The sequence below is a fragment of the Halichoerus grypus genome, chromosome 10 (genome assembly GCF_964656455.1).
Source record: "Halichoerus grypus chromosome 10, mHalGry1.hap1.1, whole genome shotgun sequence".
Taxonomy (NCBI): domain Eukaryota; kingdom Metazoa; phylum Chordata; class Mammalia; order Carnivora; family Phocidae; genus Halichoerus; species Halichoerus grypus.
Genome location: NC_135721.1, coordinates 111,097,985 through 111,227,237, shown reverse-complemented (window position 1 = coordinate 111,227,237; position 129,253 = coordinate 111,097,985). Strand labels below are relative to the sequence as shown.

The 129,253-nt window shown below is 45.7% G+C and overlaps 3 protein-coding genes and 1 long non-coding RNA gene across 21 annotated transcripts; all 4 read right to left on the bottom strand.

The window, feature by feature from the left end:
- Nucleotides 1-15,352: 15,352 nt before the first annotated feature.
- Nucleotides 15,353-17,755, bottom strand: SIRPD (signal regulatory protein delta). Its single transcript, XM_036093198.2, has 2 exons — nucleotides 17,713-17,755; nucleotides 15,353-15,798 (listed from the first exon to the last, which is right to left on the bottom strand). Exons 1-2 carry the CDS (start codon nucleotides 17,753-17,755, stop codon nucleotides 15,353-15,355), a joined length of 489 nt encoding a protein of 162 aa, XP_035949091.2.
- A 13,870-nt stretch (nucleotides 17,756-31,625) lies between these two features.
- LOC118536474 (signal-regulatory protein beta-1-like) lies at nucleotides 31,626-48,065 on the bottom strand. Of its 9 annotated transcripts, none has more exons than XM_036093293.2 (6): nucleotides 47,923-48,064; nucleotides 45,495-45,848; nucleotides 42,715-43,032; nucleotides 41,807-42,136; nucleotides 38,969-39,076; nucleotides 31,626-33,843 (listed from the first exon to the last, which is right to left on the bottom strand). In XM_036093293.2, the coding sequence occupies exons 1-6, from the start codon at nucleotides 47,990-47,992 to the stop codon at nucleotides 33,782-33,784; spliced, it is 1,242 nt and encodes a 413-aa protein (XP_035949186.2). In that variant the 5' UTR covers nucleotides 47,993-48,064; the 3' UTR covers nucleotides 31,626-33,781. The 9 variants fall into 9 exon arrangements, with proteins under 9 accessions (XP_035949186.2, XP_077913170.1, XP_077913169.1 ...); XM_078057043.1 differs by lacking the exon at nucleotides 31,626-33,843 and adding an exon at nucleotides 35,352-37,625; XM_036093292.2 differs by lacking the exon at nucleotides 31,626-33,843 and adding an exon at nucleotides 35,778-38,335.
- An 11,718-nt stretch (nucleotides 48,066-59,783) lies between these two features.
- On the bottom strand, nucleotides 59,784-78,774 carry LOC118536475 (signal-regulatory protein beta-1-like). 10 transcript variants are annotated; one of them, XR_013441983.1, is made up of 7 exons: nucleotides 78,035-78,341; nucleotides 74,998-75,351; nucleotides 70,468-70,785; nucleotides 69,559-69,888; nucleotides 64,415-64,522; nucleotides 62,959-63,782; nucleotides 59,784-62,830 (listed from the first exon to the last, which is right to left on the bottom strand). XR_013441983.1 is itself a non-coding variant. In XM_078057038.1 (7 exons), exons 1-7 carry the CDS (start codon nucleotides 78,363-78,365, stop codon nucleotides 63,721-63,723), a joined length of 1,416 nt encoding a protein of 471 aa, XP_077913164.1. In that variant the 5' UTR covers nucleotides 78,366-78,774; the 3' UTR covers nucleotides 59,784-63,720. The 10 variants fall into 10 exon arrangements, 6 of the variants coding, with proteins under 6 accessions (XP_077913164.1, XP_077913165.1, XP_077913167.1 ...); XR_013441982.1 differs by having other exon boundaries at nucleotides 59,784-63,146; nucleotides 63,494-63,782; XM_078057038.1 differs by adding an exon at nucleotides 78,357-78,774 and having other exon boundaries at nucleotides 59,784-63,782; nucleotides 78,035-78,269.
- A 3,773-nt stretch (nucleotides 78,775-82,547) lies between these two features.
- Nucleotides 82,548-87,022, bottom strand: LOC144379382 (uncharacterized). The gene is made up of 3 exons (XR_013442214.1): nucleotides 86,309-87,022; nucleotides 86,084-86,193; nucleotides 82,548-82,984 (listed from the first exon to the last, which is right to left on the bottom strand). It is a non-coding gene; the product is annotated as an uncharacterized LOC144379382 (long non-coding RNA).
- Nucleotides 87,023-129,253: the final 42,231 nt, after the last annotated feature.

Genomic DNA, 129,253 nt, shown 5'->3' with positions numbered 1-129,253 from the left:
GGTCCAGACTCAAAAGCAACAAGTTCAGAGTCATCAGGCTTCACACTGCCATGAGGACAAGGGGCTCCTCTCCTTTCTCAGCTTCCAGCCGCCCTCTCCCCATCCCCACCTCCTCTGTGTTCACAACATGACTTGCCCAGGTCCAGAAGGGTGGATAGGTGTATCCCAGGTTCCAGGGGAGAGGTGAAAGGGACAAAAAAAATACCCTTCTGTCCCATCTTTCTGAGAGCACATGTTCATCGAGGACTTTCTACCTGCTGAGCCCTGCGCTCAGGCTTTGTGACTTGATCTCATTTAACCTCATGAGAGCACCATAAGGTAGGTGCCAGGTTGGTCCCTATTTTGCAGACAGGGAAACCGAGACACGGAGAAATGCAGGGACTTGCCCAAGGCCACACAGCTGCAAAGTGGCAGAGCTGGGCTTGGAACTTGATGATTTAGCTCCAGAGCCCATGCCTTAACCACCCACCACACTGCCTCTGCTCATACATTGCAAGGACAAGCCCCAGGCTGAATTTGGCCCCAAAGCTGTGCAGTCCTCAGCAGAAAGAAAGCAGAGAGAGTCACACACCAGCACCACTTCAATGCATCTACTAGGAAGAGAGGCACATCACTTCAGCTTGTGTTTCAATAGCCACAGCAGGTCACATGACCCTGCCTGACCTCCAGGGGTAAGGAAATGTGATCCTTTCCTATGGCGAGGAAGGGGAAGAAAACCAGATGTATCGGTGAACACGAGTAATGTCTTCCACACTCTCCTGCGTCCTCCTGGGGAGAGGAGGCTGGAGACTAGCTGGGGCGGAGGGATAGTGAAACTCCTGTTGCATCGAGATTCTACAGAATATCAAGGCCTCGTGCCTTCAGGTCCAAACTGGGGAGGCAGAGACGCAGCAGCCGCCCAGAAAATGAGCAAGATGCCTCACAAACTGGATCTTTGCAAGCATGCCCTTGGTTTCCAGAAATAAAGCCCAATGACTACAGGTTCAGGGAAACCTAGACCCTGCCCCTGTATTGTCCTCTCAGAGCACCTGTTCCCCTCACCCCCACCCAAAGGTTCCTGGAAAACCTGTCTGCCAGACAGTGAGGGGAAGAGCCAGTGGCTTCAGATTAAAAACAATCAAAATGCATTCTCCAGAGAGCTTCCCCTGCCAACGGGACAGCCCTGAGCATCACTAACCTCAACTCTGGCATAGGAGGTCATTAAAGAATAAGAATCTTGGAGTCAGGAGGATGGGGCCCAACTTCCATCTCTGTCACTTGGTTGACTTGGTGAGGCCTTCAGCCTTCTGAGCTTCAGTTCTCCCATCTGGAAAATGGACACTAATAATTATTATTACACTCTAAGTGTGAAGCTCTTTAGATGAGATTTTTTTCCTGAGGCGCTTGGCCCTGAGGGTGGCACCCGGTAAGAGCTCAGTCTGTGCTTGCTGTGGTTAGTGCTAGTTTCTAAAGTGGGGGTCCCGGGGACCCCTTGCCTCTGGTCAGAGCTCAGTTGAGGACAAAGAAGGGCACTTGACATGCTGGCAAGAGAGTGTCCACGGAACCCCTCCCAGAGCAAGGCAGACGCTGCTCCCTCAAACAGCTCCGCCTATGTTTACAGCCATAGGGCACATTTAGAGAAGTTTCAGCTTCTAGCCCTAAGAGGGCACAGAAATACTGAAGTCCCTTTACATAATTAAGATAGCTTTTCCTCCCAGTGATTTTTTTAAAGGTTTTATTTATTTATCTGTGTGTGAGAGAGGGAGCATGAGCGGGGGGGGGGGGGGGGGGGGGGGGAGGGGGGGAAGGGCAGAGGGAGAAGGACAAGCAGAATCTCCCGCTGAGCAGGAAGCCCGATGCGGGGCTCAATCCCAGGACCCTGAGATCATGACCTGAGCTGAAGGCAGTCACTTAACCGACTGAGCCACTCAGGCGCCCCCCAGTGATTTTTTTAAAAAGACTTTTTTTCTCACTGGATTTATTCCTAATAGTTTATTGTAACTCAGTAGTATATTGGGTTTATTCCTGGCTGCATCACTCATTCATTCATTTGCTCCTTCTCTGAGTGCCCACCCAGTCTGCCCTCCTGAAGCTTAGATTCTAGTCCACAAGACAGGCCATAAATGATAAGGCCTAAGAAAACAATAATATGTAAATAAGTAAACAAAAAAGTTATTTTGAGATTGTCTTGAGGGCCATAAAGGGAGGGAATCAACAGGGACGCATATCAGGGAGGGAAAGGGAGAAAGAGGCACCATTGGGTGGTCAAGGAAGGTCCACCTCTCTGAGCAGGAAACACATCATCATCAGACTCCTCTGGGGGCCTTCAAAGTCTTCCCCTCCCCCAACAGGGATCCAGCATCTCTCTCTCTCTCTCTCTCTCTCTCTCTCTCTCTCCTGGTCTCCTTGGTAACGCCCAAATCCTAGCTCCTGAAATGGAGGGGAGGAGACTCAGAGAGGAGTGGGACGGGACTTCCTGTCCAGGCTGCTCTGGGAGAGGCTGAAGGGGAGGAAGTCCCGCCTTAGAGGGAGGTGCCTGGAGAGAGAATCCGGAACTTGATTCCCAGGCCGGTGGGTCATGGCTTTGCTGGCCTTATTACCACTATGTTAGAACCACCTCCTATAAATCCTCATGAATTCATCCATTTGTTTCTATTTCTACCTCCACCTTGGTTCCTCCCATCATCTCTCCTCTGAACCACTGCTCTAGCTTCCTCACTGGTCTCCCCTCTGGCACCTACTATCCGTTTTCCACTCAGCAGCCAGAGGGTTTTTTAAATTGCACACATGCAATCACTGCCCGTCCCCGCTTCAAGCCTTTCCATGGGCTTTTCATGGCACCCAGAGCAAAATCCAGATCCCCCATCACTGCCCACAAGGCCCTGCCGGGTCTGCCTACACCACCTTCTCCAGGGCTTTCTACCCCTTGGTCCTCCGCTGGAGGAGGGGCAGTGAAGCCTTCCGTAGGTCCCTCACACTCTTTCCTCAGACAGTAAAACACATCCACGTGCTCCAACAAGTTTAATTTCTTCTGTTATTTCATTTTCTAGGGGACTTTTAAAACTTTTCAGGGAAACTTTTGGATTATAAAGAACTCATTTCATTTTCTGTTGCCTATAGTTTCTCAACATTCAAAGGACATGCTCAGGCATTCTTTAAAGTAGGAAAATGGAAATATTTGGAAGAATAGAGAAAGAGGAAGAGACAAGGTTGGATCATATTAGAATTTGAGCAGAGTAGCATGGGCTTGAGAGTCCAAATGGTAACGTATGATCCAGAATGCTTTGGACTTCTGGGGCAGTGACAGGTACTAAGGGAGGAGTGAGGCATGCTGGGTTAGTGCAGCTGACACAAGAGATCTTCAACACCTGGCCTGATTGTTCAGGCCTCGACCACTTTGCCCCCTCCTCCTTCAGCTCACGATGACATTGATCAAATCACCACTGCATCCTGAGTTGACCATGACAAAACCAAATGAACCACTGTTTTATTTTTTTTAAAAAGATTTTATTTTTAAGAAATCTCTATATCCAACGTAAGGCTCAAACTCACAACCCCAAGATCCAAGGTCACATGCCCCACTGACTCAGCCAGCCAGGCACCTCTATACTGTTGTTTTCAATTTAAAAGTGAGAAGAGCCTCTACTAAGCATCTCCACAAGCTTTGGATGACACTGAGGTTTCACTGGTAAACCAAGGATGCCCCTCAAAATAGCAGGGATTCCAGCTCTGTGCATGTGGTGGGGGGGAGGGGACTCCCTGAACAGATTCATGGCAGGACATGCGATGAGCCTTCTCATGTGACTTCACTGATGTTCTCCTTCAGCTGTAGTTGACAAATAGCAAACTCCGGAAGCCCCCCCACAAAGAGCTCCTTTAGTAGTTTTTGCTACTACTCCCAAGTAACAAGCCATCTCAAAACTTGGTGGCATAAAACACGATTTTCTTTTCCTCACAGATTCTGTGGCTCACGACAGCTTATCTCTGCTCCAAGCTGTCTGGGACCTCAAGCTGGGAAGAAGAGCTGGGGGTGACTTGAGGGCTGGGGGCTAGAATCATTTGGAGGCTCCTTCACTCACCTGTCTGGTGGCTGATGGTGGCTGTCAGCCAGAGCACCTACACCTGCGCTGTCCATGTGCTTGCGGGGTTCAAAGAGTGAGCATCCCAAGGGCACAAAACGGAAGCTGCATGGCATTTTATGATCTCGTTCTGGAAGTCACGTAGTGTCACCTCTGTGATACTCATTTAGTCAAAACAGTCAAAAGGCCCTTCCAGGTTCATCAAAATGGCTATTTTGTCACAATGTCACGGAAGCCTGTGACGGACTGTACTGCCTCTGAAGTTCACTCCATTCCCTCCCACCTTCACCACCCTGACCTTTGATCCCACATGCACAGTTTCAGTTGTAGGGGCTCTACTAGAAAAAGTACTGTTCTAGTCCAGTCCTCCCACTTTTCAGTTGAGTCAAGTGAGGCTCAGAAAGGGGAGGACATCCCCCAGACTGAAGTAGTAGGCACAGCCCAGGATGCCAGTGTATATATATATCTATATATATATAGATCGTTACATTGTACACCTTAAATGAAAGCAATGTTATATGTCAATTATATTTCAGTAAAACTGGGCAAAAAAACTCTAAACCCTATTTCACTTTAAGGGTCGTTCTTTTTTTTTAAAAAGATTTTATTTATTTATCTATTTGACAGAGAGAGTTGAACCTCTCTGTCCTTCTCCACTGTGTGTTTTTAAAATCATCTTAACCATCTTTAAGTGTACAGTTTGGTACAGTCTGTTATATTCACATTATTGTAAGTAAATTGCTAGAACTTTTTTATTTTACAAAACTGAAACTCTATAGCCATTGAAAACTCCCAGGGAACTACCATATGGTTTTCCATAGAACCTGCACCATTATGCAATCCTCTGTGCACAAGGGTTTCAATTTTTCCACATCCTCATCAACACTTACTATTTCCTGTTTTTTAAAATAGTAGCAAATCTTAATGGATGTGAAGTGATACCTCATTGTGGTTTTGACTTGCATTTCTCTAATCATTAGGGAAGTTGGGCAACTTTTTCATACGGTAAATGGTCAGTCATAATATCATCTTTGGAGAAAAATGTGTTCAATTCATTTGACCACTTTTTAATTAGGTTCTTTAATTTTTTGTGGTTGGTTTGTAGGAATTCTTTATGTTTTCTAGATATTAACCCCTTATCAGATATATGATTTGCAAATATTTTCTTCCATTCCATAGGTGACCTTTTTACTCTGTTGATTGTGTCCTCAGATGCATAGAAGCTTTAAAGTTTGATGTAGTTCCGTTTCTCTATTTTTGCTTTTATTATGTGTGCTTTTGGTGTCATATCCAAGAAATTATTGCCACAGTCAACATCATGAAGATTTTCCCTCATGTTTTCTTGTAGGAGTCTTATAGATTTGGGTCTTACATTTAGCCTAGTTAATCCATTTTCGTTAAATTTTATATATGGTTGGTGTAAGATAAAGGTTCAATATTATTCTTTTGCAGGTAGATATCCAGTTTACCCAGCCCTATTTTCTGAAGAAACTGCCCTTTCCCAACTGAGTGCTTTTGGCATCCTTGTTGAAGATCATTTGACTGATACATGAGGATTTATTTCTGGCTGTTCTATTTTATTGGTCTATACATCTGTCTTTGTGCTGGTATCACACTGTGTTTTGATTACTATTTCTTTGTAGTAAGTTTTGAAATCAGGAAATGTAAGACGTTCAACTTTGTTGTTCTTTTTCAAGATTGTTTGACTATTTGGGGTTCCTTTAGATTTGCTATGAATATTAGGATAGACTTTTCTATTTCTGAAAAAATTGTCATTGGGATTTTGATAGAGATTTCATTGTATCTGTAGATTGCTTTGGGTAGTATTGACATATTCACAATATTGAGTATTACAACCCATGATCATAGGATGCCATTCTATTTATTTATGTCTTCTTTAATTACTTTTAGTACTGTTTTGTAGTTTTCAGCATACAAATCTTTCACCATCTTGTTTAAATTTATTCCTAAGTATTTTATTCTTTTTGATGTTATTGTAAATGGAATTGTTTTTTAAAATTTCCTTTTAGTATTATTCATTGAATAGAAACAAACTGATTTTTATTTGTTGATTTTGTATCCTTCAAATTTGCTGAATTACAGTGTGCGTGTGTATGTAATCTTTAGTGTTTTCTACATAAAATCACATCAACTGTAATAGAAATGCTTTTACTTCTTCCTTTCCAATTTGAATGTCTTTTATTTCTTTTTCTTGCCTGATGGCTCTAGGACTTTTAATACTATGTTGAATAGAGTGGTGTCTGCTTCTAATCTTAGAGGAAAAGCTTTTAGTCTTTCACCACTAAGTATGATGTTAGCTGTGAGCTTTCCATATATGGCATTTATTATGTTGAGGTAGTTCCTTTCTAGTCCTGTTTTTTTGTTTTTTGTTTTTTTTAATGATGAAAAGATACTGAATTTTGTCAAATGCTTTTTCTGTCTCAATTGAGATGATTGTGTTTTTTGGCCTTCATTCAGTTAATGTGGTGTATTACATTGATTGATTTTCATATGTTAAACCATCCTTGCATTCTGGGAATAAATCCTAGTAGGTCATGGGGTATAATACTTTTAATATGTGGTTGAATTTGGTTTGCTGGTATTTTTTTTTTTTTTTTTTAGTAGGCTCCATGCCCAGCATGAAGCCCAATGTGGGGCTTGAATTCACGACCCTGAGATCAAGACCTGAGCCAAAATCAAGAGTCAGACATTTAACCAACTGAGCCACCCAGGAGCCCCTGGTTTGCTGGTATTTTACTGAAGATCTTTTGCATCAATATTTATCAGAAATATGGTCTGGTCTGTGGTTTTCTCTTCTTGTAGTGTCTTTGGCTTTGGTATCAGAGTAATGCTGGCTTCATAAAACAAGTTTGGAAGTTTTTCCTCTTCTTTAATTCTTTGGAAAGGGTGTTTGAGGAGGTGGATTGATGTTAAATCTTCTTTAAATATTTGGTAGAATTTTTAGTGATCTAGTTCTGGGCTATTCTTTGTTGGGTGGTTTATGATAACTGATTCAATCTCCTTACTAGTTATTGGTCTATTCAGATTTTCTATTTCTTCATGATTCAATATTGGTAAGTTGTGTATTTCTAGTAATTTATTCTTTTTAAAAAATTTTTATTTTTTATTTAAATTCAATTAGCCAAGGTATTGTGGTTTTTATTTATTCTAGGTTATCCAATTTATTGATGTATCATTGTTTATAGCATTCTCTTATAATCTTTTTTATTTCTGTGGAATCAGTTGCAATGTCCCCTGTTACAGTTCTAATGTTAGTTGAGTCTTTTTTTTTTTAATCTAGCAAAATGTTTGTCAGTTTTGTTGGTCTTTAAAAAGAAACCAACTCTTAGTTTCATTGAATTTTTTAAATTTTCTATTTTGTTTACCTCTGCTCTAATCTTTGAATTTTCTTCCTCCTGCTCACTTTGTGTTTAGTTCATTTTTGTTTTTCTAATTCTTTGAGGTGAAAAGTTAGACTTTTGATTTGAGATCTTTCTTCTTTTTTGATGTACGCATTTACCACCATAAACTTCCTTCTTAGCACTGCTTTCACTGGATCCCCTAAGTTTTGGTATGTTGTGTTTTTGTTTTTATTTGTTTTATTTATTTATTTACGAGAGAGTAGCATGAGTGGAGGGAGGCAAAGAGGGAGAGGGAGAGAGAATCCTCAAGCAAACTCCCTGCTGAGCCTGGAGCCTGACTCAGGGCTCAATCCCAGGACCCTGAGATCATGACCTGAGCCAAAGTCAGTTGCACAACCAATTCAGTTGATGGCTCAACCAACTAAGCCACCCAGGTGACCCTGTTTTTATTTGTCTTAAGGCATTTTCTAATTTACCTTGTGATTTCTTCTATGACCCTTGGTTGTTTAAGATCGTGTTGTTTGATTTCTACATATTTTTGATTTTCCTGTTTTTCTTCTGCTATTGATTTCTAATTACATTCCACTGTAATCAGAAAAAATACTTTTCTATAATTTCCATCTTTTAAAGTTTGTTAAGACTTAACCTGTGGCCCAAGATATGGTCTGTCTTGGAAATGTTCCACGTGCACTTAAGAAGAATGTGTATTCTGCTGTTGTTGGGTGAATGTTCTGTATATGTCTGTTAAGTTCAGTTGGTCTATAGTGTTATTCAATTCCTCTATTTCCTCATTAATTTTCTGATTGTCCATCCATTATTGAAAGTGAGGTATTGAAATCTTTCTATTATTGTGTTTCTGTCTATTTCTCCCTTCAATTCTGTCAATATTTGCTTCAAAAATTTAAAGATCTGATGTGTGATGCATAAATATTTTTATATACTTTCGGTTGAATCTACCTTTTTATTATTATGTAATGTTCTTTTTGTCAATTGTATCAGGTTTTTATCTAAAGTCCATTTTATCTGATGTTAGATAGCCACATCTGCTCTCTTTTGGTCACCATTTACATGGAACATCTTTTTCCTTTCTTTCACTTTCAGCCTTTGGATGTTCTTAGATGGAAAGCAAGTCTCTTATAAATGGCATATAGCTGGATCCTCTTTTTTTTTTTTTAAGTAGGCTCTCCAAGGCAGGGCTTGAACACACAATCCTGAGATCAAGACCTGAGCTGAGATCAAGAGTCAGACACTCAACTCAGTCAGGCAACTGAGCCACCCAGACACGCTCCTTTTTAAATCAGTTTAGCCATTCTATATCTTTTTATTGGGGAGTTTAATCCATTTACATTCAAAGTAATTACTAATGGGGAAGGACTTACTATAGATATCTTGTTAATTGTTTCCTATATGTCTTGTACCTTTTTTTTTTTTAAAGATTTTATTTATTTGACAGAAAGAGAGACAGCGAGAGCAGGAACACAAGCAGGGGGAGTGGGAGAGGGAGAAGCAGGCTTCCCACTGAGCAGGGAGCCCAATGAATGCTCGATCCCAGGACCCTGGGATCATGACCTAAGCTGAAGGCAGATGCTTAACCACTGAGCCACCCAGACGCCCTGTCTTGTACCTTTTTAACTCTTTCTTTCCTCTCTTACTGCCTTCTTTTGCTTTTGATTCATTTTTTTTTTTTTTTTTTGTAGTGGCATGCTATAATTCTTTTCTCATGTTGCTTTGATTTATATCATAGATTTTTTCTTTGTGGTTACCATTGTAAAAATACCTTAAAGTTATAACAGTCCATTAAAACTGATAACAACTTAATTTCAGTTGCATACAGAAATGCCACTACTTACATCTCCACCACCCCAACTTTGTTATTGATGTCATAAATTACATGTTTATATATTGTATACTCATCAACATAGATTTATATCATTTTATGTTTTTCTCATTTAAATCCTATCCAAGAATTAAAAGTGAACTTATGTACCAAAATTACAATAATACAGGTTACTATATTTGTGCATGTATTTTCCTTTACTGGAGAATTTTATATTTTTGTACAGTTTCATTTTGCTGTCCAGTATCCTTTCATTTAAACTTGAAAGATTCCCTTTAGTATTCGTATAGGGCAGCTATAGTGGTAATGAACTCTTTCTACTTTGGTTTAACTGGGGAAGTCTTAATTTCTCTTTCACTTTTGAGGGACAGTTTTGTCAGATATACTATTCTTGGTTGACAGTTTTTCTTTTGCCAATTTGACTATATCATCTCAGTGCCTTCTGGGCTGCATGGATTTGGCCAAGAAATTCACTAATAATCTTATAGAAGCTTCCTTGTATGTAATGAGTTGTTTTTCCTCTTGATGCATTCCAGTTCCTCTGTCTTTGACTTTCAGTTGTTTGATTATAATGTGTCTCCGTGTGGGTATTTGTGAATTTATCCTGGTTGAAGTTATTTGAATTTGTATATCCATTTCTTTCCTCAGATTTGGAAACAAATTTTTTTTCCCAAATAAGTTCTCTGCTCCTTTTCTCTCTCTCTCTCTCTCTCTCTTCTGGGATTCCCATAATATGTATATTGGTCTGTTTGATGGTGCCTTATAAGTCCCTTAGGTTGTCTTCACTTTATTCTTTTTTCTTTTTGCTCCTCTGACTCAGTTATTTCAAATGAATTGTGTTCAAGCTCTCTGATTTTTTCTCCTACCTGATCAAGTCTGCTGTTTAGCCCCTCTGGTAAATATTCAATCCACTATTGTATTTTTCAGCTCCAGAATTTCTGTTAGGTTCTTTCTTACAGTTTCTTTTTGTTGATATTCTCATTTTGCTCATGTGTTGTTTTTCTGATTTCATTTTGTTGGCTATCTGTGTTCTCTTTTAGTACTTTGAGTAGCTTTAACATAGTTCTTTTGAATTATTTGGCAGGAAGTAGGGTGATCTGAGTTTCTTTAGTGTTGACTTCTGGACTTTTATAATTTTTATTTCATTGAGCCATGTTTTCTTTGTTCTTTTTTTTTTTTTTTTTTTTTTTTTAGATTTGGGACTTTGAAAAAACCATGTTTGCATCCTACCCCAGATTCATTTGTTGAACTCCCCAGAGGTGATGGTGTTAGTAGGTGGAGACTTTAGGAGGTGCTTAGGTCATGAGAATGGATACCTTATGAATGAGATTAATGTCTTATAAAAGAGACCCCAGAGAACTCTGCAGACCCTTTTGCCATGTGAAGATAAAATAAAAAATTTGTGATCCAGAAGAGAGCCTTCACCTGATCATGCTGGTGCCATGATATTGAACTTCCAGATTTCAAAACTATGAGAAATAAATTTCTATTATTTATAAGCTACTCAGTTTGTGGTATTTTATTATAGCAGCTTTAATGGACTAAGATAACCACCTTTTAATGAACTGGCTTAGTGCAGGGGAATACCTTCCTCAATCAGCCTGGCTAGAAGTTCTGGGACCTTTCAAGCCTTTTCTGGGGATGTGACTTCTCTGGGCTTGTGTGTGTGTGTGTGTGTGTGTGTGTGTGTATGTGTGTATTTTACAGAATTTTTTTTAAGTATAATGTAACTATCCACAAAGATGTATGGAGTAGGAACTTATGCATTAAAAATGTCTTTTATCCTAATGATATAATCTGCCAAAAATAAATTTTTTAAAATTTATTTTAGTAAGTTCAATTAGCCAACATATAGTACATCATTAGTTTTTTGATGTAGTGTTCAGCGATTCATTAGTTGCATGTAACACCCAGTGCTCATCACATCGCATGTCCTCCCTAATACCCATCACCCGGTTATGACATCTTCCCACTCCCCTCCCTTCTGCAAACCTCAGTTTTTTCCTGGAGTCAAGAGTCTCTCATGGTTTGTCTCCCTCTCTGATTTCTTCCCATTCAGTTTTCCCTCTCTTCCCCTTTGGTCCTCTGCGCTATTCCTTATATTCCACCTATGAGTGAAACCATATGATTATTGTCTTTCTCTGCTTGACTTATTTCACTTAGCTTAATCCCCTCCAGTTCCATCCATGTTGATGCAAATGGTAGGTATTCATCCTTTCTGATAGCTGAGTAATATTCCATCGTATATATGAACCACATCTTTATCCATTCATCTGTTGAAGGACATCTTGGCTCCTTCCACAGTTTGGCTATTGTAAACATTGCTGCTATGAACATTAGGGTGCATGTGCCCCTTCTTTTCACTACATCTGTATCTTTGGGGTAACTACTTAGTAGTGCAATTGCTGGGTCATTGGGTAGCTCTATTTTTAACATTTTGAGGACCCTCCATACTGTTTTCCAGAGTGGCTGTACTGGCTTGCATTCCCACCAACAGTGTAAGAGGTTCCCCTTTCTCCACATCATTGCCAACATTCGTTGTTCCCTGTCTTGTTAATTTTAGCCATTCTGACTGGTGTAATGTGGTATCTCATTGTGGTTTTGATTTGTATTTCCCTGATGGCTAGTGATGTTGAACACTTTTTCGTGTGTCTGTTAACCATTTGTATGTCTTCTTTGGAGAAGTGTCTGTTCATGTCTTCTGCCCATTTCTTGACTGGATTATTTGTTTTTTGGGTGTTGAGTTTGAGAAGTTCTTTATAGATCTTGGACACCAGCCCTTCATCCGTTACGTCATTTGCAAATATCTTCTCTTGTTCCATGAGTTGCCTTTTAGTTTTGTTGACTGTTTCCTAAAATTCAAGTTAGTTAACATATAGTCTAGTATTGGTTTTAGGAGTAGAACTTAGTGATTCATCACTTATATATAACACCCACTGCTCAACCGAACAAGTGCCCTCCTTAATGCCCATCATCCATTTAGCCCATCCTCCCATCCACCTCCCCTCCAGCAACCCTCAGTTTGTGCTCTATAGTTAAGAGTCTCTTATGGTTTGCCTCCTTCTCTGTTTTTATCTTATTTTATTTTCCCTTCCCTTCCCCTGTGTTCATCTGTTTTGTTTCTTAAATTCCACATATGAGTGAAATCATATGATATTTGTCTTTCTCTGACTGACTTATTTTGCTTAGTATAATACCCTCTAGGTATTATCTCTCCCATTTTATTCGTTGCTTTTTAGTTTTGTTGGTTGTTTCCTTCACTGTGCAGAAGATTTTTATCTTAATAAGGTCCCAATAGTTCATTTTTGCTCTTGTTTTCCTTGCCTCCAGAGACATGTCTAGTAAGAATTTGCTGCAGCTGAGGTCAAAGAGGCTGCTGCCTGTTTTCTCCTCTAGGATTTTGATGGTTTCCTGGCTTACATTTAGGTCTTTCATCCATTTTGAATTTATTTTTGTGTATAGTGTAAGAAAGTGGTCCAGTTTCATTCTTCTGCATGTCACTGTCCAGTTTTCCCAACACCATTTGTTGAATATACTGTCTTTGTGTGTGTGTTTTAATTTTTTTATTTAAATTCAATTAGCCAAGGTATAGTACATCATTAGTTTTTGATATAATGTTCAATGTGTGTGTTTTTTTAGCTGTCTCAAATTCCCTAAACAGCTTGTTTTTTCTTCTCAGGAGATCACAATCTCTTATTCCTCCTGGTGTCATCTTGTGGAACTGCATAATGTCTGTAGCTCTGAGCCACTTTGATGGTCTCTGTTTTCAGCACTTCTTTTTCTTTTTTTTTAATTTTTTTTTATTATTATGTTATGTTAGTCACCATACAGTACATCATTAGTTTTTGATGTAGTGTTTCATGATTCATTATTTGCGCTTCTAAACTGCTCTGCTGTTCCTACTATGCTCTGAATCAGATGACACAGAAACCATCCCCTCAGGCAGCCCCCAGACAATCCAGATTGTTTGATGCATGGTCTGTTCTGTTTCCATCTTGAGGGTGGAGCAGGTATGGGAGGTTTCCTCCTAATTGTGTCGCTACACCGTGTTGGGGGTGGCATATGAGTGTACAAAACTTTGCAAACTTTCCTACAGCTTTCATTGGAATCCCTTCTTGGTTTTCCATTGGCCTGGGTGCTGCTGCTTCTCAGTTGGTTTCTAGCATTCTTACAAAGGTATTTTGGTCCATAGAGTGTGGTTATTTGGATGTCTCCATGGGAGAAGGGTTGGGGACTTCTTAGTCTGTCATTTTACTGATGTCACTACCTTAAATGATTTAAAAACAATAATTTTCACCAGTAGCTGGGAGTAGATGCATGGAGCTTCTCACACTGTCATACCAACTGCATAAGACTATTCCTGTTTTAAACCCCGAAGTTTGTGATGATTAGTTACAGCAACCATAGCAAACATACTTAGCTCAGTATTTAAAACTATATGTATATATACCTTTTACTTATTATGTAGAAATGGTATAAATTTAATATATTTATTACTCTTTGGCTCTTAACATGGAGATTGAACTCATTCAGAATATTTTTCCTCTAAATCATCTTCATGTACATCCACACTTCCAACTCTAACTAGAATCTTCTTATTAGGAAGAAGACAAAGCCATACACCCAAGGATTATGGGAGTAAGAGATCTGAGTTCTATTATCCATTCCCTGTGTAACTTTAGGTAAGCCCAATCTCTGGGTCTCAACTTCCTCTATGTTACATTGAGGGGTTGGACCTTGGGGTGGACATAAATGTTGTTTTTAGTCTGTTGAACATTTATATCATTGGGTTGGTGGATTCCCTACCTAGCACTTCCTCTCCCTTATAATAATGAGTAAGTGAAAGGCATAGGAAAGGCGATTTCAAATGACTCCTTGGGATTCATTTTGGAGGCTGGGAATAAGAAGCTCTCTTTCCATCTTGGCTGCTAAGATGAGGTAATGAATGTCAACATTTTCTATACTTAATCTCTTCCATTATATGGATAAGGTCTATGTGTAGCAAAAGCCAGGCAGAGATGAATAGAGATGAAAGAATTTCAAAGAATAAGAGTCTTGGTGGCACTGAGTCCTTAGTCCTAAAGCTCTGCATTGGATGCTGTGAGGAACCTAGAATCCTCCTCAGCTACAAGATCACATTAAACTAATATTTTTCGTTTTTATCCCTTGTAAGGAAAGGTTCTTCACTAATATGTAGAGCATGCTGGAGAGAGCCCAGACCAACTTTATCTTTTTCTCCTACTCTCTGTACCCCTGAATTCCCTTGAGCCTCAGTTTCTTCATTCACACAATAAGGATAATCATTCTTATACTCAAGTTGCTATGCAGGTAAATACAATAATATGGGAAAAGTAGATGCTTGGTGTGCAGTAGATCCCCAACAAATAGTAGTATTGTAGTATCACCAATTTAATCATTTCTCAAGTTGGATGTTGCTCAGAGTTCAGAGGTTATAACAAAATAGAAAAATTAAATAAGTAAGCCTTTAGGAACAGAAAAAAATGGTTTGAAATTGTACTTCAGTGCTCTGTGGATGTGGGAACTTTATCACCTGGCATCCCTTAGGACAGAGCTGACTTTAAGCAAACTGGCTTAACAAGGAGATGTTTTCTCTCCCATTATCGGGAGGTCCAGAAGTGGGGTTGGAACCAGGATCAATATAGCTGTGCAATGTTGTCAACCCACATTCTTTACATCTTTGCACTTCTCTAGAGCAGATTTTTCCTTATCTTGGTTCCCCTCATGGTCATAAGATGTCTCTCTGGAGCACCTGGGGCAAACTGATCGCTTGTTCCTAGCCAACAGGAGAGAGAATTGTATTAGCTTCCCAGATTTCTCTGCAAGTCTGTCCTTTTCACTTATGGACACAAATTGGCTTAAGCCAGTCTCATATTTGAGTTAACCACTAGTAGGGAGTCATGAAATTACCTTAAATGGTTTAAATCTAGCTATTGGGTGTGGGTTATTCAATACTGGGATGTCAACCAAAATATCCCTCACCATTCAATTGACCTTTCTGAGTCTGTTTCTCCTCCTGTAAAACACTTAACTCACAGGTTGCTGAGAGAATGACAGATCAAATGTATAATGCACCTTCAATAATATTTAGCATAATCTAGTAATTCAATGAATAGAGGATTGGTTAACTGAGATGATAGCCCATAATAGGGGGTGGAGGAGACAAACTCACTAGTCACAAACACCTTGGTGCCCGGACCTGACTGGAACTCTGTGTCAGGTTTCCCTTCCTTGAACTTCACACAGTAGTAGATGCCGGCGTCTGCAAGAGAGATTTCACTGATGCGGATGGAAAAGTCTGTGTTGCCAGGTTTGGTGGGGTGTCCAATTTCTTTTACTCTGGGAAAGAAACCTTCTTTGAAGTTGTAGATTAATTCCCGGTTTCGCCCATGTCCCTTGAACCATAAGACGGGTCCTTTTGGAAGTGAATCTGGCACACTGCAACTCAAGGTGATTGTCTCTCCAGTTGATACAGTCTGCGTCATCTCAGCTTGTTGCACCTGGAATATCTCATGTGTGGTTCCTGCAAAGAAATGCAAAATCACTTCCCATTTCTCATGCTCTGGCCCAGGCAGGACTGAAGAACTAGGATCCAGATCATGGGTGGGCCTCATTCATGACTTCTGTTAAGGACGTGTGTGCACACACACACTGAGTTTAGAGAGGCCTCTGCAAGTGGTGGAAGCTCCTGACCTGGGAGGGGAGTCAGTGCAGAGGATCAGATGTATCACCTCCCCAGTTCCACGTCCCAGCCCCTAACCAAGGAAAGAGGAGGATGGGAGGGAGAGGACTGGGATGATGTATTGATAGTGTTTATAGAGAGAGACGAGTCCCTCTCCCACCTAAATGCCAAAAATCACTCAATACATTTGGAGATGGGTCCAAGCGTCCTCTGTCGACCTCATACCTATAGGGAGTTTGGGATTGACCCTCATCTCTTTTCTGAAGGGTGAGCAGCCACTGAATTTGTGGAGATATTAGTGCTGAGAGGTGTGGAGAAAGGGTAAGTCAAGAGATAACAAACCTAGAGAATCAGGAGCCATTTAGGACTACTAAATGGAGGCATGCAGGCAGAGTATGGTTCCTCTGCTTATCTGGCAAGGGGGAAGAGAGAGACAGTTTCCTCTTCTCAACAAAAAAGAGTAGAACCTCAAGGGACCTTATCAATTTTGGAGGGCCCACAACTGACCCCCAACACCCACTACCACCACCATCACTACTCCATATTAGTCAGGTCCTGGTAATCTCTCTCCTTTCGGGTTGGCAAACCATCAAAAGCACAGATGGGCTAAGGTGTGGGTTAGAGAGACAAGGGAACTCTTGTCTGGTGAGGCTGGGAGAGAATGTGGGGAAGCTGCCTACACTCATACTTTTTGGCTTGAGGGACATATGTAAATTTTCCATGGCCAGTTGGATATCATGGAATGTGACTGGACTTGAAGAGAACATCACTGAGGAAGACTAGTTCTCCCAGAAGAACAGATAGACACACTAATCTCACTGCATTTAACATAATTAATCCAGAGAGTGGCAAGAAGTAGCAAACACTGGTTGTCCTCAGAGAAGAGAATAGCAGAGCTGGGGGTAGACTAGGGCAGAGCAGGGAAAGATCAAATGCCAGGAGAGTGACTCAACCCCTCTAGGACAGCTTTTCCAAACAAGATGTGGGGGTGGGTGATACTCAAGCCCCATCCTTCTGGTCTCCTGGCTCTCCGGAAGCTGTAGTAGGAGACCACACCCACTCATTGACTTCCTGTGTGGGGAACCGGGTCCCGACTGCATTGTGGTGGCCCCTCAGAGACCTGCCACCAGGCTTCAGTCACATTCCAGTTAGAAATGGGTAAGTGGATTTGTGCAGGCTTGTAGAGATTCTGCCTGCCTGTGGATCCCTTTGCTTTGGCTCAGGAGGTATTGGGCTTAGGGGGCAAACTCTACCCTGTGTTAAGATTTCATCCTGAATCTGGAAGATAAGATATGGCACAAGGGTCAGTGAATGGAAAATGGGTCTCAGAGCATAGGTTAGAAGATACTCAGTGGATAGCTCTCATCCCAGGATTGTCCCCCAGACCTTAGAAAAGCCAGCTGGCCATCTAGGTCTGTTTTTCTCACTTTTTGGATCATAAAGTGCACACCTGTAGTTGTATTGTGCCTACCTGGTGTCTTTTTATGTGAGAGTTTCCCTTGCCATGTGTCACTGGTTTGGTGGAGTTGGCCATCAGGGCAGGGCATGGCCTGTCAACATGGCTTGATTCAATATTAGGCACAGGACCACAGAATGGTTAATTAATAGGGCCATCTGCAGAATCTAACTTATAGGGTGGTTTGTGATTGAAGGGGCACAGAATCTAGTGTGTAGTGATGATTTGGTACATGTTTCAGATTTTAAAAAGTTTATTTTTATAAACCAAGGGGATGGAGTTTGTCAGAGTGTACTCACCATTCACAGACACAAAGGTGCCTGAACCAGATACATACGCCATGTCAGGGTACGCTATTGTTAGCTTCACACAGTAATAGGTGCCCACATCTTTGGGCGACACATCACTGATGCGGATGGAATAGTCTGTTTGGTTGAACTCTGTGTTTTCCACTTGGGTTACTCGGGGGAATTGGCTTCCATTGAAATTGTAGATTAATTGTCGTTCTTGCCCATTCTCCCTGAACCACAAGACAGGCCCTGCTGGGGCTCGAGCAGACACGTTGCAGCCCAGTGTTAAGATCTCTCCAGCTCTGACTGAAACTGAACTCTCAGGCTGGGTCACCTGGAAGTCTTCATCCGAAGTTCCTGGAAAGAAATTTTGCATCCATTCTCATGTTCTTTGTCTTGGCCGAAGATGTTCTGAGGGTCTGGTTTTAGATCAAGGTGGGGCCTCATTACACACTCTTAGCAATATGTACTGGCGCCAAAGTATGAAAATTACAAACTGCGTTGCCATATGGGATGAGGGGAAGGGGACCAATGTACAGAAAGGTGGAGGGTACCTTTGTTCTGCATCAGGATTAGAGAATGGCCTGGAGCATAGTAGATGCTATATAAACAGGGGAACTTGCTGAATAACAAATTACCACAAGCTTAGTTTAAGGAAACACATATTATTTCATAGTTCCTGTGGACCAGGAATTCAGGCACAGCTTAGCTTAGCTGTCATACACAGAAGGAAGATGATGTGAAGACACAGTGGGAATGCCAAGGACAATCAGAGGATGGTCTGAGGCTACCAGAAGCTAGAAAAGAGGCCTGGAACAGATTCCTCCTCACAGTTCATAGCAGCTTTAGTTATAATTGCCAAGCTTGAAAGCAACCAAGATGACCTTCAGTAGGTGAATGGATAAAGAAATCGTGGTACACCCAGACAGCAGAATATTATCCAGTGCTAACAACAAATGAGCTATCAAGCCCTGAAAAGATATGGAAGAAGCTTAATCAAAAGGAGAAGCCTGCATACTGCATGATTCCAAGTACATGATATTCTGGAAAAGGCAAAACTATGGGGGAAGGGAATATATCAGTGATTGCCAGGGTTAGGGTGGAAAGAGATAAATAAGCAGAGCACAGAGCATTTTTAGGGCAGTAAGCTACTCTGTATAATACTATAAAAGTGGATATCACTATACATTTGTCCAAACCCATAGACTATACAATACTAAGGGTGAAACATAATGTGAATTATGGACTTTGGGTGTTAATGACATGCTAGTGTAGGTTCATCATTTGTAATAAATGTACCACTCTGGTGGAGGATATTGGTAATTGGAGAGAGTGATATGTGGGGACAGGGAGTGGTATGGGAAATCTCTGCACTTTCTGTTCCATTCTGGTGTGAAACTAAAACTGCTTTAAAATACAAAGTCTATTTATAAAAAAGTCATTTCCATATCAAAGGTCATTTAGATTTTCTTCTATGATATCTTGTAGGAATTTTATAGTTTTGTGTTTTACATTTGAGTTATTTTTATGAAGGTTGTTAGGTCTGTGTCTAGAATCAATTTTTTTCTTTTTGCACATGGATGTCCAGATGTCCAATTGCTCCAGCAACATTTGTTGAAAAGACTATTTTGCTCCTTTCCCAAAGATCAGTTGGCTGTATTTATATGGGTCTATTTCTGGACTTTCTATTCTGTTGCATTGATATGTGTGTCTATTCTTTCACCAATGCCACTGTTTCAATTACTGTAGCTTTCTAGTAAGTCTTGTATTGAATGGTGTCAGTCCTCTGACTTTGTTCTTCTCCAACATTGAGTTGGCTATTCTGGATTTTTAACTTCTCCGTATGAACTTTAGAATCAGTTTGTCAATATCCATCAAATAGTTTGCTCTTATATTGATTGGGAATGCATTTAATTCTTAGATCAAGTTGGGAAGAATGAATATTCTGACAATATTGAGTCTTCCTATCCATGCACATGGGATGTATCTCTATTTGTTTAGTTCTTCTTTGATTTAAAACTGATTGCTTTAATTGGTTTTCTAGCTTTCCTTATATACATCTTGTACATATAATATGAGATTTATAACTATTTCTCTTTTTTAGAGAGTGATAATGTAAATGGTCACATGTATTTTTAGTATATAGAAACATAATTGATTTTTTAAACTTACATTTTTACCTTAAAATGTACAGTAAATATCTTTTTTAAATTAACATATAATGTATTATTTGTTTCGGGGTACAGGTCTGTGATTCATCAGTCTTACACAATTCACAGCGCTCACCATAGCACATACCTTCCCCAATGTCCATCACCCAGCCACCCCATCCCTCCCACCCCCCTCCACTCCAGCAACCCTCAGTTTGTTTCCTGAGATTAAGAGTCTCTTATGGTTTGTCTCCCTCTCTGGTTTCATCTTGTTTCATTTTTCCCTCCCTTCCCCTATGATCCTCTGTCTTGTTTCTCAAATTCCTCATATCAGTGAGGTCATATGATACTTGTCTTTCTCTGATTGACTTATTTAGCCTAGCATAATACCTTCTAGTTTCATCCACATCATTGCAAATGGCAAGATTTCATTTTTTTGATGGCTGCATAATATTCCATTGTATATATATACACCACTTCTTCTTTATCCATTCATCTGTTGATGGACATCTAGGCTCTTTCCATAGTTTGGCTATTGTGGACATTGCTGCTACAAACACTGGGGTGCAGGTGCCCCTTTGGATCGCTACATTTGTATCTTTGGGGTAAATACCCAGTAGTTCAATTGCTGGGTCATAGGGTAGCTCTATTTTCAACTTTTTGAAGAACCTCCATACTGTTTTCCAGAGTGGCTGCACAAAGCTTGCATTCCCACCAACAGTGTAGGAGGGTTTCCCTTTCTCTGCATCCTCGCCAACATCTGTCATTTCCTGACTTGTTAATTTTAGCCATTCTGACTGGTGTGAGGTGGTATCTCATTGAGGTTTTGATCTGTATTTTCCTGATGCCGAGTGACGTTGAGCACTTTTTCATGTGTCTGTTGGCCATTTGGATGTCTTCTTTGGAGAAATGTCTGTTCATATCTTCTGCCCATTTCTTGATTGGATTATTTGTTTTTTGGGTGTTGAGTTTGGTAAGTTCTTTATAGATTTTGGATACTAGCCCTTTATCTGATATGTCATTTGCAAATATCTTCTCCCATTCTGTCGGTTGTCTTTTGGTTTTGTTGACTGTTTCCTCTGCTGTGCAAAAGCTTTTTATCTTGATGAAGTCCCAATAGTTCATTTTTGCCCTTGCTTCCCTTGCCTTTGGCGATGTTTCTAGGAAGAAGTTGTTGCGGCTGAGGTTGAAGAGGTTGCTGCCTGTGTTCTCCTTTAGGATTTTGATGGACTCCTGTCTCACATTTAGGTCCTTCATCCATTTTGAGTCTATTTGTGTGTGTGATGTAAGAAAATGGTCCAGTTTCATTCTTCTGCATGTGGCTGTCCAATTTTCCCAACACCATTTGTTGAAGAGACTGTCTTTTTCCATTGCACATTCTTTCCTGCTTTGTCAAAGATTAGTTGACCATAGAGTTGAGGGTCCATTTCTGGGCTCTCTATTCTGTTCCATTGATCTATGTGTTTGTTTTTGTGCCAGTACCATACTGTCTTGATGATGACAGCTTTGTAATAGAGCTTGAAGTCCGGAATTGTGATGCCGCCAGCTTTGCTTTTCTTTTTCAACATTCTTCTGGATATTCAGGGTCTTTTCTGGTTCCATACAAATTTTAGGATTATTTGTTCCATTTCTTTGAAAAAAGCTGATGGTATTTTGATAGGGATTGCATTAAATGTGTAGATTGCTCTAGGTAGCATAGACATTTTTATAATATTTGTTCTTCCAGTCCATGAGCATGGAACGTTTTTCCATTTCTTTGTGTCTTCCTCTATTTCTTTCATGAGTATTCTATAGCTTTCTGAGTACAGATGCTTTGCCTCTTTGGTTAGATTTATTCCTAGCTATCTTATAGTTTTGGGTGCAATTGTAAATGGGATCGACTCCTTAATTTCTCTTTCTTATGTCTTGTTGTTGGTGTATAGAAATGCCACTGATTTCTGTGCATTGATTTTATATCCTGTCACTTTACTGAATTCCTGTATGAGCTCTAGCAGTTTTGGGGTGTAGTCTTTTGGGTTTTCCACATAAAGTATCATATCATCTGCAAAAAGTGAAAGTTTCACTTCTTTGCCAGTTCGGATGCTTTTTATTTCTTTTTGTTGCCTGATTGCTTTGGCTAGGACTTCTAGTACTATGTTGAATAGCAGTGGTGATAGTGGACATCCCTGCCATGTTCCTGACCTTAGGGGACAAGCTCTCAGTTTTTCCCCATTGAGTATGATATTTGTATGGGTTTTTCATAGATGGCTTTTATGATATTGAAGTATGTACTCTCTATCCCTACACTGTGAAGAGTTTTAATCAAGAAAGGATGCTGTACTTTGTCAAATGCTTTTTCTGCATCTATTGAGAGTATCATATTATTCTTGTTCTTTCTTTATTAATGTATTATACCACATTAATTGATTTGCAGATGTTGAACCAACCTTGCAGCCCAGGAATAAATCCCACTTGGTCGTGGTGAATAATCCCTTTAATGTACTGTTGGATCCTATTGGCTAGTATTTTGGTGAGAATTTTTGCATCCATGTTCATCAAGGATATTGGTCTGTAATTCTTTTTGATGTGGTCTTTGGTTTTGGGATCAAGGTAATGCTGGCCTCATAAAATGAGTTTGGAAGTTTTCCTTCTGTTTCTATTTTTTGGAACAGTTTCAGGAGAATAGGTATTAATTCTTCTTTAAATGTTTGGTAGAATTCCCCTGGGAAGCCATCTGGCCCTGGGCTCTTGTTTGTTGGGAGATTTTTGATGACTGCTTCAATTTCCTTACTGATTATGGGTCTGTTCAGGTTTTCTATTTCTTCCTGGTTCAGTTTTGGTAGTTTATACATCTCTAGGAATGCACCCATTTCTTCCAGATTATCTAATTTGCTGGCATAGAGTTGCTCATAATATGTTCTTATAATTGTTTGTATTTCTTTGATGTTGGTTGTGATCTCTCTTCTTTCATGATTTTATGTATTTGGGTCCTTTCTCTTTTCTTTTTGATAAGTCTGGCCAGGGGTTTATCAATCTTGTTAATTCTTTCAAAGAACAAGCTCCTAGTTTTGTTGATCTGTTCTACTGTTCTTTTGGTTTCTATTTCATTGATTTCTGCTCTGATCTTTATTATTTCTCTTCTCCTGCTGGGTTTAGGCTTTATTTGCTGTTCTTTCTCCAGCTCCTTTAGGTGTAGGGTTAGGTTGTGTATTTGAGACCCTTCTTGTTTCTTGAGAAAGGCTTGTACTGCTATACACTTTCCTCTTAGGACTGCCTTTGCTGTATCCCAAAGATTTTGAACAGTTGTGTTTTCATTTTCATTTGTTTCCATGAATTTTTTTAATACTTCTTTAATTTCCTAGTTGACCCATTAATTCTTTAGTAGGATACTCTTTAGCCTCCATGTATTTGAGTTCTTTCCAACTTTCCTCTTGTGGTTGAGTTCTAGTTTCAAAGCATTGTGGTCCAAAAATATGCAGGGAATGATCCCAATCTTTTGGTACCAGTGGAGACCTGATTTGTGACCCAGGATGTGATCTATTCTGGAGAATGTTCCATGTGCACTAGAGAAGAATGTGTATTCTGTTGCTTTGGGATGGAATGTTCTGAATATATCTGTGAAGTCCATCTGGTCCAGTGTGTCATTTAAAGCCTTTATTTCCTTGTTGATCTTTTGCTTAGATGATCTGTCCATTTCAGTGAAGGGGGTTAAAGTCCCCTACTATTATTGTATTATTGTTGATGTGTTTCTTTGATTTTGTTATTAATTGGCTTATATAATTGGCTGCTCCCATGTTAGGGGCATAGATATTTAAAATTGTTAGATCTTCTTTTTTATTTAATTTAATTTATTTATTTGACAGAGAGAGACACAACAGAGAGGGAACACAAGCAGGGGGAATGGGAGAGGGAGAAGCAGGCTTCCCGCAGAGCAGGGAGCCCGATGTGGGGCTTGATCCCAGGACCTTGGGATCCTGGGCAGCTGAAGGCAGACACTTAATGACTGAGCCACCCAGGCACCCCAAATTGTTAGATCTTCTTGTTGGATAGACCCTTTAAGTATGATGTAGTGTCCTTCCTCATCTCTTATTATAGTCTTTGGTTTAAAATCTTATTTGTCTGTTGTAAGGATTGCCACCCCAGCTTTCTTTTGATGTCCATTAGCATGGTAAGTGGTTTTCCACCCCCTCACTTTTAATCTGGGGGTATCTTTGGGTCTAAAATGAGTCTCTTGCATACAGCATACCAAAGGGTCTGGGTTTTTTTAATCCAATCTGATACCCTGTGTCTTTTGATTGGGGCATTTATCCCATTTAAATTCAGGGTAACTATTGAAAGATATGAATTTAGTGCCATTGTATTGCCTGTAAGGTGACTGTTACTGTTATTGTCTCTGTTCCTCTGATCTATGTTACTTTTAGGCTCTTTCTTTGCTTAGAGGACCCCTTTCAATATTTCTGTAGGGCTGGTTTGGTGTTTGCAAATTATTTTAGTTTTTGTTTGTCCTGGAAGCCTCTTATCTCTCCTTCTATTTTCAATGACAGCCTAGCTGGATATAGTATTCTTGGCTGCATATTTTTCTCATTTAGTGCTCTAAATATATCATGCCAGTCCTTTCTGGCCTGCCAGGTCTCTGTGGATAGGTCTGCTGCCAATCTAATGTTTCTACCATTGTAGGTTACAGACCTCTTGTCCCGAGCTGCTTTCAGGATTTTCTCTTTGTCTCTGAGACTCGTGAGTTTTACTATTAGATGTCAGGGTGTTGACGTATTTTTATTGATTTTGAGGGTGGTTCTCTGTGTCTGCTGGACTTTGATGCCTGTTTCCTTCCCCAAATTAGGGAAGTTCTCTGCTCTAATTTGCTCCAATATACCTTCTGCCCCCCTCTCTCTTTCTTCTTCTTCTGGGATCCCAATTATTCTAATATTGTTTCGCTTTATGATATCACTTATCTCTCAAATTCTCCCCTCGTGATCCAGTAGTTGTTTATCTCTCTTTTTCTCAGCTCCTTTATTTTCCATCATTTGGTCTTCTGTATCACTAATTCTCTCTTCTGCCTCATTTATTCTAGCAGTTAGAGCCTCCATTTTTGATTGCACTCATTAATAGCCTTTTTGATTTCAACTTGGTTAGATTTTAGTTCTTTTATTTCTCCAGGAAGGGTTTCTCTAGTATCTTCCATGCTTTTTTCAAGCCCAGCTAGTATCTTTATAATCGTCATTCTGAACTCTAGTTCTGACATCTTACTAATGTCTGTATTGATTAGGTCCCTGGCAGTCGGTACTGCCTCTAGTTCTTTTTTTTGAGGTGAGTTTTTCTGTATTGTCATTTTGTCCAGAGGAGAAAAGATGAACACGAGAACAAAATGCTAAAAGGGTAACAACGGCCCCAGAAAAATATACACTAAACAAATCAGAAGAGACCTGAAACCGGGAGGAAAAGAAAGGGGAAAAAAAAAAAAGAATATGATCAGGCTGGTGAATAGAACAGAGCCACACACTAGATTCTGGGTGTATTTTGGTCTGCTAGAAGAAATTGCCTCTTTTAAAGAAAGAAAGAAAATTTTATTTTATTTTATTTTATTTTTAAAGATTTTTTATTTATTTATTTGAGAGAGACAGAATGAGAGAGAGCAAGCACATGAGAGGGGGGAGGGTCAGAGGGAGAAGCAGACTCCCCGCCGAGCAGGGAGCCCAATGCGGGACTCGATCCAGGGACTCCAGGATCATGACCTGAGCCGAAGGCAGTCGCTCAACCAACTGAGCCACCCAGGCGCCCAGAAAGAAAGAAAATTTTAAAGAAAGAAAAACTTATATACATACAAAAATAAGGGTAAATACAATGAAGGGATGGAATATGACTGTAAAGATGAAAATTTAAAAAGATTTTAAAAAAGGAACTGATAAGAAGTTGGTTGAAAAAAAGAATGAAAAAAAATTAAAAAAGAAAAGAGAATGTGAATCAAGCGGGAGACTAGGACAATGTCATACACTAGATTTAGGGTATATTTTAGTCTGTTAGAAGAAACTGTATCCCAAAATTTTAAAGAAAGAAAAACTTATATATATACAAAAAATAAGGTTAAATACAATAAAGAGATAGAATATGACTGTAAAAATGAAAATTAAAAAAGATCTTAAAAAAGGAATTGATAAGATGTTGGTTGAAAAAGGAAAGAAGAAAAATTCAACTAAAAAAATAGAAAAAGAAAAAGAGAAAGAAAATTTTAAAAATTAACTTTGAAAGACTAAAGCATCATGGGAAAAAAGCCATGGATTCTATGTGCATTATTCCCCTAACGCTGGAGTTCTGCCGTTCTCATTGATTGGTATACTTGGTCTTGGCTGGCTGTTCTCACTGATCTTCTGGGGGAGGGGCCTGTTGCCATGGTTTCCAAATGTCTTTGCCAGAGGGGGAATTGCCCCGCCCTTGCCTGGTCCGGGTAAGTAATCTGCTTGGGTTTGCTCTCAGGAGCTTTTGTTCCCTGCAAGCTTTCCGTTAGGCTTTGATGCATGAGAGTGAAAATGGTGGCCTCCCAGTCTCCGCCCCGGAGGAGCCGAGAACTCGGAGCCCCGCTCCTCAGTGCACCCCCAGAGAAAAGCAGTCAGTCACTCCCATCTCCCCGGTCTCCGGCCGCACTCCGTGCTCACCCGGCCTGTGACCGTGCGTTTCTATCTCTGGCACCCGACCCCGTGTGGAGTCTCCAAACCCAGCAGATCCCTGCGGTGCGCTCCCGCGCTGCTCCTCCTGGGGGAAGAAGGTGAGTCTCCCCGGATCTGCCACTTGTTGGGTCCCTGCTGGAGGGGCAGTGGCCTGACTGTGCCGCGGATCACAGTTTATGGCCACCCGGAGCTGAGAGCCCGCGCCTGGCTTCCGTCTCTGCAGCCGGCTTCCCCGCTCCGACACCTGGGAGCTCTGCCGCACTCAGGCACCCCCGGTCTTTCTGTGACCCTGAGGGTCCTGAGACCACACTGTCCCACAAGGGTTCCACCCCCCGCTTAGCCACTGGAGCGACGTCCCTCAGCGGAGCCGACTTCTAAAAGTTCTGATTTTGTGCTCCGCGGCTCTATCACTTGCCAGAAGCGGCTGCCGGAGGCCCCTCCCCCGCCGTCTATCCTCCCGAATATCGCCTCGGATTCACTTCTCCGCACGTCCTACCTTCCAGAAAGTGGTCGCTTTTCTGTTCAGAGTTGTTGCTATTCTTTTCTTTGATCTCCTGTTGAGTTTGTAGGTGTTCAGAATGGTTTGATAACTATCTAGCTGAATTCCTGGGACCAGACGAAATCCAGGTCTCCTACTTCTCTGCCACCTTGCTCCTCTCAAATAAATAAATCGCTGGAGGTGGGGTAGTTCCGCGGCAAGAAGGGCCCTGGGGTGTCGGAAAAGTCCCGCCTGAATCTCGGCTTAACTGCTCAGCTCACGTCTCCCGGAAGCCAAGGAGGCTGACCAGACCGGAGGCATCCAGTCTGGGGGTGAGGCCTCAAGAGGTGGCCACTAGGAAGCCTGAGGAAAGCCATAACTGATTTTTGTATGTTGATCTTGTATCCTTGCTTAATGTGCTTATTAACCCTAAGAGTTTTTTGTTGTTGTTGTTGTTGTTGTTTTAAGTAGATTCTTTGGGATTTTCTATGTAGACAATCACGTCATCTGCAAATAAGGGAAGCTTTTTTTTTCTTCCTTTTCAACTTCTTTCCATGCCCCCTTCCCTTCCCTTCCCTTCCCTTCCCTTCCCTTCCCTTCCCTTCCCTTCCCCTCCCTTCCCTTTCTCCTCCATTCCTTTCTTCCTGTCCTTCTCTCTCCTGCAATTTCTAGTACTATGTTGAGTAAGAGTTGTGAGTAGGGACATCCTTCCTCAGTCTTTATCTTACAAAAAACAAACAAAAAAAACCCACAACAGTCTTTCACCATTAAGTATAATGATGCAGGGTTTTTTGTAAATGTTTATCAAATTGAGGAAGTTTCCTCCTATTTCTACTTTGCTAAGAGTTTACATCATGAATGTGTGTTAGATTTGTCAAATGATTTTTCTGCATCAATTGATAAGATCATGCAGTTTTTCTTCTTTAACTTGATGTGATGGATTACAGTGATTGATTTTCAAATGTTGAAACAGCTTTGCATGCCTGGAATAAATCCTTCTTAGTCATGGTATATAATTTTACACATTCGAAATTCTATTTGCCAAATTTTGTTCAGGATTCTTGCATTTAGGTTCATGAGAGATATTGGTCTGTAGTTATTTTTTTATGTACAGTCTATCTGGTTTTTCTATCAAGGTAATAATGGCCTCATCAAATGAGTAGGGAAGTGTTTCCTCCTCTTCTGTTTTCTGGAAGAAATTTTATGAACTTGGTATTCCCATTTAAATGTTTGCTAACATTCTCCAGTGGGTGTGTGTGTCTCATATATTTTACTCTTTCCTAAAACATCCAAGCTTTCTTCCTCCTTGCTTATACTCAGATAAAGGCCTTGGGTTCCTCTTTCATCTGATCTAGATCCCTCAAGCCATCTGCTGTGGCAATTGGGACTCAAAGCCTCTGCCAACATGGACCAATGGGAGACTCCACATGCTTCTTTAGCTTTTTCAGCAAGCAGAGGCAGAACTGCTTAGTTCCCTGAAGAGCCTGCAGGGTTCAGCTTCCATCGCTGACCCAGAGACCTCTAGTGACCACTTCTGGCCAATATTCCATGAGCACAGAAACCTCTGCAAATTTTTAACAGTGATTATCTTAGGATGGAAGCATTGTGAATTCTTTTCTTGCTTTATAATTTCATGTTCTCCAACATGCTTTTCTTCATTGAGAAGTTGCATCTGTGTGGTGGTAATAAATTTGAAAGACATGTTCGTTGTTCCTAGGGGATGGGGGATGAGAGTTCTGATGTGTGTGCTGTGCTCAGCCCTGTGACCATTAGTGTGTGCCCATTCCCTGAACAAAAGAGTGTGGAACAGACTCGGCCACTGGGAGATTTTGTGAACGGGGAGCTATTCCAATCTAGTTATATAAATTCTGGATGGATTAGAGAAAACCCTCGCCCAGGAAATTCTAGGTAAACAGGTGAGGTGAACACAGTAAACAAGCATAGGGGAGTTCTCATCGCACATACTTGAGCCACAACTCACCTGTGAATCTCACCAGCAGAGTCAGCAGCAGAGATGGCAGAGGTGGGCAGGATCGGGAGGCAGGGACATGCATCGTGGTGGCCCTGGAGACTTCTCTGTCTGAGTGTTGTCCTGGAGAGGCCCAGGACTCTCTACTCTGAGGAGAGAAGACACTCCCTGCCTCCATGATGTCAGAGGAAGGGGATTGTGATGAGAGGAAACACCATGGGACTTAAACAGTTTTTCTTTGAGATTATAAAATGGACAGGCAAGGTGGCCACAAGCTGAGAAGTTGCTGCTAGAAATGATTGATTTTCCATAGTTAAAAGCATGTCATAGACTTGTGCTCATTCCTGAGCCTCATCCCAACTGAGATCTCACCAACCTGCACCCCTCCCGATGTACAGGTCCAGAGACATGGTGTGGGAAAGAGGTTAGAGTTTTGGAGATGGTGATGATTTGTGTCTTAGAGGATGGAAGGGGCTACAGGGAAGGTGGGGCTGGGTCAACACTCTGCAAGAGGAAAGTAATACACCTAGAAACACAACTGAAATGTGAGGGCTGCCTCTGCTGTCTGTGCTGGGTCTGGGGCTAGCTCTGGGGGATAGAGTAGAGGGACAGAAGAAACATTCTTAGAAAGAGAAAGGAACAAGCATGCTGGCTTCTTTCTTTCTCACCTCTGCGATGGGTTCTACCCAAGCACAAAGATTGTGTTGGGACTCTCAGTCCACACTCAGCTGGTGACCCTTTAGTGTCCACGAGTCCATAGTCAGGCACTGACTGCTAGGGTGATTTCGCCAGTGCTTCCTTGTGAGCCATGCCTCCTCAGGGATCAATAGGATGTTAAGGCCAGGAGAGGTGTTAGAACAAGAGGAGAGTCCACAGCAGGCCCAAACTGCATATAGGAGATGAGAAGACTCCTCTCCCCTTGTGATGTCACATCCTATCACATTGTTCTGGAATCATGAATTCCATGCTGGGACACCATCCATGGGCCCTGCTGTGGGTTGTACAGGATCTTTCCTCAAGGTCCAGAATACTACACTTCCTCCCACCTCCAGCAGACTTCACACCTCCCATCAGACTCTAAACTCTACAGAGCCTGGGATTTTTAGTGCCTTGATGGTCAGGAGCATTGGCTTTGCAACCAGATGTAGTTTAGGTTCCAATCCTGAATCCACTTTTTGGTGGCTGGCTTATATATCCTTTGACCATGAAATTTTCATTTGTATAGCTGAAATATTCAAAGGTGAGTTCATAGTCTGCACTTGGACAATTTCTTCTCCCCTTCAGTATGTGGCACATCCTCTACCCATTTGATCAAACCAAGAAGAGGCCCATGTTCTACATCCTCAGTTGTCCACTCTTGTCTACAAATTACCAGACCCTGTTAGTTTTACCTCCTAAACACTTATTAAATCTATTTCTCCATCTCCATTGTCATCTCTGGTGTGAATGAAAACTATTACTTCCTAATAGGCTATCCCCAAATCTTTTGCCCACTGTAAGCTCTACCTTCTACTTTATCCAGGGTCTACTACAACACAGATCTGAATAAACTCCTTTTTTGTATAAACAGTTTTGTAGATTCTCATTGCTCTTGTTTATTAAGACTGTTTGCTGTATTGTATATGGTCTATGGCATATACTATGTGGTATACCTTATATGGTATGTTGTATGTGGTATGTGGTATATGGTATATGGTGTATGGTATGTGGTATTTGATAATGGTATATTGCATATGTCATGTGGTATGTGATATGTGGTATATGGTATATTGTATATGGTATATTATATATGGCATATGTGTCTGGTATGTTGTATATGATATATGGTAAGTGATAGGGTAAACAATCCATCCTTCAATGACTTCCTTAGCCCTTAGAGAAAAAAGAATCCCCACCTTTTCTGGTACCCACCACAGCCTCTCTCTTCCACATCACATTTCCTGGGAAACAGGTGCTGAGATGAATATTAATAAGCAGGTCATTTTCAGGGAGTATTTTAGGATCCATCGGTGGTTAGGAGGAGAAGGGAGCAGAATTGTTTAGAAGAAGCTGAGCAGCAGTGAAGTCCTAAAGAAGACCTCAGTTGATCTCCTGTGGAGCTCTGGTGCTAGGATGTTTCTTCAGAGTTCTGAGCTGGGTTGAGAGGCTGGACCGTTACATCCCCATGTTGATGAGCCACTGGATGTGGCAATGTCCCAGGCATGACCTTGGGCATGGTGGCTCTCCTCAACTGAGGCCATCCCAAAGAGAGCTGACAGCTGAGGGCCATCTGCTCAGGCCTAGTGCATCACAGCCTCCCCCACCCTCTGCACAGCCCCTTCCACCTCAATTTCTTGGGCTCAGGACATGGATTAACTGCATCCCCCTCTGAGTTCTTAAAGCTACTCTACCTCACCCAAGGGTCCAGAGTTCTCTGACCCCTCTTGGTCTAACCTGGGCTTTACTAATCGGAAATGTTTAGGATGAATATCATGGGGGACTGAGAAGCAGGTTCTTCTGGGATCTCTGAGTGCCTGGCTTTGGAGTGAGCTCTAGCAGAGGACAGAGGAAGGAGGAGAATGAACCTCAGAGCTGTGAAGTCAGATAAAACTTGGGTATAAAGACACAGAAGTCTCCCCACCACACATTTCCTTGCCTTGTCCCCCAGTGAGGTGCAAGAGGCAGAGATCCAGCTGAGGACAAGATGTTGAGATATTTTTTAATAGATGTAATTTTTGAAACAGTTTTACATTTAGAATAAAATTGTGACAATAGTACAGAGTTCCAATATACAGCTGCACACAGTTTCCCCTCTTATTAGCATCTGACAGTAGTGTGGTACATCTGTGATAATTAATGAGCCAATATTGGTACATTATTATTAACCAAAGTCCATAGTATATTTAGATTTTATCTTAGCTTGGGCTGCTATAACAAAACACCATAAACTGGATGCCTTGAAACAACAGGAACTTACTTCTCACAGTCCTGGAGGCTGGAAGTCTGAGATCAGGGTGCCAGGATAGTTGGGTTGTGATGAGAAGCCTCTTTGTGGCTGTAGACTGCTGACAACTTACATTCTCACATGGTGGATGGGGTGAGCTGGCTGGCCTCTTTTCATGAGGGCATTGATCCCATTCATGAGGACTCTACCCTTAAGACCTCATTACCTGTCAAAGATCCCACCTCCAAATCCCATCACACTGGGGATTAGATTTCAACACATGCACTTTGGAGAGACAGAAACATTCACTCCAGAAGAGATTTCCTTAGTTTTTACCCCATGTCCTTTTCTGTTCCAGAATTCCATGCAAGATACCACATTACCTTTATTTGACATGTCTCATTAGGTTTCTCTCATCTGTGACAACTTCTCCAACTTTCCTTGATGGTGATGGCCTGACAGTTTTGAGGAGTGCTGCTCAGCTATGTGGTGGAATGTCATTGCAATTTGTCGGATGCTTTTCTCATAAGCAGACGGGGGTGATGGGCTTGGGGAAGAAGGTCACAGAGGAAAAGTGCTGCTCTTATCACATTATATCAGGGAGCACACTGTGGCCGTGGTTTATGACTGCTGGTGAACTCGTGATCACCTGGCTGAACCGTATTTTTCAGGACCATTCTGTCCTCTTTGGAAGGGAATCACAACAAGCAGCCTGCCCTTCATGGATGGGCAGTTAGGGTCCCCTCCTGAGGGTGAAGTATCTAGTTAAATCATTTGGGACTTTATGCACAGGATATTTTTTCTTCTCTCAATTTATTAATTTATTCAATTATTTATTTATATCAATATGGGCTCAAAGATATTTATTTCATATATGGGGTTATAGTCCGTCTTAGTCATTAAGGCAGCTATAACAAAATATCCCAGACTGGGTGGCAAATAAACAAAAGAAAGCTCTTGCTCACAGCTGAGGAGGCTAGAGTCTGAGATCATGGAGCCAGCGTGGTTGGGAGAGGGCCCTCTACAGATTTCTCATTGTGTCCTCACATGGCTGAAGTGGCTGGGTAGCTCTGGAGGGCCTCTTCTATAAGGGCTAATCCCACTCATGAGGGTTGAGCCCTCATGACCTGCTCACCTTCCAGAGGTCCCACCTGCTAACACCATCACGTGGGCTTGAGGATTCTAACACTCGAATTTTGTGGGGACAAGAACATTCAGACCAGAACAGAACCAGATATACTACTTTACTTATTTGTTGCTCAAACTGTTATACTTTGACCATTGGGAGCTCTACCAGAAGGTTCCTGTACCTGTTTGACATACTCCAATCAGTGGGTTTTTGTTTTGTTTTTTAAAATTCCACTTGCTTACTTTTGGGATGATAAGAAATTCTGATAGAAGTTTTAAACACAAGAAGAGAGTAGTATTTAACAAAATGGTTTTAGGTACATGCAGCAGATGATGGAATGAAAAAAGATGTTATTTAAAATCTGACATTTTGTAAAAACTGATGTCTTCAAGGAAGTATTCCCCAATTTATTTTTTAAAAATGTGATGGCCTAACACATGTCCATCATTGTCTGGCAACTGTGGACTGGGACAGTCCCTTCTCTGTCAGAGTCCACATCCTATTTGAGGAAGAGACAAACACACACAGGCAGTTCTCACTTTGCATGGTATTGACATGCATGAATGTCAGTTTCCACAGGTCAGTTAAATACCATCAGTCCCCCAACACTTAGTTTCAGTTTCATTTACCATGGAGGAATTTTCCATGAGCAATTGCATGAAGTACAAACTTTGCTGCCAGCTCTTCTTCAGGCCACCAATCTCTATGTAACTAACAGGTGCTCATCACTATAAGTAAGCATCAAATCTTTCAAAGCCTGTAGTGGTGGTTCTCTGTGACTCCGTTACTCACTTTCCCACAGACAGCAATGCAGGTGGTTGTGTTGTCTCCTGGTCTCCCAGCGAGGAACCTAGGTGACATTGTACAAAAGTGAATAGTGGCAAAAGGGAATTGGCACAAAGCTGAAAGTGTGATGTAGAAATGAAAAGAGATGAGACTGGAGGTGAAGTTCAAACTGAATGTGAGTGGGGCTCATGAAGGCAGAGCTACCACAGGAATCGTGACTGGGATGCTGGTCCCTAGAGCATGGATATGCAGCCAGAGGAGCAGAATGAAGGCAAACTTACATCATCACTGAAGTCGTGGTGGTGGTTGGGGGCGGGGGGAAAGGGTGAAAATGTCCCAGAGGATGTGACACCAGAAATATTCAAATTAATATTGTAAGGATTTCACAACATCAAAAGTGGAAGGGATGGAATGTTGGAAGCTGATCCCAATTGAGACTGGAGTGATTCAGATGCTGGCTCTATATGGTCAACTATGTGATCAGAAGAGGCCAAGCACTGTGCCCACTACTCTTGATGACTCTTTATAAAAAAATAAAACACTTCCTTTTTCAGTGTTTCTAAAGTTTGAAATGACAGTACACCAAATAAGTAATAGTTTTATTGTTTTTTCATTTCTCTATACATTCATAACTGACAGTTGGAGAATTTCTGTGTTTTGAGAAACGTTTTTAAAGGTCACAGAAAAATTGTTTTTCTCCCACTGATTATTGAGATGACTTTGCATGGTTTCAGCTGCACCGTCATTGTTCTGTCCTGCACTATTGTACAAAGTGAGCACTTATCATGTCAGCTAATCATAAGTACTAAGGAAAGAATTTAATTAGGTTATGAGCTGTGGGAACACAGAGTGAGAGAGAGGAACTGATATTTTATATAGGGTGGTTTATGGAAAGGGCTTTTAATAAAGTGACATGTCAGCAGAGCTTGAAAGAGGGAGTGAGTGAGTCATGCAGGTTCATAGGGGGAAGAAGCAGAGGAGAGACACAGTTTGACTTCCATTTCCATAGAATCACTGTGGCTGAAACTGGAGAGCCTGTTAGAGAAAAAGCAATAGTCCAGGAAGGGATGCTGGTGGCTGAGACCAGGGAGCAGCCCTGGGAGTGAGCAGTGTGCAGATTCTGGGTGAAGCTCACTGGGGTGTGGGAGGAGACTTGCACTCACTCCTGAGAGATTTTCAGGAATTTTGCAAGTGAGTTGTTAAACACTTTTAGCCTGTAATTGGTCACAGTGGGAGTGTTGACACCACAGAAGTCCACAAGCACTACCAATCAGGCTTCTTTTCCTTTCTGAGAGTAGATTGTTTCACATTTACCATCCCACCACTGGTCACAGCATTCTGAAGGCAGAATTGAATGTGGAATATAAAGAAAGAATGTTAAGGATGACTCCAGGTTTCTGGACTGCCAGCTCGAGTACATGAGCAGTGGGGTCGGGAAGGATGAAGGTGACAGAACAGTGTTCCCATCACAGGGAGGAGGGACTCTTCCCTCTGGGACTGAGGAGTAGCATAGCACATGTAGGCAAAGAAGAAGGAGAATCATTTCTCCTCTGCAAACCAGGATGGGATGCATTCTATTTTTTTAAATTTTATTTTATTATGTTATATTAGTCACCATACAATACATCATTAGTTTTTGATGTAATGATCCATGATACATTGTTTTTGTATAACACCCAGTGCTCCATGCAGTACGTGCCCTCCTTAATACCCATCACCAGGCTAACCCATCCCCCCACCCCCCTCCCCTCTAACACCCTCAGTTTGTTTCTCAGAGTCCATAGTCTCTCACGGTTCATCTGTTCCTCCCATTCTGCCCCCCTTCATTTTCCCCTTCCTTCTCCTAATGTCCTCCCTGCTATTCCTTATGTTCCACCAATAAGTGAAACCATATGATAATTGACTTTCTCTGCTTGACTTATTTAACTTAGCATAATCTCCCCCAGTCCCATCCATGTTGATGTAAAAGTTGGGTATTCATCCTTTCTGATGGCTGAGTAATATGCCATTGTAGATATGGACCACATCTTTATCCATTCGTCTGTTGAAGGGCATCTTGGCTCTTTCCACAGTTTGGCTATTGCGGACATGGCTGCTATGAACATTGGGGTGCATATGGCCCTTCTTTTCACTACATCTGTGTCTTTGGGGTAAATACCCAGGAGTGCAATTGCTGGGTCATAGGGTAGCTCTAGTTTTAAATTTTTGAGGCACCTCCACACTGTTTTCCAAAGTGGCTGTACCAACTTGCATTCCCACCAACAGTGAAAGAGGGTTCCCCTTTCTCCATAACCTCTCCAACATTTGTTGTTTCTTGTCTTGTCAATTTTTGCCATTCTGACTGGTGTAAGGTGGTATCTCAATGTGGTTTTGATTTGAATTTCCCTGATGGCTAATGATGATGAACATTTTTTCATGTGTCTGTTAGCCATTTGTATGTCTTCTTTGGAGAAGTGTCTGTTCAAGTCTTCTGCCCATTTTTTGACTTGATTATTTGTTTTTTGGGTGTTGAGTTTGAGAAGTTCTTTATAGATCTTGGATACCAGCCCTTTATCTGTAGTGTCGTTTGCAAATATCTTCTCCCATTCTGTGGGTTGCCTCTTTGTTTTGTTGACTGTTTCCTTTGCTGTGCAGAAGCTTTTTATCTTGATGAAGTCCCAAAAGTTCATTTTTGCTTTTGTTTCACTAGCTTTTGGAGATGTATCTTGAAAGAAGTTGCTGTGGCTGATGTCGAAGAGGTTACTGCTTATGTTCTCCTCTAGGATTTTGATGGATTCCTGTCTCACATTGAGGTCTTTCATCCATTTTGAGTTTATCTTTATGTATGGTGTTAGAGAATGGTCGAGTTTCATTCTTCTGTATATAGCTGTCCAATTTTCCCAGCACCTTTTATTGAAGAGACTGTCTTTTTTCCATTGCATATTTTTTCCTGCTTTGTTGAAGATTATTGACCATAGAGTTGAGGGTCCATATCTGGGCTCTCTATTCTGTTCCATTGATCTGTATGTTTTTGTGCCAGTACAATGCTGTCTTAGTGATCACTGCTTTGTAATATACCTTGAAATTGGGCAACGTGTTGCCCCCAGCTTTGTTTTTCTTTTTCAACATTTCCTTGGCAATTCGGGGTCTTTTCTGATTCCATACAAATTTTAGGATTGTTTGTTCCAGCACTTTGAAAAATGTCATTGGAATTTTGATCGGGATAGCATTGAAGGTATAGATTGCTCTGGGTAGCATAGACATTTTAACAATGTTTATTCTTCGGATCCATGAGCATGGAATATTTTTCCATCTTTTTGTGTCTTCTTCAATTTCTTTCATGAGTGTTCTGTAGTTCCTAGAGTATAGATTCTTTACCTCTTTGGTTAGGTTTATTCCTTAATCCCCAAACCAGGCAAAGACCCCATCAAAAAGGAGAATTTCAGACCGATGAATATGGATTCCAAAACCCTCAACAAAATCCTAACTAATAGGATCCAACAATACATTAAAAGGATCATCCACCACGACCAAGTGGGATTTATCCCTGGGATGCAAGGGTGGTTCAACATTCGCAAATCAATCAATGTGATAGAACACATTAATAAGAGGAGGGAGAAGAACCGTATGGTCCTCTCAATTGATGCAGAAAAAGCATTTGACAAAATACAGCATCCTTTCCTGATTAAAACTCTTCATAGTTTAGGGATAGAGGGAACATTCCTCAAGTTCATAAAATCCATCTATTAAAAACCCACAGCAAATATCATCCTTAATAGCGAAAAGCTGGGAGCCTTTCCCTTAAGATCAGGAACACGTCAAGAATGCCCGTTCTCGCCACTATTGTTCAGCATAGTACTAGAAGTCCTAGCAACGGCAATCAGACAACAAAAAGAAATAAAAGGTATTCAAATTGGCAAAGAAGTCAAACTCTCTCTTTTCACGGATGACATGATACTTTATGTGGAAAACCCAAAAGACTCCACCCCCAAATTACTAGAACTCATACAGCAATTCAGTAATGTGACAGGATACAAAATCAATGCACAGAAATCAGTTGCTTTCTTATACACTAACAATGCAACTGTAGAAAGAGAAATTAGGGAAATGATTCCATTTACAATAGCACAAAAAACCATAAGATACCTCGGATGCATTCTATTTAAGACCCAATGGAGAACCTCACCAAGGCTGGGGAGGCTGGGGCTTGGCAGGAATAACTCCTGAGAGCATGGACATAAGTGTGTAGTTTGTGGCCACAGTCCCCAGGAGATGGATGAGAGATACCTGGTCTGTGTAGATGTGACTTGTTTCTCACAAGTCTCTGCATCAGTCCCCAGGGCAAGTTCCCATGGCCCCTGCTGAGGACCTGGTATGAAGACCCAGCTCTGGGGGCATCAAAGACTCTGAGAAGGAGCAGCAGGAGGTGTGGGCAGCTGGGTCTCTGGGGGAAGCAAGGCATTTGGAGCAGAGTTGTGGAAGCTTCTAGTTGTTCCTTCTCTTAGGCTGGGTCCCTCAGGGAAGGAAGGAGGCAGCAGAGACTGAGGGTGGCATGTAGCAGGGGAGGAAGGTAAGTGCTGTAGGACCCATGTTCACCACAGTTAATTATCTGCTCATCATTCCAGAAATGTTCCCCATGTGTCTCCTATGTCCTCTGCGCTATTTTCCTCCTGGGACACCTGTTGTGAGAGGACAGGCAACCCCTGATACAGGACTCTGCCACCTAAGCCTTCATCCCTTAGGGCCTGATCCCCATCCCCATTCCCTCTTGTCTGTCCCACAGAGGGTCAGGCAGGAGCCATCCTTAGAGCCGCCATCCGGCACCTGTCAGCATTCTCTTAGATGTAGACTCCTTGTGCCCAAAGGACACCAGTGCTCAAATAATTTAGAGATTGTCTGCAAGGGTTCCTCCCACCCAGCTGCCTCTCATTCAGCCCCTCTGCCCACTTCCTTCCCAGAATCGCTAGGACTCTGTGCAAATCCCTTGATAGCCTTTGACTCGACCCACCTCCTACAGATCCCCACATACTTCTTGGGAATTGGGAACATCTCAGAGGGATCCCAGAGATTCCTGAGGGTATGGAGATAGATGTGTCCTGCTCTTTACTCCAGGCGGGTGCTGACCTTGTGTGACCTGTGCGCTGCCCATCTTCCTGACCTGGCTCCTTCTGGGACTGAAATTTGCTTGCCATCCCTGACCCACAACTTACAGGCAGGCCTTCTCTTCCTGTGGGCATAGATGGCAGAGACAGTGATGAGCAGCAGCAACTTTGGGCCCAGGGTGACAGCCACCAGGAGTGGAGTACATAGCCTTGGGTCTGGAAAAGAATGGACACAGGCACCATGAGGGGGGGACCCAGGAGTCCATTCCCTGGGGCCTCCATGTACTCTCTCTGCAGCAACTCAAGCTTATCAATGCTCTGAAGCTCATGAATCTCTTCTCCTGCACTCAGGCTCAAGGCAGATTTGGGGCAAGAAGTTCTTCATCTCACTCACCCCTTTCTTTCCCTAGAAGGAACCCGGTCGTGCTACCCCATTTAGGACTTTCTTGTCTAGAAATGGAAGGAAAAATGTGTGTTGTTTTAAGCCACTAAGCATGTCCTAATTATTACAGCAGCAAGAGGAACTTAATACAAGGAGGCAGGGAAATTTTAAAAAGATAGGTGTGAATAAAAGGGACAGGCACGGTTTAGAATGCATGACTTCAGGGGTAAAAGCAAAAAAGAAGGAAGAGATGCTGTTTCAAAGTTGAGTGGTGAGGGGGAGAAGGAAAAATGGAGGAGGCAAACTTGGGGTCCTGAAAGAAGAACCAGAAAGATCAGAGGACTCAGAGCCTCTCTCCCAGGGTCCAAACCAGACAACCATCCCCAAGTCCCAGTAACATACGTAGTCATGCTATACTGAGAGAAGGGAGCTCTTTTAAGCTAGAAGTATTGTGAAACACTTCGATACCATAAACATGTAGAAAAAGGTGTGCGTCATTATGCCAGACCCACTGGATCCAGAAGGGATGGCAGTGGTTGGAGCCTGGGACGCCCAGGGGAGGCTGTGGCATCCTGGCACAGCAGGATCACACAGGCATCCTGCACATAGCTCCAGCTGCCAACCCAGACAACCCTAAAATCTATTCTCAGCCTTAGCACACTGGAAGATTCCTAGTTCAGACATCCTGGAAGCACCAGAAGTAATGGCTATGGTCTGAGCCCCAGTGAAAGACCAAAGACTAAACACCAAACCCAAACTGGTCCATAGGAGAATGTGTGGACTCATCTCTTCCTGCTCTCCTGGCTCAGAACAAGCCTGCCCCCTGGAAATCACATGCGGTCCAAGCATGGAGGAATCTGAAAGGTGGAAGAGGAAGGCAGGTGGGCTAGATGCTTCCATACTGGAGGAAGAACACACACCAGGTATCCCGGCTCCACACTCCTGACTCCCCAAGCACAGAAGGAGGCCCAGTCATGGCATTTGAACAAAGAAAAGTCTAGATTCAATAACCTTTGTTGCCATTTCAAAAAGTGAAGAGGAGCAAAATAAACCCAAAGAAGCAGAAGGAAATAAAAAAGAGAAAAAGCACAGAAATTAAAAACAAACAATAGAGAAAATCACTGAAACAAAAGTGGGTTCTTTGAAAAGATTGATAAATTTGAGAAACTTCTAGCAGTTGTGACGATGAAAAAAATGAGAATTGGCACATTTCCAAAATCAGGAATGAAATGGGATATCACTGAACACCCTACAGACATCAGAAGGATAACCAGGTAATATTATGAGCATCTCTATGCGCAGAGATTTGACAATTCAGAGAAAAAGGACCAAGTTTCTCAAAAGCACAGCTTACCACAGGCATCCAATATGAAATGAAGAATTTGAGTAGCCCTAGCTATTCAGATTCTTTTCAAATCAAAAGAAAGAATGGTGGAGATGCAGGTGTTTCACAGGAAAATTCTTTTAAGCACTTACAGGTGAATTAAAACCAAGTTAGGTCCACAAAATAAAGTTAATAGAAGAAGGTTTGAAAAATTGGAATATATACCCATTTTAGATGATATTAGGAATTATTATTAATTTTACTAAGAGTGTGATAGTATTGGTTTTATAGAAAAAATAATGTCATTAATCACATGACCACACAATTGTCGACTCCATTTGAAACTGGAAGAGCATCCATGACTAAGCCATTATTAGACACAATTATGCAACTTCTACATACCCCTAGTTTGAAGAGAAATCCTTCATTTTCGCCTTCCCCTCTCTGTTGTCCCAGCCAGCAGGGACATGAACACTCGTTGACCCAGTGTTGACCCAGCCATGAGGACAATGTCATAGGGCATGTTAGAAAGAACATGGGCCTTTGAAAGAACTTCTGGAACAAAGACTCCTGGAAACCTGGCTCGACCTCCTCCTGATGTTACATGAGAGAGAAATAAGGAATGTTTTGGTTGTAGAAAGGGGACTCCATAGTTCCTTGGGACAATGCCCTGCTGCTATAATTAACACATGCTGTTTTGTTTGTTTGTTTTTGTTTTTTTTTTGTACGGGTTGCTGGTCCGTCTTCAGGGACTCAAGTTTCCCTAGACTAGCTTAGCTCAGCAGCTGGCCTAAGGGCAGGATATCATCACCATCTGTCCCTCATTGCTCCCTGAGTCCCTTCGGTAAAATTCCAGGTCACAGGGTTGGTTAAGCAGGAAGGGAGACGCGCAATGAACTGGGATTGGCATAAAGTAAGTGTGCTGGGAATGATCATGAATATCGCCAGTCTGCTGTCACAAATAAGGGGAGAAAGGAGACCCCAGGTGTGACCACACACGGTCACCCGGGAGCCTGGTCAAGACTCAAAACTCCAGGTCCTCAGGGTCCCTTCCAGAATTTCAGAGTGGCAGGTACGTACATTTGCTGGGGTGAGGATGGAAAGGTCTAGAAGGGATAGAGACCATGCTCAGGTGAGAAAGAACAGGAGGAGGGGGTGGCTGGCCAGATGTGGTGACTTAATCACTGTCAGGTGAGGGAGCAGGGGCAGGATGCTAGGAACAGAATCACTGAGGTCTCACCCTTGTCCTTCTGGTGGGCAGAGGCCACAAGGGTATGGTTTTTGGTGACCGCGGGCTGCCCGTCATGCTGCACCTGGCAGGTAAACACCACATCTTCCCTGTGGGCGGATGAGTTCACCAGGAGCCAGCTTGTCCAGTTAAATGTCCCATCCTTGTTCTCCATGAGGTTCGAGGCCGTCGAGGCCGTCGAGGCCATTTCTGTTCGGGACACGTTTCCGTTCTCCAGCCAGGTCAGCTGTAGGCGCTGGGGGTAGAACTTCTTCACTTGGCAAGTGACCTTCACCTGGTCCCCTGCCACGGGTTCCTGGGAAACCTCCAAGGTGGGCGGAACTGAAAGAGCACAGAGCAGAAGCTCTGACCTCATGGAACAGACAGATCACGGGGGAGGGGCTCGAGAACTTAGCTCCCCCCACACAGCAAGGGAATCACCCAGAACAGGGCTAGGCATGCAGCTAGTGCTCAAACACTGAGGGTAGTCTTTGCATATGAATGAAATCCCTAAGCACAGTGCCCAGCACACAGTAGGTGCTCAAGGACTGGTAGCTCCTCTTAGGGTAAGAATGAGTGAAATCAAGATACTCAGCCCGTGGCATGCAGCCGGAATAGAATAATCAGCAAAATAAATGACATCACCAAGCACACGGTGGCGTGGATTACAGCAGGTGCTCAATAATTGGAATTGCTATGGTAAATTAAATGACCTACCCAGCACAGTGCTCGGCACATGATAGGTGTTCACCCCCCAGCTGCCATGAAAAACCATAGGAGGGGACCATACATCTAGGTGCAGGGTGACTGGGAGGGTCTGTCAGGAGTCAGACTCCAGGCAATGGACCGCCTGGGGCAGAGTGGGGGGAGGGGCAGGCTCGGAGACTTGGGGGCCAGACCTGGGGGTGAGGGGCATCTACCTCGGAGGACCTCAGACAAGTTGGCAGTCCCACGAAGAGGAGGACCCTGCAGGGTCACGTGGGTCACCTCGCAGATGACCTGGGAGCGAACGTCCCCCGGGGCCAGCACCAGCCTGGTTGTGCTGGAGACGCTGTAGGAAGTGCTGTTTCCCTCTGGGTCCACGGTGGTCTGGGAGGCTGCCAGCTCATTCCCGTTTTTGAACCATCTCAGGGTGATGTTTTTGGGGGAGAAGCCGTGGGAGTTGCAGGTGAAGTTCACTGTCTGCTCAGGCGAGGCCCTGGCCGTGGGACCCGACACCACGGGGGGAGAGGGTTTGGCTACAAGAGGAGCATTTATGAGTAGTAAGCATGACTGTGGTCATCAGCACCAAGGATACGTGTGTGACAGTGTGGAGAACCCTCCGCCCTCCTGATAGCGTAGGGAGGGCCATGTCATCTCCTCATCCCACAGAGGAGGACCCGGGGCTCCAGAGCTGAACTCTGAGTCGGGGAGCAGGGCCCAGGTGCAGTTCCGGGCCTGAGTTCAAGTCCCCCCTTCTCGCCTCTGCCGGCTGACTTCCCACCGATCTGGGCACCGGAACGACATTCCTGTTGGGTCTCACTGTTGGTATCACCCATCCTAGCCGCCTCCCTGCAAACCTCACTGAGTTCAGAGAGCTTGTGCGGCAATCTGTGCAGGGGAAGCAGAGGTGCGGTGGGACCCCCATGGAAGCCGGGACCAGGCTGGCCAGTCCACGGGAGGGGTGGCCGTGGCACCGCGTGGCTCTTCCTCTGTGACATGGGACAGCATGCCTTTCACCTTCCCGGGGTTGCAGGGAGGGGAAAGTAAGGGAATGCAAGCAGTTTTGCTTAGAATTTATCACTGAAATGCAGATGGAAAGGAGCAGATGAATCAGAAAGTGGCTGACAGTAACCTCTGCCTCATTATAGTGTTAAAATCCCCCTCGGAATATTCATCTCAACCTTAATCAATAGAGCCTGCTTGCCCCTGTTTAGCATCATGGCTTTGGAAATTATTCCCTGTGATCCCTTATCTGTACAAATAAAGCCAACTTTGTGGGTACCAGCGCTCTGCCTGGGCAGTCTCTGTCTCTACCTCACCGAGGAGCCAACCCACTTTGGTCCAGTTACAAAGGGGCTGCTCCTCACTCCTCACTGCCTCCCAGGGGACTTCCTGTGGCCTCCAACTGTTTCATCCACAACAGAGCAAGTGTCTCACCTTCTCCAGCCCGACAGTGCCCGCCACCCTCCTATTCCCTCTGAGATTCTCCACTGCAAGCACTTATGGGGAGGGGTCCCTCGGGGTGCCCAGACCTGCTGACTCGGTTACAACAGAGGGAAGATGTGGGGTCCCGACAGCTGAGTCTAGAATATGCACTCTAGCTCAGGGGACCCCAAACACCCTCCAGGATGTGCCTCCCAGTCATCCTCAGTCTGCAGAACCAGGAATGGGCTGCCCAGTGTTGCTGGGATTGTCCAGCCCCTCTGTTCTGTCCAGGTTCCTGGCCCAGGCTGCTCAGTGAAGGATCAACACCACACAACAGGGAAAGACTCCTGATGCTCTTACATGTGAGGAGCCATGCCCTCCAGGAACAGGCTCAACACTTTACAAGATGTTTGCCTATCTGTCTGATCTGGGGGTGCAAAGCTAGCCCACCTCTCCCTGTGAGTTTTCTTAATGCTTACTGCTGAAAAAGAGAACAGTACAAGATTTACAAGAGTTTCAAGGACAGGGTTGGAACTTTCTCCCACTTTGGCCAGCACAGTGAGTGTGCAGAGAGCAGGGCTGTGAGCCAGGCTGTGGTTCCCTTCCCTGCTCAGGCCATCTGTGCTGAGCCTCAGTGTCCTCATCTGTAAAAGGGGCTGAGATGGTCCCTTCTGACTCCATCCATTCTCATCCAGGGCATCGCCTGTGTGGGCAGCTTGGGGAGGAGGAAGGAGTGTTCTCCTAGGAGGCACAGATCTGCCCGGTGGTGGAGCCACGTACTAGTGCTGGTGCCCAGGCATGGGAAGTACCACTGGGAACTTCTGTAACACCTGCCCAATCAGGTACAGCCACCTTCATGCCTCTGTCCACGGGCTGTGGGGAGATCCAGTCGCTATTATGTGAGTCAGACCCGGAACTGCATGAAGCTTTTCTGGACGGACCCACGACAAATGCCCAACCTCTGGCATCTTCTCCAGCCTGGGCTCTCAGAGTAAACAGTGAGCCTGTGTCTCTTCTCACTGTGATTCTTCTGAAGCTGAGAGAAAGAAAGACATTGTCCCACCTCCCTGCCCTGAGTGCCTTGGTCCACAGGAAAGCAAGGGAACGTAAGCTTCATGAGAGAGGAGCCCTTGTCTGTTTTGTTCCCTGCTGCTTCCCCAGCACCCAGAGCAGAGCCTGCACACAGCAGGTGCTCACTAAGTGCTGAGTAAAGAGAAGACTGGCCACATAGAAGGGAGTGATCTCTGGAAGCAGGGGTGAGGTAGGATTTTGTGACTGGGCAAGTCACTCAATCCCTCATACCTCGAACCAGAGGGCTGCTCAGGATTGGAAAAGGCAAGAACTGTGAGGCCGGTAGACTGGGGTTCTAGATTTTCCCACCCTTTTCCAGCCGTGTGACCCTGAGCAAATAGCATGACCTCCCCAGGCCTCAACTCCCTGATCTGTGGGAGGGGCTGAAGTCAGGGGCACCCACCTCAGAACCTGATCCTTAGCTGTTGCTCAGACAATGGAGGGCATTCTTATTGACTTGTTGTCACAACCAGGGGACAAAGGAGGCCCAGGCCATACTCACCGCTCACTATGAGTTGAGTGCCTGGTCCAGACTTAAACTCCACATCAGGGCTCCCTTTCTGGAACTTCACACAGTAGTAGGTTCCGGCATCTGCTGGGGTGATGTTACTGATGCGGATGGAAAAGTCTGTGGTGTTTCTCCTTGTGACATCTGCAACATTTGTCACTCGGGGGTAGTGGCCTCCTCTGAAACTGAAGATTAACTCCCGGGCTGGCCCTGTTCCCCTGAACCACTCAACTGGCCCAAAGGGGAACAGGGAGGTCAGGGTGCAGGGCAGAGTGGCTGTCTGTCCGGCTGCGACAGACACTGACTTCTCAGGCTGGATCACCTGCAGCTCCGCCTCACCTGCCACACCTGGAGGGAAAACAAAGATCATCCTGACGTGATCCTGGGTGTCCCCTCATGTGTGCATCCACAACAGCTCACTGAGTGAGTGCGCACCGTGAGCGGGCCTTGACCTCGGCACGTTGCATGTACGTGGCATGCAGCCCTCACCACGAGCCTGTAACGTGAGACCGTATCGCAAATGAGGAAACGAAGACTCAGAGAGACTCAGTGATGTGGCACAGAGCAGGTTTGACTTTGCAGTTGGATTTCCTGCCTTGCTGACTAGCTAGTGCCTGGAGACATCGAGAAATGCAAAATCATTCCTGCTTACTTGAAGTGTCCTAAAAACCAGGCAGGGATTTAAATCAGAGGAGCAGACTGTTGTGGCACGACTCATACACCCAGTGTTCTTTTCCATTTCTTAACTACTCCTCAGGGAGAAAATCTGTGGTTCACCCTTGCAGAGTGAACCCATGCACTTAGCAGTATTTGCAACCAAACTTGCCTCCTAAGGGGGGCACGTGCTATTACAGGCAGGTCTTGGGTGTGCCAAGAACATCAGGTACTTTGGTTTCTAAGTCTGGAGAAGAAGATTGGGGTCGGCAAGCTGAACTGCTAGGACAAAATGGGAAGAAATAGGAATGCATCTTGGAGGGAGAAATGGAGGTAATATGGGAGGGAAGAATGAAGAGGACCAGAGGGTCAAGAGGAGCCAGGGAAAGGTGAAAACTCTTTCATCAGTGTATCTATAATCCTCCTATTTCCATCTCTGGCCCAGGCCTTGCCCCTGAACTATGATTTGTGTGTCCAACCAGCCACTTGACATTTTTCTTAGCTAGAAATAAGTCTGTCACAGTCAACATGTCCCATACTCAACCCCTCGATTTCTGCCACATTCTTGTACATCTCAGCTGAGGCACCTTATTTTCCCAGACGCTCAGGTCCCAAACCCTTGGAGCTTTTCTTTCCCACCCCAAATCCTATGCATTAGGAAATCCTGTTAGCTCCTCTCTGCATGCACCCACAATCTGACCTCTTTCCCCTTCCTCTCTTGATTGCTATTTTGGTTAAAACTGCTTTTCCCTGTTGCCATGAGTGCAATGAGCTCTTGAATGATCTAGCTGTTTTTATCTATGTTCTGTGGTAGTCTCTTCTCAACCAAATGCTAGAATAATTCAAAACTAGACGAGTTTAACCATCATTTCAAGTCATCTTTTTGCTGGCAAATTGCAACAGAGATAATATGAGCTTGTTTGGCCTTTGGTGGACCTCGATGGAATGGGAGTTTCACATTTAGTGCTGATAACTTGAAGGACATGTCTATCTTAATTAAACCAACAAACTTAACTGAAAAAAATGGTGGATCATGTCAGTTATGTCTTCAAAACCGCAATTGTAAATATTTCACTTAGAGTAAAAGCTCAAATCCTTAATCAGAGAAGGAGGATTCTACTCTCATGCTGTTCCCATGATGTTCAGGAAGTCTCTTCCTCCAGAAAATACATGGCTCACTCCCCCACCTTCTTATAATATTTGCATAAATCTCCATTATCAGCAATGGCCACTCAGGTTACCTATTTAAATACATCCCACCCTGAAGATTCTCTCATTTTTGTATCCAGAAGTACTGTCCTTTCTTTTCTTTTTTTTTTAATTAACATATAGTGTATTATTTGTTTCAGGGGTACAGGTCTGTGATTCAAGAGTCTTACACAATTCACAGCGCTCACCATAGCACATACCCTCCCCAATGTCCATCACCCAGCCACCCCGCCCCTCCCACCCCCTTCCACTCCAGCAACCCTCAATTTGTTTCCTGAGATTAAGAGTCTCTTATGATTTGTCTTCTTCTCCGGTTTCGTCTTGTTTCATTTTTCCCTCTCTTCCACAGATTGCTGTATCTGGTAACGAGCTGCAGGTGATGGATCCATAGAGGAAATGCTCAGATCCCTGACTTCATGCTCTCAGATGACACCCAGTCCGTGGCCTTCTGTGGAGGGTCTGGGTAGCACACCTGTGCTTACCTGGAGGCCTTAATGTCCAGGGGCAGGGGAAGGTTGAGGGGGCAGGGAATGGGGAGTCTCCCCAAGGCAATGCTCACCTGTGAGTCCCAACAGCAGAACCAGCAGCTGGTAAGGAGGAGGGCGGGGTCCGGAGCCAGAGGCCAACATTGTGGAGGCCTGAGGACCCTGCTCTGTGCAAATGTGTGTGCTGGGGAGATGGGGCCTCTGTTCTGTGGGGACGAATAGCCCGCCCTCCTGTGATATAAGAGGAAGCATCTATGATGCAGTGACATGGCTGTGAGGCAGCAATCTGCTTCTGGATTGTGAAAGAGAAGTCAGGCAGAGAAGGCCTCACCTGGTGAGAAAGGCCTCTTCTTACGTTTTAGAGAGCATGAACAGACCTAGCAGAAATGATGCTTCCTGCCCACCTGGGGCCTCTACTCTGTGCACTGTGCCCCTCCCCCCATCTTGAGGTCTTCTTGGCCATTCCACACTTGGGAGCCCCAGGCCAAGAAACATCTGCAGTTGGTCCTGTGTCCCACCACCCGAGCTCTGGACAATTGGGGGTGGCTGGCATGTGACCTCATTCTGCACCAGCCTCCACCAAGAGCTACTCAGCTGGAGGAAAGAAGGTACGCCAGGGTCTGTAAAACACAGAAATGACTCCCTCATCCCACCTTTTATTGATGTAACTGGTGAAACTTCATCCCAATGCACAGTGCAGGTGGACCTCTGAAGTTGTATGTGCTTAGGGCACCTGGCTGGCTCATCGGTGGAGCGTGTGACTTTTGATCTTGTGGTCGTGGGTTCGGGCCCCAGGTTGGGTGTAGAGATCACTTTAATCTATAAAAAAGAAGAAGTTGTATGTGCTTACATCATTTCTTCTCTTTTTCGGGAGAGGAAGTGGGTTATATGTCCCCACAATCACACTCCCAGGCACTTCTCTGAGAGATAGGAAGACTGCATCCTCATGAAAACTTGTTTGTGAATGTTTAGAGCAGCTTTCTTTGTAATGGCAAAAGACTAGAAACAAGCAAAATGTACAGTAATAAGTGAATGTTTGAACAAACTGTGGTGCATTTCTACCAGGAAATACTGCTCAGCATTAAAAAGGAATAACTTATCTACATGTGCACAGCTTGTAAGTTTCCAAAAGCATCATGTGGAGTGAACAAAATCACTCTCAAAGTGTCCGTACTGTGTGACTCCACTTCCATGACATTCTCGAAGTTATAGAGAACAGAGTGGCATGTGCCAGAGGTTTGGGTGGTGGGGCTGGCTGTCACTAAGAGAGGCCAGCACAAGGGTAAACTCTGCAGCCATGAAACTGTTCTGTACCCTGAATATGGTGGTGGTTACCCAAAATACACATTAGCAGATGGATGCAAACAAAAGCTGGGAATGTTACAAGATTGAGTTATAAAACACAATGTTGTTGCCATTATAATGTGGACACTGACTATGACATTAGCTAAAATTAAAATATTCAGGTAGTGGGGTAGAAATGTGCACATGTAGTGGTGGGGTCTGGAGTAACAGAGCACTGTATCCCCATCATCTGGAGGGGGAAGTCAGTGAATAATGCCTACGGGTGAGATCAAGAAGTGATAATATAAGATGCTATATGAGATCTGGCTGTAACATCTAGAAGATTCAGTTAAAAATAATCAATGAGAAGAGTGGAAAATTGTTTCCCCTGAGAGGTGGAAAATAGAGGGAGGTAGAGAGATTCCAGTTTTCATATATAGAAGGTATAGAACTATTTGCCTGTTGAAGCGAGTGCATATGCAACTTTAATGAAGGTAAATCTAGGTGAGTTGATTGATGTTATGAGTTACACATAAGAGACTGTCCATAGTATGAGCACTAGTCCGAGTGTGATAAGCTTGCTGGAATAATCTTGATGTTCAAAACTCAATTAGAAACCTATACAGTTGCCCCAAACCACAATGGCAGTAAGACATCATAAAAAGAACCACACATTAATGGAGTGGTTTAGTATACAGCAAAGGTACTGTGCCGATCAATGAGTACTGGATAATATATCCAATGGTAGAAAAAATTTAAGATTCTTACTATTTATAACACACATGCAGACACACACACGGACAGACGGACACACACACAGCTCAGAAAAATAAAGCTAGGTCAAAGGTATAAATGGGAAGAACAAAACTTCATCAAAAATTAAAAGCTTTTTTTGGTATTACAAAAGCTCCCAAAGGATACTAACACTCTTGCTCTGTGGACCAAAGCAGAGGAGCTAGAGGGACGCTCCAATGTGTGCCCATGGAAACAGAGAGAAAAATGCTCATTGCAAAGTTGCATTACCCAAACAACAGGTTCAGCTTTCATACCATCTTGACAAGAATCCCTAAGTTGTAGCATTTTCTTATAATAGAGAGCCATAGAATTCTGGAAAATTAATAAAAGAGAGCTACATATAGCAACATGAAGAAATCCCACAAACTGTGTTGAGCATAAAAATAAAAGTTCCAGAATGCTGTATACAGTATAACAGCATTGATATAAAATTAAAACGTGCAAGTAATATTGTATATTGCTTAAGGATTGATAGTATGTTGTGAAATTATAAAATCAAATTTGAAATGATAAACTCCAAATTCAGAACAGTGTTTTTAAAAGAAACAGAACAATCACAGCAAAATGTTAATATTTTGCAAAGATCTGATTATAGGACTAAGGATTTTTAATGTATTTCTTATATATTTCAGAACTGAAAAATGTTTATTCCATGTAGTGATTTTAAAATACATAGGTGTTAAAATAAAAGCATACTTGCAGAAGCTCTGTATAAAGGTAAAATGTGCTCACCCAAATTACGGAAGCAGTCCAAGTGGCCATCGTAGATGAACGGATAAAATGAGGTAGTATATATATACAATGGTATATTCTCAGCCATGAAAAAGAATGAAATCTTGCCATTTGCAACAACGTGGATGGAGCTGGAGAGTATAACCTTGCATGAAATAGGTCAGTCAGGGAAAGACAAACACCATCTGATTTCACTTCTATGTGGAATTGAAGAAACAAAACAAAGAAAAAAAAAAAAAGAGTTAAACCAAAAAACAGACTCTTTTTTTTAATTATGTTATGTTAATCACCATACATTACATCATTAGTTTTTGATGTAGTGTTCCATGATGCATTGTTTGTGTATAACACCCAGTGCTCTGTGCAGTACATGCCCTCCTTAATACCCATCACCAGGCTATACCCAGTGATGGGTATAGCAGATACCCGAACCCTCAGTTTGTTTTTCAGAGTCCATAGTCTCATGGTTCGTCTCCCCCTCCGATTTCCCCCCCTTCATTCTTCCCCTCCTGTTATCTTCTTCTTTCAAAAAACAGACTCTTAACTATAGAAAACAAACTGATGGTCACCAGAGGAGAGGTGGGTGCGAGAATCGGTGATTGGTGAAGGGGATTAAGAATACACCTGTCAGGATGAGCACTGAGTAATGTACAAAATTGTTGAAGCACTATATTCTACACCTGAAACTAATATAACATGGTATTTTAACTATACTAGAATTAACATTCAAAATAAAAAAACAGACGAATGGATAAAGATCTGGTCCATATATACAATGGAATATTACTCAGCCATCAGAAAGGATGAATACCCAACTTTTGCATCAACGTGGATGGAACTGGAGTGAAATAAGTCAAGCAGAGAAAGTCAATTATCATATGGGTTCACTTGTTTGCAGAAAATAAGGAATAGCAGGGAGGACATTAGGAGAAGGAAGGGAAAAACGAAGGGGGAGAATCGGAGGGGGAGATGAACCATGAGAGGCTATGGACTCGGAGAAACAAACTGAGGGTTTTCGGGGGAGGGGGGATGGGTTAGCTTGGTGATGGGTATTAAGGAGGGCACGTATTGCATGGAGCACTGGGTGTTATCTGCAAACAATGAATCATGGAACACTACACCAAAACCTAATGATGCAATGTATAGTGACTAACATAACATAATAAAAAATAACAAAAAATAAAAAATAAAATAAAAGTAAAATGCGCTCTGAAATTAAGCAGTGCTCTTATCAGTGCAGAATGGAAACCTGGTTTCCTTGACACACTTGATTCTCTTTTGCCCAGATGCAGGGCCAGTCTGAAGCTCAATACATCAGGGTCCAGACATCCCACGGTCCTTCAGACCAAAGGCCGTCCTTGACTCAGCTCTGAAGCTCAGAGAGAAGGAATATCAGGGGGTTTGAGAAAGGGAGCACGTACAGCGTAGGAATGGGGGGTGGCAGCTTCTCCCCCCATGTGAGTTTCTTGGACACAGTGGGAGGCAATGTATTGCAGAGCATGCAGGAGCAGTTGGGGAAATATTCATTCATTCATTCTTATATTAATTCCCCAAATATTATTGAGCACCTACTGTGTGGCAGACACTGCATGCCTGGAATCATGGTGCAGATCAGAAATAAGACCCCCTACTCACTAAACCCCAGGCCCTCTGTCTCAGTTCTGACCTCTCCCACACCCACGTTCACCTTTGCCACTAGTTAGAGCCTCCCAGTCCCTTGACTGGCTCCATTAGGAGATCTTAATAATACTTTCCTTATTCATTCCAAAAATAAGTCCTATGAAAACTGACATATAGATCAGTATAGGGGGGCACTCTTTGGAATTGGAGCTCAAAGCTTTGACCTTCATCCCACGTCCACAACTTGGACCCCAACTCAGGATTCCAAGGGACTTCATTGAAAAACCTTCAAACCCCAGGGCACTGCAGGATGCATGAGAGCTGGAAGCCTCTGAGATCTCCAACAGACATTTAGAGAAAACAACAGTGTTCTGAACCTTTCCTTGAGGCCGGTCCCCCCTGGTTTGTGTTGTGTATAATAGTGGGCTCACCTTGGACTCCTCTGGCCAGTCCATGATAATGACCATGACCACTCTCCTTACGTACTAAGGCCTACCCCCAACTCACCTGTTGCAGCTTCTGCCACCTGCAAGTGCAGGTGACTATGAAACTCATCACCAGCAGCACCTTGAAGCCCAGAAGGAAAGCTACAAAGATAAGGATAGGCATCTGTGGACCTAATTACCAATGGGCAGAAGGAAAGAGCAAGTGGGGCTCTGTGAGTTTAAATACCTCAATCCACTCAGGAGACAAGGGTGACCCAGTAGCTCAGAGCAGTAGAGGTGAGTTTACCTGAGCTTCCCACGTGCTTTTATGTGCCATGGGCTGCTGCAGACAGCATGAGGTTGGCCTGGATGGGAGCTTTTGCCTCATGCTGCACCTTACGGGTGAGCACCACTCGGCCCCCTGCCCCAATACATTCACCAAATGCAAGCTTTCCAAGGTGTAGGTCCCATCACTATTCTGCTTGGATGTTGGTTCCTCTGCTCCCTTGAAGGTATGACAGTTCTCTATCCAGGTGAGATGCACACTCTGTGGATAGAATCTCTGCACGTGGCAGGTAATAGCTACCAAGTCCAAGGAGGATGAAGCCTGTGACCTTGTCACTATAGGGAGAACTGACCCACTCCAGAGAAAGCAGACCATTACTATTTGAAGTCCACTGTGGGAGCCCAGGAGCTCCTTGAAGATGGGTCACCTGCCAGGGCCCTGCTCCAGAGGAGGATTCAGGTACCTGATAACAGATACATGCAAGAGTAAATGCATGGCTGAATGAGAGAGTGCATTGAGTGAATGCATACTTGATGCCTGGGTGGATGGAGGAATGCATGGATGAAAGAATGAATGGGATTGAGGAAAGTTTCGTGCTGGTACACCTGGAACCTTCCACCTGAAGTTCCTGGAAAGAAATTCTGCATTATTTCTCATGTTCTATGTCTGGGCCCAAGATATTCTGAGGGTCTGGTTCTACATCAAGTTGGGGTCTATTTACACACTCTCTTGGCAACATGGACTGGCATAAATTTAGGAACATTACAAATTGGTTTGCCATATGCGATGATGGGAAGGGGACCAATGTGCAGAAAGGGGAAGGGTACTTTTCTTCTGCATCATGATAGGAGGATGGCCTGGAGCATAAGTAGGCACTATATACACAAGGAAACTTGTTGAAAAACAAATTATCGCAAACTTAGTGGTTTAAGAAAACATATATTATTTCATAGTTCCTGTGGAGCAGGAGTTCAGGCACAGCTTAGGTTAGCTGTCATGCACAGAGGGAGGGTGATGTGAAGACACCAGGAGAAGCTCATGTAAATCCTAGGGCCATCCAAGGCTACCAGAAGCTAGGAGTGAGGCCTGGAACAGATTCCCCCACAGAGTTTGTAGCAGCTTTAGTTCTAATTGCCAAGCTTGAAAGCAACCAAGATGACCTTCAGTAGCTGAATGAATAAAGAAATTGTGGTACACCCAGACAGTGGAATATTATCCGGTGCTTAAAGAAATGAGCTATCAAGCCCTGAAAAGATATGCAAGAACCTTAAATGCTTATTATTAATCAAAAGGATAAGCCTGCATACTGCATGATTCCGACTATATGACAGTCTGAAAAGGCAAAATTATGGAGACAATAAATATATCAGTGATTCCCAGGGGTTAGGGTGGAAAGAGACAAATAGGCAGAACACAGAGGATTTTTAGGGCAGTGAAGCTACTTTGTATAATACTATAAAGGTGGATATCACTCTACATTTGTCCAAACCCATAGACGATACAATAACAAGAGTGAACCATAATGTGAACTATGGACTTTGGATGACAATGACATACTAGCGTAGGTTCATCATTTGTAATAAAAGTATCACTCTGTGGAGGATATTCATAATGGGAGTGGCTGTGATGTGTGGGGGCAGGGAGTCCTATGGGAAATCTCTGTACCTTCTGCTCAATTCTGGTGTGAACCTAAAACTGCTTCAAATATGAAGTCAATCTATAAAAGAAAGTAATTTCCATATCAAAGGTCATGTAGATGTTCTTCTATGTTACTCTAGGAATTTTATAGTCTTGTGTTTTACATTTGGGTTATTTTTATGAAGGCTGTTAGGCATGTGTCTTGAATCCGTTTTTTTCCACATGGATGTCTAGATATCCAATTATTCTAGCAACACTTGTTGAAAAGACTATCTTGGTCCTTTTCCAAAGTTCAGTTGGCTGTATTTATGTGGGTCTATTTCTGGGCTTTCTATTTTGTTGCATTGATCTGTGTGTCTATTCTCTCACCAATGCCACTGTTTCGATTACTGTAGCTTTCTAGGAAGTCTTGTAGCTGAATGGTGTCAGTCTTTTTTTAATTTTTTTTTTACTTTATTTATTTATTCTTGGTGTCAGTCTTTTGACTTTGTTTTTCCACAACATTGAGTTGGCTTCTGGCTCCTTAAACTACTAAAATCAGTTTGTCAATATCTATAAAATAGTTTGCTCGTATTTTAATTGGGATTGCATTTAATCCATAAGTCAAGTTGGGAAAAAAAGGCGTCCTTACAATATTGAGTCTTCCTACCCATGAACATGGGATGTATCTCTATTTAGTTAGTTCTTCTTTGATTGCTGTGATCAGTTGTCTAGCATTCTTTATATAGGTCTTACACATATGTGAAATTTATACCTATGTATTTCTCTTTTTGGGGGGGGGTCTTGATGGAACTAGTCATGTGTCTATTTATTATATAGAAACACAACTGATATTTGTGTATTGATCTTGTATCCTTCCTGAACTCACTTATTAACCCTAGAGTTTTGTTTTTATAATTAGATCCTTTGGGATTTTCTATGTAGACAATCATGTCATCAGCAAACAAGGGATGTTTCATTTCTTCCTTTTCAATGTACATTCTTTTCTGTTCCATTCCTTCACTTCCCTTCCTTTCTTCCTGTCCTTCTCTCTCCTACAATTTCTAGTACTATGTTGGATAAGAGTTCTGAGAATGGACATCTTTGCCTCAGTCCTTATCTTAGGAAAAAAAAAAAAAACATTTGGTCTTTTGCCATTAAGTATAATGATAGCTGCAGGGATTTTTTTTTTTGTAGATGTTTTTCATCAAGTTAAGGAAATTCTCTGCTATGTCTAGTTTGTTGAGAGTTTGCATCATGAATAGGTTTTAGATTTGTCAATTGCTTTTTCTGCATCAACTGATATGATCATGCAATTTTTCTTTTTTAACCAGTTGATGTGATGGATTACAATAATTGATTGGTAAGCAGTGAAACAGTTTTGCATGCCCAGAATAAATCCTTTCTTAGTCATGGTATATAACTACACATTGTGAAAGTCTATTTGACAACATTTTATGAGGATTCTTACATTTAGTCATGAGAGGTATTGGTCTGTAATTATCTTTTTAATGTACAGTCTATCTGATTTTGCTATCAAGGTAATAATGCCCTCATCAAATGAGTAGGGAAGTGTTTCCTCCTCTTCTATTTTCTGGAAGATACTGTACAAAATTGGTATTAATTCCTCTGTAAATGTTTGCTAACATGCTCCAGTGGGTCTGGGTGTCTCAAAAGTTTTTACTCTTTTCTAAATCATCTAAGGTTTCTTCCTCCTTCCTTACTCAGATAATGGTCTTGGCTTCCTCTTTCATCTGATCTGAATCCCTCAAGCCTTCTGCTTTGGCAACTGGGACTCAGAGCGTCTGCCAACATGGACCAGTGGCCTTGGGGAAGAGACTCCACATGCTTGTTTAGCTTTTTCAGCAAGCAGAGGCAGAACTGCTTAGTTTTCTGGAGAGCCTGCAGGGTTCAGCTTCCATCACTGACCTGAGAGACCCTAGTGACCACTTCCAGCCAATATTCCATGAACATGCAAACCTCTGCAAATTTTTAACAGTGATTATGTTTGGATGGAAGCATTGTGGATTCTTTTCTTGCTTCATAATTTCATGTTTTCCAACATTTGTTCTCCATTGAGAGGTAGCATCTGTTGTGGTGGTAATAAATTGAAAAGACAGGATCTTTGTTCGGGTGGGGGGCAGGAGGAAGAGAGCTCTAATGTGTGTGCTGGGCCAGGCCTGTGACCATGGGGGTGTGTCCATTCCCTCAACAAAAGGGTGTTGAACAGACATGGACACTGGAAGATTTGTGAGCTAGGAGCCCTTCCAATCTAGTTCTATAAATTCTGGCTAGAGAAATTCTCCCCCAAGAAATTCTAGGTAAACAGGTGAGGAGAACACAGTAAACAAGCATAAGGGAGTCCCTACCACAAACCTGAGCCCACTTACCCATGAATCCTAGAAGCAGAGTCCGCAGCAGGGATGAAAGTGGTGGGCAGGGTGGGGAAGAAGGGATGGGCATCGTTGTGGTGTTGAGTGTTGTGTTGGAGAGACCGAGGACTCTGTGCTCGGAGAAGAGAAGACACTCCCTGCCTCCATCATGTCAGCGGAAGGGGATTGTGAAGAGAGGACCATGGGACTGCAACACTTTTTCTTCAAGATTACCAACTGCACAGACAAGTTGGCCACAAGTGCAGAAGTTGCTGTTTGAAATGCTTGGGATTTCCAGAGTCAAGGGCATGACATCCATAGGCTTGTGCTCCTTCCTGAGCCTCGTCCTATCTGAGGTCTCCCCAACCTGTACACCTGCTGATTTAGAGGCCCAGAGACATGGTGTGGGAAAGAGGTTAGAGTTTTGGAGATGGTGATGATTTGTGATTTAGAGGATGGAGGGGGCTACAGGAAAAGTGGGGCTGGGGGAACACTCTGCAAGAGGGAAAGCAACACACCCTGTGTGTTGGAAGGTGAGGGTGGTCTCTGCTGTCTGTGCTGGGTCTGGGGCCAGCTCTGGAGGGAGGGAGTGGAGGGACTTGAGAAATGCCCGCCCTCAGAAAGAGAGAGGAACCAGCATATTGGCCTCATTCTCTCTCACCTCTGGAATGGGCTCTGCCCAAGCACAAAGGTTATGTCCAGGGACTCTCAGCCCACACTCAGCGAGTGCCCTTTAATGTCCACAGGTCCATAGTCAGGCACTGACTGTTAGGGTTATTTTGGTATTGCTTCCTTGTGAGCCCCACATCTTCTTAGGGATCAACAGGATGTTAAGGCCAGGAGAAGTGTTAGAACAAGAGGAGAATGCAGAGCAGGCCCAAACTGCCTATGGGGGATGAGAAGACTCCCTTCCCCCAGTGATGTCACCATCCTATCACATTGCTTTGGGATGATGAATTCCATGCTGAGAAGCCCTCCATGGCCCCTGCTTATAGCTGGACAGGATCTTTCCACCAGCTTCCAACAACCTACCCTTCCCCCCAACTTAAGGAGACTTCACACCTCCCATGAAACTCTAAACTCTTCAGAGCCTGGGATTTTTAGTGCCTTGATGGTCAAGAGCCCTGGCTTTGTAACCAGATGAAATTTAGTTTCCAATCCTGAGTTCACTACTTGGAGGCTGACCTATATATTATTTAACCTTGAAATTTTCATTTGTATAGCTCAAATACTCAAAACTGTGTCCATAGGCAGCACTTGGACTTTCTCTTCTCCACTTACATGCTGTTCAGTATGTGGCAATCCTCTGCCCATTTGGTCAAGAAAAGAAGGGACCCATGTTCTACACCCTCACTTGTGCATTTGTGTCTGTCCCATACCCAGTAATGTTAGTTTCACCTCCTAAATACCTCTTGAATCTATGTCACCATCTCCATCATCATCTCCTGCATGAATAAAAACTATTACTTCCTAATAGGCTACACCTAACTTCTCTTCCCTGTTTTAAGCTCTTCCTTCTACTTCATCGAGGGTGGTCTACACACAGATTTGAGTTCACGCCTTTCAGAACACAATTTTTCTGATTTTCATTGCTCTTGTATATAAAACTCTTTGGTATATGGGATATGGTATGTGCTATATAATATATGGCATGTGGCATGTGGTATGTGGTATATTTAAATGACATGGAATTGGTAGGTAGTATGTGGTATAGGGTATATTATATATGGCGTATGTATTTGGTATGTAGCATATGATACCTGGTGTGGTAGTGTAAATAATCCATCCTTCCATGACTGGCTTGGCCCATAGAGACAAAAGGATCCCCACCTTTTCTGGTACCCACCACAGCCTCTCTCTTCCACATCAGGTTCCCTGGGAAAGAGTCACTGAGATGAATATTAACAAGCAGGTCATTTTCAGGGAGTGCTTTAGGATCCAATGGTGGAAAGGAGAAGGGAGAAGGGAGCAGGATTGTTTAGAAGAAGTTGAGTTGCAGTGAAGTCCCGAAGAAGACCTCAGCTGATCTTCCATGGAGCTGTGGTGCTAAGATGTTCCTTCAGACTGGTCCTGGGCTGGGGTGAGAGGCTGGACCTTTACATCCCCATGTTGATGAGCCACTGGATGTGGCAATGTCCCAGGCATGACCTTGGGCATGGTGGCTCTGCTCAACTGAGACCATCCCAAAGAGAGCTGACAGCTGAGAGCCATCTGCTCAGGCCTGGTGCATCACAGCCTCCCCCATCCTCTGCACAGCCCCTTCCACCTCAATTCTTTGAGCTCAGGACATGAATTAACTGCATCCTCCACTGAGATCTTAAAGCTACGTCACCTCAACCAGGGACCCAGGCTTCTCTGACCCCACTTGGTCTAACCTGGGCTTTACTAATTGGAAACGTTTTTAAGATGAATATCATGTGGGGACCAAGAAGCAGCTTCTTCACGAATTTCTGAGGGCCTGGCTCTGGAGTGAGCTCTAGCAGGGGACAGAGGAAAGAAGAGAAGGAATCTCAGACTTGTGAAGTGACATAAAACCTGGGTATAGAAACACGGAAATCTCTCCACCACACATTTCTTTGCATTGTCCCCCAAGGGGGCATAAGAGGCAGACATTGAGCTGAGGACAGGATGTTGACATTTTTTTTTAAATAGAGTTACTTTTTTGGAACAGTTTTACATTTAGATGAAATTTGGGACAATAGTATAGAGTTCCAGTATATAGCTGAATACAGTTTTCTCTCTTATTAGCATCTTACAGTAATTTGGTGCATCTGTTATAGTTAATGAACCAATATTGGTACATCTTTATTAACCAAAATCCATAGTTTATTTAGATTTTGTCTTAGCTTGGGCTGCTATAATAAAACACCGTAAACCAGACGCCTTGAAACAACAGGAACTTAGTTCGCAAGGTCCCAGAGGCTGGAAGTCTGAAATCAGGGTGCCAGGATGCTTGGATTGTGATGAGAACGCTCTTTACAATTGCAGACTGCCAACTACTTGTATTCTCACATGGTGGATGGGGTGAGCTGGCTGGCTAGTCTCTTTTTGTGAGGACAATGATCCCATTCCTGAGGACTCCACCCTCATGACCTCATTATCTGCAAAGACCCCACCTCCAAATCCCATCACGCTGGATTTCAGATTTCAACATTTGAACTTTGGAGAAATAAATTCAGTCCTGAAAGGATTTCCTTAGTTTTTACCCCATGTCCCTTTCTGTTCCAGAATTCCATGCAGGATACCACATTACATTTACTTGTCATGTCTCTTTAGGCTCCTCTCAGCTCTGACAGCTTCTCAGACATTCCTGGCTTGTGATGGCCTGACAGTTTTGAGGACTGCTGCTCACCTATATCGTGGAAAGTGCCTCATTGCAATCTGTAGGATCCTTATCTCATAAGCAGACTGCGGTGATGGGTTTGGGGAGGAAGGTCACAGAGGAAAAGTACCACTTTCATCACATTAATCCAGGATACACACTGTGGCAGTGGTTTATGATTGTTGGTGAACTCGTGATCACCTGGCTGCACTGTATTTGTCAGGTGTCCCCTCTGTAGGTACTTTTTTTTCCTCCTTTCCATTCTGTCCTCTTTGGAGGGGAGTCACCACAAGTGCCTACACTCCAGGAGTGGTCTGTTAGGATCCCCTCCTTAAGTGAAGTATCCACATACATCATTTGGGACTTTTCTGCACAGGACATTTTCTCTTCTCAATTTATTAATTTATTCAGTTATTAATTTATATCAATATAGGCTCAAAGATATTTATTTTACATGAGTGGTTATAATCAGTCTTACACATTCATGCAGTTACAACAAAGTATCCCGGACTGGGTGGCTAATAATCAAAAGAAAGCTCTTGCTCATAGTTGTAGAGGTTGGAGTCTGAAATCATGGAGCCAGCCCGGTTGGAAAAGGGCCATCTACAGATTTCTCCTTCTGTCCTCATGTGGTCAAAGTGACTGGGAAACCCTGGGGGGGTCTCTTCTCTAGGGGCTCATCCCACTCATGAGGGTGGAGCACTCATGCCCTCCTCACCTTCTGGAGGCCACACCTGCTAACACCATCACGTGGCCTTGAGGATTCTCACACTTGAATTTTGTGGGGACAAGAACATTCAGACCAGAGCAGAACCAGACATTACTTATTTGTTGCTCAAACTCTTGCACTTTGGCCAATGGGAGCTCTTCCAGGAGGTTCCTGTATCTGTTTGACAGACTCCAATCAGTGGGTTATTGTTTCATTTTTTGAAAATCCACTTGCTTACTTTCTGGAGCATATGAATTTCTGATAGAACTTTTAAACACAAAGAAGTGAGAGTAGTATTTAATGAAACGGTTTTAGGTACATGTACCAGCTTTGAACGAAGTGAAATGGTATTTTAATATCCAACATCTGGTAGAAACTGATGTTTTCAATGAAGTATTCCCCAATTTATTTTTTAAAAATATGATGGCCAAACTCATGGCTGTCATTGTTCTGACAACTGAGGACACAGACAGTCCCTTCTCTGTCAGACTCCACATCCTATTTGAGGAAGAGACAAGCACACACAACAGGCAGTTCTCAGTTTGCATGGTGTTGATGTGCACGATTGTTAGTTGCCATAGGTCAGTTAAATACCATCAGTCCCCCAACACGTGATTCCAGTTTCATTTACCATGAGGAATTTTCCATGAGCAATTGCATGAATTACAAACTTTGCTGCCAGCTCTTCTTCAGGCCACCAATCCCTATACGACTAACAGGTGCTCATCCCCATAAGTAAGCATCACATCTTTCAAAGCCTGTAGTGGTGGTTCTCTGTGACTCCGTTACTCACTTTCCCACAGACAGCAATGCAGGTGGTTGTGTTGTCTCCTGGTCTCCCAGCGAGGAACCCAGGTGACATTGTACAAAAGTGAATACTGTTAAAAGGGAATTGGCACAAAGCAGAAAGTGTGATGTAGAAATGAGAAGAGATGAGACTGGAGGTGAAGTTCAAACTGAATGTGAGTGGGGCTCATGAAGGCATAGCTACCATGGGAATGGTGACTGGGATTCTGGTCCCCAGATTGTGGATATGCAGCCAGAGGAGCAGAGTGAGGCAATCTTACCACATCACTGGAGAACAAGATGGGGAGGGAGGGTGAAACTGTCCCAGAGGATGTGACACCAGAAATATTCAAATTAATATTGTAAGGGTTTCACAACATTGAAAGTGCAAGGGATGTAATGTTGGATGCTGATCCTATTTGAGACTGGAGTGAGGTAATTCAGATGCTGGTCTATATGGTCAACATTGCGATCAGAAGAAGGTAAGCACTGTGCAAACTATTCTTGATTAGTCTTTACAAAAAAATTAAATGCTTCCCTTTTCCGTGTTTCTAATATTTGAGATGACAGTACACCAAATAAATAATGGTTCTATTGTGTTTTTTTTTCCTATACATTCATAATTGACAGTTGGAGAGTTTTTGTGTTTTGAAAAAAAGTTTTTAAAAGTCATAGAAAAATTGTTAACTCCCACTGATTGTTGAGATCACTTTGCATGGTTTCGGCTACACCATCATTGTTCTGTCCTGCACTATTGTGCAAAGTGAAAACTGCCTCCACTTATCATGTCAGCTAATCATAAGTTCTAGGGAAACAATCTAATTAGGTTATGAGCTGTGGGAACAGAGAGTGAGAGAGAGGAACTGATATTTTATGTAGGGTGGTTTATGGAAGGGACTTTTAATAAAGTGACATGTCAGCAGAGCTTGAAAGAGGGAGAGATGAGCCATGCAGGTTCGTAGGGGGAAGAAGCAGAAGAGAGACACAGTTTGACTTCCATTTCCATAGAATCACTGTGGCTGAAACTGGAGAGCCTGTTAGAGAAAAAGCAATGGTTCAGGAAGGGATGCTGGTGGCTGAGACCAGGGAGCAGCCCTGGGAGTGAGCAGTGTGTAGATTCTGGATGGAGCTGACTGGGGTGTGAGAGGAGCCTTGCACTCACTTCTGAGAGGCTTTTCAGGAATTTTGCAAGTGAGTTGTTAAACACTGTTAGCTTGTAATTGGTCACATTGGGAGTGTTGACACCACAGAAGTCCACAAGCACCACCAGTCAGGCTTCTTTTCCTTCCTGAGAGTGGATTGTTTCATGTTTACCATCTCACCACTGAACACAGCATTCTGAAGGCAGAACTGAATGTGGGATATAAAGAAAGAATTTTAAGGATGGCTCCAGGCTTCTGGACTGCCAACTAGAATACATGAGCAGTGGGGTCGGGAAGGATGAAGGGGACAGAAGAGCAGTGTTCCCATCACAGGGAGGAGTGAATCTTCCCTCCGGGACTGTGAGTAGCACATGTAGGCAAAGAAGAAGAATCATTTCTCCTCTGCAAACCAGGTTGGGATGCATTCTATTTAAGACCCAATGGAGAACCTCACCAAGGCTGGGGAGGCTGGGGCTTGGCAGGAATAACTCCTGAGAACATGGACATGAGTGTGTAGTTCATGGCCATGGTCCCCAGGAGATGGATGAGAGATACCTGGTCTGTGTAGATGTGACTTGTTTCTCACAAGTCTCTGCATCAGTCTCCAGGGCAAGTTCCCATGGCCTCTGCTGAGGACCTGGTATGAAGACCCAGCTCTGGGGCATCAAGGACTCTGAGAAGGAGCAGCAGGAGGTGTGGGCAGCTGGGTCTCTGGGGGGAGCAAGGCATTTGGGGCAGAACTGTGGAAGCTTCTAGTTGTTCCTTCTCTTAGGCTGGGCCCATCAGGGAATGGAGCAGGCAGCAGAGTCTGAGGGTGGCATGTAGCAGGGGAGGAAGGTAGGACCTGTGGGACCCATGTTCACAGTTAGTTATCTGCTCATCATTCCAGAAATGTTCTGCATGTGTCTCCTATATCCTCGGTGCTATTTTCCTCTTGGGACACCTGTTGCGAGAGGACAGGCAGCCCCTGATATAGAACTCTGCTACATAAGCCTTTCTCCCTTAGGGCCTGATCTCCCATCCCCATCCCCACCAGTGTATCCCACAGAGGGTCAGGCAGGAGCCATCCTCAGAGCCGCCATCCGGCACCTGTCAGCATTCTCCTAAATGTGGACTCCTTGTGCCTGACAGAGCCCCAGTGCTCAAATAACTTAGAGATGATCTCCAAGGGTTCCTCCCACCCAGCTGCCTCTCATTCAGCCCCTCTGCCCACTTCCTTCCCATATTTCCTAGGACTCTGTGCACAGTCTTTGAAGTCTTTGACCCTGCCCACCTCTTATAGGCTAAAGTCTCCCCCCAACACACATCTCAGGAAGTTGGGATCCCTGAGACTCCTGAGGGTATCAAGGGAGGTGTGTCACATGCTCTTTACTCCAGTCAGGCCCTGACCCTTGTGTGACCTGTGGTCTGCCCCTTTTCCTGACCTTGCTCCCTCTGGGACTGACCTTGGCCTGTCCTCCCTGACCCACAACTTACAGGCAGGCCCTTGCTTCTTGTGGGCATAGATGACAGAGACAGCGATGAGCAGCAGCAGCTTTGGGCCCAGGGTGACAGCCACCAGGAGTGGAGTAGATAGCCTTGGGTCTGGAAAAGAATGGACACAGGCACCATGAGAGGGGGACCCAGGAGTCCATTCCCTGGGGCCTCCACGTACTCTCTCTGAAGCAACTCAAGCTTATCAATGCTCTGAAGCTCATGAATCTCTTCCCCTGCACTCAGGCTCAAGGCAGATTTGGGGCAAGAAGTTCTTCATCTCACTCACCCCTTTCTTACTGCCAGGTGTCCTTCTTGAGGGAAGAGGTGGGGGAGAATGAGCACTCAGTAACGTGTAAGTTTGGTTTACTGAATTGGTCCTCACACCCATAGGGCAGGTTGTATACGCTCTTTCTGATGAAGGAACAGGCTCGTAGTTTACAGAGGGTCAAAAGATGAGGTGGTTCAGACCCAGGGAAATCCCTCACTACTGTCCTGCAGGATGACTCTGAGACCTTGTCTTTGGACCAGGACAAATCCAAACTCTCTGGGGAATAGGGACAAATGTCAGCCTGGCCTCAAGTGGAGTGAGAACAGATGGTGTCATGGTCAGTGAGGGGCAAGGCTGCCCTGCTTTGCTCCATGCACAAGGCTTAAAGACTCCATGTACAGAGGTGAGGAGGGAGGTCCCGGGATGACCTGACCTCAGGAGGCCTGCTGCCTGGACAACACCCTGGGGAGACAGGGAAATGGGGTCTAATGCTCAGGAGCGTTTCAAACACCATCCAGCCCACCTGGACCCCAGTGCCAATATCAGCTGACATCGTTTGTTGGATATAGAGGTTGGATCTGTAAATACACCTTCAGATCCTTTGACTTTCTGCAATGACCCATTTTTGCTTTTATATTTCAATAAAGAAATTCAAATAAAATTTGAAATATATGGAGTAATCTTAAAGGAAGGAGCAGAGACCTCACCACATTTGCCCTTGGCGTGCTGGAGGATGGCAGGTCTCAGCTGGGTGGGCCCCCGGACTTTCTCTCAGTTGAAAGAGCTGTATTGCCCATGTTTGCACCTGCTTCTAGAGGGCAACCTACAGTAGAGGGCTGGAAGAAGTGGGGTACAGAGGCTTAGCCAATCTTCTCCATTTAAAACAACTCACGAAGAGCATCGGCTCCCCAGCTCTCTGTCCAAGGTTGAGTCTTGCCGGGCTGCACTGTGTTCAACATCTCCCTTTGCCAATTCTGCCTCCATTCCCCTCTCACACATGTGGATCACACAGTGCTCCACAGTGAGCTTTCCCCCTTCTCATATTATCTGAGAGTCTGCTTCCCGAGTCACCTGATGTGTGCAGTTTGTCTGGGTGGGGTCCAGAAAGCCAGCTCTAATGGGCACATTTGGAGCAGGGTCTTTATCAGTTGGCTGGCCAAGAGGCCCCCAGCCCTGGAAGGAGGTAGAGCAGGGTAGGTGCCAGCTTATCCTGCTCTTGTCACTGCTGAAACCTCACCACGGTGACCTGGAATGGTGTAAGCAGAGGAGTGATGTACCTTGGCATTCTGGAAAGGAGTTGGTAAGTATAAGGAGTACGGGTTGGGTGGCTGTTGCTGGGCATTAATCCTTCAGAGAAAGACAATGCAAAGTGAAGACTGACTGATCTCACATGAAAGGTTATGTATGAAAGTCAGAGGACTTGAGGGGTAACAGTGCAGACCGTTACCTCCTAGACGGGAGGGCAGAAAAAGCCGAGGACACAGTTGGGTCCAACATAATCATAAAGTATCAGTGCTACAGAGAGGATTGAATTCTCAGCTACACTGCACCTGCTCTACCAGAATAGGACCCTGATGGGGAAATATGGGAGATAGATTCTGAGATGTGGGATAGGGACATTGGGGCCAAGGCTTTCAAAGCCCTCTGGGCACTAATGGGCTGCTGAGGACAACACACAGCTTAGCTACTCATCTCCAAATACGGCCTCTCAACCCAAAGGAAAAACAATAAAAGGACAGTCAATTCTATGGAAAACTGGCTCTCACTAGTCCTTGAAGATCAATGCCCAAACTGCAAAATCTCTGATAGACAAAAGAGAATAATCTCCAAATCCAAATGCACATCCCTTATGCCATTCCCCTCCCACCTTCACCAACCACAGGAAAGGGCAGGAGAAACAGACAAGGGCAGGTAGCCAAGGAGCCTGACAGTTATTTGGAAATCTCACCGCCAATATTAAATCAAGTTTAATTTAGAAAATTTGGAAACGTGTCCTGAAGATCAGGACACAGATCATAGGAAGGGGTTTCAAGGTATGCCTGACCAAAGGGAGTTGGCCCAGGACCCCCAGAGTCTGTGAATATATGGTACCTTACATGGCAGGAAAGCCTGCATAGTAATTAGCTAGGGTCTAGAGTGGGTCATTATCCTGGACTTTCGGAGTGGAGCCAATTTAATCACAGAGACCCTTCCCAGGGAAGGAGGGAGGCAGGCCAGTGGGAGCCGGAGGCATGATGATCATAGCAGAGGTCGGAGGGTGCGGGGCCCTTGGCCAAGGGGTGGGGCTGCCTCTCGGAGCTGGAGCAGCAAGGACACACACTCTCCCCCAGAGTCCCTAGAAGGAACCCGGTTGTGCTACCCCATTTAGGACTTTCTTGTCTAGAAATGGAAGGACAAATGTGTGTTGTTTTAAGCCACTAAGCGTGTCCTAATTATTACAGCAGCAAGAGGAACTTAATACAAGGAGGCAGGGAAATTTTAAAAAGATAGGTGTGAATAAAAGGGACAGGCACGGTTTAGAATGCATGACTTCAGGGGTAAAAGCAAAAAAGAAGGAAGAGATGCTGTTTCAAAGTTGAGTGGTGAGGGGGAGAAGGAAAAATGGAGGAGGCAAACTTGGGGTCCTGAAAGAAGAACCAGAAAGATCAGAGGACTCAGAGCCTCTCTCCCAGGGTCCAAACCAGACAACCATCCCCAAGTCCCAGTAACATACGTAGTCATGCTATACTGAGAGAAGGGAGCTCTTTTAAGCTAGAAGTATTGTGAAATACCTCAATACCATAAACATGTAGAAAAAGATGTGCGTCATTATGCCAGACCCACTGGATCCAGAAGGGATGGCAGTGGTTGGAGCCTGGGACGCCCAGGGGGGGCTGTGGCATCCTGGCACAGCAGGATCACACAGGCATCCTGCACATAGCTCCAGCTGCCAACCCAGACAACCCTAAAATCTATTCTCAGCCTTAGCACACTGGAAGATTCCTAGTTCAGACATCCTGGAAGCACCAGAAGTAATGGCTATGGTCTGAGCCCCAGTGAAAGACCAAAGACTAAACACCAAACCCAAACTGGTCCATAGGAGAATGTGTGGACTCATCTCTTCCTGCTCTCCTGGCTCAGAACAAGCCTGCCCCCTGGAAATCACATGCGGTCCAAGCATGGAGGAATCTGAAAGGTGGAAGAGGAAGGCAGGTGGGCTAGATGCTTCCATACTGGAGGAAGAACACACACCAGGTATCCCGGCTCCACACTCCTGACTCCCCAAGCACAGAAGGAGGCCCAGTCATGGCATTTGAACAAAGAAAAGTCTAGATTCAATAACCTTTGTTGCCATTTCAAAATGTGAAGAGGAGCAAAATAAACCCAAAGGAAGCAGAAGGAAATAAAAAAGAGAAAAAGCACAGAAATTAAAAACAAACAATAGAGAAAATCACTGAAACAAAAGTGGGTTCTTTGAAAAGATTGATAAATTTGAGAAACTTCTAGCAGTTGTGACGATGAAAAAAATGAGAATTGGCACATTTCCAAAATCAGGAATGAAATGGGATATCACTGAACACCCTACAGACATCAGAAGGATAACCAGGTAATATTATGAGCATCTCTATGCGCAGAGATTTGACAATTCAGAGAGAAAGGACCAAATTTCTCAAAAGCACAGCTTACCACAGGCATCCAATATGAAATGAAGAATTTGAGTAGCCCTAGCTATTCAGATTCTTTTCAAATCAAAAGAAAGAATGGTGGAGATGCAGGTGTTTCACAGGAAAATTCTTTTAAGCACTTACAGGTGAATTAAAACCAAGTTAGGTCCGCAAAATAAAGTTAATAGAAGAAGCTTTGAAAAATTGGAATATATACTCCATTTTAGATGATGTTAGGAATTATTATTAATTTTACTAAGAGTGTGATAGTATTGGTTTTATAGAAAAAATAATGTCATTAATCACATGACCACACAATTGTCGACTCCATTTGAAACTGGAAGAGCATCCATGACTAAGCCATTATTAGACACAATTATGCAACTTCTACATACCCCTAGTTTAAAGAGAAATCCTTCATTTTCGCCTTCCCCTCTCTGTTGTCCCAGCCAGCAGGGACATGAACACTCGTTGACCCAGTGTTGACCCAGCCATGAGGACAATGTCATAGGGCATGTTAGAAAGAACATGGGCCTTTGAAAGAACTTCTGGAACAAAGACTCCTGGAAACCTGGCTCGACCTCCTCCTGATGTTACATGAGAGAGAAATAAGGAATGTTTTGGTTGTAGAAAGGGGACTCCATAGTTCCTTGGGACAATGCCCTGCTGCTATAATTAACACATGCTTTTTTGTTTGTTTGTTTTTGTTTTTTTTTGTACAGGTTGCTGGTCCGTCTTCAGGGACTCAAGTTTCCCTAGACTAGCTTAGCTCAGCAGCTGGCCTAAGGGCAGGATATCATCACCATCTGTCCCTCATTGCTCCCTGAGTCCCTTCGGTAAAATTCCAGGTCACAGGGTTGGTTAAGCAGGAAGGGAGACGCGCAATGAACTGGGATTGGCATAAAGTAAGTGTGCTGGGAATGATCATGAATATTGCCAGTCTGCTGTCACAAATAAGGGGAGAAAGGAGACCCCAGGTGTGACCACACACGGTCACCCGGGAGCCTGGTCAAGACTCAAAACTCCAGGTCCTCAGGGTCCCTTCCAGAATTTCAGAGTGGCAGGTACGTACATTTGCTGGGGTGAGGATGGAAAGGTCTAGAAGGGATAGAGACCATGCTCAGGTGAGAAAGAACAGGAGGAGGGGGTGGCTGGCCAGATGTGGTGACTTAATCACTGTCAGGTGAGGGAGCAGGGGCAGGATGCTAGGAACAGAATCACTGAGGTCTCACCCTTGTCCTTCTGGTGGGCAGAGGCCACAAAGGTGTGGTTTTTGGTGACCGCGGGCTGCCCGTCATGCTGCACCTGGCAGGTAAACACCACATCTTCCCTGTGGGCGGATGAGTTCACCAGGAGCCAGCTTGTCCAGTTAAATGTCCCATCCTTGTTCTCCATGAGGTTCGAGGCCGTCGAGGCCGTCGAGGCCGTTTCTGTTCGGGACACGTTTCCGTTCTCCAGCCAGGTCAGCTGTAGGCGCTGGGGGTAGAATTTCTTCACTTGGCAAGTGACCTTCACCTGGTCCCCTGCCACGGGTTCCTGGGAAACCTCCAAGGTGGGCGGAACTGAAAGAGCACAGAGCAGAAGCTCTGACCTCATGGAACAGACAGATCACGGGGGAGGGGCTCGAGAACTTAGCTCCCCCCACACAGCAAGGGAATCACCCAGAACAGGGCTAGGCATGCAGCTAGTGCTCAAACACTGAGGGTAGTCTTTGCATATGAATGAAATCCCTAAGCACAGTGCCCAGCACACAGTAGGTGCTCAAGGACTGGTAGCTCCTCTTAGGGTAAGAATGAGTGAAATCAAGATATTCAGCCCGTGGCATGCAGCCGGAATAGAATAATCAGCAAAATAAATGACATCACCAAGCACACGGTGGCGTGGATTACAGCAGGTGCTCAATAATTGGAATTGCTATGGTAAATTAAATGACCTACCCAGCACAGTGCTCGGCACATGATAGGTGTTCACCCCCCAGCTGCCATGAAAAACCATAGGAGGGGACCATACATCTAGGTGCAGGGTGACTGGGAGGGTCTGTCAGGAGTCAGACTCCAGGCAATGGACCGCCTGGGGCAGAGAGTGTGGGAGGGGCAGGCTCGGAGACTTGGGGGCCAGACCTGGGGGTGAGGGGCATCTACCTCGGAGGACCTCAGACAAGTTGGCAGTCCCACGAAGAGGAGGACCCTGCAGGGTCACGTGGGTCACCTCGCAGATGACCTGGGAGCGAACGTCCCCCGGGGCCAGCACCAGCCTGGTTGTGCTGGAGACGCTGTAGGAAATGCTGTTTCCCTCTGGGTCCACGGTGGTCTGGGAGGCTGCCAGCTCATTCCCGTTTTTGAACCATCTCAGGGTGATGTTTTTGGGGGAGAAGCCGTGGGAGTTGCAGGTGAAGTTCACTGTCTGCTCAGGCGAGGCCCTGGCCGTGGGACCCGACACCACGGGGGGAGAGGGTTTGGCTACAAGAGGAGCATTTATGAACAGTAAGCATGACTGTGGTCATCAGCACCAAGGATATGTGTGTGACAGTGTGGAGAACCCTCCGCCCTCCTGATAGCGTAGGGAGGGCCATGTCATCTCCTCATCCCACAGAGGAGGACCCGGGGCTCCAGAGCTGAACTCTGAGTCGGGGAGCAGGGCCCAGGTGCAGTTCCGGGCCTGAGTTCAAGTCCCCCCTTCTCGCCTCTGCCGGGTGACTTCCCACCGATCTGGGCACAGGAACGACATTCCTGTTGGGTCTCACTGTTGGTATCACCCATCCTAGCCGCCTCCCTGCAAACCTCACTGAGTTCAGAGAGCCTGTGCAGCACTCTGTGCAGGGGAAGCAGGGGTGCGGCGGGACCCCCATGGAAGCCGGGACCAGGCTGGCCAGTCCACGGGAGGGGTGGCCATGGCACTGCGTGGCTCTTCCTCTGTGACATGGGACAGCATGCCTTTCTCCTTCCCGGGGTTGCAGGGAGGGGTAAGTGAGGGAATGCTAGCAGTTTTACTTTGAATAAAACACTGAAAATGCTTCTCAGGACCAAACTACCACAGATCTATCTTTATCCCAAACCTAATTCACACCCAGAGCCCTCCGCTCAGGTATTTATGAATTTACTTTAGTTTTCACTCTCTCCACAAATATTCCATAGGGTCTAATCTGTGCCATCCCTGAATCCAAGAGGGAGGGAATGATGGGATGTTTTTCTGAAACTGCGTTCTTCTCTTGGGTCCGTTTTGGGTTGAAAACCAAGATCGCTGAGTGCTGAGAAAGCCCAAGTTGGTTAATTTCTTAATCGTGAATTAATTTCAAGGACAGAGACACGGGACTACAAGCAGGGAGAAGCTGTCCTGCGTCCTGAAAGCACACACACATCAGTGAATCAAAAAGGGGGGGATGCCTTTCACCCACAGAAGGTCCTATAGGGTGTCTCCAAATTGTTAATTATTACCCAAAACCTTCCACAACAAACATAGAAAATATTACAAATATTCACATTTGTAAATATTTAACTTGCTTCCTAAAACACATCAAACATATTGAGGTCACGTGAATAAGTGAAGTCATAAAATCACCAGCAGCCCGGATACCCCTAGAGGGACAAAGTGCTGGGCTCAGTTACCACTCATGGGCAGTGTCTTGGGCACCTGACACTGGGCTGATTCCTCCTCGCCCCTCAGCTCCTTCATCCCTCAGCCAGCCCTTTGAGGGGGGCCCCAGTATGGTCCCGTTTATGGGCCAAGGCTCAGGGAGGCTGAGCCATGCCATGGCTGGCCCAGGGCATGCAGTGAATAAAGGGCAGAGCTCCCCCCACCCCACACAAGACTGATTCATTTTAGCTGCTTTGTTTTTTCTTCCTGCACCTCCATGTCTGTTTTGGTACAAAGCGGGTCAAAACACCACCTTGGTGACATGTGAGGATGTATGTAATAAAAACGCAGAACCTGGCATACAGTAGGTGCTTAATAAACAACACCGATGATTATTATCATAAGATCTGCTCCTGACTACTTCTGACACTACCTATTTGTCCTTTCGGCTGTAAGAAGGCAAAACCAAAGCTTAGTGGGAACACAAGAAGAGTCCCAAGGCCTGCCATGGAAAACCCCAAATGAGAAAAGCAGCAGAAACCAGCAAATTATGATTCTCTCCCTCTTTTAATAATCCCCTCAGGAAACAAGTTTGGCGAACTGGCTTTCAAAACAAACAAGATCACAGCGTATTCCTGCAGATTAGCTATTTACAGAAAGCTGGGAGTGTTTCGAAAGAGGGACAGATTTTGGTCGTGACATTTGGGGTGTGTTGAGGCAGGGAGGGCTCTGGGGCTGAGTGGCGAGTCTTTGCGGGGACTCCGGCCCGTGTTCGGACGCACGCATGCTGAAAGATGGGAAGGTCCCCTAGCTGTGAAGCTCGGATCTGAGCAGGGTGTTGGCTGCCCCTCCCTGGGCCGGAGGGCAGGGAGCAGCTCGGCCCCAGGCGTGCTCCTTGGGAGGGTGTCCTGGCCACTCCATTCAGGCTCATTTCCCAAACAGCTGTCGAGGGCACGGCTCTCCTGAAACATCCACCCACCACAAATCTCCTCTCCCAGCCCCAGGAGCACAAGGGGGGGAAAAATTCAGTGTTTCCTCTGTGACCTCAGGGAACATCCAGCTTAGGGCTCTTCAGCCTGGGCTGCGCATTAGGAGCCTCTGGAGTGGCATGCATTTCTCCTTCCCGAGGTTGCAGGGAGAGGCAAGTAAGGGAATGCAAGCGGTTTTGCTTAGAATTTATCACTGAAATGCAGATGGAAAGGAGCAGATGAATCAGAAAATGGCTGACAGTAACCTCCGCCTCATTATAGTGTTAAAATCCCCCTCGGAATATTCATCTCAACCCTAATCAATAGAGCCTGCTTGCCCCTGTTTAGCATCATGGCTTTGGAAATTATTCCTGTGATCCCTTATCTGTACAAACAAAGACAACTTTGGGGGTACCAGTGCTCCCCCTGGGCAGTCTTTGTCTCTACCTCACCGAGGAACCAACCCACTTTGGTCCAGTTACAAAGGGGCTGCTCCTCACTCCTCACTGCCTCCCAGGGGACTTCCTGTGGCCTCCAACTGTTTCATCCACAACAGAGCAAGTGTCTCACCTTCTCCAGCCTGACAGTGCCCGCCACCCTCCTACTCCCTCTGAGATTCTCCACTGCAAGCACTTATGGGGAGGGGTCCCTCGGGGTGCCCAGACCTGCTGACTCGGTTACAACAGAGGGAAGATGTGGGGTCCCGACAGCTGAGTCTAGAATATGCACTCTAGCTCAGGGGACCCCAAACACCCTCCAGGATGTGCCTCCCAGTCATCCTCAGTCTGCAGAACCAGGAATGGGCTGCCCAGTGTTGCTGGGATTGTCCAGCCCCTCTGTTCTGTCCAGGTTCCTGGCCCAGGCTGCTCAGTGAAGCATCAACACCACACAACAGGGAAAGACTCCTGATGCTCTTACATGTGAGGAGCCATGCCCTCCAGGAACAGGCTCAACACTTTACAAGATGTTTGCATATCTGTCTGATCTGGGGGTGCAAAGCTAGCCCACCTCTCCCTGTGAGTTTTCTTAATGCTTACTGCTGAAAAAGAGAACAGTACAAGATTTACAAGAGTTTCAAGGACAGGGTTGGAACTTTCTCCCACTTTGGCCAGCACAGTGAGTGTGCAGAGAGCAGGGCTGTGAGCCAGGCTGTGGTTCCCTTCCCTGCTCAGGCCATCTGTGCTGAGCCTCAGTGTCCTCATCTGTAAAAGGGGCTGAGATGGTCCCTTCTGACTCCATCCATTCTCATCCAGGGCATCACCTGTGTGGGCAGCTTGGGGAGGAGGAAGGAGTGTTCTCCTAGGAGGCACAGATCTGCCGGGTGGTGGAGCCACATACTAGTGCTGGTGCCCAGGCATGGGAAGTACCACTGGGAACTTCTGTAACACCTGCCCAATCAGGTACAGCCACCTTCATGCCTCTGTCCACGGGCTGTGGGGAGATTCAGTCGCTATTATGTGAGTCAGTCCCAGAACTGCATGAAGCTTTTCTGGACGGACCCACGACAAATGCCCAACCTCTGGCATCTTCTCCAGCCTGGGCTCTCAGAGTAAACAGTGAGCCTGTGTCTCTTCTCACTGTGATTCTTCTGAAGCTGAGAGAAAGAAAGACATTGTCCCACCTCCCTGCCCTGAGTGCCTTGGTCCACAGGAAAGCAAGGGAACGTAAGCTTCATGAGAGAGGAGCCCTTGTCTGTTTTGTTCCCTGCTGCTTCCCCAGCACCCAGAGCGGAGCCTGCACACAGCAGGTGCTCACTAAGTGCTGAGTAAAGAGAAGACTGGCCACATAGAAGGGAGTGATCTCTGGAAGCAGGGGTGAGGTAGGATTTTGTGACTGGGCAAGTCACTCAATCCCTCATACCTCGAACCAGAGGGCTGCTCAGGATTGGAAAAGGCAAGAGCTGTGAGGCCGGTAGACTGGGGTTCTAGATTTTCCCACCCTTTTCCAGCCGTGTGACCCTGAGCAAATAGCATGACCTCCCCAGGCCTCAACTCCCTGATCTGTGGGAGGGGCTGAAGTCAGGGGCACCCAGCACAAACCCGATACTTAGCTGTTGCTCAGAGAATTGAGGGCATTCTTATTGACTTGTTGTCACAACCAGGGGACAAAGGAGCCCCCGGCCATACTCACCGCTCACTATGAGTTGAGTGCCTGGTCCAGACTTAAACTCCACATCAGGGGTCCCTTTCTGGAACCTCACACAGTAGTAGGTTCCGGCATCTGCTGGGGTGATGTTACTGATGCGGATGGAAAAGTCCATGTTGTTTCTCTTTGTGGCGTCTGAAACATTTGTCACTCGGGGGTAGTGGCCTCCTCTGAAAGTGAAGATTAACTCCCGGGCTGGCCCTGTTCCCCTGAACCACTCAACTGGCCCAGAGGGGAGCAGGGAGGTCAGACTGCAGCGCAGAGTGGCTGTCTGTCCGGCTGCGACAGACACTGACTTCTCAGGCTGGATCACCTGCAGCTCCGCCTCACCTGCCACACCTGGAGGGAAAACAAAGATCATCCTGACGTGACCCTGGGTGTCTCCTCACGCGTGCATCCACAGCAGCTCACTGAGTGAGTGCGCACCGTGAGCGGGCCGTGACCTCGGCACATTGCATGTACGTGGCATGCAGCCCTCACCACGAGCCTGTAACGTGAGACCGTATCACAAATGAGGATGAAGACACGGAGACACTCAGTGATGTGGCACAGAGTAGGTTTGACTTTGCAGTTGGATTTCCTGCTTAGGTGACTAGCTAGTGCCTGGAGACATCAAGAAATATGAAATCATTCCTGCTTACCTGAAGTGTCCTAAAAACCAGGCAGGGATTTAAATCCTGCTGTGGCACGACTCATACACCCAGTGTTCTTTTCCATTTCTTAACTACTCCTCAGGGAGAAAATCTGTGGTTCACCCTTGCAGAGTGAACCCATGCACTTAACAGTATTTGCAACCAAACTTGCCTCCTAAGGAGGGCACGTGCTATTACAGGCAGGTCTTGGGTGTGCCAAGAACATCAGGTACTTTGGTTTCTAAGTCTGGAGAAGATTGGGGTCGGCAAGCTGAACAGCTAGGACAAAAATGGGAAGAAATAGGAATGCACCATGGAGGGAGAAATGGAGGGAACATGGGAGGGAAGAGGTCAGAGGGATCAGAGAGTCAAGAGGAGCCAAGGAAAGGGGAAAACTCTACCATTTGTGTATCTATAATCCTCCTATTTCCATCTCTGGCCCAGACCTTGCCCCTGAACTACAATTTGTATGTCCAAACACCGTTCGACTTTTGTCTTAGATAGAAGTAAACCTGTCACAGTAACATGTCCTAAACCGAACTCAGTTTCCCACACATGCTTGCATATCTCAGCTGAGGCACTTTTATTTTCCCAGATGCTTAGGTCCCAACCCTTGGGTGCCTTTCTTTCCCACCTCAAGTCCTATGCACCGGGACACCCTAAGGGCTCCCCTACTGCATGCACCCACAATCTGACCTCTTTCCCCTTCCTCCTGGCTGCTGTCTTGGTGCTTTTCCTTGTTTGCTTGGATGCAATGAGCTCTTGAGTGCTCTAGCTGCTTCTATCTATGCCCTGTGGTACTCCATTCTCAACCAAATGCTAGAATACTCTAAAACTCATGCCAGATCATGTCACTCCTGTCTTCCAAACCTTGCAATAGCCACCATTTCATTCAGAATAAAAGCCCAGATCCTTGAGTAGAGCAAGAGGATTCTACTCTCATGCTGTCCAGGAAGGCTCTTCCCCCAGAAAATCACATGGCTCACTCCCCCACCTTCTTACAATCTTTGCTCAATTCTACCTTCTCAATGATGCCCATCCAGGCTACCTATTCAAATACATCTTACCCTGAAGATTCTCTCATTGTCGTATCCAGCTGTACTGTCATGTGTTTTCCTTCACACTCATCACTTTCTATATTCTATGTTATTTACTGATTTGTTGTGTCTATTGTTTCCTGTCCTTTCCTCCACTATGATGGGACTTCTACGAGGGCCACTTCTTTGTCTCTTTTATTCATCAATATGCCCTATGTTCATGTAACAGTTCTTGTCACCTAGTAGGTATAAAGTTAATATTTGTATAATGTGTGACTTGCCAATGTGACCCTTTCTGACACCATGAAGTCTATTTTCAGTGGAGAATTACTTAGGACATTATATCAGAAGCTGAGTTTCCCACATAGATGACTTGGAGGAAACATACACTTGCATATACCCAGAAAGCAGAAGCATGTGAGAGAAGCAAACTGCACATGTTCTTCACCACACCAAACCCTTCCACACACTGATTGGAAGATCTGCAGAAATCTCATGGGATGCAAGTGGGGCCATAGGATTTGAAAAGAGCAATGGTTAGACCTGTGAGATCTAGAATCAGACTGCCTAGTTTCAAATCCTAGCCCTACCATTTATACTGAGTGACCTTGGACTTTTCTGTGCCTCCTTTTCTTATCTGCAAGGTGGGGGTGACAAGAATGTCTACCTTGGATGCAAAGATCACATGACATAATGGACATAGGCATTTCCAGGTGTGTGTGGCACATGGTGAGTGCTCAGGAACTTAGAAAATTATCACTCATGAGATTTCCTGAGGCATGGAGACATCAGTGGACACTAGATGAATGGGATCCTGATACGCATATGCATATAATTACAGATGCAGATCACACAGGCAGGAGTCTCCAAATTTTTATCCCCTTCTTTCCTAGCCCACTTGAGTCCAGCATGGAAGGATCTCTAAGGTAGTAATGCGAAAGGTTCTACTCATTTTACCAAGAGAGAAGTTTGTTTAACTTAAGAGCTTGGTGGAGGGTGAGAGGTAGGTTTAGAGAATTAAAGTAGAGGGTGAGTAGCTAAGAGGGAACCAAACATCTGTTCAATGTGCATCTCACATAGACTGGATGTGATATGAGGAGAAAAAGCAAAGTGTTTTCAAAAATCCCATGTGTGTGCTCACATGCATGAGTATACCCTTCCCTATGCCCACTCCTATGCACACACACACACAGGTAAGTTCATTCCCTGTTTATGTAAAGTGTAGCCTAGCATGCTAGTATACAGATTGTTTTGAGGATTAAGTGAAATTATAATACATGTTAAACTTCAGTAACAATTTTGGCACATTGGAAACATCCAGCACATCATTAACAAAAGTTTGTAAGTACACACAGCACAAGTGGAACTCTGGAGACTTCTGAGTGTGATAAGTGGTGGCTATTCTTCCGTTTGCCTCTCTGTGTTTTCTGATGTTTCTGCAATTAACCTCCACTGAGGAGCCAAGCAGTATAAGATGGTGAACAGAATGAACTGTTGAGTTGAGTGGCCTGGACAGGAATCCCAGCTGCTCCACTGACTCAGGTAGGTGACACTGGGCTGGTTCCTCTCTCTGCCTCAGTTTCCCCATCTGCAAATCAAGAGTACAGTCTGAGCTATCAGGCAGGGATGTTGTGAATATTAGATCAATGAACACACACAAAGTTGTCATTGTTACCAATTGCATCGACTATTTGGACGCCTCTGGTAACTGGCTGCAGGTGATAGATCCATACAGGAAATGCTCAGATCCCTGACTTCATGCTCTCAGATGACACCCAGTCCGTGGCCTTCTGTGGAGGGTCTGGGTAGCACACCTGTGCTTACCTGGAGGCCCTAAATGTCCAGGGGCAAGAAGTTGAGGGGGCAGGGAATGGGGAGTCTCCCCCAAGGCAATGCTTACCTGTGAGTCCCAATAGCAGAGCCAGCAGCAGGTAAGGAAGGCAGGGTCCAGAGGCAGGGGCCGACATTGTGGAGGCCTGAGGATCCAGCTCTCCGCAAATGTGTGTACTGGGGAGATGGGGCCTCTGTTCTATGGAAAGAAAACCCCACTCCTCCTGTGATAGAAGAGGAAGTGTCTATGATGCAGTGACACGGCTGTGGGACAGCAACCTGCTTCTGGATTGTGAAACGGAAGTCAGGCAGAGAAGGCCTCCACATGGTGAGAAGGTCCTCTTCTTACTTTTTTTTTTTAATTTATTTTTTTTATTACGTTATGTTAGTCACCAGACAGTACATCATTAGTTTTTGAGTAGTGTTCCATGATTCATTGTTTATAACACCCAGTGCTCCATGCAATACATGCCCTCCTTAATACCCATCACCAGGCTAACCCATCCCCCACCCCCCTCCCCTTTAAAACCCTCAGCTTTTTTCCCAGAGTCCATAGTCTCTCATGGTTCTTCTCCCCCTCCAATTTCCCCCCTTCATTTTCCCCTTCCTTCTCCTAATGTCCTCCCTGCTATTCCTTAAGTTCCACAAATAAGTGAAACCATATGATAATGGACTTTCTCTGCTTGACTTATTTGACTTAGCATAATCTCCTCCAGTTCCATCCATGTTGACGCAAAAGTTGGGTATTCATCCTTTCTGATGGCTGAGTAATATTCCATTGTATATATAGACCACATCTTCTTTATCCATTCATCTGTTGAGGGGTATCTTGGCTCTTTCTAACAGTTTGGCTATTGTGGACATTGCTGCTATGAACATTGGGATGCTGTGGCCCTTCTTTACTCTACATCTGTATCTGTGGCTAAATGCCCAGTGGTGCAATTGCTGGGTCATAGGGTAGCTCTATTTTTAATTTTGAGGAACCTCCACCCTGTTTCCCAGAGAGGTTGTACCAACTTGATTTCCCACCAACAGTATAAGAGGGTTCCCCTTTCTCCACAACCTCTCCAACATTTGTTGTTTCTTGCCTTGTCAATTTTTGCCATTCTGACTAGTGTAAGGTGGTATCTCAATGTTGTTTTGATTTGAATTTCCCTGATGGCTAATGATGATGAACATTTTTTCATGTGTCTGTTAGCCATTTCTTGTCTTCTTTGGAGAAGTGTCTGTTCAAGTCTTCTGCCCATTTTTTGACTTATTTGTTTTTTGGATGTTGAGTTTGAGAAGTTCTTTCTAGATCTTGGATACCAGCCCTTTATCTGTAGTGTCATTTGCAAATATCTTCTCCCATTCCATGGGTTGCCTCTTTGTTTTGTTGACTGTTTCCTTTGCTGTGCAGAAGCTTTTTATCTTGATGAAGTCCCAAAATTTCATTTTCGCTTTTCTTTCCCTTGCCTTTGGAGACGTGTCTTGAAAGAAGTTGCTGTGGCCGATGTCGAAGAGGTTACTGCCTATGTTCTCCTCTAGGATTTTGATGGATTCCTGTCTCACATTGAGGTCTTTCAACCATTAGATTTTAAGCTAAAAACTGTAGTTAGAGATACAGAAGGACACTGTATCATTCTTAAAGGGTTAGACCCAAGAGGATTTAATAATTGTAAATACTATGCCCCCAACATGGCAGCAGCCTACTACATAAGCCAACTGTTAACCAAAATAAAGAGACATATTGATAATAATACGTTAATAGTAGGAGACCTCAACACTCCACTCTCAGCAATAGACAGATCATCTAAGCAGAAAATCAACAAAGAAACAAGAGCTTTGAATGACACACTGGACCAGATGGACCTCATAGATATATACAGAACATTCCACCCTAAAACAACAGAATACTCATTCTTCTCAAGTGCACATGGAACTTTCTCCAGAATAGACGACACACTGGGTCACAAATCAGGTCTTAACCAATACCAAAAGATTGAGATTATTCCCTGCATATTTTCAGACCACAATGCTTTGAAACTGGAACCTAATCACAAGTAAAATTTGGAAGAAATTCTTCTTACGTTTCAGAGAGAGTGGACAGGCTCAGCAGAAATGATGCTTTCTGATCGCCTGGGGCCTCTACTGTCTGTACTGGGCTCCTCCCCCCATCTTGAGGTCTTCACAGTGATTCTCTACTTGGGAGGCCCAAGCCAAGAAACAGCTGCAATTGGGCCTCTGTCCTACCTCCTGAGCCCAGGACACTTGGGGGTGCTGGCTTGTGGCCTCATTCTGCACCAGCCTCCACCAAGAGCTACTGAGCTGAAGGAAGAAATGGGTTCGTCAGGGTTTAAAAAGTTTTGGGGTCGAATGAGGTCTGCTCCAGAAATGACTCCCTATTCCAACCCTTTATTGATGGAATGGTAAACTTAGCCCACATGCACAGTGCAGTGTGGACCTCAGAAATTGTATGTGCTTAGGGTGTGTGGTTGGTTCAGTTGGTGGAGTGAGCAACTCTTGATCTTGCGGTTGTGAGTTTGGGCCCCAAGTTCGGTATAGAGATTACTTAAAGAAGAAATAAAATCTTTAAAAAAAAAGAAGTTGTATGTGCTTGCCTCCAACAAAAAGCATCATTTCCTCCATTCTTCCAGGAGAGGAAGTGGGTTTTATGTCCCAGAGATCACACTCCCAGGCATTTATCTGAGCAAAATGAAGACCATGGCTTCACACAATCTCTGCGTGAATGTTTAGAGCAGCTTTCTTTGTAATGGAAAAGAATTGGAAACATGCAAAATGCCCAGTGATAAGTGAATGGTTGAACAAACTGGTGCATTCCTACCAGGAACTATTTCTCAGCAATAAAAAGGAATAACTTACCTACATGTGCACAACTTGCAAGTTTCCAAAGGCATTATGTGGAGTGAACAAAATCAATCTCAAAATGTCCACACTGTGTGACTCCACTTTCACAACATTCTCGACGTTATAGAGAACAGATTGGCATGTGCCAGAGGATTGGCTGGTGGGGCTGGCTGTCACTAAGAGAGGCTAGCACAAGGGTAAGCTCTGCGGCCATGAAACTGTTGTGTACCCTGCATATGGTGGTGGCTGCACAAAATACACATGAGAGGATCAATGCAAACAAAAGCTGGGAATGCTACAAGGTTGAGACACTTGATGTAATAAGCACTGGATGTTGTATGTTACCGGTGAATCACTAAATTCTACCCCTGAAACTAACACTACACTATATGTGAACTAACTTTAATTTAAATAAGATCTTGAAAGAAAAAAAAAGGGTCGAGCTACAAAACACAATGTCATTGCCATTATAATGTGGATACTGACTATGACATTATCTAAAATTAAAATATTAAGGTGGTAGGGTAGAAATATGCACATGTGGTGTGGGGTCCGTAGTAACAAAGCATTGCATCCCCATCATCCAGAGTGGGAAGTCAGTGAATAATGCCTACGGGTGAGAAGTCAAGATGAGACAATATAACGATGCTCTATGAGATCTGTCTACAGAATCTAGAAGAACTGGTTAAAAATAATCAATTGAAGGAGTGGAAAATGGTTGCCTCTGGGAGGTGGAAAATAGTGGGAGGTCGGGAGGCTCCAGTTTTCATATGGAGAAGGTATAGAACTATTTGCCTCTTGAAGTGTGTGCATTTAATGAAGGTAAAAACTAATCTAGGTGAGTTGATTGATGTTGTAAGAGTTACACAGAAGAGAATGTCTATACTATGAGCACTAGTCTGAGTGTGATAAGCTTGCTGGATATAAGATCAATGTTCAAAACTCAATTACATTCATATACAGTAGTCCCTAACCCATTGCAAACAGTAATAATAGTATTTAAAGATTCCATAAACTAGAAAGTATTAAAGATAGCTCTAAGTAGGGATGCATAAGATCATCATGGGACCAAAAAGCCCTGTGAACTGGTGAACCGAAAGTCATCAAAGAAACCCTAAAACACCTCATGTCTGTGAGTGGCAAAACTTAGTATCGGAAAGATGTCAATTTGCCCACATGAATATACAAAGTCAATGCAATCAAATCATAATTGTAAAAGGTTTTTAATGAAAGTTGACAAAGTGATTCTAAAATGCATCTGGGCCAAGGAGAGCCATAGCAGTTCTGAGCAACTAGACGAGGTGGGAAGTTTTGCCCAAAAGAGGGATCAAAACTTATTATAAAGCTGTTCTAATTAGGACAGAGCAGTTTTTAAAAACAAATACATTTTGCATCAGCAAAACTCTCATTGATATCCATATATGTTCTTCGGTGGAGCATCTGATGAAATCTTTTATGCACATAAAAAATGTGATTGTCTGTCTTCTTGCTATTTTGTTGTTAGAGTTCTTTAAATATTGTCTCTCAGGAGTTGGCAAGCTTTTTCTTAGACAGCCAGACAGTAAATGTTTTATGCTTGTGGGCCATCAGGTCAGGGCTGCAATCACTTCTCTCTGACATTTCAGCCTGAAAGAAGCCACAGATTATAAACCTGATTAGCACAAACGGGCAGCCATCCCAGATGCAAGTCCTTCATTAGATTTCACTTGGCAAATATTTTCTCCCTTTGGTAACCTTCCTTTTCTTTTTATTAACAGTATCTTTTGAAGGTTAAAAGTTTTAAAGTTTCATGAAGTCAAATGGATCAATGGTTTCCTTTATAGATTGTGCTTCCCCAGTCTTATCTATGAAGTCCTGCTGATACAAGACCAAAAAGATTTAGTTTTGTTGTGTTTCTTCCCCCCCATGGTTTCTTCTAGAAGCTTTCTCATTTTAGATTTTAAATTTAGGTCTGTGATCCATCTGATCATATTAATTTGTTCTTAGTATTTTTTGTATGCTGTTCAGTAATATTGATATTAGGTAATACTATTTTAAGACAATATTAAATTTTGTGTATAAGGAAATAGTCAAGACTCTTCTTCTTTTTTAAACATATGAGTATCTAATTGTTTCATGACCATTTGTTGAAAAGATGGTCCTTTCCACATTGAATTGCTTTGGTACCTTTGTCAAAAATCACTTGGCCAAATACGTATGGGTCTATTTCTTTTTCCATGCAAAGGCAAATTTTATTTTTAAACTATTTAAAAATTTTTTAGTATTAAAGTTGTCATTCAGTACTATATTCGTTTTAAATGCACATCATAGTAATTTGAAAATTCTATGCATTATGCAATGCTCTCCATGGTAAGTGTAATCACCCTGTTACCACACAACGTTATTCCAATACTGTTGCTATACGCTCATCCCCATGACTTATAGGGCAGGGAAGTTTTGACAGAGGCAAAGAAGTAGTTCAATGGCAATAAGACCTCATAAAAAGAATCACACATTTATGGGGTGGTTTGCTATATGGCAAAGGCAGCTGTGCCAATCAGTGAGTGCTGGATAATTTATCCCAATGGGAGAAAAAAATGTAAGATCCCTATCATTTATAACACACACACAGAGCTCAGAAGAATAAAGCTAGATCAAAGGTAGAAATGGAAAGAACAAAACTTCATAAAAAATTAAAAGGTTTTTTTTTGTGTTACAAAAGCTCCCAAAGGATACTAACACTCCTGCTCTGTGGACCAAAGCAGAGGAGCTAGAGGGACACTCCCATGTGTGCCCGTGGAAACAGAGAGAAAAATGCTCATTGCAAAGTTGCATTACCCGAACAGCCGATTGAGCTTTCATACCATCCTGTGAAGAATCCCTAAGTTGTAGCATATTCTTAGAGAGCTACAGAGCCGTGGAAAATTGATAAAATGGAGTTACATACAGCAACATGAAGAAACCTCACAAAATGTGTTGAGCATAAAATAAAAGTTCTAGAATGCTGCATACATATAACAACATTTATATAAGATTTAAAACATGCAAAGTAATACTGTATATTGCTTAAGGACTTAAAGTGTGTTGTAAAATTATAAAATCAAATTTGAGAATAATAAACACCAAATTCAGGATGGTGTTTTTAAAAGAAACAGAAGACCATAATGGCAAAATGTTAATATTTTGCAAAATTAGGATGGTAGGACCAAGGATTTTTTTATACTTTTCTCATAAATTTCAGAACCAAATAATGCTTATTGCACATAGTGATTTCAAAATACGTAGGTGTTAAAATAAAATCATACTTGCAAAAGCTCTGTATAAAACTAAAATGTGCTCATCCAAATTACGGAAGCAGGACAAGTGTCCATCGTAGATAAATGGATAAAGGATATATATGGATATATGGATAAAGGAAATATAAATGGATATATATATATATATATATATATATATATCACCTCTTCTTTATATATATGTGAGATATACATATATATATATATATAATGGAATATTACTCAGCCATAGAAAAGAATGAAATCTTGCCATTTGCAACAACATGAATAGAAATAGAGGGTATAATGCTAAGTGAAATAAGTCAGTCAGAGAAAGACAAATACTGTCATATTTCACTTATATGTGGAATAACTTAACTATAGACTCTTAACTATAGAGGACAAACTCTTGGTTACCAGAGTGGAGGTGGGTGGAGGGATGGGTGAACAAGGTGATGGGGATTAAGAGTACACCTATCAGGATGAGCACTGAGGAATGTCTGGAATTGCTGAATCACTGTATTGTGCACCTGAAACTAATATAACACAGTGTGTTCACTAACTGAAATTAACACTTAAAAAATAAAAGTAAAATGTGCTCTGAAAATTAAAGGTTGTCCCTGATCAAGAGCAGAATGGAAACCTTGTTTCCTTGACCCACTTGATTCTCTTTTGGGCAGACGCAGGGCCAGTTTGAAGATGCATCAGGGTCCAGACATCCCCGGGTCCCTCAGACCAAAGTCCATCCTCCACTCAGCTCTGAAGCTCAGGGAGAAGGAACATCAGGGGGTGTGAGAAAGGGAGCATGTTCAGGGTAGGAGTGGGGGGTGGCAGCTTCTTTCCCCATGTGAGCCTCTTGGACAGGATGGGAGGCAATGTATTTCAGAGCATGCAGGAGCAGTCAAGGAAAAATTCATTCATTCATTCTTATATTCCCCAAATACTTATTGAGCATCTACTATGTGGCAGGCACTCTGCATGCCTGGAATCATGGTGCAGATCAGAAATAAGACCTCTACTCACTACACCCCAGGCCCTCTGTCTCAGGTCTGACCTCTCCCACACCCACGTTCACCTTTGCCACTAGTTAGAGCCTCCCAGTCCCTCCAAGGGCTCCTTTAGTAGATCTTAGTAATACTTTCCATATTCATTCCAAAAACAAGTCCTATGAAAACTGACATATATAACTGTATAGGGGGGTATTCTTTGGAGTTTGGAGCTCAAAGCTTTGACCTTCATCCCACCTCCACACCTTGGACCCCCACCCAGGATTCCAAAGGACTTCATTGAAAAACCTTCAGGATGCATGAGAGCTGGAAGCCTTGAGATTTCCAACAGACATTTAGAGAAAACAACAGTATTCTCAACCTTTCCTTGAGGTGGTGTGAAATAGTGGGCTCACCTTGGACTCCTCTGGCCAGCCCATGGTGACATGACTTCTCTATGTACTAAGGCCTACCCTCCAACTCACCTGTTACAGGTTCTGCCACCTGCAGATGTAGGTCACTATAAAACTCATCACCAGCAGCACCTTGAAGCCCAGAAGAAAAGCCACAAACATAAGGACAGGCATCTGTGGACCTAAGTATCAATGGGCAGAAGGAGACAGCAAATGGGGCTCTGTGAGTTTAAATACCTCACTCCACTCAGGAGACAAGGGTGACCCAGTAGCTCAGAGCAGTAGAGGTGAGCTTACCTGAGCTTCCAATGGGCTTGTATATGCCATGGGCTGCCGTGGACAGTATGAGGTTGGCCTGAATGGGAGGTTGTGCCTCATGCTGCACCTTATAGGTGAGCACCCGCTCAGATCCCTGCCCTGACACATTCACCAAATGCAAGCTTTCCAAGGTGTAAGTCCCATCACTATTCTGTTTGCATGTGAGTTGCTCGGCTCCCTTGAAGATATGACAGTTCTCTATCCAGGTGAGATGCACACTCTGTGGATAGAATCTCTGCATATGGCAGGTAATCGCCACCAAGTCCAAGGAGGATGAAGACTGGGACACTGCCACTGTAGGGGAAACTGACACAGCCCAGAGAAAGCAGACAATTACTATAGGAAACCCACTGTGGGAGCCCTGGAGCTCCTTGAAGATGGGTCATCTGCCCAGGGCCTGCCCCAGAGGAGGATTCAGGTATCAGTTAACAGGTGCATGCATGAGTAAATACATGGCTGAATGAGAGAGTGCATTGAGTGAAAGCATGCTTGATGTGTGGGTGGATGGAGGAATGCATGGATGAAAGAATGATGGGATTGAGGAAAGCCATCCAAATCTCTCTCTCTCTGTTTTTGTCCATTTTCTCTACAAAAGATGCAAAGATAAACATTAAATTCTATTTAAGAAACTACAAGTCAGTTGCCTCATTCTATGACTTGATAATTCTAAGATTCGAACATTCACAGACTCTACATGGTTATGAGTCCAAGATACTGAGATTTTACATAGGAAGGAACTAGGGTTTGGAGAAGTTCAGTAACTTGCTCAGGGTCACAAGGGGCAAAGCTGGGATTATGCCAGATGCAGCATGTTTTACCATCATGCTGGTCTGACACCCCAACTTTAAGGCTCTATGCATTTGTGATCCTGTTTTTGAAATTATGATCTAACAACTTCTATAATTCTTTTCAACTGATTTTCAGCTGTGCAGTAGAATGTATTCATAATGAGGAAATTCTGGAAGATGTTAGATACTTTAAAATGTTATGTATTTCAGTAGAATTCGTATGAACACATAGCATGGTACGGTCTAACTGTAGAGAGATCCAGATTGTGGTCCCTGCACTAACACCGCAGTCAAATGCAGAAGTTTGTATGAGTCACTTTCCCTCTGTCTCCAAAATTCTTAAATTATGCGATTGTCCAAGGTCAGATCATGTCTCACGGGTCTAGTTAAGACAGATTTCAGCCCTTGGTCTTGGGTAGAGAGAGTAACTCTTTATGTAGTACCATAGAAGGAACAAAGGGCATCTGATCAACGCACCCAGCCCGATAAAATTCTGTTGATGCTGCTCAATGGGTGGATAGCCAAGGCAGGCCAACCCCCCAGAAGGTCTCTATCTGTACTCAACATTTCCCCTTCAGCACATAGGCAGGGATTACTCCCAACCAAAGAGGTGGACCCTGAGAAGGGAGGACTCAGGCCTCGTAACTGGGGTGATGTCCAGGAAGGATAGGCCAGGGTAAGGTAGCCCCAGGCAAGGGTTATGGGCCATAGAAGATGCCAAAGACCACTCAAAGGAAGAAGAGGCTCAGATTCCCCTTCTAGTTGCCAGTGAGTCCTTCTAGCTGTGTGGTATCCAGGCAGTGTTGGAGGACAGAGACCCGGGCCCAGCAGATGATCACTGCTTCCATGCACGGCATGGCGGTGCATACGACGTCTCCTTGAATCCTCACAAAACCAAATGAGCTAAACATGGAAGGCTACTTGGTATCAGAAAACAACAAGAAGCCACTTAGAAGGAACCTATACAAAACAGTCTCCAATTTCATAGATACTGTCAAGGAAGAATTGGTTGAAATTTTATCTTGAAAAGCATTTCAGTGATAAAATGAATTTTATTTAATTTATATTTTAATTAAATATAAAATATAACCACAATGATGCACCAACTCTTAGAAAGAACAAGTGTTGGGACTATAAGAAGGTAGATATAATTTTTCCCAAAACCTTACACGACAGTACCAACAAATCCGTATGGTACCTACAGATTTCACATTTGCGGCACCATCATTAAAAAAAAAGAAGATAGTAGAAAGGGAAAAATGAAGGTGGGGGGAATCGGAGGGGGAGACGAACCATGAGAGACTATGGACTCTGGGAGAAACAAACTGAGGGTTCTAGAGGGATGGGTTAGCAGTGATGGGTATTAAAGAGGGCACTGGGTGTTATATGCAAACAATGAATCATGGAACCTACATCAAAAACTAATGATGTACCGTATGGTGATTAACATAACATAATAAAATAAAATTTAAAAAAAGAAAGAGAGTTGAATACAAAAAAAAAGGAGAAAAAAAGGTAATGGAAAAATTATCTGAAAGCATTTGAATGTTCTATCAATTTTCACAGGGGCCTCTTTCAATCCAAGTGTCCTCTTTTGAAGTGCCCATGGAATCATAAGCATCATGGATCTTTTTCTTCTTTTTCCATCTGAAGCACTCAGAGGCTTCACCTGTCATCCCAGCAGTTCCCCCACATCACTGGCATCAACTTCTTGAAATACAACTTTGGCAAGATCTCTGATATCACTTTGCAATGGATGCAGATTCTTTCTGCACAGTGTGGTCTCTTGCTTGCCACACTTCAATCAAGGCAATGCTGATCTAGAGCAGAGGGTTTCTGGGCTCCACACCACCTCCCCCGCACTGCCTGATCTCAGGGCAGCCATGCTGGGAGGTGCCTTGTCCCTCCTGCAACTCCCACACTTCCCGGATTCTCCGCCTTGGGATTTCTCCATAACCATGAAATGCCACCCAGACCATGCGGGCACGTCCCAACTTCCCGACCCCACCCAGGGACCATCCTGAGGAAGAGTCTACCTAGTTCCTGAGAGGGTCCCAGTGGCACTGAGCCTCAGTTGTCTACCAGGGCACCCATTCAATAACTCACCCTTTCTTGGGTGTCCTGTTTTCCCTGTCTGACGTTCCCCATCCCTTATCCCAACTTCTGTGCTTCTGTGGATCATTTCCCAAACGCCTGCACCCAGTCCTGGTTTGAGGCTCTGCTTTCAGGGGAACCCAGATAAAGACACCCACAATGATGGGAAACCTAGAAGAGGTACAGCCAGTGTTGAGCAGGGCGGGGTTTGAGTAGGGGCTAATTTTATAAGTAATTAATTCATTTGTGAATATTTGTATTTTCTATGATTTTTGCTTTTCTATATACTTGTCCTGACTCTGGGAAATTATATAATAAATGCTCAGATAAGGAGGAACCCTGAATGATCATTTTCCTGCTTTACACTCAAAGATACTGAAGCAGGTGATCCCACAGATGGTAAAAAACAGCTAGAAGCCTGAATTCATATGAAAGGTCCCTTACTCACCGGCTTTACAACCTGGGGCAGACTTTACCTCTTTGAACCTCAGTTTCCTGTGTAAATCACCGATGGGACGAACAGTATAGGGCAGGGACACACACACTTAATAAGTCAACCCCCATGCATGTGCTTTGCTGACTGTGTGCTATGCTCATTTGAGGTGTTAATATCAATATTTTTATTCATGTAACATGATGTCTTTATTGCCATGATAATAGCAAAAATATTGAGGAAAATATTTTGTAAACTTTAAAGTCCTATACACATTTAAGGAATTAATTTTCCTGCAGTGCAACCTTGGACCACTCACCTGCCTTCTCTGGGCTTCAGAGTTGTCATACACAATGGGATGATTGCTACAATTCCTTCTAGGCGTGAGACGTATGACCTCACTGAATTTACAGGCCTGCCAAGCATTGGTCCAGGCCAGGAAAATCAACAACAAAATCAACAACGAAAAAAATCAGATAAAAAAAAAAAAAAGACTTTGACGTGCTCTTCATATAAAACAATAATAATACAAACATGAAATTCCCGGAAGATACTGTTCTCCATTTTACAGATGAGGAAGTGGAGTCCGGAGAGGTGATGTGAATGGGACCAATAAGAATGAGTAGCCACTGGAGCAACTGCTACTCCGAGTGGTTAGCACGAGCAAGGCCTGTGGTACCTACTTTACAGGTCTTAGTTCGCGGAATCCTTGCCACAACCAACCGAGGGCTGTACCACTCTCAGAAGAGGCAACCGAGGCAGAGATACACACAGCCCAGCTCTGCACTGAGCCCCCTGAGCGGGGCGAACGGCCTTACCACGGAGTACTGGTCCAGGCTGATGGTTTTCTGGAACACCGGTGTGGACTTGTGATCCACGTGGCACTGGACAAAGGAGAGCACATCGTCAGCCCGCAGCGGGACGAGCACTCTGCTGGTCACATTGTATGTGTCTCCGTTGGCGTGGACCTGCGTCTGCCACTTGGGGAGCTCGCGGTTCTTCTTCAGCCGGGTCACGGTCACCTGACGTGAGGGGAATCCAGAGGACGTGTAGGTCAGCTGGATGACTGTGCCTGGCTCCGATCGCTGGAGGGGGCCTTGCAAGTAGGAAGAGTGGGTGCTCCGGCCTGCAGGGAGAGACCCCTCCTGGTGAGAGGCACGGAGGTGCCCGGATGCGAGTGGCTCCCTGAGAAGCCCCATGGCTTCCTCCTCCGTGGGGTGTAAAGGTTAATTCCGGACAGGAGCTGGATTCTGAAGCCGACATCAGCGGCCGGGCAATGACAGCAGCTGTATGGGGCTGACTCCCACCCCAACCTCCCAGCAAACCCCCACATCGCTGGACTCTGTTGTCCAGCTCTGCTAACTCACCAGGTTCTCACTGCAACCCAAGGAGGTGGGGACTCTTACTATCTCCATTTCACAGATGAAGACACTGAGGCCCAGACCAGGCTAGGTAGTCAGTCAGTGGCAGAGCCGGGGTTCTTAGCCAGGCAGTCTGGTCCCAGGGTCTGTGTCAGCCATCTCGGCCCCAGGAAGGGAATAGCGCCCCCCCGCGCTCAAAGCCCAGGTCATATAAAAGCAGGTGGCACAGAGAAGAGGTTAGGAGCACAGGTTTGGTGCTCAAGTTTGACAGGACAGGCAGCAGAGTTTGCATTCCCAGACCCTCCACTGGTTGAGCTGAGCAACCTAGCTCTCGAAGACCCAGCTTCCCCATCTGCAAACTGGGGACGATTCTTAATTTTCAGTTAATAAATTAAGTAAAAGAACTAGAGTAGAATAGAGTGATCACATAATGATCACTCCATAAATGATTTATCATCATCCTATACTCACAATAACCATCTGAGAAATTGTTCATCGTACTTCTAGTGTTAGAGAAAGAAAAGGCTCAGAGAGGTTAGTGACTTGCCCACGAGCCTCACAGCAAACAGAACCCACGTTCCAAACCTAGGGTTGTGACTTCAGGTCAAGGGCTCTTTCTGTTACATCACGGCTGCCTTTACTTTTCTACAGTTGGTCCCCTAATGATCATTTTAATATTTTGCTTCTTGCAGCCGGGCTTTGGGCTGGGCGCCCCGGGGACCGCAAACACTGATGGCGCAGCGCTTTTTGTGCCCCATTGTTCGGTTGCCAAGCAGGGGTCAAGGAAAGGAATCCTCGGCAGGTGCCATGAGGCAGGTGCCACAGCTGTCAGGACAGAGATGAGGAACTGACCCCAGGACAGGCAGTGCTTTGCCTGAGGGCACAGACAGCTGGTGGCAGCCCTGTGCTGGGACACCGGTCTGCTTAGCTCTGGAGTCTGGCCACATCCAAACACAAGGTCCGGAGTCTGCTACAGAGGAGTGAGCGAGGGTCCCATCGCGGAGGAGAGGTGCAAGCAGACAGAGCCCGGCAGCAGGAGGCCCGGGGGGCTAAGTATCCCTGTGGGGACCGAACCATGTGCATGGTGGGGGCCATTCAGGGAGAAGGAAATACCAGAAATAGAGGGTGTAAGACTGAGATTCGAGAAGAGATGTGAGATCACACCGAGGTCTGTATTCTCAGGCAGGAAGGGGAAGAAATATACAAAAGAGCACACTGAATTTGTGGAGAGACCGTCCTGCCTTCTGACCCCAGCTCAGACCTCTGAGACCTCTGCTGCCTGTCCTATGTCAGCTGAGCCATGCGAGCACGCCTGGGACACGGGAAGTGCCCTGCAGATGTCAGCCAAACGCCAACGGAGGCCCGAGGTGGGGATGCTGAAGAGGCAAGGGGTCTGCGGGCCGGACTGGGGAGGTGTAGCTGCGAAGGTCCGCTCACACAAAACAGAAGGGGGCCGAACGCCGGAAAAGGAAGGAAGATGAGACAGCGAGGAAAAGCCTCGGAGTGAGTCAGCAAAGAAGTGAGTCAGAAAGAAAAAACGACACTTGTCGAAGAGAAAAGACCAGTTTGGCCACCCAGATCCGTGTAACCCACTGGGTGAACGGTTCTCTTATTTCTACTGGACAACAAACAAAAATGACCCCGAGAAACTGAACGGTGAGTGGGATCATTCCCCAAGAATTCTTAGAGCAGCCAGATCAAGGCCCGAGCTGTCGGGAGAGATGGGATGCAGGTGGAAGCCCTGCGGGGGAGACGTGCTGTTTCGCCAGCCTCGCCCCCATCCACCCTTTGCGGAGAGCAGCGTGGGCCATGATGCACGCACGCAGACGCAGCCGCTCACACCTCCTGGAGGTCCTTCCCCACTTCGTGTGGCTCCGGAGAGCTGTCAGTCCGCGCTGGGCTCACCCAGGCCTGGCCAATCAAAATACTCTCTTCTCTTCCCACCCAACATTCCCCCCGCCCCCCAAAGCCAGTCATTCATTCTCCCAAGCTGATCCAGGCTGGACCAAGAAAAGCCGCGAGCGCTCCTGGGTCCGAACTGCTAGCAGGCAGCTCCCCCTAGTGGACAAAGTCATCTGCGGCCAAAAAGGACAAGAGATGGGAGGAAGGAGAGGATTAGGATGGGGAGGAGGGAGGGTAGAAAGAGGAAGAGAAGGAGGGGGTTAGAGGAGAGAGAAAGGACAGAGAGAGGACAGAGAACACTGAATAGTAGAGAGGAGAATCTTGCTTCAGCACCCACTCTGTTTCCCAGCTAAGGGAGTCAAGAATTCGGCCTCTCTTTAAAATTGACTCCCAGAGGGGCGCCTGGGTGGCTCTGTGGGTTAAGCGTCTGCCTTCAGCTCAGGTCACGATCCCAAGGTCCTGGGATCAAATCCTGCATTGGGCTCCCTTTCAGTGGGGAGTCTGCTTCTCCCTCTTCCTCTGTCTCTTCCCCGGCTTGTGTGTGCTCTCGCTCTTGCTCTCTCTCTCTCTCACTCTTAAATAAATAAAAATATTTTAAAATAAAATAATGACTCCCAGAAACTTTCAGCTGAACCAGTCTTGATTAAAAGCCTTCCTGGAAGAGACTTGGGTACCCAGCAGTCCATAATGTCTGCCATTTCCTGCAGTCAAGTGTTAAGGCTGAGAACTTCCTACCTGAGGAGCATATGGAATTGGGGAAGGGAAGTCCTGCTCCTTCTTCTTGGTGAGGGTGTGGGGAGGGAGGGAGGGAGGGAACTTAGGGGTGAATGGCTCAGAGTTTTATCACCAGCCCAGGACACCCACCAGACCCCTTTTATCACCCACCAGACCCCTTCCTTAACCTTCATCCAATGCTGCCCTGAGTCCCTGACCTCACTACTGCCTGCACCCCAGGCCGATGGTTGGGGTGTTCATGCCTGACCCTCTCAGCCATGCTGCCCAGAGGGGCCGGCAAGAGACCGCACCCACCTTTCCCCAACCTGGGCCCCTGGGCCCGCAGGGTGATGTTGGCCTGGACTGGGGGCTGCTCATCCTGGACCACCTAGCAGGCAAACTCTCTCCCCTCCAGCGTGGCCTGTGCCTGCCACATGTGCTCCAGAGAATAGGTCCCATCTGGGTTTCTTGTGACCTGTGGGGACTCCACTGTCTGGACCTTGTGTCTGTTCTCCATCCAGGTGAGACGTAGGTGGGAGGGGTAGAAGTGGCTCGCGTGGCAGGTGAGATTCACTCTCTGATGCACGTGGATGTGCGTCCCAGAGGTCTTGGTGGTGATCTTCAGGGTGGGGACCACTAGACAAACAGAAGCATCTGTTGAAATTACCCCTGCCTGCCTGGCCCTTTCCTTCTCCCAGGAACCTGCCACGAGACCTCTCACTCTCTCGTTGGTTACTTTTTTTTTTTTTTTTAGCAATGAATCATGGAACATTACATCAAAAACTAAGGATGTAATCACCATACATTAATCACCATACATTACATCCTTAGTTTTTGATGTAATGTTCCATGATTCATTGTTTGCGTATAACACCCAGTGCTCCATGCAGAACGTGCCCTCTTTAATACCCACCACCAGGCTCACCCATCTCCCCACCCCCCTCCCCTCTAGAACCCTCAGTTTGTTTCTCAGAGTCCATAGTCTCTCATGGTTCGTCTCCCCCTCCGATATCCCCTTCATTTTTCCCTTCCTACTATCTTTTTTTTTTTAAACATATAATGTATTATTTGTTTCAGGGGTACAGGTCTGTGATTCATCAGTCTTACACAATTCACAGCGCTCACCATAGCACATACCCTCCCCGATGTCTATCACCCAGCCACCCCATCCCTCCCACCCCCCACCACTCCAGCAACCCTCAGTTTGTTTCCTGAGATTAAGAATTCCTCATATCAGTGAGATCATATGATACATGTCTTTCTCTGATTGACTTATTTCACTTAGCATAATACATTCTAGTTCCATCCACGTCGTTGCAAATGGCAAGATTTCAGAAATAATGTTTTCTTGTATCTTCGATGTAAGGCAAATAAAGTGAAATGTTAATGTTCATTAAATATGGGTAGGAGTACCTAGGTGTTTGGTATATTAGTCTTTGCATGTTTGAAATACTTCATCTCATGAAATATAATTTTAAGAATGACTAAAATAGGATGCCCACAAGGACAGGGATTTCATTTTATTTCTGTATCCCCAGCACCTAAAACAGTGCCTGGCACACGGTAGATATTCATTACTGGCTCAACGAATAAGACATTTTTTTAATTTAAAAATAATAACAATGATATTAATAGAGCAAAGATGTTTGGAAAATGGAAGGTTGGGGCCAGATCATAAGATAATAGCAAGATAATAATGATGATAAATGGAAGGTTGGGGCCAAACATTCATAAACGACTTACTGGGGGCCAGGCACTGTTCTAGGTGCTTTATAACATTTAATCCTCACCTGAAACCTACAAGGTGGTTTTATTTTTATTCCCATTGTAAGAGGGGACTGAGGCACAGAGAGGTTAAGTAACTCACTCAAGATCACACATGTAGAGCGGTACGGCCAGGATTCAGCGCACATGGTCGGCCTCTGAAACCTATGCTTTTACTGGCTACACTGTGTGGTCAGTTATGGCAATGAGGAATACCAGGCTCCCTGTTGTGAACTGGGGCTCTGGGCAGAAGACTCTGGAAGCCAATGCTGTTGGGGAAATGACATCCCCCCCAACACACATTCACCTACTGCCCACCCACCTTGGAGCACTTGGGAGAGGTTCATGGTCTTTCGCAGGGGTTCTTCCAGCACCCTGTGGGTGACTTCGCAGGTGATCCCCAATAGGATATCTTGGCGGGCCAGTGTCACCCACACCTTACTGGTGATGGAATAGTTAGTTGCCTTTGTCATTAGTCACCAGGTGCTGAGCTGAGGCTGGATGCTCGTCTCTGCCCTTCATCCAGGTGATGTTGAAGTCCCAGGAGCTGAAGGGGCCAGCGGTAGAGTTGAAAGGCACTGGATTTCCAGGGGTTGTCCTCTGAGATGGGCCCGTCAGAGAGATGAAGGGCCTTCCAGCTGTGAAAGAAAGCTTGTGACCACACAGAGCAGGACGCATCCCACACTCAACAGCCTGTAAGGGCTGCCCGGGGCACGTCCAGCCTTGTGGGCTTACTATGCGCTGTGTCTGGTTCCAGCCTTGGGGAGCGTAAAACAGATGATAAGTAAACAAGCAAATATACCATTAAAACTAGGCCTCAACTTCAGGGAAACCAGCAGTGCAGAGGTAAAAAATGCCAGAAGGCTTATTCTAGAAGAGAATGGAGAAGGCTTCCTAGAGGAGGTAACCCTTTGAGCTGACCCTAAGGGATGGATAGGAGCCAGCCATGAGAAGGGGCAAGGGAAGAACATTCTAGAAAGTGGGACTAGCAGGTGAGAACACCTTGGGAAGAAGAGCTTGGTGGGCTTGAGAGGCTGAGAGATCCATAGGACTCCAGCCTCATGGGCAAAGAGGTCCACATGGGGAAGAGCCTGTGGTAGAGGGTGATGCTCCTGACTCTATATTGAGTATGATGGGAGGCCACTGGAGATTGTGAACACAAGGGCAGGTGGCCTCATGGATGTCGTTTAGAAGGAAACAGGCTGCCATGTGCGGGATGGGAAAGAGGGTGGCAGGATAGGAGCCGGGACACCAGCGAGAAGGCGGTGCAGGCCTGCCTGGACCAGGATGGTGAGCAATTGGGGAACCGGAGACCCATGTGGCAGATAGAGCCAGCAGGACTTGGTGACAGCCTGAAGGGGTGTGGGGGACACAGTGAGTTATGGGGAAATGTCTCCCAGGCTTTTCTCTCGGGCATCTGGGTGGATGGTTCTGGTTTTAGGGGAGAGGCATGGTGAGGACTCGAGATTTCCCTCTTGGACATCAGTGTGAAGTCGAGAGCCACTGCAGACGGGGATGGTTGGGCCTCCTAATCAGGTCCTTCCCAACCACATCTCACTGGGCATCTACCCTCTGCTTGCCCACCTCCAGGGATGGGGAGCTCTCTCCACCTGAGGCAGCTTTGCCCACCCTCTTCTAGCCTAGCATCTGTGTCCTAGAGTCCTCCCAGGACAACTGCAAGACTAGACTCCCCTCCCCCTCAAATCATTCTGAACACCCAAGAAATTGATCAGGAGTCTTAGAGAATGAAGCTGCACGTAAATAAACCAGAAAAATGACCCGTGGAAGATGGAGGAATTCACCCCAGAAGAGGAGACAGAGACAGAGAGGTTTAGTGACTTGTACAAGATCACCCAGCCTGTCGGGGGCTAAGGAAGGATATTAAGCAGGTCTGTCTGCCTGAGAGTCCTGCAACTCTTCCCGCCATGCCAGAGGCACCATCACTCAGGGGTCCTCTCTCCCTCGGTCTCTCTGACCCTCACTCCATCTCTGACCGAGATCTGCTAGCCACTCAGACCAGAGCTGACATCAGGGAGACCAGGTGGGAGGTGGGCTCCTTCTCACTCCCTGCCTTCCACAGTCTCTTGCCCTCGTGTCCTCCTGACCCCCTGAGCCCCATCACCTTTGTTTCCCCACAAGGTCCACAGTGAGAAAGGGATGCAAACTAGCGCCCCGGCAGATGGGCACAGGGCTCAGCGAGGTCCTCTGGGACCCAGACCCTTGCAACACAAAGCATCTGGGTTTAGTAACCCCCGAGGGCCTCCCTGCCAGCTCTGAAGGTGTCTCTGGGCAGCACCCAGGACTTACCTGTGAGTCCCAGCAGAAGGGTGGACAGGAGGGAGCCCAGGGCCTGCCCACGTGTAGCAGCCATGGCGAGGAGGCTCAGTGTCCCTGATCTGTGCTGGGCACCAACCCTGGACCAGGCTCTGCATGAGCCCGGGAGCCACTGCTGGGTCTCCTGACAGCCGAGGGCAGGCCACACGCTTCCTGGACACACGCCCATCCCGGGGCCTGGAACAGTGGCTTGAGCCACAGGGAGAGAAGTGGGCCCTGTGGCCCAGGCCTCCTTCCAAACCCCAAACCTTCAGGCCTGGGGTCTGTGGCTGGGGAGGTGTCTGCTGCCTTTAGCCCGCGTGCTAACTATCCCTGAGGTCCCACGACGGGGAAGCCGGCAGGGGCTGGGCTCCACCCTGAGCTTGTAGCCACGGAGCTGCTGTGATATGCTGAGCCTCCTCGGTGCTGAACAAACGTGACAGACAGCCTGCTCTGTCCCAGGCCACGGTGGCTCCCGGGTCTACAAAGTGGGTTGGATGCGGCCCGGGAAGGGTTGGTGAAGTGAGCTGGGACATAAAACCAAGAAGGGGCACCGACTTGGTTACCCAGACCCCACCCGCCGCTTCACTAGGCTGGCACAGCGTGGCTTGGCTTCTCCTGGTGCCTGGAACCGTCTAGTAGGTTCCAGGCCGGGGGAAGCCGAAGGTTAAATACAGCTACCAATGCCCTGGCCTCTCCCCTTGGTCGCTCCCCATCCCCTTATGCTACTAGATTTGGCTTCCCAATGGCTAGCCCTGACATTATACCTCTTCATTCTTGATCCCTTTCCCCCATAAAGAATGATTGGCCGTGAGGATTGCCGTCTTTCGTTCATTGCTGTGACCAGCACCTCGCTGGGCACATGGTAAGTCCTCAATAATAATGAATGGGACAAGATAGGTTCTCAGGGCTAATAAAAAGCAGCAAAGTCTGGTGGGGCCCACAGCCGTCACTCCTCCCCCTTGCTCTCTGTTCACTCACCCAGGTGAGGATGGAGCTGTTAGCCTGGCGGGGGGTGGGGGGTGCTACTTTGCAATCTCTCCTCTTGTCACCTCAGCCAAGCAGGCCCCCCCCCGCCAAAAATACCTCCTAGGGATAGGGGTGGCTGCACGAAGAGGAAGTAGGCCCTTCCCCTAGACAGTGGACTTGCCACACTAGCAGAAGAAAAAGGAACTGGAAAGACATAAGGTGGTGGAGGTGCGGCCTGCACTTCCCCCATGTGGTGTGGCTGGGGGCCAGGTGCTGAGACAGCCCCCAGGAAGGAGGATGGGCAAGCTCAGAGCAGCCTGTCAGCAGCCCACTCAAGAGGGCTCCGGAAGTAAGAGGCTGCAACACGGACTCTGGAGGCAGAGTTGCCAAGCTGGATCAGACTGTGCATGAGAGAGCTGGGCCGTGGGCACCCCTACACCACACACACACACACGCCCACGGAAACGCACACGCACACCCACGCACAGGTGCACGCCCACAGCGCCCTCCAAGGACTCACAGCTGGGACCCAATTCAGGGACGGGAGGAGGAACAGGAGAACCCCTTTGCCTCGACCCCCTTCCGGATCTTGCAGCAGAGACTTGGGGGCAGCGCTGGCCGTGGTGAGGGAAGGAGTAATGTTGGCATCTGGAAACGGCTTTGGTGGGGCTGGGCTTTAAACAGGGCCTGACACAGAAGAGCTTTTTCATAAGAGTTTGGTAAAATGATTCATCCGTGGTCATCCATTTGCTCAACTGTCCTAGAGCATCTTCCGGCAAGTGTCCAGAAACGTGGGCTCCGCCTAAGAGACAGAGAGGCAGGCAGAAGGAATGTGACAGAGGCAGGCTAGAAGCAGGGCGAATAAAACCAATGTGGGCCGGGGCCTCTGCCAGGTTCAGCCAGCTCAATGAAGTCATTGCACCAGTCACAGGACCTTGGTCAAACCCGAGCCTCGGTTTCCTAATATGTAGCAAGACACTAGTGATTGTTACCTGTGACTGAGTCGTGTGCATATAATGTCTAAAGTCCTGAGCATAAAATAAAACCTAAATAAATGTTTCTCAGTTTCCATCCCGAGAAACGTGACCCCGTCCTGATACCTCTCGGGTTTCTTCCACCTGTTAACTCCTCCTACTCACCTTTCTGCTCTTCACTCAGCTCTCTCCGTGGAAATACAGTGGGAGCCACAGGGAGCTTTAGAGGTCTAGTATCCATGTGGGAAAAGTAGAAAGAAAGATGAAATTAATTTTAACTAATATATTTTAACCCAACGTCTGAAATCGTATCACCTCAATAGGTAAATGCTATAAAAGTACTGTGATGCTTTACATTACTTTTTCCTTTAGTCTTTGAAAGTTTCAACGAAGTGAAATGTAGTCATACCAAAACAATAAAGTAGCGTTTAATAAGATATACATATTTTTACACTGCTTCAGTTTTTAGATTTAAATTTCAATTAATTAAAATTAAATGCAATTAAAAATTCAGTTCCTCCCCTAACAGCATTTTTTCACAGAACTAGAGCAAATGCGAAAATTTGCATGGAACAATGAAAGACCCCAGATAGGTGAAGCAATCTTGAGAAAGAAGAATCAAGCTGGAGGTATCACAAGCCCAGGTTTCAAAATATACTACAAAGCTCTTGTAATCAAAACAGTATGGTACTGGCACAAAAACAGACACGTGGCTCAGTAGAACAGAATAGAGAGTCCAGAAATAAACCCACACTTATATGGTCAATTAATCTACAACAAAAGAGGCAAGAACATACAATGGGGAAAAGACAATTTTTTCAATAAATGGTGCTGGGAAAACTGGACAGCTACATGCAGAAGAATGAAACTGGACTGCTTTCTCATACCATACACAAAAAAACCTCAAAATGGATTAAAGACCTAAATGTGAGACCTGAATCACAAAACTCCTTAAAACATAGGCAGTAATGTCTCGGACATTACTAAGGACATTAATGTCCTTAGTAATATTTTCTAGATATGTCTCCCGAGGCAAGGGAAACAGAAGTAAAAATAAACTCTTGGGGCTACATCAAAACAAAAAGCTCTTGCACAGAAAAGAACCATCAACAAAATGACAAGGCAACCTATTGAATGGGAGAAAATATTTGCAAATGACATATCCAATAAGGGGTTAATATCCAAAATACATGAATAACTTCTACAACTCAACACCAAAACTCCCCCAAACAATCTGATTTAAAAATGGGCAGAGGACCTGAATAAACATTTTTCCAAAGAAGACATGCAGATGACCAACAGACACATTGAATAGATGCTCAACATCACTCACCATCAGGGAAATGCAAATCAAAACCACAATGAGATATCACCTCACACTTGTCAGAATGGCTAAAATCAAAAAGATAAGAAACAATAAGTGTTGGCAAGGATGGGGAGGAAAAGGAAGCCTTGTGCACTGTTGGTGGGAATGCAAACTGGTGCAGCCCCTGTAGAAAACAGTATGGAGATTCCTCAGAAAATTAAAAATAGAATTACCCTATGATCCACTCATTCCGTTTCTGGCATTTACCCCCCAAAATTAAAAACACTAATTTGAAAAGATATATGCACCCCTATATTACTGCATTATTTACAATAGCCAAGATATGGAAATAACCTAAGTATCCATCCACAAATGGAAAAAGAAGATATAATATATATATATACAATGGAATATTACTTAGCCATAAAAGAGAATGAGCTCTGGCCATTTGCAACAACATGGATGGATCTGGAGAGTATTATGCTCAGTGAAATAAGTCTGAAAGAGAAAGATAAATACCAGATGATCTCACTCATATGTGGAATTTAAGAAACAAAGCAAATGAACAAACTAAGAAGAAAAAAAGAGACAAGCAAACAAAACCCCTTACTCTTGAATACAGAAAGTAAACTGGTGGTTACCTGAGTGGAGGTGGGTGGGGGGATGGGTGAGACTGGTGAAGGGGATTAAGAGCACCCTTAACATGATGAGCATTGAGGAATGTATAGAATTGCCAAATCACTATATCGTACACCCAAAACTAATGTAACATTGTATGTTTACTTCAATTTTAAAATATGTGCGTGTGTATATAAATTATGTATGTATTAATATGTAGTAATATAATTAATATTGTATTAATAGTATATAATAATATAATTAATATAATGTAATAATATAGTGAATATTAATATAATATATATTATATATCTATTTTTAAATTCACTTCCTTTGCGGCACTGGCCACATTTCACGTGTTTAGTAGCCACATGTAGCTAGTGGTCGCCATCTTGGATAGTACTGTCTTGGGTGAAACATTCCTTCTTCAGGAAAGCCATCCCTACCCTAATGCCCCCCTCCCCCAGGTTTGGGTGCTTCTCTGGCATAGCATTTATCACAGCTGTAATTTATTTTTTAATTTGCAGTTGGTTGCATAATTTCCTTTATTAGACTATAAGCTCTGTGAGGGCAGCGACCATGTTTTTGTTTACCACTGTGAATAAGTGGTAAGAACAGGGGCATAGTAGGTGCTCAATGAATGTTTGCTGGTTGGATGGATGGATGTTTAGATAAACAAACAAACAAGAGAGGATGTGTGTTCTGGGGGTAAGGAGAAGGAGGAGGGGCTACTAATGAGAAAGCAGAGAAGGCTTCCTGGAGGAAGTGACTTTGTCTTCAAGGGCTCTGCTCTGCCCTTAGGCTTCAATCATACCATCTGCAAGAAAGGAAGGGACTGGCAACATCAGGCTGGGGCTGTAGGGGATGAGTAGCCATGGGCAGTCTGCCTTGGGAAGCTGGAAAGCTTGAGAAGAAGTGGGAGATTGGAATTGTCTTGGGGATGGTCTGAGGAGTGCCAAGGTAACCACAGGGCTCACGCAGGCTGGGCCTTGTGCCCGCTGGGCAATGCTGGGTTTCCTGAGTGGAGCTACGCCAGTCTTCTTTCTGATTCCAGTGGCAGCAGGAAGTGACTCTCAAACAGTTTGCAAGCACAATGTCTTACGGGCGGAGGGCCCCGAGAGAATTCATCATGAATGTGGACCCCAGCCCTGGCCTAATGGGCTGAGGAGCCAGAGAGACAGAGAGTTCCTAGTCCTCAGAAAAGGGGCAATGATGGTCCCTAAAATCCAACACCTTCCTGCAAGGATCCATTACCATTCCCCCCACCTTATCTTCTCAGATGAGGCTTAGACTCAGCTTAGACAAGGCACTCCGGTCGCCCTACTGCTCCTCCAAAGATGTGTGTCTCCCCAAGATGGTGACCCAACTCCTTGAGGGCAGGGAGCATTGTCCACTTGCTCCATGTCTGAGTCCTCCGTGCTTAGCACAGCTCCTGATACAGAATAGCTTCCCAACACATGTTTGCTAAGTGAATCCATTTCATTATGAGTTTGCTCAGTCCTACAACAGCTCTTTATAGAGCGCCAGTCATGTGCCAGGCACCAGCAAGTCACCGAGCAAGTGAGCAGTGAGCAAGACAGGTCCCACCCTCTGGGAAGCTACATTCTAGAGGGGAGCCTGAAAAATAAAGGAACTAATATTCCCCATAATTCTAGGGAGGGTTAACTGGTATGAAGGACTGCATGGGAAGACCTGGGCGGGGAACGGCGGCGGAGGCACGTGAGCTGAGACCTGAATGAGGGGAAGCCACGGGGCCATCTTGGGGAAGAGTGCTGCAGAGAAGGAATCAGCATGCAGGGCGGGTGTGATCTGGGTGCAGCCCTAGGACAGCAGGTTCATGGCGTGGGAGCAGGGGGAGGGGAGTAGACAGTCATGGGAGAAACCTCAGGGCCTCAGCTTGTGGGCTGTGGTAAGGAGGTTGGATTGCAATCTGTGCTGAGGGCGGGGCTTCGACAGGATCTGATTTGTAAATTAAAAGCTCACACACAGGTGGCTGGGAGCCGGGTGGGAGGAGGGCCAGGGAGGGGCGTGGCAGGGCGGTGGCATGGGGGGTGGGAGGAGGGAAAGCAAGAGGCCCCTGCAGCAGTGGAGGCTGGAGTTGGGGGAGAGACAGGGAGGGATGGTGGGGAGGGGAAGATAAGCATTTAAAAAGTGTTTGTAAGGGAAGGGTGTCCTCACTGCATGGGGTAGGGGCAATTGGGAAAGAATGGAGAGGAGAGAGGGGGGGAGGGTCCGAGGGCTGGGATTGTAATCCGGCTCTGCCACCAGTTTGCAGGGTGACCTTAGGCCATCTCTTTGGGCCTCAGATTCCACAACTGGACACGTAGGGGCTTGGGTCAGGTGACCTCTAAGAAGGCTCTTGCTTGACTGTTCACAAGCCGGGTTCATTTCCCGCAGTCTGGGGCCCCGCCCAGCCCCGGCCTCCCTCGCACGTTGTCTGCTGAGCCTGCTTCCCCAGCAAAGGGCAGGGTCAGCATCACGGGCGTGAGACCCTTGCAGCTGTGTAGGACCCACACCGGGACAGACTCACACTTGATGTCCTGCTCTGCCATCGCTGTCTTGAAACACCTAATGATTTTTGAACAAGGGGCCCTGCATTCTCAGTTTGCACTAGGCCCTGTTAATTATGTGGTCTGTGATCCCGCACGCCCTTGGCCTCCTCCGGGCGAGGAGGGGAACCACCGCAGAGGTGACAGGCATCCTGCAGCAGGGAGGGGAAGAGGCCCCTCAGGTTGCTGTGTGCCAGGACCGAGGACCCCGGCTGGGCCCCTCTGTGGTGCCTGGGTCCCGGCTGTCACTGGCACCTCCCCACCCCCCCCAGACTCTCTGACATCCCCCACGGTCCCAACAACTTCCCTGTTCCAGGACTGAAGACTTTGACCACTTGGATGGATTGACTCCAGTGACCCCACTCCCATAAAGCAAAAGAAAATAAAAGCAAATAACAGGAGATGACAGGTGAAGATCAAGGCCCAAAGAGTGGCTTTGATGATGGACTTGAGGGCTCCATGCACTTGGGGGGGGGCACATGTGTGGGAGCAGGAGGAAGAAAGCGAAGCCGGGGGAGATGAAGTGACTCGTTTGATAGAGACCCGCAGCCACATGGGAGCCGACGGGGAAGTTCCAGGGAGGTGTTTCACCTTCAGAGAAAGAAGGGCTTTCTAACAATGAACGCTCTCCAATAGTGAAACCTCTTACCTTCTGAGAGGGAACTTCCCCTCAACAGGGGTGTGCAAGTCATTCTTGTCTCTTGGACGTGACACGTGTCATGGATGCTGAAGAAAGGTTCTGGCTGAACAGGGGGACTAGGGAAGTGGTTTTTTGTGGGTTTTTTTTGTTTTTCCAAACCATGGGCCACAATGCAATTGTGGGGGCATGAAATCAGTAGAAAGGACCTAAAGCAGCATTTTTTTTTTTTTAAGAATGGAAAAGATAGGAGACGAGACAAGAGAAGACAAGAGGAAATGTCATGGGTTTATCCCATGTAGTAAGGAAAAATGCTGTTTCTTGAAACTTTCTGTGTGTGTGTGTGTGTTTGCACTGGACAGCGATGTAAAGTGCATTACTCGCCGTGGGTACTAGTCAGAAAGATTGAAAGCCTCAGGAAGTTCTTTTCCAAGAACCTTCTAACTTTGCAGTCATATGAGGCAAGGTTCTTAGATCTTATGTATGAAATTATGAGACTGGAATTCTAAGATTCATTTATTTCTTTTACATTCATTTACTTCACATTTATTTAATAGCTCCTGTAAGCCACGCTGGGTGCTAGGGGCATGGAGATAGATCAGAAGCAGTCCCTGCCCTCAAGTCAAGTGATGGAGACAGACATTTAAGCAGATCCTTATATACAGTGTAGCAAGTGCTTCAGTAAGCACTTGGCCAAAATGCATGCATATTTCACCCAAACCCATGAGGGTGCTTTTCTCAGCACCATTCTGCAGGTGAGAAAAAAAAAAAAAAAAAACAAGACTCAAATGGTCACACAAAGGAGTAATCAAGGACACCCAGCAGAGCCCTGATTTGCACCCTAGACCACCTGAGGGTACGGGTGGGGGGTGTGGAGGCTCAAGGAAGAAGGGTCTGATTGAGCAGCTGGGGTGGGTTAGGGAGAGTCAGGGCAAGTATCACAGCAGAAGGGACGCTTGAACTGTCTTGAAGGAAGAGTAGGAGTCTGATGGGATGGCTAGACAAGGTGGCAGAGGCACTCCTTTTCTCAAGAGACAGCCAGGAGCCATGCTGAGAATAGGAAAGGGTGGGATTTTAGAGCAGGCAGACCTGGTCTGAACTTTGGTTCCAGCTTTTACTAGCTGTGTGACCCTGCACAAGTCGCCTAACCTCTCTGCACCTCCGTTATCTCACGGGAGTTAGTTTAGCATTGGAGATCCCGTACGTAACGTGTCTAGCATTAGCACAATAGTGGGAGCTTCATGCTGATTACAACCCATTGATGAGGTTTCCCCGAGTTCAAATCCCATCTTTGGCACTTACCATCTATCTGGGTGACGTTGGGCAAGTTACTCACCTCTCTGTGCCTCATCTTTAAAACCACATAAGGCTATGAAAATAAATCAATACATGTGAAGTGCTTAGAAGAGCGTCAGGCCCAAATCAGGTGCATGATAGAGATAGCCCACTGTTAATACCTCCATGTGCTACACGCTATGATAAGAGCTTTATAATTTTATTCATTAATTAGATTAACAAATGACTGTTGAAGGGTGGCCATGTTGCAGGCAATGTTCTAAGGTGCATCAGAGTCTCACTTAATTCAGTACATGGCTGGAACCCTGAGTGTGATACTGAGTTCGTCTTCTGGGGGGAGTGGCAGTGGGGACAGGATTTGCGTGGGAGGTGAGATGGGTGGTGAGAAATGAGGCTGGAGAGATGGGACAGGTCAGATAATGAAAAACATTTTATGTCACATCACCCTGTAAGCAGTGCAGAGCCCATGGTGATTTTTAATCTGGGGGATTTTTATCCTTAGAATTTATGACTCCCCGGTGCAAAACTCTAAGTCTATATGCCACAGTCTTTATGATCCCAAGATTATAGTCCTATGATTTTGTGGCCCTTAGTATTTCTTACTTGCAATGGTAGATTGATATAAAAAGTGGCCATAAGAGGGACCTCTGGTTTCAACTCTGACACATACAGAGCTTAAAAGCTAACAGTAAGAAAAAGTTGGGTGAGCTGAAAAACAATGACTTTTCTTGAATCCGCCAGAGAACTGAGGTTGCAAGGCAAACTGCCACCCCAGAGTCTGAGGCGTAGGGTGCATCCAAAAAGATATGTCACCCAAGCCTGGCTTAGCTGTAGCCATGCCAAAAGTTGATGGGAACACCTAGGTAGTAATTCTGATGAATTGCTGAAGGCAATTTAGGCATAAGATACAGAAGCCCCTGAAGAGCCCCGGTCATGGGCAGTGGGGAAGCCCATTTACTTTTGCAGATTTTTTCCTCTAGGAACCTCACCAGGTTCCAATGGGGAGGATCTGAGCGAGCTGTCCATGTGGTCCTGGCAAGGAGAGGGAGAGTGGCCATGGTGATGCCCTCCCAGAACCTTTGCCCTCAACTCCCGTGGATAGGACTTTGCCAGAGGGCAGTTCAGAGACTTTATCCCAGCTAAGGCCAAAGGAACTCTGTAGGACTCCAGCCTCTTCAGACTTCCTGTTTCAATCAGAGGTGGGGGGACCGGGGTGGGGGATGTGTGTATATACACACACATGCTGTAGACAACACAGTAAACTGGCTGGGCTGTTGTAGTCAGAGAAGAGACCAGAAGCAGGGGGAGGGGAACTCTACCTTGGAAGGAGGAACAGAAACACTTCCAAAAGGCCACACCCCTGAGATAAAAGGAACTCTACTAAAAGCCTGAAACTTCATTAGCAGGTTAGGAATGCCCGCCCTCCACTCGGCCCTACCATCACACCAGTAAGGCTCCAATATAATAACAGTAGATTACAGCTGAAATTGCTGTAAACCACATATTTTTCTGAGGAACAGTACAAAGGGAAACTCCAGAGCCAAAAAGGAAAGAGAGAACAAGGACACAAAGGAACTTGAAACCCCGGTGCCTAGAGCTACAACAAGCACTGAGCGCAGCTCAACGCCTAGAAAGATTGACATCAATCCTCACACCAAAGGTCTATCTCCCTTAGTATTTATTATCCTATACAACATGTCCAGCTTTCAGCAAAAATTTACAAAGCATGCTTGTATTAGTTTCCCCGAGGCTGCTGTGATGAATAACTACAAGCTCAGTGGCTTAAAAAAACAAAAATGTTATTTCCTTACTGTCCTGGAAGCCAGAAATCTATAATCACTACCACTGGGCTGAAATCAAAATGTGAGCAGGGCAGCCTCCCCTTGAAGGCTCTAGGGGAGAATCTTTTCCTTGCATTTTCCAGCTTCTGGTGGCTGCTGCCGTTCCTTGACTTGTGGTTGAGTCACTCTATTTGTTTTCTCCATGGTCACATCACCTTCTCTTCCTCTGTGGGATTCATGGATGGATGTGACTGCATGTGTCCTGGGAAATCTTCCCATCTCAAAGGCAAGAAAAAAAAAATACAGACTGCAGAGACAAAACAGACATGAGAAGCAGACTCAGATATGACACTGATGTTGGAATGATCAGACAGGGAATTTAAAATAACTGCAACTATAATGTTTAAGATTCTAATGGAAAAACCTTCTCCAGGATTCCATATGTGAGGCCAAAAAAAAAAAAAAGTCTTAATAAATTTTAGAGTATTGAAATTATATGGAGAAAAGATGGTCTTTTAACAACCAGTGCTGGAATAATTAGATGTCCATATGCATAAAAGAAAAAGATCCTTGGTGTAGACTTTATACTTTACATGAAAAGTAACTAAAGAGAACTCAAATTGATCACAGACCTAAAGGTAAAGCACAAAACAATAAAAGTCTAGAAGAAAACAAGAGAAAATCTGCTTGACTTTGGGTTTGGTGGTGAGTTTTCCAAAATGCAATCCATGAGAGAGAAAAAAGTGATAAGTTGGACTCTGTTAAGCTTTTGCTCTGTAAAATGCACTGTTAAGAGGATGAAAAGAGAGGCCACAGGATGGGAGTAAATATTTACAAATCACATCTCCGATAAAAGATCATATCCAGAATATGCAGAGAACTTCTAAAACTCACCAAGAAGAAAACAAACAATGCAGTTTTTAAATGGGCAAAAGATATGAACAGACACCTCACCAAAGAAGATACACAGGTGACAAATAAGCATATGAAAAGATTCTCAGCATCATTTATCTTCGGGAAATACAAATTACAATAAAAATGTAAATGAAAACAACAACTACATGCCTATTAAAATGGACAAATTCTACCCCCCCCCACACACAAAACATTGGCAAAACCAAGTGTGGATGAAGATGCAGAGGAGCAAACAACACTCTTATCACGGTTGCTGGGAATGCAAGATGTCACAGTTACTTTGGCAAACAGTTTGGCAGTTTCTTATAAAGCTAATCATAGATTTACCATATGACCCAGCAATTTACCCAACTGATTAGAAATATTATGCTCACACAAAAGTCTGCACACAAATATTTATAGCAGCCTTCTCCTAATAAAGCTGGAAGCAGCTAAGATGTCCTTTAATAGGTGAATGGATAACAGTGATACATCCATCCTATAGAATACTCTTCAATGATCAAAAGGAACCAGCTGCTAAACCATACAACAGTATGGATTAATCTTAAATGCATATTGCTAAATGAAAGAAGCCAGTCTCAAAAGGTTACATACTTAGTGGGTACTGTGTATCTATACATTTACATACATACATGAATGGATTCCATTTATATGATTAACAAAAAGGTAAAACTATAGAGATCAAAGACAGACCAGTGGCTGCCAGGGATTTGAAGAGAGAGGGATAGTTGCCTGGGTGAAGCACCATGGATATTTTGGAGCCATGAAGCCATTCTGCATGGCACTGGAGTAGTGGACACATGACTCTCCATTTGTTAAAACTCATAGGACTTTTCAGAACAAGGATCAAAGTGAATCCTAATGTAGGCAGACTTTATAAAAGAATTTAACTATATTATAAACGTAGGACACTATCTCACTGAATGATGTTGGCAATAGATGTGTGGACCTAAAAAACTTTAGAAATCCCTGGAAACAAGACTAAAGACCAAAGAACTGTCCATAAGCACTGTACTCTAGTTGGTAAAGTTATTTTTCACGGAGTATGGATTGACAACTCTGAAACTCCTATGCACGTGTGCTAGAATTGAACTATTAAATAAACAAGGATGCTAGATGGTGGGAGCAGGCGTCTCACTGCTGAAGTGGGGGATGATAGATAAGCAAGGGGAGAACATAGAATGAATGCTGTGAATGGATTTGAGTTGGAAGCATTAGCATGAACTTATGTTTAGCTTCATATAGATACTAATGGATAGATTTAGAAATAGTGACAGTGATTCATATATACAGGCTAGTAGGTGTGTGTGTGTGTGTGTGTGTGTGTGTGTGTGTGTATAGATACACAGTACCCACTGAAAATGGACCCCAGTTGCAACAAGCACACTCAGCCCCCAGATCTTGATTTTTAATCTTGATTTTTAATACCACTTTCCAATAAAAGGAAACAGGCTCCTTGGAGAAATTGCCGATTCTAGAACTGGGGCAGAAGATAAAGTAGATGAACGTGGAGGCTCTGACGGTGCTAGAATGTAAGGAAGTGCTCAAAAACAAAAATCAAAACAAAACAAAATGATGAGGGTATGTCACAAGGGCTGGGATGTCATCTTAATAGCCCCTACTGGAAAAATGTGAGCAACAAAATAGATAACATAGATGATGATGCAAAGTATAATCAAATACCAGTGAGTCCACATTGATATAATAAATGATTGAATAAACAATTAACAGAATTCCAAATAACTTACATATAGATACTGCCCCCTTAAGGAGGCGGAAAGTAACTCTTAAGTGTGGGCTCTGCACAGTGACTTCCTTTACAGAGAACAAGATGGAAAGGGGGAGAAAGAGTAACATTCCAGCAGAGAAACCTGGCCACCACTACCTTAACTAGGTGATTAAGGTTAACGTCGTTAATGGTAAATGATGCTGATAGCATGTTCTCTTGATGTAATGTGTTGAAAAGGACACCTTGCTTCTGTGGTCTTCTTCCTCGAAACCCAGAACTCCATCAAATCATGAGAAAAACACCCGACAAACCCTAATTGAGGGACAGTCTACAAAAAAAAAACCTGATCAGCATGCCTCAAGACTGTCAAAGAATCAAATACAAGGAAAGTCTGAGAAACTGTGACAGCCAAGAGAAGCCTAGGGAGCTAAGATGATTAAGGGTAATATGGTATTCTGGATGGGATCCTGGAACAGAAACAAGACATTGAGGAAGAACTAATGAAATCTGAATAAAGTATGGAGTGTAGCTGATAGTAAGGCATCACTATTGGTTCTTTAGTTGTGACAAATGTACCACAGAAATATAAGCTATTACCAATGGGCGAAACTGGGTACTCCCTGTGTCACCTTTGCAACTTTTTTTTTTTTTTGGTAAATCTAACTACCATAAAATAAAAACATTATTTAAATGTATTTTTTAATGACCACAATAAATAGTTCATGTCCCCTGCTTCATACCCTTTGCAACGTGACTTTGCCTCTCCTCCCTTGGAGAGCTAGTTTCTACTGCCCCATTGAATCGGGGCTAGCCCGTGACTTGCTTGGACTGAAAGAATGTGATACTAGTGGAATGTGAGACCAGACACGGAGTCTCAAAAGGCCTTGCAAGTCGCCGGATGATGAGAAACATGGCCCAGGCACCCTTCTTACCCCAGCCGACAGCCAGCCAAATGCCAGCCACATGACTGAGCCCACTCTTCTCGAGGAATCTAGACACAAGAAGGCAAGGCAAAAGGAGCCTGGCCTCACCCCGATCAGCAGGGCCACCAGTGATTCATATGAACAATAACAAAACCTTTTTGTGATACAGCAATAGCTAAGTGATTCATTCGTACCTGAGCATAATGGTGTGCATACAAGGTTATTGGTTGTAACAATATGATTATAAAAGATTAAGAGCCACCTAAAGTCTCATCAGCAGGAAACTGATCAAATAATTATGAGATCTGGACAACGGAATATTATGCAGCTGTTCAAAAGAATGAATCCCACAATGTGCTTTCTAAGTGAAGCAGCAAGATGCAGAAGAGCACAGAGAAGAAGCTACTGATCCTGTAAAATATTTATATGTGCATAGACTTTCGGCTGGAGGCTACACAAGAAACAGGACAATGGCTGCCTCTAGGAAGGGGAACTAGGAAGGGACACTTCCTTTTCACTCTTTTTTATCTTTTGAATCATGTAAATGTGCTATCTATTCAAAAATAAATAAAAGCAGAATGAAAAAAAGCCCTCCTGTGCCTTTCAATTTCGGTCTATTATTCTCTACTCCCAAGAGTTCCCAGATCCACAGGGCTACAAATAGCAGTGGGGGAGCCAAGCTGTATTCGCTCCCTCCCGCCTCCAGGCAGCGTCCACCGCGTGCTCAGTGAAGCCAGTTTCGTTGTTGGCGAGCTTTGCCAGGCCGGCACAACCTCGCCTGACCACTGGAGGGCAGCAGGAGGCTTCCTTTCCGGTGAGCAACTGCAGAGAGATCAAGGTCGGCCTTGAATAGCATAGCAGGCCGGCGGGCTCCTACAGAAAGGGCTCGCGCTTTCCGTATTAAAATAATAAGAGGAACAACAACAACAACAACAATAATAAAATAAATGGTTTAGATTCGGGACAAAAACATCCCAGAACCCCCTCCAGGCAATGGATCATCCAGCCATTACCCACAGCGTCCCCAGGGGAAGCCTGTGCATTTTCTGGGGTTGGGGCAGGGTTGAGGGTGGGTGGCAGAGTGGGATGGGAGGGGAAGAGGAGAGAGATGACCCGGACCTCCACCCGGCTCTATAAAACCATTGGGAAAACTCGACCTTCAGGCTGTTAAGACTAACAATCCTTAAACTCAGGAAATCTGGAGGGTTTGCCATTGACCCCCTGCCGCGACCCTGAAAAAGCCCCTTTTAACCTTGAACCTGCTCCACATCTGTAAACTGGAAGTGATGATTGTAAGAACGAAATAAGCAATTAATTTGGGCCATTGAACTAAGGACCTTCTAGACTGCTTTACCCCCGTTTTACAGAAGCTGAGGCCTCGTGGGGGCAGAGTAGCTTGTTCCTAGCTACACAGCGGGCAAGTGGCGGAACAGGATTTGAATCCAGGTTTCCTTGGCTCCTGACTCCCTGTTCTTACCGCTTAACTCATTCAGCCTCTGAGGGCTGCCCAGAGGGGTCGCACAGGAGAGGTGGCTGAGAAAGAGCGTTGGAAAGGGGCTCGAGGCCGCGTTCACCGAGTCGCTTCTGCGTGCCGGGCGCGCACCCCTCAGGGCAGCTGCCTTCCCCTGGAGATAAGCCGTGTGACCTCCGCGCCCCCTTGGGACAGGCGAGCAGGACGCCCGCGGCTTGCTGTGCCCTGCGCCCCCGCGCAGAGTCTAGACGAACGCGCAGCGGCGCCCTCCCCGCCGGCGGCCCCAGCGCCCTAACCGCCCCCGGCCGGCTCGGGCAGGGCGCGCGGCTGCGGGGGCCCCGGCGCCCGCTGCGCTCGGCCAATCCGGCCCTTCAGCAAGCGCGGATCGTGTTTGCGTGCGCAGGCCTTTGTTCCCGCACCGGGGACCGAGGGGACGCAACCGCCGCTTTTCCACGATCGCTTCTGTCGCGTCTTGAAACACACACGCGCCCGGAACAAAAACGCGGCGCTGCGGAAACCCGCGCTCCGAGCGCGTCTGTGTGCGGGCGCGGGCGCGGCGGGGCTGGTCCCAGCGGGCCTTCGCTCCCGGGCACTCCGCCCCTGGCCTCAGTTTGTCCATCTGCACTGGGAGATGGGAAGGGCTCAGCCCCGTGCCAGCTCCGGGCTGGAATGCGGTTTTTCCAGGCACTGCGGAAGGCAGCGGGGAGCAGGGCAGAAGGGGAGGCTGCTGTGGGGAGTTGGTGTTCCCTAGAGGAGTAAGACAATAAACAAGTACAGGAAAAAACAGATAAGATAATTTGAAATAACAGCAAGTGTTAATATAATAGAAGCACAAGCGTACAGCTCGTGCCAGGCTCTGTTCTGAACGCTGTGGGATGTGCGTCGGCCCCTCCAAGCTCGGCCCCTCCAAGCTCACGGCAAACCTGAGATAGAGTAATTATCACTCCCTTTCACAGATGGGAAAATGGAGGTTGAATCACCTATTGGAGGGAAATGAGAAGTTGAAGAATCTATTCATGAGAAAGCAGTTGAGCAATTTCCTCAAGTGTCCCGCCGATGGTGGAGACCAGATTTGGACTGCACGCGACAGCTGGGCTCCAAGTGTGGCCTCTTAATGCTCCAGTCTGTCACTCCGGCTGTGCGATGTCAGAAAGAGAGGCGCTGAGGCTAGAGCAGAGCTATTCCCAACCAGGTGTCGGCGACCGTCTCTGCCCTGGGGGCCCTCTGAGCAGAGGCCTGAAGGGATGAGAGGACCCAGCCATGTAAAGAGCTGGGTGTGCCAGGATGAGGGAACAGCAAGGGCAACGGGCCTGAGGTAGAAACTGGGCTGGTATACTTCATAAACACAAGCAAGGTCAAGAGTGCCGGAGGTGAGCGAAAAACAGCAAGAGTGGTGGGCGAGGAGACTGCAGGTGGCCAGAGGCCGGGTGGAGCAGGTTTGGCAAGGAGTTGGGATTTCATTGCTATTGTGATGGGAAGTCCTGTTGGTGTGGCCACTGAAGGTGCTGTGAGGATGAACGGGTTGGACTAGATGGCAGAGCTGGGAGGGCCTCTGCCAGGCTTCCTTGGAGGAGGAAGTTGGTCACTTAGCTCTTAAACACGGCCCCTTGCCTTTGGATCTCCTGGCCTCTACGAGATTCATGATGACATTCACCAGCCCTTGGTCTCCAACACAAACCTGGAGATGTCAGATCGGCTAAGCCCTCATTTTATAGACAGGGTGACACCAAGGCCCAGACTGAAGGAACGGGTTAGGTATCTTGTTGGTATGTTTCAGTCACCAGCATAGGCCTGACCTGACCCTCAAACCTTGGCAAGGGGGACTCTGCCCTTATCCTCATGAGTTAAAGGGCCTCTCCTGCCCTTGTCCTCACCTGTTAAAGGTCCTCTCTAGGGCCCTCTTCCAGCTGTTTATGACCCCCACCCTCACCCCAGGGCCAAGGGGACAGAGCCACCCAAGTCTTTATCCCCTTTCTAGACATACTCTGGGTTCCCAAGATCCCTGAAATCCAAAGGTCCCAAGCCTGCTTCTAGGGCCTATGCAAGCGTCTTCCTGGTGTGTTGTCTGGAGGCAGAACAGTAGACTGGGGTGGGGGGCGGGGGAGGCAAAGGGCAGTGTGGAGCATGGGGGGCGGAGGGAGCTTGTAAAGGCAGGGGATGTCTATACACATGCATGTGGGGTCTGCACGGTGCGGTGCGGTGTGGAGCTGGGGAGAGAAGAAAGGGGCAGGCTGTGGGCTGGGGACCAGCTCTCCCCACTGCCACCATTCTGCATTGCAGGGCAGGTATCTGAGGGGTCTGAGATTTCCAAACTGAACCTGGCCTTCCAGGCTGTTATGAAGTTATATTCATTGAAGAAAAGGATAGAACATTTTAAAAACAATATATTAGCCTGATGTATAATGTTTAAATATTTAGATTTTGAAGGGTGAGTGGGCCCCAGGCCCCACCAATATCAGGAGTGGGTCTGGCTTAGCACATAGGAGATATTCAGTATTTATCACCAGATGGATTGATCTCATTTAATTTAATCCTCACACAGACTCTACAAGGGAAATAGCATCGTCTGTGTTTTATTGATGAGGAAACTAAGCTTGGAGAGATTTAGTGACTGGTCCAATTTGTCACATTAGAAAGTAGCAGAGCTGAGCCTCCAGCCCTAATGTATCTGATTCTAAAAATCCATTGCAGTTGGTTCCTGACAAGTTCATACCCATTATGTACACGCGAAATGTATTATAGCAGCTTGAGCATGTCACTTGATCTTTTCGGATATATGCACTGTTTATATTACGTGAAAAAGGTCTCTTCTTGATTCTTAGTCTATCCTCTAAGGTACTTTAGGAGGTAACAGGGCAGGCATTAATGCTCCATTGAACAATTGTGGGGAAACTGAGATCCGTGAGCAATGACCCAAAGTATCATCAAAGCTTAAACAAATAGGGTTTACTATTCTTGTATGACAAGAAATCCAGAGGTGGCCAGACCTCCAGATGGTGTAATTGTTGTGCCATCCTCAACAAATACCTTCTACCTCGTGGTCTGTTCTGGTTATTTATTGCTACACAACAAACAACCCCCAAATGATAATCATTTTATTATTTTCTATAATTTTGTGAGTCAGAAATTTGGGCAGGGCTCAGCTGGGTGATCTTTCTGATCCATGGGCATTGACTAGTCACTTGGTCATGTTAGGTTCATCTGGAGCAGATGGCTGGGTTCATCTGGAGGATCAAGATGGTTTTACTGGGAAGACTGCAATGCTGAGCTCAGCTGGGTCCCCTATTCCTTTCATGAAGTCTCAGGGCCTCTCCAGGTGGTCTCTCCAGAAGGATGGTTTGACCTTTTCCATGGCAGCTCATGGATCCAAGAGGCCATAGCGGAAGCTGCCAGTTTTCTTAAGGGCAAGGCCCAAGATGAGCAGAGCATCAATTCCACTCTACTCTGTCCAAGAAGTCACAGGACTGGCCCAGGTTCGAGAGGAGAGGAAGTAGACTCTGCCGAATAAACTCTTCCTCTTGAAGGAAGAAGGACCAAAGAATCAGTAGCCATCTTTAATTCATCACATGGTCCAAGATGGCTGCTTGAGGCCCAGCCATGACATATCAAATTCCAGCCAGCAAAGAGAAAGAGAGGAGTAAGGTATATACCCTCCCTTTTAAGACATTTTCTACAAGCCACACAAAACATTTCTCTTTGGTAAGAACTCACATGGCCATACCTAGGATGTGGAAAGGAAGCAGGGAATTGTCATCTTCATTCCAGGCTGCCATGTCCCCCGCTGAAATTAAGGATTCTATTGAGCCCCATGGGGCTCGATCCCAGGACCCCAAGATCATGACCTGAGCCAAAACCAAGTTGGCCGCTTAATGGACTGAGCCACCCAGGCACCCCGAGCCAAACCCATTCTTTTTTTTTTTTTTTTTTTTTTTAAGATTTTATTTATTTATTTGAGAGAGAGAGAATGAGAGACAGAGAGCATGAGAGGGAGGAGGGTCAGAGGGAGAAGCAGACTCCCTGCCGAGCAGGGAGCCCGATGCGGGACTCGATCCTGGGACTCCAGGATCATGACCTGAGCCGAAGGCAGTCGCTTAACCAACTGAGCCACCCAGGCGCCCGCCAAACCCATTCTTAATGGACATGTTTCAATTCCAGTCTTGTCCCTCCTGATACATCCTCCACACTGTACCAAAATAACCTTTCCTTTTTAATTATTGTTTTATGTTCCTAAAAGGTAAATCTTTTAATCATTCCCATGCCAACAGCAAGTTCTGAAGTTTTTTGTGTGGGGACCATGGGATTTTAATGCCTAAAATAACAATAAAATCATTGGCCGTACACCAGGCACTTTACCAAGCACCGTATGAACAAATCTTACTCTGTCCTCACAGTAACTGGATGAGAAAGGATCACACACGAGGAAACAGGAGCCCAGAGAGGTTAAGTGGTTTGCCCCAGGCCACACAGTGAATAGGTGCAAGGTGGAGATTTAAATCCTTGGCTGTCAGATTCCAGGGATGTACTGAGGCACCCACACATGTGAACCGCAGGGATCATTTACTGGTAACCACCCTGGAGCATGGACAAGGCCCATGGTTGGAGTGGAAGTGTTAGGAGAGGCGAACATGAGCCAGGAGCCTGCAGGTGCCCCCTCCTCCCTACAATCCTTTGGTCGGAGGTCAGACGGGCATATTTCACGAAATTAAGCTGGCACCAGGAATTCATGTCATTCCACTTCCTTTATACTGTGAATGAACTCCAGACCATGAGTAGGAGATGGTAGAATTGGCTACATTGCTAAGTAGTGGTCAGGACACAGGCCCAGGGCAGTGAGGCGCCTTCCAGCTCTGAGGTTCTCTATTCTAACCCCAGGTCCTTCTTGCCTTTACCTCACCCTGTTCCAGGATATCCAGTGGCTTCACTCTTACCCTGCGGGGGCTGGGCAAAAAAAGAGGAAGGGAAAGGGACAGACAAACCTGGGTTCAAATCCTGATTTCATCCTTTCTGTAAGTCTCAGTGTTTGCATCTGTCAAATGGGAGGAATAATCCCTGCTCTGCTGACTTATCCAGGTGTTGAGGACCACAGAGGACAAGGGATAGGAATGGCCTTTGCAGAACAGAGCTGGTGAGGCATGCGGAACCCGCTTCGGTAGATTGCATTTTCTCCTTGGAGAGCAGGGAGGGCTTGGGTGGGGATGGGGGCAGGCAGCGTGGAGCACCTGCTGTGGGGCTCCTCCCCACAGCCTCACAGAGGAAGTGGCCCACAGTGGGCAATTACATATAGATGCCCGGTCAGGGGACATGGTGATTCAGAGCAGTGGTTCTGGAGCCAGGCAAACCCGTGTTGGAATCCCGGCTCCACCCTCACTAGCGGAGGGGCCCTTGGACAAGTCATAACTACTTCCATTTTCACATCTGTAAGGTAGGATTAAACAGAGAACCTGTTGCGTTGGCATTTTGTGAAGAATGGAGTGACAGCGTGCCTTTAAAACAGTGACGTGCAGAAGAACTGTCCAACCAGTGGTAATGACAACAGTGATTACATTTTTAATTACATTTTTGAATGCAGCGCTAATTAAATATGTCCTATAGGTGTTTCATTGGCTAGCTTACTACTCTTCACCGCAACGCTAAGATGTAGTTAACATTATTAATTCCCCACTTATAGATGTAGAGATGGAGGTGTGGTTAGGTGGAAAGCTGCCCAAGGTCACCGTAAGTGGTGGGGGGAGGGTTTGAACCTGAACCCAAGCTGTCTGATCTAGCGTCCACCTTAATCAATATGCCACGGTCATATTACTACCATTGCCGTTCCTATAGTGGCCCTTATATTCTGTACCCGCCTCCACAACTGCCCCAACAGCTGACTGGAGCAGAGAAGTCACCTGACCCAGAGGTTGCCAAGAGATAGGCTGGCCGGCAGCAGCCAATGATATAGCCTGGGGCAAAAGCTCCACCCAGCATGGCTGAGCGCGGTTACCTAATCAGCACCAATCGGGGCTGCCGGTTTCGGTTTGGATCCGAGGGAGTGGAGGGAGTCGGGTCAAATGCGCAAAAGCTGGAAGACAGGGAGAGATCCGGTAGTGCAAAGAGAGTGTGAAGGCGCAGGGTTAATGAGAAAGCCCAGACCTCTGGGAGGAGGAAGGGGAGGTGAAGACCAGCAGACACCTGCTACTGAGGGGACCATGAGCGAGCTCAGTTCCTGAGCGCTGGGACCCGAATGGTCTCCCAGTGGCTAAACTGCGTTGTGTGAGACGTGGTCAGAATTCCTGCCTTCCAATCCCTGAGTGTAGCTTTACAACAAGCCCCGTGGCTCCAGTTAACCTGAGAGTTTCTGCCCTTTCATCCAAAATGAGGCTGTATCAGCCTTCATCTTTAACCTTAGGGTAAATGCTAATAATGGGAAGTGGCAAATGGAGAGGGGCAGTAACTCACTCGGTGCAAAGACCCAGGCCTGACGCCGGCCCGAGGAGGCCGGGAGACACAGCCTGGCCCAGTTCCTGGTACACCAGAAGCCTAGGTCAGTCCTTGGTCCACTTTCCTGTCTATGATCAGGCTCTCATACACCATCTGGAGGGGGGAGACGCCAAGCCAGGCCTCTCCCTTGCACCCCAGGTTCATATGTCCAGGGGATGGCTCAATATCTGCATTTGGTGTTGCCCACACATCTCAATTTTAACCTGTTCCAAACAGAACTTCCCACCATGCCTCCCAAACCCATCCCTTCTGCAGGATTTCCATTTCAGGAAATGCCAAACTTCCACTTCTAGTTGCTGAGATTAGACATCTTGGCGTCATCCTGACCCCTCTCCTGGTCTCGTACTCCAACATTCCTTCAGCCAACAAATCCCATTGGCTCTACCTTCCAAGCCTTTCCAGCAACTGACCACCTCTGACCACACCCACCATGACCACCGTGGTCTGGGTCACCATCCCCTGGGTCCCTTGGGATGACTGCAGTAGCCTTCTCAGCTTCTGTCCTCGCTTTCTGCAATCGTTCTGCGCTCAGCAGCCAGAGGGGTCCCGTTAAAACAAAAGCCGATCTGCCAATCCCCTTGCTCAAAACCCACCAATCGCTTCCCTTCTCACTTGGGAAAAACAAAGGTCTTTACAAAGGCCTTCAAGGTCTTACACTCTGGCCTGACCAGTTTCTCATACACACCTGCCTCCCTGACCTCACCTGCCCGCCCTGTCCCCCGCTCTCCCTCTGCTCCCGCCACACAAGGTGCTCGCTGATCTTGGAAGGAATGTTCCCACCACGGGGCCTTTGCATTTTCTGTTCCCTCTGCCTGGCGTGTTCCTCCTTCATGGGTTCCCTCACCTTGTTTGGGTCACCTTGGCAGAGAAGCCTTCCCTGGGCCCCTTACTAACGACTGTCACCCACCCCAGTCTGCTTCCCGGCTTTATTTTTTTCTGTAGCACGAGTGCTACGTGTTACACTCTGACTTGCTATCCATTGTACTTAGTGTTTATGATCCATGCCCTGGACTAGACTGTGTGAGCTGCATGCGGGGAAGCGCCATCATCCACCACGTGGACCACTGTGAACCCACGACTTAGAACACAACGCCTGGCATGTAGCAGGTGCTCTGTGAATCTTTGTTGGAGCAACAAAGGAGCACACCAACGAGGATTTCCTGGAGACATCCTGGCCCCGCTCTCCCACTCTGGGTGATCCCAGAGGAGTTGCTCACCTCCTTGATCCTTTCAGGGGTAAGCCCCAAGGCCCTGTCCCAAACATGAGAACCAAGGAGACCAGTCAAGGAAGGATTAGTACAAATAAGTGGCGATTTCTTTTTAAAATATGACTTTTTTTCCCCCTTAATACAAAAGTCCTGTGTCACAGCTGTTGGCTCTCCTGTCAAATCACATTTTACCCGAAGAGCTCGGCGCTGGTGCTCTGTGGTCCAGCGAAGGATCTGCTGTCACGGAATCACTGGTGAGCCGTGTGGGCCTTACAGGCTGGGGCTCATCACCTCCCTGCAGCACATACCCCAAACCCCGTCACATAGCAGGGATTCCATGTGGCTGACTGATGAGGCTGGTAACAGGTAATGGGGTTGTTGTGCGATTCTCTCCACTTTTCTGTAGTTTGAAAGTTTCCTTAAAAAAAAAAAAAAAAAGAGTGTTTTCTCTGAAGTTCCTTCTCCTGGACACATCCCCCTAGGACTTCCTATTGCCCTTCCCTCTCTCCGCCATCCCCACTCACAACTTCTCTCTTCCCCTCCCCTCTGGTTTGATGAGAGATCAGTTCAGCTTCACTTACTAGCAACTGGTTGGCATCCTGGAGTCATCTGAGGTCACTTAGAAACCTTTGATGCCCTCTTGTTTCCCCACTTCCCAAGATTTGGAACCAAATGGTCTGATGTGTGGGTGCTGGGCACTGGGTGTAGTAAATGCTACCCTGGAGATTCTGGCATTTTCCCGAGTTGAGCAACCATCTTGTCAACCAAGACCAAGCCTTGGTTTTTGGCTGCACCCTGGGGCCTCCTGTTAAGAGGGCCCAGCTTTCTAGGAAGGCAGCTTAGCAACACCTTTTTTCACCTGAGCCCCTCCCTGGGGTCCCACCACAACTGACTTAAAGAGTTATTTCTTTCAAGCCCAGACAATGTACTTCATTCACCCCCAGGGTGTCTGGTGGATGACATTCTTTCCATTACCTTATGCAACGTGGGTTCACGGTCACCGTTTGGAAAGCACGGAGAAGCACACAGGAGCCGACCACAGCTCCACTTTGGCCCAGTAATTCCTGAACAGAAAGGATCCGTTGTCACTGAGTCACTTTAAGGGAACAGCTAAAAAACACCATTCAAAGGGCCCTGATGATAATGAGTATGCTAATGTGATTTCCATTGGGTGCCTATGTTACCTCCAAAAAACGCTGTCTGACCTTCCTCATGGATTCAAAGCTTCCATTGAAGTCGACGGGGGATTTGGGTTAAAATAACATCAAAGGTTTCACTTAAATGGACGAAACTGGGGAGTCGTGAATGAAGGGTGAGTTTCACATTGGCCCCGACACTGCTGACCTTGAGGGGAAAATGGACACCCTGGTAGGTGGTGAGTGCAGCTTCTGGCCAGACAGCTGTTGTCTTCGGGTGGGCGGAGCCAAGTGGTAAATGGGGGTCCCTTTTACATGACCCATGAGCTCTGGAGGCCCGAGTCCAAATCTCAGCTCTCTGCTCATTAGCCAGATGAGCTTGGGCAAGGCAAATCATTTCTCTGATTGAGCCTCAATGTCCCCATCTGTCAAATGGCGTAGATGAAACATCCTTTGCTGAGTTGCTTCCAAGATTAAAGAAGTATGTCTTCGGGAGGAGGCAGGGAAGTGGGAGACATTTTGGAGCTCCCCATCCTCCCACCGAGTCCGAGGCACAGCAGCGGGTAGGAAGCCCAGCCTCCCACCTCCCAGCCCTTCCTTCCTTCACTCAGTATATATTTATGAGGCGCTTCCTGGGTGCCCGGCACTGTTTGGGTGCTGGGGAGTCAGCAATGAATAAAACAGATGAGCTCTGCTCTCATTGGAGCCCCCATTCCAGTGGGGGAGACAGACACCAAACATAGGAGCAGAAATAATCCTTAAGTGGTGGCAAGTGCTAGGAGAAGGAAGAGAAAAGTCCTTACGAAAGGGGCAGAACTTTAGAATCAGACAGACCCAAATTCAAATCCCAGCTCGCCCCTTGCCGGCTGTGTAACTCTTGGGAGAGTAATTTTATCTCCCTGACAATCTTCTCATATGTTCAGTGAGATCCGCTGATCATTCATCCACCCATTGAACAAATATTTATAGGATTCTGTCTTGAGTCAGGCATTCTTCTGCATGTTGGGGAGCTGGCAATGAATAAAACAGACGAAAATCCTTGCCCTTGGAAGCTTAAGCTCTAGAGGAGAGAAACAGACATGGGACGAATATATACATTTCGGGTGATGAAGGAAAAGCAAGCAAGGTAAGGGGGTGGAGAATGATGGAGAAGAGTGCCTTTTGATGTAGGGTGGTCAGGGAAGGACTCTGTGGGGAGGCAACATTTAAACTGAGGCCCAAAGGTCTTGGGGGAATGAGCCCTGTGGGCATGTGGAAGAAAAGTCTTCCCAGCCAGGGGAGAAAGCAAAGGCAAAGGCCCTGAGGTAGGGCCGAGCACGGCTGTTGGGAGGATTAGAGAAGCAGAGACCAGATGGCACAGCGCCTGGCTTTGAGCTGCAGCTCAATACATCGTGGTCATTATTTGTGCCCCTTTCATGACAAATGGGGGCTAAGTCACTTTCCACTATTATAAATGTTCCCGGGGGTTCTGTAGATTGGTGACCTTTTCATTCATTCTTCTTCTCTTGTTCTCTGAGAACCAGCAAGCCGCACTCCCCAGCCCGCCTCTGTCCCCAGTCCCAGCCGACAGGGATGCTGGCCATGTGGTAGTGGCACTGGGGGGCGGGGGTGTGTGATGAATGATGGTCCTTCGACAGTAATGCCCGCGTCCTGAATCTCTTTCCTCTCTGCAGACTTGTGAACGAGACGCCCTGGCAATGCTGTGCCTGTCGCCGAGATGCGCCTCCATCTGGGGTGGAAGGCAACATCTGCTAAACAGCTGCATCTTATTTAAGGGCTGGTACTTAATTAAATTACTCCGCTCGGGTAGGGGGCAGGCGGAGCCGAGCAGGAAGGGGCAGGCCCAGGCACAAGCGTGGATTTCACCCCTCCCCAAGTTGGCCCAAACTCCCTTCCCGAGGCGCCCCTCCACATGCCTGTTTGTGGATCCCACCAACCTGGACATCCACACATTTGCAGGATGTCGTGCTCATTCATGCCACCTCCTTGCCTTTACCCAAGCTGACCCTCCTGCCTGTCCAGCTCCTCAGTGACCTTCCAACAACTCAGACATCAACATCTCCTCCGTGAGGCCTCTTCCAGCGTCCCAGGCTCTGTGAATAACCTCCTGTGAGCTCGCGCGGTACTTTGTACTGGAGCATTTCCTACCATTACGTTGCAGGGTCGTGAACCCTACCGTTCTGTGAGCTCCTTGTGGCTGTGAACCAAGTTTAATTCATCTTTATAATCCCAGCATTGTGCCTGACTCCCCATAGACGCTTAATAAGTGTTCGGTTAATAAGTGGCTGGATGGGGATACCTGGGTGGCTCAGTCTGTTGAGCGGCTGCCTTCAGCTCGGGTTGTGATCCCAGGGTCCTGGGATCGAGTACAGCATCGGGCTCCCTGCTCAGTGGGGAGTCTGCGTCTCCCTCTCCCTCTGCCTCTCCCGCCCCCTCGCTCGTGTTCTCTCTTGCTCTCTCTCTCTCTCTCAAATAAATAAATAAAATCTTTTTTAAAAAAGTGGATGGATGAAGGGAGGGAAGAAAGAAGGGGTCGGCGAATAGATGGATGCCACTTTAATGTCACTGCTACCCTGTAGGTCCAAGTCGCCACCACTTCGTATGGGGACAAACACCGCGGTCTCCTACCGGCCTTCCAGCTTCCACTTGTGCCCCCAATAGTCCATTGTACTTAGAGCACTCAGAATCTCTTAATGGAATTATATTACATCACTCACTGTTTAAAGCCTTCCAGTAGCTTCCACGTTCCTAACCCTGGCCTATAAACCCCTGTAGGATCCAGCCCCTCCCTGCCCCTCTGCTCTCATCTCATTGTCCTGAACTCCGACTGCTTCGGGAACCAGCCAAGCTCCCTCACGGCAGGCCCTTTGGATCTGCTGTTCTCTCTACCTGGGACTGTCCTCCCCTGGCTGTCTGCGAACCTGGCATCCTCTTAGTCCTCAGGTGCAGCTCTCACGCCACCTCCTCAGAGAGGCCTTTCTTTACCCTCCTCCTCAAAATATCCGCCATCTTGATCCCCAAAGGCAAAGGGGGTCTGAGCCAGCCATCCAGAGCGTTGGCTGCTGAAATCTGATGGGCTCTCAGAGCACGAGCCTCCCCTGGGGCTAGCCCCAACCCACCCCTTCACCCAGGGCCTTGCTCCTCCTCTCCATCAACTGATGATCCCTCGTGAATGGGCTTGTCTGGAACTGCTGCAATTAAACCATCGGAGCAACATTGGACCATTTGTTTACTATGGCCCTTAGAGCTGGAATGGCTTGTTGTTTTGACGGTTTCTATTTTCAGCTCCATTTCCTGGGGGTAGCGGGGAAAGGGTAGGCAATGAATCCTGGTCTATTCAAGCAAAAAGATGCTTCAGTGAGTCCTAACATTTCAGAGTCACAAAATTCTAGAATCCGTTTCATGGAATGTGAGGACAGTAAAAATCTGTCATTTTAGTTAGAGGTTCTAAGATTTGTGGAATTCTAGAATCTTATACCACAGACATCAGCACCTTCATGGCAAACCAGTTTAGTCTCAAAGCCTTAGAGGGATGGACTCTTGGAGATTTGCTCACTTTGCTGAGTTCTCTGATCCCGAGTCACGCGTCAGGAGACCTTCTCTGATGACCTTCCCCACAACGTGCGCCCACACCCACTCTCTGTCACGCTATAGTTTTACTCGGCTTCATTGTTCTTCCCAGCACGGCTCACCACCTGACATCTGAGGTAGTTCTCTGCTTATTTGCTTATTGCCTGTCTCCCCCACACGTTGGATTGAGGTCAGGAACTCCTCTTTGTTCACAGCCTAGAAAGTACTTCGAAAATAGTGTCTGGCATGCCATGAAGATTAAAAAAAATAAAATAAAAGCCCATTCATCCAACAAATATTTATTGAGTGCCCACTTCATGTTGGCCCCTTGGAGATAATCGTGTTCCGGGACGGAAGGTAGGCCCGCTTGCAAGCCACATCCAATTGGTAGTAGACACCCAGAGCCCAGCGTTGAAAAGGATTCTCAGGGCTCATCCAAGTTCCGTGGGGGAGGGCGATCGATCAGTGATGTCTGGCACGGATCCAGCAATGGAGGGAGGCCGTCGCCCTCTACTCTGGGCTCTTATCTTACACTTAACAAACTGAGGTCCAGAAAAGGGGTGGGAGGGCACCAGGGTCGCCAGCGTGGGGGTGCTGCCGCAAGCTCTCCCGGGCTGGAGCCTGAGCCTGAGTCTCTTGGCGGCGGGGAGGGGGCCGGGGGGCACAGGTTTAATGCCCTGCCCCCCTCGCCCAGGCTTTCAGCTTTCCCTCTGCCCAGGCCTTCCCAGGAGTGAGGGGCTGCTGGAGTGCCTGGCCTTGAACCCCAGCCTGGGAACCCAGTTCTGGAACACTGCCTGAACACACAAGCCAGTTATTTTTAAAAATCCAAAAAGAAAAGGAAGAAAGAGCAAACTCACTGCTTCGGTTTGTGCACCAGCCCCAGCTGAGAGAATAGAGGCTTGAAAGGAACAAAGAATTTCCTCAAACACGGCAGATCAAGGGCTTGGCTTATGTGGTAACCGGTGACCGACCACCGCGCTTTGTGACGAGCCTTCAGAAGGCAGCGGTTCCTGCTGCAGTCTGTGGGGGCAGGGGAGCAGGGAACACCCTCCCTCCCCCCACCCCACTCAGGTCAGGCTGCTTGCAATGATGGACTTCGAGAACCCTGAGTGTTAGATCTCAAAGGCCCTTCCAGGGCCTGTCGTCTGATACCCTTGGTCAGATGGGCAGGTGGAAACCCTGGAGGGGCTCCGGGTCACCCTGGGAACAGTGGGCCAATGCACTTCCCTTCTGACCAGCTCCCCTTTCAGGGAGGTGGTGACCCATTTTGTAAATCCGACTCCTCTTACCTCGTGTACCTACCAGGGCTGCCTGGGAAAGCCTTCTCAGAATCTCTCCCGGCCTTGAAAACTTCCTGCCCCCCCCACCACACACAGATTTCCCCTTTTGGGGTGCCTGTGGTGTAGGGATTTTACTCCTAGGTCTCCAGCACTGGTGGGTTCTGAGCTCACAGAAGGAGTGGAGTTGAGCCCTAGACTCCAAGATGGATGATGTCACCGGTTCCTGCGAGGTGGTGAGCCAGGCGCTGGGCCAAGGCCTTTACAGGTGGGCGCCTCACGCCGGCGGCACGGCCACCCGGTGATTAGGGATCACCATCCCCATTATGCAGATGAGGAAACCAAAGTTCCACAGACTGAATGACATGCCTCGGGTGACACGGCAGGGATTGGCAGAGCTGATGCTTGAGCTCAGGTCCACCTGTCTCCTGAGCCAGGCTCCTGCTGACCGCTGCCCTCTGCCCCCTCCCCTCCCCGTGTGTCACAGGTCAGCAATGCTTAACTGGAGTCATGGCACTGAGGCAGGTGCCAGAGGGCCCAGGCCTGGGAAGAAGAGCTTCCCTCCATCAGATGCCACGCTGCACACAGCCACGCATTTGTCCCCAGCCTGAGGGTGGCACAGGCCCATCGGTCTCCTTGTCACCCCTCCTTGTCACCCGCCCCCTCCACACACACACCTCTGTGTCACTGTCTCTCTGTGTCTCTCTCCCATGGATCTTTTCTACCCGATCTGGCAGTCAGTGTGGACTCCATTCTGCGGGCCTCTGGCCTCATGGCCTCCTCCAGCCCTCCCAGCATCTCTGCTCCTGTGTCTTCCCTTTCTCTTGCTGCGTCTGTGTGCTGCTTTCTGTCTCCACATTCCAGGCCTTCCCTAATCCTCCGCCCGAGCTACACATCTCTCTCTCACCAGCCCATCTCCGTAGGTATAACAGGTCTCTCCCTTTCTCCCCAGAGCTGTTTCTCTCTCACTCTCTCCCTCTCTGTCTACCTCCATCTCTGCAGCCCTCCTCCCCTCGTTCCCTCTCCCCTCCCCTCCTGAGCCTGCTCCACCTCTTTCACACCCCAACGCTGACAGGAAATATTCCAGCAAATCCCAGTTTAGCTGTAGGGGGACAAGGTGGGATTGGTCAGGGATACTCCAAAAGGTGGACTTGGGGGCAGGGTTATGCAAAAAGGAACTGAACCAGCCTTCTCCTTCCTTCCTTGCAAATGACTCGCTGCTTTCCTGGGAGGCAGACAAGAAAGTCCCTGAATAGGGATTTAAAACACTAAGCTCGGATTCCTTCTTTTTAATATTTATAAAGAGAGAAAGGGGATAATTTCAGGAAGATCATTTCAAGGCGAAAACCCACATATCTTCAATAGAATTATTCCAAAAGCCCCTTTCCGGCTCATTGGAGTGTATAATTTTGTAAGTTAAAGACATGAGGCCTGGTTTCCAAGTTCCCTAAAATGACGCAGCTAAGCCAGGGCCAGAAAGGAAGTGTCAGATGAGAAGGGGGGATGGCAACAGAGAGGGACAGCCCTGTTCCAGGGCCAGACAGGGCACGTGTGGGCCAAGGGACAGCTGCAGCTGCGTCCTGCCTGACCTTTCTCTCCTCTGCCCTTGGTCCTCAACCAACCAGCCAAACTCAAGGTATAAACATTGTCAAATACTTGCCCCCTGATCCCAAGACCTCTCCCTGAGCCCAGACCTGCAGAGCCAACTGCCCGAGCAGAGAGCTCATAGGCTCCTTGAATAAGGCGTGCCCAGAGCCACCACTGTCCTCCTTCCCACATCTCTGCTGTCCTCGGCTTTCCTCTTGACTGTCCTGTTGCCTGAGTCGGCAATCCGGGAGTCCTCCCGGGCTCCCCCCTCCCCCCTGCCACCTCTAAGTAGTTGTGAAGCCTGTGGACCACCTCATAGCTCTGGAATCTCCCTCCATCCACACTCTGTCATTGGCCAACCTTGGGCTTCTGCATCCCTGGCGAGACCACTGACCTGGCCCCGGGTAAGAGTCAGGGCCACGGGCCCGTGTAGAGGCAGACAGAGTGGTCTTCCTGAAGCCCAGCTCGAAGCCCTGAGGAATGCTGCCATGGTGACTCCTCCCTTCCTCAGAAACAGTCACAGCTCCCCACCACTCTCCAAGGTGCAGACCAAACTCCCCCACTCCGGCATCCGTGATCCAGCCACAATCTAACAACTGGATTTCCTTATGCTCACCCTCCTTCCACAAACTCTTCGCTGTGGCCCAAATGAGCCACTCTTTTCTGTCTACCCAGAAGGAATAAGAAATAAGAAGTGTTTTCCCACCTCCATGCCCTGGCGGGGGCTCCTCCCTTCCCCTGGAATGCCGTCCTGCTGTGTTGACCTGTGTACCTCTCACCCACCTCAAGGTCCCCTCTCAAATGACACCCATCTGTGAGGCACAGATATAATCGCTCATTGTCAGGTTCTTTTTCTTTCTCTTTGACCCGTGACATTTCACTTTGAACATGAGACGGGCCGTGAGGTCTGAGAGCGGGTAAGCTCGGTGGCTAAGACATTTTCTCAAACCAAACCAAGCTGGATTCTGTGGTTCTGGTGGGTGCCTAAAATTGCTGGCAAGGTCTCCTGCTAATAATTACAGCTATCGCAATAATTAGCAATGTCATTGCAAAGATCAATTACTGAGCACTTAACGGTAAGCCGGACACCTACTAAGTGCTTTGCACACAACCCAATGTTGTGGGGGCTGTT

Coding starts and splice junctions, on each gene's coding strand:
- SIRPD (XM_036093198.2), bottom strand. CDS start 17,755: ATGGCGTATGTATCTGGTTCAGGCACCTTTGTGTCTGTGAATG. Junction 15,799..17,712: donor CACCTTTGTGTCTGTGAATG/GTGAGTACACTC, acceptor ATTTCTTTGCAG/GAACCACACATGAGATATTC.
- LOC118536474 (XM_036093291.2), bottom strand. CDS start 47,992: ATGTTGGCCTCTGGCTCCGGACCCCGCCCTCCTCCTTACCAGCTGCTG. Junction 42,137..42,714: donor CTTGTCTGAGGTCCTCCGAG/GTAGATGCCCCT, acceptor GTGCTCTTTCAG/TTCCGCCCACCTTGGAGGTT. Junction 38,438..38,882: donor CAGCGCACAGGTCACACAAG/GTCAGCACCCGC, acceptor CTCTCACAACAG/GTGTCCCAGGAGGAAAATAG.
- LOC118536475 (XM_078057038.1), bottom strand. Junction 70,786..74,997: donor CACTCAACTCATAGTGAGCG/GTGAGTATGGCC, acceptor CTCCTCTTGTAG/CCAAACCCTCTCCCCCCGTG. Junction 69,889..70,467: donor CTTGTCTGAGGTCCTCCGAG/GTAGATGCCCCT, acceptor GTGCTCTTTCAG/TTCCGCCCACCTTGGAGGTT.